This window comes from Poecilia reticulata, linkage group LG16, assembly GCF_000633615.1.
Source record: "Poecilia reticulata strain Guanapo linkage group LG16, Guppy_female_1.0+MT, whole genome shotgun sequence".
Classification (NCBI taxonomy): Eukaryota; Metazoa; Chordata; class Actinopteri; order Cyprinodontiformes; family Poeciliidae; genus Poecilia; species Poecilia reticulata.
The window spans coordinates 2,699,840-2,826,987 of record NC_024346.1 but is presented as its reverse complement, the minus strand read 5'-3'; the positions used below and the strand labels follow the sequence as shown (position 1 = coordinate 2,826,987).

Sequence of the window (127,148 nt, the reverse complement as noted above, 5' to 3'; positions counted from 1 at the left end):
AAAATACATGGTATTGAAAGCAGTTCTTTTGCATTGGTTTTATTGATTACTGACAACGGCTCCAGTAGACGAATTCTAGTCTTCTGATTTCTTCCATCCAGTCCTTTTACACTTTAAATAGTGCTACACAACATACCGGAGTTTGTTTTAAGTCAATATTTCCTCATATTGATATGAAAAAGTACAAGTTCCACCAGCAGGTTTCTTCATTTAGAACAAGACATTTTACTCCTGCTGTAAGTGAAATAATCTACCAATGGACTAGAACTTTTTCATCAATATTGAGAAATAACTGACTTAAAACTAGTTTTTATTTATTTATTTTTTGATAAAAGGTTACTTGTGAGTTTTGTCCTATTTCAAGTGTACTTAGATATTTTAACTACTTATTCAATTAATAGCACTTAAGTGAATGCTGTTGTGTTTATATCTTTTTATTTTTCTGTATAAATGCCACTCAGTTCTTGTTTCACACAGGAAGATAATTCATGGTGCACCACCCCCTACTTTCAGCTGCACCCTGGGTTGCAACCTGGTTTTTATTGTGTTTTTTGCCCTTTTTGTCAATTTTTTTTTATCATGAATTATTTGTAAAAGTACTAAAACACTACGGTATATAAGTACAATTGAAGTTGTGTTTATACATGTATAATCATCCTATCATGAAAACATATATCTTAACTTCTGACTATCTGTTACTTTATTCACTTCTTTTTAATAAAATATTGATTATTTCATAGGAGTTTGCTGTATTTCAGAGCAGTTAGTGAAGCTATAAACATCCCGCTGTTCTGTTGAAAATGTAGAACATAATGTCAGTAACTCACAAATATCCAATCTGTCTCAGTTTGAGACACTTTTTACAGGCTAATCAAGCAAAGGGAATCCATAAAAGTGACAATTTAATCTGCAAAATGCCAGCTGTATAAACATGTATTAACTCTGGCTCTTGTCTGCTAAATAATCATAATTTCGCAGCTTCCTATCTTAAAAATAACATTCATAGCCCAGAGGCAATCAGTAGTCACATTAAGCTGAAGGGAATGTGTATTGATTTTATTAATGAGGAAGTATGACGAGTCTGAACGCCCTCCAGGGTCGAGGGCATCTGGTCAGAGAGGTTCATCCATCTACTTGCTCCGATGTCTCTTTAACGCTTCGAAGCTTTAACACAAAACTGTATAAAACTGAGCCAGTACACTTAAGGAAAACAATATTTCTGTTGTTTTCGCGTGTTCAGGTAGGGCATCCATCAGTAAAGACAGAGACTGGTTTAAAGTGAAAAAATGTTTTTAATGTTCATTTCTAGAACCTTCTTAAATAATGCATTTAATTGTTTGTTTTGAGCTTTCAGAGGTTTATCACCGGCTTCCCACACACACCATTCCCCAGGGGATTGTGTGGGGACATTGTACCATTTTCATTTTTACAGCAATTGTTGTTTGGTTACAGCTAACATGCAGGCACATCCTTCAAAAAAGGCAAGATATTATTATCTTTCTTCCAAATAAAAATTCCCCTTATTTGCCCCCACAAGTTTATGAAAAAACATATACTAATATTAGAGCTGCAAATATCACATGCCGTTTTGAATAAAAATGCCTTTTAGATAAAATATCCACTTTGGAAAATGATTCATTTTTAAAGACGCAGTATTTTATTTTTATTTTTATTATTTAAGATAATGATAAATATAAAGGAGGATGGATATTAAAAAAGGGCTGCACAGTGGCGCAGTTGGTAGAGCTGTTGCCTTGCAGCAAGAAGGTTCTGGGTTCGATTCCCGGCCCCGGTCTTTCTGCATGGAGTCTCCATGTTCTCCCTGTGCATGGTGGGTTTTCTCCGGGTACTCTGGTTTCCTCCCACAGTCCAAAAACATGACTGTCAGGTTAATTGGCCTCTACAAATTGTCCCTAGGTGTCAGTGTGTGTGTGCATGGTTGTTTGTCCTGTGTGTCTCTGTGTTGCCCTGCGACAGACTGGCGACCTGTCCAGGGTGACCCCGCCTCTCGCCCAAAACGTTAGCTGGAGATGGACACCAGCACCTCCTGACCCCACTGAGGGACAAGGGTGAAAGAAAATGGATGGATATTAAAAACAAAACAACACAGATTCCAACCTCTGGACAAGGAAAACAGATCTAAATCACTTATTACTTTTACTGCAATATATTACATATGGACTTTAGAGGAATAAAATAACACATGACAGGGAAAAACCATGCATGGGAAAAAAGTTGCTCTCTTGCTGTGGCTACATGGTTCTAAACTGATTAGTTCTTGTGTGGAAATGCTTATTTTTTAACATTTAATTTGTTTAGATTGAAGTTAAAACTAGGTGGATGTTTGAATCAGATTGCAGTTAATCACACTTCTGAAATAAATGGTTTGCCAGAGATTATGTATGCATATTTGTCCATAATAAGGTTAAATTTTAATTTGGCAGATTCTCAAGCACATAATGACCTGTGCAGAATTGTGTACATAAACCAATCATTGCAAAAGAAAACAAAAAAGCTTGCATTTTGATTTAAAATGACTGTTTATTTGATGATATTTCCTTTAGTCTGCCCATTCCTTGAAACTTCAGCATCAAAGTCCAGGCAGTCAGTCATTAGTCAACCTGTTTAAATATTAGAATTATAATCAAGATCGCTGAAATTTTCAGTGGCACGCAATGGATGCTTCACGGTGCATTTTAGACCATAATTTATGCTGCGTGAATTATGCAAGGCACAAGCACAAAGAGCAAAACAATTTTCACTGGAACAAAATTGGCTTGCTTAGCTTAACAGCAGGCTTGAATTTATATTCAAATGAGTTGTCACATAAAATTCACATAATGCAAGAATGACACCAAGAACTGAGCATCCAAATTTATTCTACAACCTGGTTACTTCTGGGGCATGTGGAGAGTGAAGTTCAAAATATCAGAGAGATTAACCAGACCAGAGGTGATAGGAACTGACATGACACAACAAATAAACACGAATACATCAACAATGTGCAATATGCAAAACAACCACCCTTCCTTTTGTATTTTTCATTCATGAATGTCAATTTTAGGATCAGCTTTCCAAAGGTTTGAGTCGACTAAGTAAAGAGGTTTCAATCCGTGCAGAACATTTCTGTATGGTCAATGGTCCTGCATTGAAAATCGGATCTTCTTTTATGCCACCTTCCATTTCTGCACCGCTGCTTGAAGAGAAAGTCCTTTAAAAACTGACAGTAGGTGTAGAAGTGTATCTGAAGTCCGTCTTCAATCTGAAATGGTCCAACTATCTCATCTTGCTAACAGCTATCCATCAGTGGTTAGGTCTTTCTTTCTTTGGTTCTGCTCCTAAGCACCAACTATCTCCTACTTCTGGATACTTGAGGTAGATTGAAGTTCTGATGACTATGGAGGATGATGGGTAGCAGCAGCTTCATGTTTAACCTCTCTTGGGTCTTTTGTAGGTGATTTTTGACTTTTCTTCTCCACGTTTTTTATCCCTTCCAGCATATCAATGATTGTTCAGTGAAAATCTCATGCAAATATATAAAACTCTGTAAAACACCTGTCACAGTGGGATGTTGTTTGTAAAGTTACACAGTCAAAAACTGTAATACTTTCTTGACAGGGTGTGCATAAGCCTGACATGACACTGTCATGAAGATCGAGTCTTTATGAATATCCAAGTTTTAATGCAACTTTGCATTAAAAGTGTCATTATCTACCAACTGACAGTCGATCATTAGAGAAAAAAAATTGAGGTTAATTTTTTAAAATCATATTTTCACTATGTTCTTCATTCATTTATAGAAGTTGAATTTATAAATGAAATGCTTAGTTGGCAAACCAAATGTTTAGTATGAAGATTTAGTTAGCTGACTAATACTTATTAGTATTTCTCCACCAGCTTTGATAAACAGCTCAAACTAAGTCAGATTAGATGAAGAAATTTTACCACAGATTTTAAACTGGACGTTTAACTGGATCTGTTTGACTGGGGCATTGTAAAACAAGAAAATGTTTTGCTCTCAACCTTTGGAACTGCAATCCTCAAGGGCTGGTGTACTACAACTTTTAGACACGTCTCTGCATCAACGCACCTGAATAACACAGGTAACTTTTCTTTAAGGGTATCAGAGTAAAAGTGGTGGAATACTCATATATCCCCCACTTGATTAATTGCAAAGTTTTTTGAAAACACGTTTTTCCTTCCACTTCATGATTGTACATAACTTTGTGTTGGTCTATCAGACAAAATCGCCATAAAATACATAGAAATTTTATGATACTTATACAGTATATGTTATATTAAGAAGAAGCAAATGCAAATCTGTAAACTGAAACAGATTAAAAACAAGACTTCAAAAACAATAATAGATCAGAGCTTTAATCAATAATTTATTCAAATATACTGCTAGTTTTTAATCACACACAGAAAAAAATATTTCATTTTCTTTGTGGTTTTGTCAGGTTGAAACTAATAAACTAGTTTTGTTTTTTATTTCTATCCACAGCACCTCTGGGTTGACAGCAGCTGCAGAATCCAGTTTACCTGAAGTGAGACAGACTGTAACAGCGACACACAGTGAGTCAAGTCTGAGTGTGTTTGTGCAGCAGGCCACTTCAGACTGCGCTCCACTGCGGTAATTTGTATTGTTCATAGATAAAATGGTTTGTATTTGACGCTGCCTCCACTCACATAATTTGCCTTATTATCCTGAGATTCTGTTCTTTTGACTGAGTGTCGCTCCTTTGTGTAGGATCTTCAAAATCTGGGAGGAAAATGGCATCAGAGCATTTGGGTTATTTTGTTTTTTTGCAAATGCAGCCTGGAAGGATTTGCAGAGATTCTCCTAAATATGTTATAAAGTGTCTCACTTTTAGAAAACACTCTGCATGATGGTGAAAACTAACACGTTTAAGACTGAGGAGTATGGTTAGGTCAGGAGCAGCGTCTCGTGTAAAAGCTGCAGTCTGGTTTGGATGTGGGGAAACAGATGTTTACTAATTTTCCCAAAAGGAAACAGGCTCTTATTTTTTTATGCTTTGAGAACTGCAACAACAGATAAATAATCTTTATCAAAAGATCAAAAACAACCCACATTTTGAAGCTTTACAATTAGCACTTTTAGTAATTTTTCTGATAATTTGTTGAGAACTGGAAGAAATTATTAATTTTAAGACAAATAATGAGATTGAGATGAAATGCTTGACAGCTAGAAAAACCTCAAACGGCTGGATTTTATGTTTGTTTTTTCTACTTTTTAACAAAAACTGCTAATTTTTTACCAGGTTGCTACATAACTAAACCATTTCTATGAAATCTGAAAAGTAATAGAAATAAAGGCATCATATTGTTGGGTTTCTCTGGATCAATAGTTAACAAAATAAGCTAAGTGGCGCCAATTTTCCAGGAATATAAATCCAATCAAGTCTTAAAATTTTAAATCAATGAAAATGATGGACAATCAGGTCACATAGAGGGCAGTTGAGATTAAAAAGCATTTAATTACTGCAGCATTTGCTCTCCAGAGCCCTGTGTGTCTCTGTTAGAGCTCCATATCTTTCCTCCATCTGTTTTCTAGGAAGAAAAAACTCCAGATACAAAGCTGATGGAGTGAGAACCAGCCAGCTGGGGTTTGTAGTTTCTCTGAGCGTGAGGATGTCAGTGCCAGTGCTCTTATTTCACCAAGTCTGTGTGTCTTTATTAACGTACTGTTTAGCATTCTGAGAGCAGAATCTCAGTAAGTAAAGTCTCTGAGTGCCAGTCCTGCAGGTTGCTTAGAGTCAAACTGGTTGAACTGGGACAGGGGGCAGCTGGAATCAGTAGGTCTTCTTCCAGGAACGGAGGTACAGCTGGAAGGGCAGCAGAGGGTTTCTGCTCAGCAGGCTCTTGTGGAAAACATCAAAATCAGCTTTCCTGACTCTCTGCAGATAGTCCTCCAACACGACCTGGAGCACAGAGCAAAACAAGCACAAGCTGGTTCATGCCTCACATCCTCAAAGATGACTGTTTCTGAAACTTTCAGCACTTTTTAGACTTTTTAGTCCTGATCTACTAATTTTTTTTGTGTATAAAAACAGATAAAAACTTGATTTCATTTATAAACAGCAGTCAGTCAGTGGGCCACCAATCACTGTGGAGCTTCAAAAGCAATGAGTCTCTATTTGTTTGGGACTCTTATTTTGATCAAAATAAATAAATTCCACAATGCGTTTGAAAAATACACATTATTTGGGAAACTTGACTTTCAAAGCAGTAAAAATACTGTTGGCTGTCTAGTTTCTACAAATTAAATTATTGTCACATAGATCAGTATTTTTAAACCTTTTTTGAGCCAAGGTACATTATTTTAATTGAAAAAATCTCGAGGCACACCACCAACCAAAAATGTAAACAAAGATACTCTGTAGCCGCCTATGTTACATATACAGTCATTCTTATCAAAGTCTCTTGAATAGGAATCAAATAAACACAAAAAGGCATTTTTATCACATTTTACATTTCTTATTTCAAATTGCACTTAACATGTGCACTTCAAAAATACACCTGAACAGCGAAACAACACTGGTGTTAAATTTAAAGAAGTTGTAGAAAACTTCAAAGTGTTTTACAAACTAATCCACAAGCATCTTATAGCCAGAATACAGAAAATATTTCTTATTCTGAAAGAAGCAATAATATTTGGGAAACATTTCACTTCAGATTCACTGTTTCAATATGAAGAGTTGCATGTACAAAATGTCAATATCTGTATATTTTACCCATCTAGTGTGAAACCTGTGCATGTTTGGATGAAAACAGCTGATTTCCTGGCAGAAATTGAAGAAAGACAAAGCTCGTCCTCCACAACTCTCAGTCTCTCTCTGGTTTTAGTTTTTATAGTTGCCAGGCTTCAGAAGCTCATTTCACACAGATATGTTGTGGGAAATGGACCCATGTTCTTTCCAACCCAACTATTGCTGAGCTTCTGTCTTTTCCATCACTGTCGTCACAGTCTTGCTAGATACGATGCTCTCACCGCTCACAATTTTGACTTCTAATGATTCACTTCCTGCTAGAGAGCCCCCTAGTGGTTGAAGAAAAATACACAGCAAAGCCACATCGGGCTACAATCCTCATGGTTCAAAGCTTAGAAAAAAAGTAGCAGCTTATAGTCTGGAAAATGCGGTACCGTAGGTGAAATTGAATAATTTCCACGGCACACCTGATGATCACTCACGGCACACTAGTGTGCCGCGGAACAGTGGTTGAAAAACACTGACATAGATGTTGCCATGTTGGTTACACTGCAATGCATCCTGGGTAGATAACATAGGCTAGGTGCAGCGGTAGCTCAGACTAGCCAGAACAGAAATGTATGTGCAAAAATGAAAAAATGAGAAGGACCGAATTGTTGAAGAGGAGAGATTTTGCCAAAAAGGAGACTGTATTTGTGCTGCTGCTAATTGGAAATGCTAACCAAAATAGAGAGCATATGCTGTAAAAAGCTACAATGTTTTGGGACCTAAACATTTAAATATATTAGAATGGGCTTGTTACAAAGACTTAAATATGCTTCACTATGTATTTAAACATCCTATTTGTTTAGCTTTCCTATTAGCTCAACGCGTCATTGGCCCGGTATGGTGAAAAAATGTCAACCTCTGTAGTCAAAAGATAAAATAAAGATAGATAATTTTAAAAAATTTAGTTTTTACATATCACAAACTACAATTTTTGGAGATTAATAGATAAAATACAACATATTTAGTCCAACAGGTTCAACTAGTCACGGATTCCTTTAAATTGAAGATCATAAAAGCTCTAAAAGAATTAAAATTCTGGGTTATTTCTCAAGAAGAGCCCCATTGAAAAAAGGAAATAAAACACCCAGGATTTACCAAGAATGAAACCTAGAGCCTGTGTGTGAAGACGGATGAGCCTCAGACGGATTTCCATCAAAGGGCAACTGAGCAGTCACTGCATACATCATCATGTAAAAGCATAGGAGGACGAAACCAGAAAAGAGCCACTCGTTAAGGTGACCCCTGCAGACAAACTGTGATTGCAGTGCATTTCTAACCTGTTTTTTTCTGCATCAGGGGTTAGGGGTCTTAAAATGATGAAAGGAATGAATAAAGCAGGAAAATAAAAACCGTTTTTCAGTGAAAAGCTTTTCCCAGAGGCCGTAGCGTCTCGTTTCTGTTCAGAAGCGAGAGTATTTTAATGATAAAAGACACACATGCATTTTCCTGCAACAACATGAGATTAGTTAGTATTTGGAAACATTTTATTTGAAAAGCTGAGTATATGGACTTCAAATGTTAAAAAGGAAAAACAAAAACATGTCAAACCTAAGACAGATTTTGTTTCCACCTTAAAAATAGAAACTTATTCAAAGCTGAAATGTTACCATCTCCTTTTGTTTCTTTAACCCAAGAACGACAGGATAAAGCTTGTTGCTTTTCTCCTCTTCATCCTTCTCACCAACGTTATGCTCAGCTTTCATTTAGCTCCCCAGCAAAGAGCGCGCTGTGCAGAAACACGTTACGGACATTCTTTATTCTGGCTCTCAGGTGTTTGTTCCTCCATCCCCCGTGTGTCTCTGAACAATTTGGTGGTAATTCAGAGGCTAGAAGGCCTTCAGAGGCAAAAGGTTTTTTTTCTATTTGGGCACATGGAAACAGGAATCCACCTACACACTGTTTGAGGAGGCTTTTCTGCTTTATTACAGCAGATTTGAAAAAATGTGCTGGGTTCTTTAAAGAAATGCTTAAATCAAATAGATTCTGCAGATCGTAGCATCTTTTTAAATTGTTTTTCTTAAATCTTCGATATGCATCCTCAGGTCTAACGCGGTCGTTCTTCATGTTGTTTTGAAATGAAAGAGTCGGTGTGATTCATGTCCTCTAGTCTTCACTGGTCCTCCTCATTTTATTTTTTTGTTCACTCTGCCTCACTGATCCAAACCTGCAGTTCATCTGAATCTAATTTTTAGGACACGAAGACAGCAATGCAGACTGTGCCTGCTTTCCATGTGGCTCGCTATCAGGAACACAAATAGACAGCAACACTCCCACATATGCATGAAGGGGCCTTTTTGCTGCTTGGAGAAGATCCACTGCAGAGTCATTCAGGAGGGAGAGTCCATTTTTCTGCTCCACCTCGTAGCTGCAGCAGGTTGGTGACGGATCATCATTATGGACTCCATAGAAATGTTTTATCCACCTGCAGAGAGCAGCCTCTGAGGTTGACTTCATGCATACCAGCCCTGTTTGGTCTGCTTTAATCAAACTCTGACTCATTTGCCTTAAAAGTCCGATTCGTTTGGGAAGTTGTCGTCCGGTTTGCCGAAAAACCTAAATCTCGGTTCGGTTGAAGGGAACTCCTCATTCATTAAATGAAACCTCTCTGACATATTGCAGATATCTGATATTTACCAATACACTATGTAAAAGCATGAAACACAAATAGGAACAAGATTAAGATAAACACTGGTTGTTAATATCGATCCAGTTTTACTTATCGGACTGATGCTGAGGGTTAAAAAGTCATATTGAAGGCACTGATTGGCTTCCTTAGGATGTTTATAGGTATAATACTCTTAGTGTATGTAACCTTCTTAATCTAAAAGTAATAATCTTTAAAACATTTACCTGCCTTTTTGCCCTGAATATTTGAAATTAGAGATTATTTTTGTAACCCTAACTGATTGAAAAAAGAAAAAGTTTCATCTGCTTTTCTCAGACAGCAGGAAAACATATTTTTATGCTCTGTACAAATATTTTTGGATTCAGCTCCACAGACAAAAGGAAAAAAAAACTGATTAAGTTGGATTATTCTCAATGCCTTACAAATCTGGTTGTCTGCACAAAACAAGATCTGCAGTCAGCATACTGTTATTCTGACTTTCAGGGAGATTACTGAAGCAAACATCAGTGATATGAGGAAAAAAAGTGATTTTAAAATGTAAATGAGATCTTGATGAATAGCAGGGGAGTCTTATGACTTACAGTGGGAAGGAATGCCGGGGTTGCTGCTGCTGGAACGTTGTGGCTAAACGATCGGGCCTGAAGGAAAAAGCAGAACAAACTGAAATGAAAAAAACAAAAACAACCGTTTTTCCTGTGTAAGTTTCAAAAAGATTGGAAAATCACAGAAATCTCAGCTGCAACTTATGATAAAATACTGCCACTAGCATTTAAAAAGTTGAAAAAGAAAAATTCTTAACATCTCTAATAAAAGATGATGTGAATTTGCTACTGCATTTGTGCAGCTATGATACTTGAGTAACAACAGACTGAGTCAGACTTTCTAGTAATATCTGAAGGGCTCTACGACTCTATTTCTCTAAGCTTCTGAAACTGTTTTCAATCTCGTTTTGCACCTGATTATTTCAAGAGGATTCTGCTTTTGTTCAGGCACTCAACACCGACCTTTGGATCACTTAGACCAGTGGTTCCCAAACTTTTTCTCCTGCCCCCCCCCCCCAATGGGCTCCAAACATTTTCTGGCCCCCCCTATGGATTACAAATAGCTGTCTAGTTGAACGACTTGTGCGAGCGGGGAAGTGGGGGGGAAGTCGACTTTTTTGGGGGGCAAAATGAATGTACATAGCTGAACATAGACAACATCAGTAGCCTACAGGCTACTTGTTAAGCTTAAGGTGCTGTATTGATATTAGCTAGTCATCTTTTAGCTAACATTACCTGCATCCACCAGCTTTACTCAACAGTCTGTTAGTTTGGGGGAAAAACTGTGAAAAGTTCTTTGCGTTTTGCTGGTTTGCTGCCATGATTCTAACACAAACTTGCGTAGCTCCGCACAGCAGCAGCAGGTCTCCTTCACGGCGCACAGGTCTAAACAAAGCGCGAGTGTCTTAGCGCTCATGTTGCGTTTAAAGGCAGCTCGGAAAAACAGGTTACCACATGTTAACAACGGATTAAACAGTTTAAACTGCTGATAAAAGTGACAGAGGACACAGATATGGGAAGTGTAGAAGCCCCTACTGTATCAAATTGACATAGGATTAACAGAGTTGGCCATTCTAAGGTAAAAACCCAGCACATATAGCGTTCAGGATTTTTTTTTTTTCCATCCAGACAGCTTCCTGTGCCCCCCCTACAATGGCATGGCGCCCCCCCTAGGGGGCGCGCCCCACAGTTTGGGAACCTCTGACTTAGACACACAAATGGAAACGGCATGAATAAACCAGTGTTTTGTCTGCCTGCAACAGGCAGTTTGTCAAACAGCTAAATTGTTTTTCTAGGACACTTTAAATAAAAACAAAATTTAGCCTAAATTTTGTTGAATGTACAAAAATACAACAGTATGGCAAACATAATAGTACTTAAATGCCAAAAACATCAAAACCAAACAACTATCAGCTTGACACACAGCATACCTCATCACTATTAGCGACGTGTTGGTAAAAAAAGTTGCATAAAGAGGACCAGTAAGAAAGACAGAGTGAGAATAATAAAGTAAATGTAGAATCAGTGTTGGGCACACTTTCACTAATACTGGAGCTAAAATGTTTAGTGCATCTAGTTTCCCCTAAATACTTTTATTCAGATAAATTCTAATGAGATAATTTACTTGGCTGCTTTGTAAACTTTCAGATGAAGTTCAACATCACTGCTGAAATTTATATTCATTATCTTATTTTGAAGTCTGTTCATTTCTGTCTCCTTCCCCAAAATTCTCTTTTTTAAGACACTTTTTTGAGCAAGTGGCAAGTCAGTATGGTTGAAATTAGCCCTTTAGCGCCTTAGCTTTAGCTTCCATGACTACTAACTTGTAGATAGCAGTGCCCACCACTGCCTAAAATGGACATTTTAGCCAAACCACAGGAAGAAGAAGGAAAATTATGCAACTTATTTTCTTCCAGGATTCGTTTATATTTTCCCTACTTCCATGGTTTACTGTCAGGATAATCAGTTCAGGTGCATGTTAGCCAGGAAGTTCGTTTTTTTCATCTGAGCGAAACACTTCCACGTTTGCCGAGTCTCCTACTTCATTTTTGGCAAACCCTGAAAAATGACTTTTTACAGCTTTCTTGCAACTGTCTCATTGTTTTGGAAGATTTGCAGTAGTCTGATTCGTCATGGCAGGAAGTAAACCTAATTTAGATATAATTGACCTAGTTTGATCAAGTATTGACAAGATAAAGTCAGGCCAAACAAAAGCATTGTTCTGGATAGAGGTCACCAAGTTGGATTGTAATTAAGTACTTAGGGATTTTCTCCTCTGTGAAAAGTCAAACAGTCTGCAAAATATGCAAATAGAAGCAAAATAGCAAAATAAAATCTCATCATCAGCTCCACATGGGGTGCAGGAATTAGGTTTCTACTCTGCCAGCTCACTCCTAATTAAGTCAGTTAGTTAATTAATTAGAACATATTCTTTTTAGTACAAACGTCTCATTTTTGTAAATTTTAGTCTAAGTTTGATCATGTTTTATTGCTTATGTGAATATAATAAAAACAGTTAATATAAGGAGAGTATTCCCTAATTTAGACAAAAGATTTTAATACACATTTCATCTCGTTTATCCATAACTGCCCTTCTTTCACACTGAATTATTTCTAGCAGACATGATACAAATTGATTTTTAAATCCCATTTTTTCTCTTGCAATCTGTTTTTCTTTTAACATGAGTCACTATCAACTGTGAAACAACCTGTGCAGGCCTGTTCTTTCAACGAAAATTACTTTGTATTCCCAGGAAAGGAAGAACCTGTTGGTGTGTAGACTGGAGTCTGAATTTGTGAAGTTAGCAACGAGTCCCCTGAGCTCTGCCAGCTACAGGTTTGGCCTTTTGTGGCTCAAACATGTTCCTGCACATTCTCAGCTCAACAAAGAATTTGTGGGTCCTAATAGTGTTTGTCAACTTGTTCCAACAAAGTGTTTGCAGACTGGTCTAACACACAGGCTTGCTGGAGGAAAACAGTGCATTGCTGCAACAATTGACAAATGTGTAAAGACTGGATGTAAATGTAACATCAGCAGAAGGACTGGGAAATTAGCTAACTATGTAGCGAGCTAGCTTTTTTTATCGTTGCTTTTGTATCTAGCTAGCTAAAAACAACAACAGAAGACATATTTGATGTCTTATGGTTTTTATGCACTAATGAAATGTTACTTTACTGGGATTCCTGGGAAATTTGCTTAAAACTGAAACTTGATTTTAACTTCAAAAAACAAAACATTGAAACAGAAAACCAATGGAAAACAGCACTTTGATTCCTACTTCCCAATTGCTCTCTCTAAGTGTAATTTAATGTGATTTAGCTTCTAGCAGAATTTCCTAATAGGTGCGAACAATGAGCAAACAAAATTAAAATACTTAGTGTTTGAACAGCTGCATAATGAAAAAACCTCCATGAGGACAAAAATCATTAAGGCGTGCAAGTGGAGACCAAAACATTAGCTGCAAACTCTTAGGAGAAACATAATAGTAAACAGAAGATCTTTGCAGGACATTTTGAGTCATCCACAGCGCTGCAGGTGCAAGCTGCAACCCACAGCATGCCGGAGCATGAGTCACCAGTGATGTTAATTTTAAAAATACAAAACCTATCCCTGCTGTTCAAGTGGCGTAAAAAGTGCGGGAAGAAACTAAAGTGCAGTGGATGTGAACGAGCTGAACGAGCAGCTTTAGCAAAGGATTCACGTCCAATCAATGGTGACATCATTGGTGAAACAAATTAAGATTTTCCTTGTTGAAAGTAATTCAGATCCTCCCAAGGAAAATCCTTCTTGAGTTTCTGCAGCATTTAAACCGTCCCGACATAAAATGTCACCAGAGAAGAGGCTAATTGCACATTTCCATTGGCGTTTCGGACCACTCATTTTCTGTGACCGTCCATCTGTGCCGAACTTGCTTCGTAGATTCATTCTTTTACCAAGTGTGTATGATAGTTGTCCTTCCTGTCCCCTCCATTCATTCCACCCCTTTGAAGCAGGAATAAACATATGTGTGGTGTAAATTATTTAGGTTAAATAATTCATGAAAAGAAACCTTTTTCGATTTAACTTTAATACTCTTCATGATCAGATTTCTGCTGAGTAATTCTTGAATTACCCAGCATGATGCTATTACTAAAACATGCAGACATCATTTCTGATTCTTGCCAGTGTCATGGTAACATCGAGTGTCAAACCAACCCTAGCTGGCTATTTTAAAGAAATGTTGGGTGAATAAACCAGAAAAATCACAAAGATGTGCTATAAAACCAGAGAAGACAAAGCTTCCACAGTAACATCTCCTTAGTTGTTGAAGGTTTTTCCTCTCCAGGTCAGACAGCCCTCCTTGCTAACATTTTCTAAAGTGGCTTTTAATGAGCGAGTCTCTTTGGAACTGACACAGTACATAGCTCTAGTCCAGGAATTTAGGTTTATTGGAGTTTCCACAACAACTCTTAATAACTTTGGCTGAAATGATTAAATGAAAAGTTTTTTTTTAAATATAGTTATTGGAGTTTTAAATTTTTTTTTTACTTAAAGTACTCAATAATATTTTTTAGCTCTATTTTTCTTATTATAAAGATGGAAACTATCTGTGTTTTCACTTTCCAAAGATATCAACATTAAAGAAAATGCATCCATCCACTTGCTTGCAATAGTTTTGTTGAAACCTAAAAATAGAAGTAAAATGGTGGATATTTATAAAAACTATAAACATCTTGTGGTTCTAAAGAAGATTTTTTTCTAGTTGGACTTAGTTCAGTTCAAAGCTTATCCTTCATTACAATCCTGAATGAACAGATATTAAGGTTTTGGATTAGAAAAGCTGAACCTGGTCAATTTCCACAGTCTTTTTTTTTAGAAAAGTAAATTTGATTTGTGTAAAAGTTATTAGAAAATGATTGCCGTGCTACATACGTGTTCAAGGTGCACGTGAGCCTGGCTGGCGATGTCGAACACAACATCTCGAACGTTCTTCTCCCGGCTGCCACGGATGAAATCCTCCTGAGACGCTCCGTGCTAAAAAAACAAAACAAACAGAATCCACTGCGTTTGTTTCCAGATTACAGATTAATGTTGTCAATATCCTGAAACAATTAATCGGATTAATCTGGATAAATCAATTATTGAAATAGTAGTCAACTCATTTAGAAATCTATGAATCATTAACTGGAGCGTACAAACTCAAAAAAGCCCAATTTGTGAAAAATACAGATTTTGCAAAGACAGAAAAAAAATCTTTATCTGTAAATATGTTTGACCCAGAACTCCTTAAGTAGAAGTTTTAGCTTCACCTGGTTTAAATAATGTTAAAAAATTTATTGTTTCCCATTATTAATTGCTTAAACTAAAAAAATAAACATATTAACTGTACAGTGATGTTAAGTCAAGCAGAAAAAACTAAGCTTTTTTCATGTTAATGTTAGAAGTATGTGTTTAGCTGCTGATGTATCATTTGCTACAAATAATCAAGCATTCACTACAGGAATGTTTATTTTCTTACTTAAAAAGGAATAGAAAAGTTTATATGTATTTTTAATGTATTAAAAACCCAAAGTGGTAAAACGTAAAATATGCAAAATGTGGCATATTAGAATAGTCAAGACAAAAGGTGAGAAAATGTTTGTTTACGGGTAAGAAATGGAAGTAGGATGGGTAGGAACATTGAACGGTAAAGTTTCATCTGGAGGACTTAGGGGAAACACGTAAAATTAAACTTTCAAAACTTTTTTCTGAATCTTAAATCTAACAGGTCAAATGTTTTAAGAAAAAAACAACTAAATTTTCTGAGAAGAACCCGTCAAATATGTTGAAGTTTGGACATAAATGAAAAGTCCTTCCAGTTTTATGATGCAGCCAGAAGCACAGGAACGGTTTAGTGACCTTCAGCACACCTGCAGTGATAACAGCTCTTATCTTCTCAGCTCTCTGAGCCAAAATCTTCAAAAATCTGCAGATAAGACTCAGAGAAGCAGCGCATGAAAGACATCCTGAGAATCTGGTCAAAGTAGGAGGAATCTTCATACAGAAAGATGACATATAAAAGTGTCTGTCTGAAATGTGCCTTGCTTCAAAGTATATCACTAAGACTGACAACGACAAGACAAAATATGGACGAATATTTCAAAGAAACTGCTTGAAGATGTTTCTGCAAGCTAGAACATTTCTATAGAAGTTCTGCAGAGGAAAGCAGCTATCACCTTCAGATTTGTGATTTATATTCAATATTTACATAAAATACAACAAAGATTTGTTTCGAGAGGAAAATATTTTCACATTTAATTGTTGAAAGAAATTTAATTCTACAAGGAACATCTTTGTTACTTTCCTCCCATTTGGAGACATTAAATCCCAAAGAAATTTCTCTGAATTCATAACTTCAAATGGACAGATTAACTATTTCAACATTTCATCCTCGAGAATTCAGAGACGATCAAACATTGTGTTTCAAGAAAGAATAAGAAAATAAAGATTGATAAGATAATTAAGTGCAAGTTTGAACCATTATTGAATACAGATATTTTCACTTTACATAAGATGCTGAAAAGAAATTAAGAGCAACAAATCCTGCAGTGGAGGAAATAAGTATTCAACACATGAATCCATTTTTAATGGGGTCACTGACATTACATCCTAGATAATACACACGCAAAAAATCAATAAGACTAAGTCCATAAATTATTTGCTGAGGTGGAAGGGCGCAGCAAAAGAAAAGGGAAAAAAAGACAGAAAGCCAAGAAATCAGCTGAAATCTTTCAGTATTTAGAAAACAGGCTTAGTTCCAATTGACGGCCTGTAAAAAGGTAAATAGTTAAGAGCTTTATTAGAAAACATACATTGGTTGAAGACATATTTATTCATCAGTAAGCACCATTTAAATTGTGCATCAGTAAGCACAATTTAAACTTTTTGACCAAGTGATTTCTGACAGAAGGGCAACAATTATCAGAAGACCTGTGCAAAAGTAAAGGACCGCTTGAAGGAGCTTTAGAAAGGAACTACCAGTTACAACTTTTCTATGAAGACGTTAAATAATTCTGTCAAATGTTTCCTATGAGCGCACTCACTGCACAAGACTCCACTGCTGAAGAAAAAGCCAGTTAAAGTCAGTGAAGTCCAGGGAGATTATAGTCTGGTTGAGATTAGAGCAAATATTAATGGATGACACTTCATCAAAGCAGATTATATGTCTCTATATCTATGGAGGATGTCTTGAAGTTGTCATCAATAAAAAAGGTTTTCTCACAAAATATTAAAATACATTTTACTAAACATTTTCAATACTTATTCAATGAGTGTTTTCGCTTGATCAAGCATAACTTATGAACTAATGAACTTGACTGTTGTCATTTCCATGTTGATACACTCATTAGAAATATATTTACTGACAATACATCATTGTGTTCAATAATTCAGATTTTCATCATTTCTCAGAATCTTAGTGAGGAGATCTGACTTCATCTTTGAAAGGATCAAAATAGCAGTGATTTTCGTTCCAAGAACCATTCCTCCCTTCCCGCTTACATGCAGTACATTTGCCGAGGAGGTGACTCAGCTCCAGATTACTGAGAGATGACGAGAAAAATTGATGCAGGTAATAAAGGGTATTGAAAAGAAGAAAAATATTATAAATGAAAGGATAAAAGACCAACGTTTCAGACCAGAAATAAAGAAGAGAAATCATTTCAGGGACTGCAAAGCTATTAGAAAGCACCATTGTCCTCGCTTTGAACCATTTCCTGGTTCTGACAAATATTAAACCTCAATAAATGCACAGTTATACTTGATCTGCCTTTAAATAAAATAGCTGTGGTGCTAGCTCATGGTTGAGTCCCACTTTTGCTTCTTTTGAATACAACAGACGTAAATGGAGCAACAGAAGTACAGTGAAGGTGTACTGTAACAAAGTTAGTGATAAAGTGACAAATAAATGCAGACACAACTTGCAGTGAAAGCTTAGATTCGTCTGTGCAAGCAGAATGACATTTCCAGGAAAATCTGCAATAAAAAAAAGACAGAGCTCTTAAAACCAGAGATGTTACACATCGGTTCAAACAGAGAGCCAGTTTTTAGCTCCAGTATTGTCTGAGGTATGAAATGGGATGACGGCATACGGCCAACGTTGCCCCGACTGAGAGCTACATTTTTATGGAGACTTGATGTGCCTCATTTCACACCTGCAGCTCCCATCAGACACGTCAGGAAGGGACAAACCAAGCAGCAAATTGGCTCAAGCTCCCGCTTTCCCACAGATCATGAATCAGTGTTTAAAAGGACTGAAGTATAACTCAGGAAATGTTAGTTTACACTCTTAAACCAAAAACTTTTGAGTTTGCACTATATAACACATAAATGTATGATGTGGCAATAATCATACAGCTAGAGGCCTTTAAATTATTAAAGGAACCTCAAAATTTGTATGTGACTACCACTGAGGTGTCTATAAATACCAGGGAGAGAGTTGTGGTGAAGTTTAAAGCAGGGTTAGATTCTACAGCAATATCTCAAGCTTTCTAAATAATTAAATGCGACCACAATCAGATTACGGTGCCAACGCTTTACGATCCCAAAGCGAGCCGCATGAAGACGAACGTAGAAATCACAAAGGAGAGCACTGTTAAGGGAAATAATGAGCCGTTTATGGATCACTTTTAAAGTTTATTCCGCAATGCAAGCTGACAGCAATATCACAAAACCATAACAAGATGAAGGAAGCTAATAAAAACAAATAACTAATAGCAACGGCGCATAGAGAAGCATTAACTACTATAAGGAAATCTGTTTAGATGGGGAGTCAGAACCAAGAGTGGTGGGATTGTGAAGTGACTTAAGATGGAAACAGTGAGTTAAAAGATTTGTGGTAGTGTTTTTTTACAAAGTGAGCTTTATTCCTATAAACAAACTGAGTAATTATTATCTGCATGGAATATGGGACACATACATATTCAGTGGAAGCCAAAATTCTCCCTCCATTAAATTATTTATCCAGTGGATCTTTGGTTGAGGTGGAGTTGGCCAACCTGGAAGTCCAACACACATTAATCAAATAGTTTGACCTTCTCAGCTTGCAATAAAGTATTTTAATGACCTAATTACACAAACACTGTCTGAGAACTTTTATCTACAGATTAAAATGCTGTAAGTGTTTGAGTTTTTTTAGTTCAGCTTTTCTAAAAGCATAAAAATAGGTTAGAAATAAAGATTACATATATAAAGACATACTATAAATTTATAGCAATGACCCAAGTAAAACTCCATCAAATAATGACGCCATTAAATGTCTTTGGTGTCAGTTTTAGTGTTAAAGCTAAATTAACTGTGAGAAGAACAGAAAAACTAAAAGATTCTTGATCAGCAGCCTGATTGGGACGTTTTGATGAGTGTGTTTAAATGAGTGTGGCTCATCATGCTGCTGATTTTTTCTTATTCCTCTCTCCTCTGTTATGTTTAATCAGTCAAGTGTTACTAGAGAAATATTCCATCTGTTGTCTGCCTTCTGCATCCTGGACATATTACTCATATCTTTTAATCAATAAATATTACATTTGCTCTTGTTTTACTTTATGCTGTAGATAGTTGTTATGCTGTAGATAGGGTGTTGCAGGGTGTTTAAACGCAGCTCCAGCTCCCTCTTCTGGAAGCGGTGAGGAATGCGGGTAGAAATCCTGATGTCAGAAGCATCATCTTTGCATCAGAGGATTTTTTAAGGGCAGAGCTTGCATGCTTCAAACAGCAGCCCTGGTTCCCCCCGTCGGCTCTTCTAGCAGCAGCAGTTGGTCTTCACGCTGGGCAGAAAGCCCAGACAAGGTTGGAAAATGTTTGTGGCATTATTTTCCACAATAGTTTCAATCCAATGCTCTCATGTTTGCCAAACGGCTGCAGAGTAACATTTCCTCCCCTTGATTTCCCCCTTTCCTCTCCTGCTTCTGTCAAAGCAGGGGAGTAAGGGGCCTTTGCCTCGCAGATTATTTAAATCAAGGGTGTCCAACTTTTAGATGGATCAATCATTACCAGGAATCTGAAGAACCAAATAACTGCTGATGTGGGAATTCAGACATTTGATTCAGGTGTTTTGGAGCAGGAAAGCATAGAAGTTACAAAACAATGATGGGAATTTTTGCGTAGAGTTTCTCACTTTAAATGAGCTGAAACTCCTTTAAGAGACGAGCGCCAATTCAGATTTCTTCTGTCTCAAAAGTCTCTACATATAAAATATAAATAGCAACAAATTTGCTAAGTTTGCAACAATATGGTGACAATCTTCCAAAATTAAGGAAATTGGGTGTGATTTATCAGTGAGGGATTTATCAGTGCACCTCCTAATATGTATATAAACCTTGTCACCATATTTTTATTTTGCAGTTCAAGTCAGGTAGAAGAAGATAGGAGAAGTTCTACATTAACTTAATGAAATGTCTGCAGATCTCTAAGGTACAAACATTTGCATGATGGTAGCATATTTCTCCAAACTTCTCCAACCACGGTCTCTGCAACCATTTCTTCACTCACTCTTTTCCGGTTTTGGGATGAACTGATATATGAAAATTTGGGTCAACACAGAAATTCGATGTTAATATTGCGGTTATGACCGATAATTGACATTTACCAATTATCTAAGTTAATTATCTATGTTTTTTCTACCTTTCTGCACTTCCCACGTTTCTTCTCTGCTTCAACATCGAAACCTGTCCAGCATTGTGTTAATTTGGAGACATTTTGGAAAGGACATGCAGACAGTGCTGACACTGATGTGGGATCAAAATCTGAACTGCAGCAGCCTCAGATATTGCTTTCATAGGCTGAACAGAAGCAACTCACCAGCATGCAAATATCCATGGGCAGGTAGACTTTCCTCCGGCTGCTGTTGTAAGGAGTGGCTCTGAGACATGTGGCGATTCCCTGAGCTTTTCCTATGTGACTTGCTGCATGATCTGCATGAACATTTTTCACTCCTGCAAACAGAAAAAAAATCTCAGCAACAACATCCTACTTTCTGAGAAATCTTGCAAAGTTTGCAAGTGTTTTAATAAACAGAAGCTTGCAGTGATGACGTCTTAGGTTTTTCCTGTCCATCCTTAGACCAGACAGAGGGGTGATCAGGACCTTACTAATGGAGTTGCTGCTATTTTTAAACCCAGAGTAGACATAAGTGGTAGCTGGAATGAGAAGCTGCTTCACCCTGATGTCACTCCTGTATTCACTAATGAGGAAACAGGAAGACAGCCAACAAAACTGGTGAGTTAAGCGATGCAATGATTCTGCCAAAGGGGGAAAGGTCAGAAAAGAGACCAATGCTGCTGTCTGAGGGAAAAAATACCTTTTTTTAATTTCAGCAACTCTGAGACTTGTGTAAAAAAAAAAGCAACATGAGAAAGCAGCATTAAGGAAAGTTGATGTTAAAAATGCAGCAACATGTCAAACCTTTAGCACCATTTCTCATTAATACGTACCTAAACACTCCAGCAGCAGGTATAAGAGTGAAGACTGTGTGTTCTCTGAATACTTCTCAAGCTCCTGTAGGTTCCTGTAGGCTCTGTCATCCAGGTCCTTTTCCTGGTCAAACAGAGACACTCAATGAGTTTCAACATTAACAAAAAGAAACATCATTTATTAATGAGTATGATCAATTATTAACTAGGGCTGCAAGTAACGATTATTTTAGTAATTGATTACTCTGACAATTTATTGAATATTTGGATATAAAATTGGCACATTCTGCAGATTTTTCTTTTAACCATTTAAGCCTTTTAATACAATATTAGAAGTACATTAAAAATGAAAAAAAAAGTAAATAATTTAATTGCTTTTGGAAAAAAAAGAATATTTCTGCTCTGCATCCTCTGGGATTTGAAGCTGTAGTTCAAATCCAAGAAGTTATTTGAACTTTTAAAATGCTAACTAGCACATAATAACAACTGTCTGTAATGAAAAAATCAGAGTAAAACTATTTGCAACTGCATAGAATTAAAAACCATAGAAAATAACTATTAAAATATGAAATGTGTCAACAAAAAGATACATAAACGAAAGTCTACAAAAAAGAACTGTAACCATAGGTACACTCACTCTCTTCTATCTAAAATAAAACTGTGGTCTCAGAACTTGGAAGCATTTCTGCTCAGAGTTCTTCATCCTTTGGCTCCCAGATAAGTCAAAGGACAGGAATTGATTCAGGAATTGATTCACAGTAATTACTCAGTGCTATCTGAACTAGCACAATGATGCCCACTGGACAAGCTGAATGCTATTCTTTTAACTTTCTTTCTTACCCTTTCTGTAACAATCCTCATCAACCATCTCTTTGTAAGACCATGTGTCTTCACTGCCTACAAAGAAAAATACATATGGAGATTATTGACCCCTAAATGCTTGAAAATGTGTCGATTCAAACTTCTTTGTAATGACATTTACCTTCCACAGCTCAGTGCTGACTGGCTGGTTCGGAGGGTCATCTCTGTAGATCTCCTCTATAGCCGTTTTCCAGAACTGCATTCGCATCAGACCAATGGTCTTCTGGGAAACGGAGTCCTTCACCTAGTGAAGACGGAAAAACAGGGAGTCCAACGCTGAACGCATTAGTTGAAAGAACTGCTGGTATCAGACACTTCTATCTACTTTTCCATACACCTAGCATTAGTCTGACAATAAGTTTTGACTTCAATATGAAAAACAATCTCCCATTCAGCGTTATGGAGGAATACCTGCCTGTGCCAGCTCCACATTAAAGGCTCTCAGAGCCAGAGAGGAGCGCCGCGCCTCCTCTGGGAGGAGGAGACACGACAAGAAGCCCTCATAGTCCCTGGACCTGAGGAGGAGGAGCAAAAAGAGATTTAAGATTCAGGAGGAACTTTAAAGTCACTGTGAAGCAAATTATGTTAGAAATGTAGCAAGTTACATGAAAAAAATGGGAAAAAATAACACAAGCAAGAAAAAAATGTTATTTATGAAAATAAAATCTTATAAAAGTGCAAGAATAGAAATTAAGACACAGTTTAAAGACTAAATTAGCAATAAAAGCCCTTTTAAGATTTGAAATAATTTATTACATAGTCTTAGAAAGTTTCAGGACTTACAAATATATACATATATCACAATGACAAACTACATTGTTTTAATTTATGATTATGCCGATTATATATATNAAAACTTAACTTACTCCTAAAACCTTTTCACATTTTGTCCCACTAGCCTCAAACTTAACAGCAATTTTTGAGATTTTAAGTGGCAGAACAACACAACAGAGCTCATAACCGTGCAGGAAAATATTTAATGGTTTTCATAAAAAGATTAACACAGAACATCACCCTGAAAACATTATGCATACAGTGACCAATAGTGGTGTGAGCATCATGCTGTGGGAGGCTGGATCCAAATGCACAATATACATATAAATAAATAAACACTTTGGGTTTACCACATAAAATCTTATTAAAGTACACTAAAATGGTGGTTTCACGATGATAAAATGAGGGAAAATTTTTATTATTTGTTTAATTTTAATGGATGATTCTATAGGGCTGCACAGTGGTGCTGTTGTTAGCGCTGTTGCCTTGCAGGAAGAATGTTGTTGGGTCTCTGCATGTTCTCCGTGGACATGCCTGGGTTCTTTCCGGGTACACTTCAAAAACATGACTGTTAGCTTAGCTGGGTAGCGTAAGCCGATTACAAGAGCAAATTCAAACCTCAATCTTAAAACAACATCTAAATACTTAAATAAGCACATCATTAGCGCGTTGTCTTATTATTTAGCAGAAATCTAAATGAAGAAATCCATAATTAAGCCCACTAAATTCGAACTAAACTGTCTTGTCATCCATTTAAAAATAATTACAACATCTAAATAAAATAAGTTCTGCTATTTTAACTATTTTCTGCTGTAAACACAGCTGATGCATGTGTTTAGTAACAACATTCATCATGACTGTTAGCAGAACTGACCCACCTGACCAGGTTCAGGCAGTATTTCTCACTGTGCTGATTCTCCCCTGCTGTGTTTGTTGACGCTCTCACACTTTGAATTTCAGCCGCTCTTTGAATACAAACTCCGCTCAGTGCTATCTTTCTGGGAATACTGTAAATTAGCGATGTTTTTCTGCTAAATAATCCATGCTGAACACTGACGCCGACTGCCATGTTCCCCTTCACCTAGTGTTGCGTTCTCTGTACCTCGTAAATATGACGTTCGAATTTCTAATTTAACTTTGTGTTGACGTCAATGTATTTTATAATCAACAAATATATATTTTTGGGAAGTTTAATTGATTTAGTGAATTAATATATATCGTCAAATGTTACTCTTTTCCTTGTTTTATTTTTATTTTTATATAACCCGACAGGATGAAATTGTTTTTTCCAATTTACATGAATGAAGCAGGTCCTCTCCTGTGTTACATTAAAACGTTCCGATGATTATCCGGCAGAAATTGACTTGAAATTTGAAATATTCTTACAAAAAATTTACTAAATTTTGCTCTTACTTAAAAAAAAAACATATCACGGATTGGTAATATAATTACATAATTTTGCGATATATACACAACTTTGCAACTAAACAATAAAAACCAAAGACTTGAATAAAGCTTACTGACACATGGCCGGAAATTAGATGATAATAAAACCATAATACATTTTTAGATTAATATAATTTTAATTCTCTCTCTTTGATTGAGATATGTTGAGATGTTATTTTATATTCTTAATGTTAGACTCAAATAGGGCAATAATTAACATGCATAATTGCATATTTAGATATTTAGTTGTACAAGAAGACGTGGTTTGGCTTTTATTTTTGCAGTTATCGGAAGTGTGCCCCACAATGTTTGTCTTTACGCTGTGCTTTACCAGTACGATGATGTGGGCTTCAACAGGAGAGCCTAGTTTGACAGGGTAGTTTTCCGCCATATGGCAGCAGAGTGGGTGAAATTCTGTTATTCGTGGCTGCTGTTGTGGTTCTGCATCCGGGCATCCGAGTCCAGAAACACTCGGTAAGACCGCTGGTGTGTTTTAGAGCCTTAAGCCGTTAGTAGCCTGTTAGCTGTTGTTAGCTGTGTCCGTTGACAGAACTGTCTACTTTGACCCTATTGAAGTGACGTGTGCTTACTTTAAATATTTTGGCTAAGATATTTCCAAATTAACACCGTGTGTTAGTGTAAACACCACCAAACAAAAAAGAAAGAAAACTAACCCTAACTTTGCTCAACAGTTGTTTGATAAGTTTCTCGTTTTTAACTCTTATTTGAAATGTTGAATTCACAGTAAATCATTAAGCTCATTCACAGCAAGGCATTTAGTCTAACGTGACAAATGTAAAAAGCCTTTTGAAAGCTGTATAAAACAAGCAGAATGTTTGGTTTTATTAGAGTTTACTTACATAAAACTATAGATATTACTTGCATGACCCAACTTCAAGTCACAAGGTGGGACGTCACGTTTTAAGGAAGCTGACAGTTTCTTCCGAAATGTTTTTCTAGCTGCATGTTTTAACCACAAGGTGGTGCTGTTCGACCAGATCTAACACGATTCCAGTCATAATATAATACAATATAATATAATATAATATAATACATAATATTGTACAAGCTTAGAAAAAGTATCAATACTACATTTGTTTACTCTATTTTAATTTAATTTTATGTGATATTGAAATTGGTTACATAACTGAGAAGTAGAAAATTGTTTGCAGAACATTTTATAAATACATAACTAAGACATGTAGTGAGCGTAGGCCCCTTTTATTGCTCATACAGGTAAGTCCACCTGTATGTGAATTAATGTCATTTAATGATTAATTCAGCAGTCATATATCTTCCTTAGGGATTTGTTAAAGAGGAGTAATTATTATGAAAAGCAAGGAAGAAAACAAGAATGTCAGAAATATAAAATTTTCAGTATTTTTATTAAGGGCTAGATTAAAAAAAAAGGGTAAGCACAACTTCAAACTTGCCAAAACATCTGAGAATCTTTTGACACTATCAGTAGTGCATGCTGCAAAAATTGCCTTTTTGGTTTGCCAAAAGCCACGTGAAACACGACGCTCTGGTCAGATGAGACAAAAAACCTGAACGTAGCATCCATACTGTGAAATAGTAGCAGCATCATGCTTTGCGGAAGCTGGTCAGAGTTCAATTTGAATAAAAGGTTATTTTCTTTTCTTTTCTTATGTTATCTTATACAAACTTGAAATGTGATTATTTAGCAAAAACAGGATGTAAAGAAGTAGAACCACATGCCAGAGCTCAAAAATGCCATTTTTAGTTGAATATAATGTAATTGGCTGAAGCTCTTGATTAAATTAAATGTTATCAAGTAATTAAAAAGAAATAATGTAAATAAAATAAAATAAAATTTCATTTGTTTTTGCAGATCTCAAATTTATCACATATTGATCCTAATAAGGTCTTAAAAGTATAAAATTAAACTTATAAAAATTCAGAAACCCTGTTAGCAGACAAAAACCCGCAAATAGTTATCAATCCAAAACAGACAGAATGAATATTTTAGGCTAGAAGCAAAGGAATCTCCTCTGGAATATAAATGAAAGCAATACGTAAAATAGAAGTGGACTTCAACTGACAAAAAACAATAATTTCAGGGAATTTGTATCTGGAACAAAAAGATGCAACAATTGCAACATTTCCCCCAGAAAACTTGCTAAGTCCGATGGTTGGGTGCTAGTCGTTCAGCCAGTGGCCTGTCATTTTTTTAGAAAAATATTGAAATATATTGAAAATATCACTTATGTGTTATTGAAAGATTGTAAGACCTGAACACCAATTATAAATATAAAATGATACTGAGGAAAAAAAACCTAGTTCTTTGTGAAAACACATTCCATCATGTGATGAAGCAGCTTTCTGCAGCAGCCATTTTACACCTGAAATTCATCTCTGAAAACGTAGAATTTATAAGTAGATTCAACATTTACATTATTATTTAAAACTGGAGGAGTTAGCCCCTTGTCTGATATATTTTACATGGGAAATAAATCCAATTGCCACCCGTTGAAAATTGGATTTATGTTGGCGTTTCTCTCTTTAGCTCTCTTCTAAATAAGCCATGCACTTTCCAGACGCTCTCTGGACAATGACCTCCTGCAGCCTTACACTCAGGGTCACGGCCCCGCCCACTCTCACCGCCACGTCCGGGACTGTCAGGCCCTCATTAATGACAACGCCACCTATGAGAGCCATACCCCCCACGGCCGAAGCAGTCAGCCCGTTGCTGAGTCGAAGGTGTTTGTGACGGATGTGGAGAAAGGCACCAGATGGGTTCTTGGTAAGTAAGAGTGGCATAATTAAAAATCCAAAACTAAAACTATTCAACTTACTTTGCTGGATTTCTGTCTCCAGGTCACATGACTGTGGTCCACGACCCGCTGAAGATGGTGTCTGTGTTGGAACCAGGAGGGCCGGGTGGCTGCGAAATGAAGCTCAGGGTGTCTGTGGAGGACACGGCTAAAGCTGCAGGGTGTCTTTACGCCCAAAATGGTGGATTCTTCAAGACAAAGTCAGGGGAGTGTCTGGGGAACGTGGTGAGCAGCGGCAGGCTGGTGCAGGACAGCAACGGGGTGCAAAACGCCCAGTTTGGAATAAGGAGAGATGGCACCCTGGTGTTTGGGTAAGAAAACAAGAAGTCATTGTTTTTCTTTTAAGGCATTGCCTGAAGTAAGTCAGATAAAACCCTGCGGTTTATTTTAGGATTGATTTATTATCAATAAAGGTGAGCTGAAAGTATTGAAACCCTGGTTTTATTATTGTGCACACATAGTGCATAAACTAAAGCTTTAACTTTTTTGTGCTGTGGAGTCATTTGGCTGCTGTGGAGTCATTTGGCTGCTGAGATCTCGATGGCTGCCGAGATCTGATGGCTGTCCCGTGTTCAATTAAAAGATTTATTGTCTCCAGTTTTAACTTTTAGTCTGAGCCTTTAGTTCTTGTCTTCCCAATTCAATTAAAATTAACATTTTGACTGAATGATTCATAAGTCTTTCATTGAGAGTCACTGATATGATCCTTGCTGGTTATGATAGATGTAAGATGGTTTGAACCTCTTTTCAACTCTTCTGTGATTTGGAGTCAAAGTTCAGGTATTATTTGAGGTTTTGAAATACTAATCATCTGCCAACAAGGTTCCCAAACCTTCTGGAAGAAAATGTGCATTATATATTTGTTGCTTCATATGTAAGCCCATAAACACCAGATTCCTCTGAACCGCTCTGCTCGTCTCCACATGACTTCATCACATGTACAGGATGATCTCTCCTCATGCTCGTCCCTGCTGACGGGCTCATTTAGTTATGTAAAGCACATCACAACTTCTGCTGAGTGGTTTCCTGTTAGCATGTTCATGTAGCCCACAGTTTAACCTCCGGTCCACTTCAACAGATGCTCAACAACAATCCTCCTGTGACAAGTTCATGTCTGTTGTTTATTTTGCTAACTTCAACATGGCAGCTTGACACTTTCCAAAAACAACACACTCGTTTCTCTGTATGGCTACAGAGAAACTGGCTACAGAGAAACGAGTATAAAATCTGGTGATTACTGCAGTAGGATGGAGCAAAAATGTATAACTCTGAGAAAAAAACACTGTCATGCTCTCAGGCCTCTGGAAACCATCAAGAGGTTTATTTAACTTCTTTGTTTGATAACCGAGGTCACCAATTCCAGGAATTTCTACATGATTCGACGTTTACTTGTGTTAAACAAATAAACGAGTGAAGACTTGGACTTATGTGCTTTAAGAACCCAAACTGAAAAATTATTAAGAATATAAAATACAGCTTCATCTACAAATCTGGACCATTTGCATTGTGTTTACACTGCAGATGGGATATTAACTGACATTTACTTAAATTGACCTTTTTAGATAAATCTGTTAGAAACATTTAACCATTTAAACTGAGTGAATATGACACTAATGTTGGTGTTTTGTGTTCTGGAGGGTGATGAACTGTGAAAAGAGGCCTTTAAATATAAATATATAAATCTTGTCTTGTGATGTGCAGGTATCTGTCGCAGAAAGATGTTTTAGATCAGTCCAACCCCTTTGTTCAGCTGGTCAGTGGAGTCATTTGGCTGCTGAGGGACAGGAAGATATTCATCAATGAGAGTCTGCAGGCGGAGTGCAGTGAGACCGAGGAGACAGGTACGCTTTGGATCTTCAATAAACTGCTCAACGATTTTGGTTCAGACATCAACTCTTAAGATTTGACACAGTTTAACCCAAACCCAAGTGAAGCTTTACAGAAAACCATCCAGATTTTCTCTTTCTAAATTCAGGAATGCGATTCTTGATCACACTAGTAACATTTTGGAGAATATCCTCCATCCGTGTCCAGAATCAGATTCCCTGACCTCAGCTCAACCTAAGCAACTGGACGAGCTCCAGTCCTGCAGTAAATAAACACAGCAGTATCTCAGTTTCTCCGCCTCCCAATGTTTGCATAGCACACAAACTCATCTGTGACCTGAAATAAACACTTTGGCGCCACAAAAACGCAACATTGTCATGTTTGGTTAGCAGTGACAGGAGGGCCTGTGTTCCAGCCATCAGCTTTCTGAGCAGCAGGCAAGTTTAGGAGCTCATGATACTCTTCTCTCTGTGATTTCTACAGAGGAATCTTAGCATCATCGTGTGATGGATTGCAAATAATGCATCCATCTTAAGTAAAGACATTGTATGCAGATGTTGCAGTTAAATCTTTATTTTTAAAAAGTTCAATTCCTGCACAGACCAAACGGACTTTATAATCATGTTGAACTGCAAGATGAAGTTGCAGAATGAGTTGAGTGGCAGCCACACTGCTGGTTGGAGAAGTTTTATTTTTACAGAGTAGTAAGATTTATTTGACATAGAGACCTAGACACGTCGATTTCTGTTTCCTGTCTTATACCTGGAACATACAGAAACGTACAGCAACTGTCCCACCTCCAGAGGCTGGGGCTGTGAGGTTCTTACCAGTTTAGTCCTTCCTGTGTTTCTGCTTCTGAGATCATGGACATTAATGCAAAATCAACAGATCTTAGTGCATAATTATGAGCTTACAGCAAAATTTTCACAAAAATATTGTGTTTAAGTGAAGCTAATTCCCACCTGCAGGTGGCATTAATTCTTCTACTACACGGCTTCCTTATTCCTAACTTGAGGTCAAAAACATGAGTACAGAAAAAGCATTTGCCGTTTTGTTTGGTCAGTTCTGTGAAAAAGGTATTTTAATAAAATCCGTGAATGTTTTTTTTCTTTACGTCAGGGTCATTGAGGTATTTTGCGGATGTGGTGTCGGCCAGAACCGCAGTGGGCCACGACGAAGAGGGAAGACTGATCCTCTTTCAAATTGATGGTCAAACAGAAAAAAGAGGGTAAGAAAAAAAAAAATACATTTACGATTGATTAACATTCTCCTCTGAGCATGTAGTCATTTTAAAATATTGATTAAATGGAAGATGGTGTTTGTAATATTCCACACATTAAGTGGATTCATGCTCCCCAAGCACAGCAGTCAGCAGCCTTTACAAATGACTATACTTGCCCTCACTCCTGCAAACTAAGCTGCAAAACCTTCATTGAAAATCTAATTAGTCGGTTTATATAAATGAAACACTATTAAAAACATTTTTGCTTTATAGCAAGAAAGAAACACAATCCAATGTTATTTTTTATGGTTTTTGAAAAAATCCACTTAACAAAGATTGTAGTAAACTCGGCTGAAAAGTCAAATAAACTTTGAGATAATTACTTTAAGTCCTGGTTATTCCATGTGAACCTGTTTGTTTGCAGTGCAAAGGCTTGTTGCTATGTGGTAAAAGTCGACTTTATCCTGATTCAAAACAAACAAAAACACTTGGAGTCATTATAATAAAACAGGCTGTTAGTTTAATGAGGTGTTTACTTGGAAGCTGAATATCTCCAACATAAAGTCATTATATGTGAGTCGCAGTCAAAATAGGAGAAGGATAATAAATATGGCGTCAATGGTAGTTAAATGCAACAATAAATAGGAGATTATTCATTAATGATGGTGAATCTCAGTGACAATAACAGAACCAGGAGACTTTAGAGAAAATATTTAGAGACTTTATTAATGAGATGAACTAACACAGCAAAGTCTGTTTGTCTTCAGCTCTTTTTTCTGGTAATTCCACCAATCAGTTATATGGGTTTGACTTCCCTTCACCTTGTGAACCCCCACATCCCTGCTGACAATCTGCAGATTAATGTTCCGCTGTTAATGATTTAGCCAAGAATAGCACAACACTATGACATGTCTAAACCTCTGACTTCTGTGTTTTTCTTGTCAATATCAGCCCCCAGCTGATCAATAAAACGTGTTAAAGTCAGGTTGGACCAAACAGACTGACCTTCTGATTTCTACCGGCAATAAAAATATATGTTATTGTTATTGTTCACCTAAGTTGATATTTTTTACATGGGTAGCATGAATAAGCAAAGAGTCCTGTGGTTCATTTACTTTATTTTTAAACAATATTACTTCAAATTAACAAAGTATAAGCTGCTTTATTATTGCAAATTTGCACTAATGTCTTAAAATTAAATTAAGCGATGATTTAAAAATAAAATCTAGTGTGTTTCCTGTCTCTCTAAATCAGTGAGTATCAAGTAAGAAGCGATAAAACGGCTGAAGCAAACAGTTTTCTCACCACTGAGTTCTGTCATCTCACCAGAATACAATATGACTTTAAATAATACCAAATCTTACAGCTGGGTTCCCTTAACCATTCTCAAAATAACCAGAAGAGTTTGATCACATTTTCACAACATAAAATCTGAATTAACGTGGAGATAAATGATGAACCTTTACCTTAAAGAAGTTGTATGCAAACATTTGGCCAAAATCATAAAATCAAAATATCTGAAGGCCAAAGAAAGTCTAAAATATAGGCTAAGCATGTAAAATTTTTATTAACCACACAGACAAATGTTTTGTTGGAAAGGGATATGTAAATAATTATACATACAAATTAAAAAGGGTCTTGCAAGTTTGACTCATTAAATTAAAATTTTCAAATTTTCTAGGTATAAAATTAGAAAATGTTATACCTGTGGTAAAAGTCAACTTTATCCTGAGTCAAAACAAACAAAAACACTTGGAGGCATTATAATAAAACAGGCTGTTAGTTTAATGAGGTGTTTACTAGGAAGCTGAATATCTCGGCTTCCTAGCTGAGATATTCAGCTAGTAGTTTCTAGCTGAATAAAATGAAGTAATTTCTGAGCAATGACATCAGCATTTAGGTCACTCTTTCTTTGAAAACACATGCTGTATTTAGCCAAGTTTAATAAATGCACTAAAACAGATTTGGGTGCAGCAAAGTCAGCTATAGAGTAAAAGTCACTGAATAGATGTGCTTCTTACAGGGTAATGCAGAAAGTTTATATTTTACCTTGTCTGTGATAATGTTTCCCTAATTAAAAATTTAAAGTCTTCATCTACATCAACCTTTTATTTGTTTCCAGCATGTGAAGTGTACTGTCTGTCCAAACAGGATGAATCTCTGGCAGGTAGCAGAGTTCCTGAAGGACAACGGAGTGGTCAATGCCATTAACTTGGATGGAGGCGGGTCTTCTACCTACGTGGTTAATGGCTCTCTGGCCAGCTACCCCTCTGATCATTGGTGAGCCACTAATCCCTCACATGAAGATTTCTGATATTTCTTCCTTTTCTGATTATGTATTTATTTTTAATCCTTGCCAGCGCTTCCGACAGCAGGTGGCGCTGCAGCAGAGAAGTCTCCACTGTTCTGTGTGTTCATCAGCCTCTATGCCAGCCGGCAAACTGCAGTGAACACGGTGAATGCGTTGACGGACGCTGCCGGTGTGAGAAGGGCTGGCGGGGTGCAGCCTGTGACACCCTGGTGTGTCAGCCCCCCGCCTGCGGACCCCACAGTCTCTGCACAGCCAGTGAGTGGACTCCTACCTTTAATGCTGCTGCTAAAGTTTCTTCTTCCTGTTTATGGAACATTTTATTTTTCTGCCTCTCTGTCTGTGTGTTGCAGGTGGTTGTATCTGTGATGCTGGATGGAGAGGGACAAACTGCAGTGAAGGTAAAGACGGATCATTTATTAGCACATACCCACTCTGCTTGTAAAATAATTCACACCCTTTGAGCATTTTTTAAAATTATTCTTTCACATTAAGCCACAAATGTCAGAGTATTTCACTTTAATTTAATGTGAAACACAAACACAATGTGGACCATTATTGTGAACAATCAAGCGAGTTTTACAAATAAAAATCTGATGTACTTTTTCACTCTGTCTCATTTAACAAAATACCCTTAAATAAAATCTGGTGAAACCAAAAGTTGCTAATTTGCTCAGTATAAATGCAACTGTTCAGTTTAGTAAAGGTAATTTTATTTATATAGCACATTTTCAGCAACAAGGTGGTTGGAGAACATTGAGTTACTCTGACCTAAACCTTTTGACCTACATACAAAATGCTGCGTGGTGGAAAACTACAGACCCCACAGTGAAATACTGGTGTTGTTAGCATCTTGCTGCGGGATGCATTTTCTTCAATAGGGGGACGGAAAGCTGGTTGGGGGAAATTGTTTTCACACTTGAGAACCAGAATTGCAACATTTTGTTACATTTTCAGCCTCTCCGGTTTGCTCTCACACTGCTCTGTGTGAGAGCATGCTAACATGCTAACTAATGAAAAACCTGTTTACCCCCTCGAACCACCGAAGGACACGACGTGAAACCCTTTGAATAAGACATGAGCCCAACTTTCCTGTTCACAAAATGTAAATACAAATGGAGTGGCATCAGATTGTAGTGATTGTAGGATTTCTCTACGTCTTTGGCAAAAGACCACCAGCCATTTCTCCGGCTTGTACTAGACTCTCTAATTTGTTTTGGTTGTATTTACCCAGAATGCCCTGCACTGCAGTCTGCTTCCTGCGTTTGGAGCAGTCTCTGGTTTGCTTGGCGTTCACACATGCATTCAATCTGCACCAAAGTCCACATAAATCGAACCGAGACTGGAGTTTGTAGGCAGACCAGAGTTTGCTTTTTTGTCCACATTCACAGTTCCCCAATCAAAACGAACTTTTTAATTAAGTGAACTAGAGTTCGATTCAAGCGGACGAAACAGGGCTGATGTGAATCCAGAAGAATCCTGGAGGAAAACCTGATAGACTTATAAAAACTTGACACTGGTGTGATGGTTCACCTTCCAGCAGGACAGCAATGCTAAACATGCAGCCAGAGCTACAGGGGATGGTAGATTCATGGCTTAGAATGGCCTAGTCAAAGTCCAGACCTAAATCCAGTTGAAAATTTGTGACAGAACTTGAAACTAACATCCCTCAGACACTCTCCATCCATTCTGACTGAGCTTTTACTAAATTTATACCACACTGCTCAAAATGTTTGAAAACAGGTAACTGGATTTATGAACGTCTCTGTTCTTGAGATGGAAATAAAATACATTTGACAAAAAGTGGAAAAAAGTTCAAGGAATTATAATATTTTGGAATAGAACTGTAAACCCTTCTGTACAAGCATGTCAGTCTCAACTACCTTAAACCTGAAATTCATTATAGAAGTAAAACTTTCAGAGAACAGTCAATGCTGACTTTTTCAAGACACAAATTAGTTTTCAAAGAATTATGAGATATAAGTCAGTGTCTCATAAATAAGATGATCTTCAATAATAATAATCTTAAATCAAGATGTAAGATTATTGTATCTCAGTGACAACACGCCCTTTACCCACATCATTTCTGAAAGATGTACATGAACTCCTCCTCACTTGTTTACAGCTACTTTTATATGTTGTCTTGATAAGTTTCCAGCTCAGCAGCCAAATTATCAGATCATTTGTTTTTGATTGTTTTGCTCATAGCCATGAATTATAATGAGAGTTTAAATGAGTCAAACTGTGAAACTGATCTGCAGTGAAATCAGACGATGGCAGTTTTATCAACCTAACTTAGAACTTCCAGACTAATTCAGCACATTAAGTTAAGATTTTATTTGCCTTTCACAACAGTAACATCTCACTTTGGGATTATTATAGTTATTCAATACTGAGTCAGTACAATAAAATTTTGTGAGGGCAGTAAAGTGGAGGATTTATGTGAGTAGTTGTTTATTTTACTTATTAGTTTTATCTCTGAGTTCTTGTTTGGCGTTGCACGCCAACCAACTTATGTAAAAATACTATTTATGTAAAAAATGTTGCCCATACTGTACAGTATTTTTTTTTCTTCTGTTTTTATGTATTTGTATTTTCTGTCTTTGTGTGAGCCTACTTGTTTTTATTGCCTGTCACTTTGCTGCTGTTGAACAGAACATTCCTCATTTTGGGATAATTTCTATTATATTTCTCCTTTTAATTCTGTTTTTCTTAATGTATGAAGGATTGCATCTGCCACACAATGGAACACATTTCCAGAATTGATGTCAGATGTACATAAATAGTCTAAAAGAGAAACAAAGGGTTTTTCAGGAGTTTTTGTTTTGTTCTCTTGTCTTTTAACATTATGTTTACCATATTCATTCTGCAACTACATTATTTTGTGAGTGTCTGGCTTTGTTTTCTGGGAATTAAATGTATTTAGAAAGTGTCAGGATAAGTAGAAATGCTAAAAAAAAATAAAGTAAAACTCTTTTTCTTTTTTCTTTCTTTGTTTTTTGAAGCATGCCTCCCAGGTTTCTACGGCGACGGCTGCACCAAAACCTGCTCTTGTTTTAACAACGGCTCCTGTGATCCTGTCAACGGTCGCTGTGTCTGCCCTCCTGGTTTCCATGGTGACACGTGTGAAAAAGGTATTGCTATGTTTCATTTCATATGTAGCTAAGATAAACTCGCATAAAAACTTTATCCAGGCAGCTAGCACTAGTGACTGGTCAGTCATTCAATGAAAGAAGTGAATAGATTTTGGCTTTTAACCTGTTATGATATTACAGAGATTCAACCTTCTGTCATTCAAGGCTCTTTTTTCAGTAAGCGGGTAAAAAATGACATGCATAAAAAATTTAATGGCCAAATTGCTAAAGTTGAACCACAGGGTCAAAGTTGTTTTTTGCTCTCTAGTGGGAATCACATCCAGTTGTCTAAAGAAGGATAAGCACTGCCTCTGTGATGGATTCATGAACTTCCAGTGGTTTTTCTTTTTTTAATATCTTCAGGACTTACAGCTGACCTGTGTTTCCGTTCCAAAGAAAAAGCTGCTGTAGTTTAAATAGCTATAAAAAAAAAGTTAATTCTGGTTGTGAGAAAAAGGGATCACACACTCAGTGCATCAATTCACCACTATGTGAAGGAAACATGTTGTTTTACATCACGTACCACGGAGAATGCTACTGAAAATGTTTGGCTGCTATTACTTTGAAATGCATCGTCTGTAAACATCATTTTGTCATTTTGAAAACATGGTTTAGTTATAGGTGGAAAAATACAACAATCAGACTAAAGTTTTATCCCGACTTCAGCTTTTCTGTGCGAACAACTCAAGTCTTTTGTGCTCCATCAAGACTTTACTGGTCTTGTTTTCATTCACAGCTTGGTGACACAATGGCATTGCCTTTATCTCCACTAAATGTAAATTAAAGGATACTTTCTAGCAAAATTCCCCATATTTTAAAACAATTTTTATTTAATTTATTCATCTGTCCATATTGTGTCTGTAAAGTGGCAGAAGGTAATTTGGTAACGTCTAAGCTTGCTATAATTTAGTTGTATTGATGTTGGCAGTAATTTGTATTATTCTATATACTCGTATTTAAAATCTCTTCATTGAGAGCAAAATGAACCAAAGGCAGATTCCTTGTTCATGTCACAAGCTTGGCAAATGAAGTCGCTTATGATTCAAGAAGTTTGTTTTAGAAGAAAAAATGTAAATGCGATATTTTATCATTTTTATACAACTTTTTGTGTCATCGAAATTCATCATAAAAACCTAACTGTGTCTGTTTTTCAGCGTGTCCTTTGGGTTTCTTCGGTGCATCTTGCGCTCAGGAGTGTCGATGTGACGACTTGTGCCCATGTGACCCGCAGACAGGAAGCTGTAACACCACATTACCAGTAGACACCAATTACACCTTACACAGAGGTTCGTGCCCAGCTTTATTTCGTGCATGGGACTTTGTGGTTTTCTGCATATAAACACAACCGTCTGTACTTCATTATCTGCTGCTGGAGTGCAAATTTACCTGTTTAGAAAAATCAGGATGAATAACAGAGTAGAAATGAGCAAAAATCAGCTAAACTGAATTTTTTGTTTCTAAAATGCATCCAGACTTTTATGTAGTTTATTTGGATATGCATGTTATTTAAAACCGAAGCTAACATTTCATTTTTGAACAAGAAGACAAAAGCATACACCCCTGAATGAAACAGAAGCTGCTACCTGAGTCATGTTGTGTCTCTGTTGTTATAGAGCTCAGTGGCCTCATGGGATGAGATATCAAGACTGTTACATAGGAGATAAAGAACTTTATCCTGGAAAAAAAAAACAGAATAGAAAGACAAAATGCTCTGAAGTTGGAAGGAAAAAATACAGTTTTTGATCAATTCAAGATCCAAATATGTTTAAACAGATTTAAGGCAGGATTTGCTGGCTCTCCCTTTGGCTACATTCACATATAACTGACTTTTTATAGCAGTTTCAAAGGCCCAATTTCTATCAGTTAATCCCCAGTAAAAATCCAATTTGTGCCACATCTATTTGTTGAACTACATGGGATACGTATCTGATTGTTTTCAAAGCATCTGCAGTCTGAAGATGTCATGTCACATTTTATCCAACTTTAATATCGTTGTCGTGAAACGTGTCATAATTCTGCACCGGAAGAAGCCAGACGCAGTAAATCCAGACGTAAACAATGACTGGAAATTATAATTATGAAATTATGAAAAACGTCTGTGTCAGTAAAGTGCATCATATCTCAGTCCCACCACTCTTAGTTTCTACTACATATCCAAACAAACTTCCCTAAAGATGCCACAGTCAATGCTCCACAAAAGGCCATTTCTATTAGTTACTTTCTTTTTATAAGCGTGTATTTTTCTCTACAGCTGGACGATGCCTGGCCAAGCAGATTTTTACATCCTGGAGACAAGAAGAAGAATCTCACAGAGAGCAGCCTTATCTGACAGAGTAAGGTTTTAAAGGTCAAACCTCTGACTTTTCTTCTCTGCTGTCATTTTTCAGTGAAAGTAATAGAAACATAATGTCCTCTCAAAGACAAAACAACTTTAGTGTTTCCACTTAAACATAGTATTGATCTTTTGTAAAGTTACCAATAAGAAACGAAGGTAAACAAACGTGTTCAAACAAGTCTCAGTGGTTATAAAAGATAATAGTTTTTTTCCAGTGCCACTAGAAAATTGTTAGTTAATTTTAAACTGAAGCGTTTCTTTATAAATAAAAACATAAGAGAAAACTGAAGGGACAATTCTAAAGTCTTCATTCTGCTGTCTGCTCTCGTCACGAGTTCGTTAAAAAGAAGAAGATGAAGATGTTTTGACAAATGAGAAAAGAAAATCACACTGAAAGTCAAACACACTGGAAGTGGTATGATGGTCTTGGACTGTTTTGCTGCTTTTTCATCTGAAAGTGGGAATAATGCAGAAGGACAATAGTGTAAAAATAGCATTTGCTTTATCTTTGAATGGCTCAAAATTAAACAAATTAGAAAATAACCTAATAAAAGTCTGGATTTAAATTGTGAAATTATTTACATCCTTTGGAAAACAGACCAAATCGTGGAATTCAACAAACAACTGAGCAAAGTGTTTTCAAATAGTTTACACTAAGGTTTACAGTGAATGAGACTGTGCTGGCTGCTGCAGCTTCCTGTCCATTTGTGTCATGTGACCCAAACGCAATCTGGTGAAAATCTATTCACAAATGATTTCAGTACAAAATCAGTGTTTTTGGTGCCTTTTCAACATTTCAGTGCCTGGGCTTTTAAAAACGTCCTTCCTCTTTTTCAGATTAAGTTAATTTATTGAGTGCAGTGTCATGAAATTGATGTAATTCCTGCTTTTTTCCCAGGCGATCATGGCTGGTCATCACCCTCGTCCTCACTTGTCTCCTGTTGGCCAGCCTGATCATCTCATGTCACCAGGTGTGCCACAGATCAGTGACATCGCGCTTCCCTGAGCGAAAGGATTACTCCTACGTACCGCTACGGGACATCAACGGAGCCCCTTCACGCGCCGCAGAAACTAGGAAGGGGAGTTTGGGAGTGGAGGACTCTGATTCCCAGGATGAAATCTGGTCTCCGTCACACTCAGGGAGGTCGTAGCTGCCTGGAAGATCGAGGATGAGCAGTGAGAGCACTGTTATTGCACAAAAACACTCACTTCACGTTCTGCCACCAATACGGGAATGCTGATGTGAAACACGACAAAGCCCAACAGTTTTACAACATTCCTCACATTAAACATTTCTTCAGTCTTTTGGCAGAAGTTTGCTCAAGATTTTTGTTTCAAGTTGAGGTGTTTCAACCTGAAAATGAATAGAAAGTGACAAAAGCTTGATTTTTGTTTCGTGTGTCAGCTCCAGGTATGATAATGTTAACTCTCTTTAAAACTGAAAGCATGAGCTCTAACCTGTACACACGGATGCTAACGTCTCATCGTCTTCCTCAGCTTTCATCACACAAGCAGCAAATTACTTCCTTACTAGAGTCTCACCTAGAACAGGATGTACTAATAGTAAAATATAGATAGTATTAATACCTGTATTTTTACTGGCAGTCAGATGTTTACAAGCCTTAAAAATTGTTTCAAGGACTTTAAAGTGTCTTACAAACTTTCTTAAAATACCTGCCATGTTTTTTGCTTTTGTTGTTTTTTTTTACAGCGGCAGTTTTTTACAGTAATTGCAGATTATTTTTTATGTTCCTAATGTAATATATGAATGAATTTAAAATGTTTAAATTTTCAATATTTTATACTTCCAGGAAACAAAAAATTAACAGTGTTTTTCCAAACTTTGGGATCTTTTATAGATTGGAAATTACTATATATTTAAGATTACAATGCAAAAAAGTGTCTTATAAGTTGGAACCGTTTCCTGTCTGATCTGATAAACTTTTATCTAAAAGACAATAATGTACAAAGCAAACCATGTTCAAAGTACAGCCGTAAGTTATTATTATATACATCAAACAAGTAAAGTGTCTGGTTTTCCTCTCAAATATTTGCTCAGTTTGAACTCTGTGAAGTCTGTTCCTGCTAGTTGGAAGCTAGTTTATGAAGCCAAACATAATAATATGAACATAATATGAAAGTTTCTTGACATGTTGAGTGTTTGCAGGAAAGATTTCAGGATTCATTTTTTTGCTGGTAGCAAAAAACAAAGTATAGCAAATCTAAGATGATTTTTACAGATTTCCCATTGGTGCAAGGACATCAGTTTCAACTATCTTGTTTGCCTCCAGGAGAGATGATCTGAAAATTAACACAAACATTTTTTTATTACGTTTTTGCCCTGAATGAAACTAAACCGTAAGTTCTGGCTCTTAAGATGATGTTACCTGCATTGGTTTCATGCTTTTAAACATCAGATAAAATTTGAAATCTAATTTATTTTTAAAGGAACTATTAAAAAAATGTCCGAATGTCGTAAAAAAAAGCTGTAAAAAACATAACAAATGTGAAAATAATTAAGTTTTAAGGAATGGAACAAGGGTAATAATTCTTTACCATCTATTTTTGCCTGTTTAATTATTTTACACTGAACCAAAGCGACCAGCGAGGAAAACAAACTGAGATGATTCATACGTATTTATCTTCAGGTTATGTCTGTGTTATTTGTTATATGTTGCATAATTCTGCAAACTGCTGAGAAACACAAGTTAAGAATGTACTGGGTCAGGTTGAGGTCCTGGTGTCACCAGAAACCCCCATTAATTTTAATATTTAATAAAACATGTCTGTGGTCATTGTGTTGTCGTCTTCAGCTTCCAGACTGCTTCATCTGGAGCCATCTTACACTTTCCGACACCATCATGTTACCATGGCGATTCTCCACTATGCAAACATTTTTTGTGCGCTGAACTTTCACCCACAGGCGACTGCAGATTTAGGGTTATTTCTGCCAAATGCCATTTATTTAACCTCTGACCTTGACTATGGACTGCAAACACAGCACTAGATATTTATATAAAAGTCAGATTTGTTTATTTTTATGCTAAAAACAAAAAACGTTATGACATTTAACCTAATTTGGCAAAGAAAATGAAGGTAAAGATCTTCAAAGTTAGCCTGTCTTAATTTTTATGTTCCAGTTTAGCTGATTTTTGGTCACAGATCTTTAAAATAAAAACATTGAACAGTGGGGTTTCAGTCTCTTTCCCCTGACAAAGTTTAAAACTTAGAAATCCATGCATGACAGAAGCAGTGCTGCAGGTATTCTCCCCTGCTGCCTGCCCCACTTCCTGCATGCAAACATCGACCATGAAGTATTAATCTGTCTGAACCGGTCGCCCTGCTGCTCAGCTATGCAGGAGGAGCTGAAGAATGTTGTCACGTTCCACCTTTTCTTCATCACATTTTTTTTTATTTCATAAAAACAAGGCATTATTTTCAGAAAACAGCTTCTGTTGTCTTTGAAGATTTCCCTTATAAGCCTTATATCTGCTTATAACTGACATGATGAAAACAATCTTGGACATATTAGTCAAAAGATGTTTGGTGGCTTTTAAAGTATTCTCTGCCGCCCTTTGTAGGAATTTATTGGCTCTGTCTCTTTAAAAGCTCGCAGGGCGGCATTGTACTACATCATAGTTTTGTAGTACAATACTGGGAGGCAACTTTGTCCTGTTGCCAGCAACGTGTGGCTATGCATCATCATACTGCCAACACCGTGCTTTACTGTCTTCACTGCTTGTTGGCTGTGGCACCTGACTAAATTCAAGCCCAACCTTGTTTGTATCAAACTAAAAAAACTTATAAGATGTATCATCACGCGCAAGATCATTTGTACTCGAAGTTGAATTTATTTGCTTTTGTTAATATTAGGGGGAATTATAACTATCAAATTTGTTTTGAAACGCTAAGCAAATCAAAGCAGGTTTAGGTAAAAAAAATTAAAATTGGTAATAGTAATAGTGAAACAAATAAAGCTAAAAAAACGTCTGTGTGGCTCCAACTTTGTTGATTTAGGTTGCAAAACATAGGGAGGAAATGTATACTTGATCCCACTCATTTCCCAGAAGTTATCAGTTATTAAATCTGTTATTATATTTCGAATGTCCTCTTCCTCTTTGTCTCATTAAAATAATGTATTTGTTGTTCTTAATCGTCTTTATATTTATATTTCCACTCTGAACTCAAGCTATTCCACAACCAGAATGATTTTTATGTTGAAAATTTAATTCTTTTTTTGTTAAGAAAAACATTCTTTGAATATAGCTTATTAAATAAGTAAATGAAGCAAGACTCATTGCATGTTTTATTAAGACATGGAGGTACTACCTCAGCAGGTGGTGATAACCCAAGATCAGTCAGACTGGATGAGAAGTTGTGGAAAAATGTTCTGTTGGATTTAGAACTGGACTTTGACTAGGCAATTCTATCAAGAGATGTGCTTTGCTTCTTCTCTGATTAACACAGAAAAACTATTTGCTTCAAATAACTCATTTCAGCACAGGAAGCAATGTTTCATTCCAAAAACCTGACAGCATTCTGATCCCGGGTCAAAAGAAACTTAGCAGTGGGGGGGGGGAATGTGGATCTAATCAAATAAAGACACTTTATTCCAGATCTTTCCCTCTAATTCCAGCTGAAGATTTTATTTTCCAATTTGTATGCTGTCCATAATTTTTCTTTTGATTGTAGTTAATGTTGTTTTCCCTCTTTCTCAGTTCTTACTCAGATGGAAATTTTTGGTTTGTCTCAGCTGCAAAAAGCATCCTGAATAAGTGTTTCCTATCGTTTGGACTTTTTTTTGCAGAGCTGCTGCTTCTTTATTTTAACCTGAAACGTTTCTTGTCTTAACTTTTTTCCAATTTAATTGCAGGCTGTTAACAATTTTTTCCCCACATTCAGCTTTGCCTCCTCCTGAATCAACTTGCGGAAACAGCCTGTGTTTTATATTCTTCTATTATTAACTTGCTTTATGAGCCACAGGAAAACAGTTCAGCCAGCAGAGAGCGAACACAGAAAAATGACTGACAGAGCGAGAGCCAATAGCGTCGCTGAATCACCCTGCCCTCTCTGTCTGCTCAGCTCAGCTGATGCAACTCAAGGAGCAGATGACGTTTTCTGCTTTCCCTCCAGACTTTCCAGGCTAAGGTGAAAGGATTTTCCTATTCATACTGGAGTAAAAATAGATCTGATGAACAGTTGGAAGTTTTTTATTTTCCCAAAAGTCCAGCTTTTGCACCGTCTGTTTCAGATATCAGCTCATCAAACCCTCCACCTCTCTCACTGCACGTTTTTCTGGGTGTGCTCTTGCACTTCTGGGTCTGTGTGTCAAAGCTTATCGTGACTTCAAGTGACACTCCACCCAAAATCCACTTGCTATCAAACACTCAACTCCTGGAGTTGTCTTATTTTCCAAAACAATGGTGAACTTTATCTTTATCCAGCTGCTCTGATAAAAACAATACAGTTTTCCCCTATCTCCGAACCAGTACAAATACGGGGTAGAAGTAGTTATTTATTTTTATGCCTTAAAGAAGTGAACAAATTCAAACAAAATGTACATTTTATGATCCAGTTAGTCACAGACGGGGGCAATTGAGGGCTGCACACCGACTAAAAAGCAATTACCGTTTTAACTTTTAAAGAAATTAACCCTAAAACTTTTATTACAAGAACCACCTCAGCAAACAAAATTATTTCTAAGTACCTTCATTATCAAAAACAGTTCAAAACTTCATTCCACCTGTTAAAGTTTAATAATCTTTATTGTCCACATCAGAGCTGTGGTGAAACTGAGCAAGTCTGCATGACGAAACTGAGTTTTCAGAAGCTCTGCAGAATTATCGTTCGTCAGTTAAGGTCAGAGGTCATTAAACAACAATAATATTAGGCAAAAATGGTATCCATGAGAGAAATACCAGGTCAAAATAACACAAAAAGCCATGTCACATTTGCAAAAAAAATAGCTTGATAAACCCCAAAATCTTTAGGAAAAGGTTTTTCTGCTGACTGATGAAACAAAAATGGACATTTTTGAACATTCTGCATTACATTACATTCAGAACAACATAAGGCTGATTTTCAAACATGATGGTATTTTAATGGTCTAGAGCTGCTTTGCTTCTTCAGGAAAAGGACATTTTCCGTTCCCCAGGACTATTGACCTCCTTAAATACAAAATTAGCCTGAAAACCTTACTTTGAGAAGTGTTGGTATCAATTTACTTAGGCATGCCAGTAAAGTTTGATCACTTTTTCACTCAAAAACACTGGATGCAGGTTTTTACATGCCACCCTGAACCTATACAAGGTCAGCTGACACCTTTTTAAAAAGGTTTTTATTAATTTACAGCTGTGAAAAGCAGAAACATGATGTAAAAGTATGTCCTTGTATACTTGAATTAAATTCAGCTTGCAGAAAGCTTCAACCCCCTGCTCTAATGTGTAGCTGTGCTGTCAAAGGCCGGTGCTTTACTCCCAACCTGGTCCACATTCCTCTCGGCACGCTGACCTGAACTGCAGTGCAAACCTACACTTGAACCTCGGATGACTTGATGTCTCTATAGCAACAGTCAGCTGTTGGAGGAGATAACAGCAGCCTGATGTTGTGTTATAGATATTTTAGGTCCAATGCATAACATTACACCAAATAACTAAAAATAACTTGCAGTGGCTAAAAAGAAAACCTGTTGAAAACTAGATTCTAGCTGCAAACCAGAACTCTACGATGAAGAAAATAATTATAGTCTCCGGAAATAAGTTAAAATTATACATTGTATTTACATACTTAGGCTTGCATTTTGTTTTGAAATAAGTCGATCTGTAATTCATTTACCGACTTGACATTGGAAAACTCCATAAAAGACCCCTCTTGGATCATATCGAGGACTTCAGGAGGTGGCTGTAAATCATTTTTAAGCTCTTCACCAACCATTGACAGCCAAATAAACATTCTCTGGAGCCTTTTTATATCAATAACAAGCAAATGTTACTTTTAGATTACCACCATTAGACAAACATTTTCCCGGCATACCCCCGTGACTCATCAGTGACGAGTTGTTGATCTCTCTATCTGACCATGGCGAACAGAGTTGTGCAACCCAGACTTTAAACATTAGCCATGTTACATAAGGCGAAGCAGAAGGTGCGCAACTCTGCGTTGTTGTGACGGATGAATGTAAGTTCTGTACTTCAGGTTTTATTTCTCATGACACAGATAGTTGTTTCTTCTCAGAACATTGATTTACTTACATTTCCTGGAACTGCAATGATCCAAACCTTATAGGAAACGGAGAATTTTATGTTTTTCTTCATGGGACATTTGTTGTGTCAGTGAGGAACAAGGGTTTCCACACGTGATCACACTTTGCTTATTTTATTAGATAATAATTGAAAAGAAACACTTAGTAGGGAACAAACAGATCGTAAAAGTACATGAATCATTGCCCAATCTCTGACATTTTCACAATATTATCTTCTGTTTAAGAATATTTCTCAAGTTTGTTACCCCTACAAACCTAAGTAAGTTTGCTGGACTTTAGAAAAAAATCCAGCAAACTTTCTTTAAAGTTAGCTGCAGAGGTGGCAAACAAAGGCAATAATTTTATGTTTGGGTTCATAGGAAATTTGTTGTCTTGTTGAGGAGCAAAGGTTTCCACACATGGTCAGAAGTTGCTTTTTTCATTAGATCACAATAGAAACGGGGAACAAACAGATCATAGAAGCGCATGAATAATTGCCCTCTCTTTGACATTTCTGCCTTTAATGTTGTATCTCCTGTTTAAGGGCACCTCTTAAGTTTGTTATCTCTGAAACATGAGGAAGTTACCTGGACTTTAAAGAAAAGTGATGTACAATTTCAATCCTTGGGAACTATTTTTACAGAGAGATTAGTCGGTCATGTTCAGGTAGCTGGACAGTGTGTGCGAATGAGTCAAAGGGTTGGGTGCGTTGGGTGTTTAATACCATCTTAACAATAACTTTTATGACTCACAGGGACAAAATGTACTAGAACCTGCTGTAGGGGTATATAGGGTTTCAGAGAACTCAACAGGCATTGATAAAGCAGAATTTCAAGCCGTATTATCATCTAAGGACTACAGACGTAGGAAGGATCTAAACAATCTGGAATAAAGTTCATTGCTTTAGAGCAGTGTACTTTGGTTCCCTTTAAGACGGGATATGAGTATAGAGAAGTTATTTCTTCACACTCAATGCCATATGTCAGCACAAGGTCCAGTGTATGGTGACAGGAGTGTGTAGGTCTGGATTAAGACCAAGACTTATGCTTCTTCATGTCCTTATGGGACATTCAAAAGTCTAATTTCAAATGTTTAGTTTATTGCTTACAGGTGTTTTATACAACATTGTGAAATATATTTACAGTGATGATGTAACAACACTGGAAAACAAAAAAACACCAAAGGAAATGAGCAGCAGGGCACATCTTATCAGTGTTTTGGTGCTATGAGAGGACAGGTGTTCCTTATTTAGCAATGGAAAAATGTGGGATAAATAGCTTTTCCTCCATCCTGCCTCAACACCGTGGGATAATTTTTCCACATGGATGTTTTTGCAGAAGTTTCTGTTTTGTTAGCTGGGAAAATTCACATCGCTGCTGTACGACAGAACACCTGCATCCCAACCTGTAACATTATGACCCATAAAGTTGAATGGAGAGATGCAAAACAACCCTAGAGTTGTGCAATCCTTGCATTACAAAGCTGTCTAACTTTCCATTAGGTAAAGAGATGTATCAGCTCAAAAATGTTTTTTAAATATGTCTTTAGCAGCTTTTGACACCTAGAAACTGACATTTCTGTCTATAATTTCAGTTAGATTGGACAAAGAACATTTGTGAAAATATTGTTTTCATGTTTTCTCACAGATTCTCATTTTGGATTTAGGTCTGGACTTTGACTGGGTCATTCTAATACATCTACATTCTTCGATCTAAGCCATTAGGTTGTAGCTCTGGTTGCAAGTTCAGGGTCGTCGTCCTGCTGGAAGGTGAACGCATCAGTCTCAAATCTTTTTCAGTCTAAAGCAGAGGTGTCCAAACTTTTTGTCACATGGCCTAAAATCAAGTCAAAAGTACTCACAGGTCAAGAAAATGTTTTGGTTTGTAGATCTCATCCAGATCTCCAAAACTTTTTTCCTGGCCTGTCTGCTGTGTTTATAGATCTGTAGCTGTTCAGTAATAAATCTTTGAGGTTTTCACAGCACATCAGTTTAGAGGTTTTCCTCACATGTCCCATTGGGAAGGCAACCTGTTTCTCCTCTGGCCTGGAAATCATTTGAGAATCCCATAAAACTGGGGTCCCTATTGATACGGAAAGAATAAGTTCATTTCCACAAAAAAAATCTCAGAAATATTCTTTTAAAAAATGTGAAAATGTGCTTACATTTTTTTTTCAGATTAATCTACATTTTTCTAGAAAACAAATTGCCACATTTTTTCCAGAAAATATTTGATTTTTTTGGCAATAATTTATTCCTCCAATTTTATATATTTAATTTTTCATCTGCAAAGCCCCTAAAACGCCTTCATACATAATGGCCCTTAATAACTAGCTAAAAATGATAAAGAGCCCAATTAAATGAAGATGAACAAACACAATAAATCGTCAAAAATACTCAAGCATGCATGTTAGCAGTTTTTCACTTTGTACTTGCAATAATTGCATTGATGTTCCACACAATTGCGGCACTAAGTCAACTTTATTTGGCTATTTATTTACATTCTTTAAACTGTAAATAACTAAAACTATGTGGATATATTGGGGTGTACACTTGTGCTGTATTATGGTACTGCAGCAATAAGAGTTTGATATGTTGGGTGGATGCTAATAAGACGGGAAGTTCTGCAGCTTAACCCGGATGCGGGACTGTTTATGTAACATTTGCCTGTTTTAGGGAGGGAAACCAACATTTTTGCTCCGTTCAGCTGAGCGCTTTGCCCAGTCATGTTCTTTTTCTCCCCCTTTTTCCAAGAAGGAGGGAGCAGAGTCACGTGGGTTAGTGACAGTGCTCGTACGGCGCTCTGATTGGATGAGCAGCTCCTGGCCTTGCCCCTAAGATGGGTTGTTCCCCCCCCCCCCAGGTGACGTCACGACGATCAGCTGTTAGAGCTCCACAACAACAACAAAAGAAGTCGCAGTACAGGGACCCGACGAGGAAACGGGGCTGAAACGAGAAAAGACGATCAACCTCACTGTGACTCCCCATGTACAGCCCGTAAATTAAACATTTTTATATCTTATTTCTTCCGCGAAGAAAGCTCAAGTTTTTCTATTTTTCGAAAAGTAACGAATCTACCTCCGTTTTAAGGATTTTTTTGTTTTATTTGTTTTTTCAACCGTCGTTTACATCTCCTCCCTCTGCCGCAGGTGGGTTCTTTGTTTTCCTCCTGGTGAACATTAACGCGTCTCTTGCTTTTGTGTCCTCGTGTTAATCATATTTTCATGTGCATTTCAGTAGATGGACGTCTTGTTTTATCAGTTGAGTAATTATAACTGACTTGTTAACGCTCGTATTTATGATTTTATTGCAAAGCGACCACGGTTCTGATCGGCATCTGAAGCTTGGTCTTCCTCCTCTTATGCTCAAACAAAATGCTGTTTTTAATGCTTTTTTTTTTTTTTTACATATGATATATTCAAGTTTGGGTGCTGTGTTCTGGAAAATATTTTATTACATAATACAGAAGATGAAAAGTTTTTACCAGGCGGTTCAGCCCTGTGAGTGTAGAATTACAATCTCCTCCTCCTCTTCCTCTTGCTTCACCATGAATAAGCGCCCAACAGAGGCTGCTGCTGCTGCTGCTGCTGCTGCAGCAGCTCCTCGTTACCCCTGGGCCACTTTATTTCCTCCTGCAGGCTGGTTGACAAATCACATTAGCAGGAGCTGGAAGCCGATTAGTTTTGCAACACACAAAAACATACCACATTTAAAAATGTTGTTCAATTGTATTTTTTATGGGCTTATTTAATAGAAAAATACGTTTTAATTGCTATCGGCCCTTGTTTAGGCAGAATAATCTACCTATTTAAAACATTTTATTTATTTATTTTTTTACAATAAAACATGTTCGTACAGCATGTGATACTGGTAACGGGGAAAAAGGCGAACAGTAATATTTTTATTTTCAGTTTGACTTTGTTGCAGCGCTCTAGAGGTTATAAATCCCTGTTTGTAACTAAAACATGCCTAATCTGTGTTTTATCCCCGCTATATCCCTGATTATGGGGCATCCATTGTGGTTCATTCCTAATCCCAGACAGACAGATTTGAACACCCTATATAGCCTCCATCTGTATATTATGAATTGCTAGTCAGATGCAATAAAGCCAACCAGAATATGGGATAGTAGAACAGTTTATGAAAATGAATCGGTCAAAAGAAAATGGAGGTGGAGCTATCCTTGTATGATCGTTCCAGTCAGTTAAGCGCTATATATGTTCGTGAATTTAACATTAAAAGTAGCTGCTTTCAGGGAGGGTGAGTGTAGGGGTGAAACAGGTGCAGAAGAGGATTATCAGCCTGCTGTTGGGGATGGCGACAGCTTTAAAACCTTTGTTTGTTCGCCGTTGCGGCCCACGCTCGATTTTTTTCTTGTTTGATCAATGCTAGGGGGATAGCTGGGAAATACGAGCACGTCGGGGATTCTTTGAACGCACCACAGCCGATCTGCATAACGGTGGCACGCTTTCAATTGCTGGAAGAAAAACCGGATATTTGGGGTTCAAAGTTATTATTCGCATTATATAGCTACGTTTCACCGTCAGTTCTCTAAATAGACATGCCCTGCTTGTAAACTGTTAAGATAACCCCATGATACATTCAAGTACACCTCGTATAATAGAGTATTAATGTTCAAAACCACTTTCAATATGTTTTATTGCTTACGTTCATTTTATTAGCTAAAACTCCACTCTATTATTTACAAATACATATTTCAAATGTAAATAAAATCTACTTTTTTGTTAATTTCAACAGAGCTTTGATTGGTTGCTAATAGGGTGCCTACTTGTCAACTTCAACGTCTTTTAAAAATATTGTTTTCAGTTAATAATAAAGTCAATCTGGCAGTAAGACGTCACAGGCAGCAGCACATGTATGACATTTTAAATTATATCCCTGACTACGTCTGGTGATAATATACTAGAAGAGACAGACACTAATTTATATGTCCTTGCTAAGGTAAAAGAATGTTAATGACAGTAATTGCTGCTTAGACTGTGGAAATATCTGGTCATACCTGAACAAAAGTATTCCTCTCCAGTTCAGAGACTGTGATTTATAAAACGTGTATACATGTGAAAACGTGTATAACATGTGTTTTATAAAAACCTTGGTTTTTATAAAACACAAAACCAAGGGTAATCAGATGATTATTTTGTCTAGTTTTTCATGTTTTTGATAAGTTATTTAATATAAATCTAGAATATTTTTCAGAAGGAGTGTGTGATTTAAGTAAAGGTGCTTGCACAGGAATCACCGCTGTCAGCATTCATGAGTTTTTCTGTTAGCAATTTAATTTATTTAGTTATTTACAGTGTTGATGTAAACTTATTGATTCATCAAACACACCAATAACTACATTTTTAAAATTTACATTTTTTTTTTCCAATGTTGTTGCTCTTTTTAATTTGGCGTTGGAGACAGAAAAGATGAGAAATGTAACTCTGTTCATTGGATTTTTACACCTTATTATTTCCTATTAAGATCTGCGTTTGAAAGACATTTTTTCAACTAAAACTGCAAACTGAGACAAAGGCATGGGTTAAAAGGGCAGGTGCAGCATTGTTCTGCTAAACCCTCCAACACTTTGCCGGCGGGTGTCGTTACCCCAGCAGCTGCAGCGAGACACAGCTACACTGATCACTTTTCATTTTGTCTACTTTCCTAATGTGAAGTCCAGAGCTCAGGCTGCCGGCCAGCTGTGTCTGCGTGTCCTCTGAGGACACTGCAGCTCTTTATGTCCCAGCCGCTATAAAAGATGCAGACAGAGGAGCTCCTCTGTGTTTGCTTCCATCAGATATTTCCCAGCTGCTGCTCGCATCCATCTGCCCTGACAGCACATATAAGTTGATGCGCTTTACAGACTGATAAGTGTCCATCCGCTGCTAAATATTAACCAGCCAGTTAATAACGTCTTCATGTGGCTGTTTTTAGCTTCCTCCTTGCTTGTTTAAGCGCCATCGAAGGATGAATCTGGACGGATAAAACCAGCATTTGTTAATGTTTGCAATTAGACAAACAAAAAGTAAACACAGATGCCAGTTATGGAATATGGATTCTCTGCAGATCTGTATCATATTCCTAGTTACAGAAGATTAAAACTCATCAGCAGAACGTTTTGTGACAGGGAAAATGCTGACCGGCTCAGTGTATTTCAGAGGCACTGCAGTACTGAGTGTTTACAGTATACGGAGTATGTGCTGAGCTTGATAGGGTTACGGGTAACTTAATAATCACTTGGCAAGCTGCATAGAGTCTTTGCTTTCATAAGCCCCACCTGACCCATATTTTATGTGTGAACAAAAATCTCTCATTCTTTTCAAATAACCTCCTCCATCTTTGTTCCTGCTCATGATTCTGCTGCAGATTTAGGTTAATCTGTTGTAACCTTTGACTTAAAAAAAAAAGCGCACACACATACAAATAACAGTCACTAAAACAACTCATTTTGTCTTTTCTCAGGGCTCTTTCTTTGCTTTTGCACTCAACGTTGAGTGATGTCCAGCATGTCCCTGCTGGCCCTCAGGTGATCCCTGACCACACCCCATTGATGCACTTTAACACCTTTCTGGAGCCTTCGACTCGCTGTGCCCTGTGCAGCTGATGACCAAAAGGACAACCCCGACCCCCCGCCGTCGCCCAGAGCCGCGCGCCTCCTCCCTCTGCTCCTCCTTTGGCCTCACGCGCCTTCAGGACATCCCAGCATGTTCCATAGGTTCGCCAGCACTCTGTTTGGAAACGACGGGAACGAGCCGAGTCGAGACAGCCAGCCGGGAGACGGCAAGCAGGCAGAGGAAGAGGATGAAGAAGACTGGATCCTAGTGAACTACCTGGGTAAACGCAATGCACAGTTAAAAACATTTGGTAGGACACATGTCAGAGGTTTGCATTCACTCGTAACTGGCATGAATATAACCAATTCTCAGCTATTAATGATGTATTTGAGCTCAAAAGGTGCATCTAAAGTAGAGGTGCACGAATAAATTAGTCCAGATTTCCTTAATTTTGGGTGATTGGCCAATGCTTACATGAGCAACCTATATTATCTACCTGCACAACGGCCTGAAAATCAGCCACTGACCCTTTTCTCTGCCATGAGAGACGGCTACCTGACGTCAACCACCGTTGCCAACTTAGCAAGTTAGTTGCTTTATTTATCAACTTTTCAGGCAAAATAAAACAGCATCAGCTAAAATTGAAATTGGCAAGTGAGGCTTTTTTGGGTGTTTTCACACCTGATAGTCCAGTAGACTGGGTTCCATGAGGAAATAAAATTGTGATATTTGTTACATGTTCAGTAGACATGGTTTGTTTTCACGCTGCACTGTGTAAAACTATCCAAATACTTTGAAAACCTGTTCACTCCTTCACCTGTGGGGGCGCTAGTGAAGGAAACGACTCAAAAACCTCTGAAGAAAACAATGAGCGCAACTACCTTCTTCACAAACAATTACAACAAAAATGGAGCGGTGTCAGATTTTAGTTTTATACCCATTTTAATAGGGTTTGGTTGGGTTCAATAAGAAGTTGCATGCTTGCCGGAACCAAAATAAAACCATGGCATGCTACCATCACCATCAATTTTTCCCTCATCTGACAAAATGTTTTCTCCTGAGTCGTTGAAAACCAACGATAAAGCAGAGACCATCTTCCATGAGGTGTATGTATATATTTGAGCTTCCATATTATGTACAGAAAATAGAAAAGCAGCAGTAAATTTATAGTCGTTTGTCTGATTTGCTTTATTTTATATTTATCGAAATTTTTGTCTTGTGTTATAATCACCTCTCAATGAAAAACATTCATCAATAAAAACCCCAATCAACTAAATCTATGCCCTTGATGAGTGCATATAAATTTCTGACCAGCACTCTGTGGCACATCTATTTGATATAACTAAGATTGCAAACTTTTTAAAGTGATGCTTTAAATATGTCAATATGTGTGGTGAGAAAATGACTTAAAACTTTAGAAAATATATGTCAAAATCAGCTAAATAAAAGCTGAGGGGATGTGTGGAAGAGTTCTTTTTAATGTGCAGAAAGACGATCTGACAGGGAGCTGCAGGCTGAAAATAAAGATACTGTTTAACTTCAGCATTTTGTAATGGCAAGGAGAAGTCCGGCCAAGTTTCCAGAGCCGTCTGAGACCAAAACAGATCCCAGTCAAAACAGACAAGTCAGGCAGAGAGAAGTTCACAAAGTCACCCACGCTTTATACGGCAACGCGACGCGCTGCCGTGACTCCCAAATGGATCTGAGTGGGTTCTACCTCAGCTCTCCGTCCAGCCACGACTTGACCAGGCTCCGATTCTGCAGCCGTGTGAATATTTGAGGCAGGACGGGGGGGTGGGTGATGGAGGATATCTGGCATCAGGTGGTTAATGGAGAAGTGAACCTGTAAACGGGCCAAACAAAAGCATCCAAGGAACTAAATGAGGTAAAAATAGACCCTAGTTGTCTAATTATCAAGCCTATGAAGGTGAGCATGTTTGCTTTCTGGCTCCCTTCCACAGTTTTGTAGGTTTAAGGTTAAAGTTTTTCAGGACTTTTCGTGATCCATACACAAACTGTAGGTTGTGTTCTTTTATTTGGATTTTATGTTCTAGAACAGCAAGAGATAGTGGCTTGTTTTCAGTAAATAATTCCTTAATATTGATTTATAAAGGTACTAGTACTACTAATCTAATAGTGGAACTCATAATTTGTTGTCAATGTTAAGAATCATTTACTTAAAACAAACTCCTACATCTTGCTGAAAAGTTACTTTTATAAAGAGCATGAAGAGTGTGGATGCATAGCTTCGATCTAAATAGATCTAAAAATATATTATGTCAGTCTGCTGTGGAATTTCAATGCCATTTTTTCATGAATAAGCTGCTGTATTTAAAAACATTAATTGATTCTTTATCATTTTCAGCCAAAGATCCATTTGTGGCTGCAGAGCTGCAGGTTTCAGATCTATTTGCTAAACCAACATAAAGTAGTGAATAATTATAAAGATGAAATGAAATCTTGTGTGGTTTTCAACATTTTTAACACATAAAATCTGCAAGGTGTGGCATGCATTTGCACTTAGCCACTTTCACTGTGATACCCCTAAGAAAATCCAGTGTGACCAGAAATCAACTAATTATTAAAAAGAACTAACACTATAAGTGAATATTGTTCTGCCCTAAACACACATTTAGTTCAATTCAAAAATACTTTATTGATCCGAAAGGGAAATTAAACGTTGCTGTAACATGTTTAACTAAAGTAATTGTAGGTGGTGTGGCTGTTTGAGGCTGCATAAAACTGGAACCGCCAAGCAGCCAGAGTTACAATAGAAGCAAAGAATGTGCTAGAAAGATCTAGTCAAAGTCCAGTCAAATGCAATTGGGAATCTATGGCAAGACTTGAAATTCGCTGTTCATAGACATTTGTTTATCTGTTTGTAAGAATCCAGAAAACCATTCGTCATTTCCTTTCACTTCACAACTACACACTACTTTGTGTAGGCCCATCACACACACCACCACTAAAGTACACTAAATGACAAAGAATACTTTTGAATGGCACTGTGTGACTCAAGTTGTTTAAAAAAAGCACAGGATTAGCTAAGCATGAAAGTACTAACTGTAGATGTCTGAATATGTGGTATTAAAGCTTTCCAGTCATGCCAACAGTTCACAGTTCAGAGACTCAGCGTTTAACAATGTGTTCCAGTGAAGTTAGAGCTTTGCCCCATAAAAACCTGCAGACTCTGAGCATCTTTTTGTTTGTGGAGGAGGAGGACTGGACGGGTCAACGAGTTCATTTGTTCTCCCAGCTGAGCCCCGTTAACCCAGCACACATGAAGCCTCCGCTAGATGGATTCAGTAGAGTAGATGGATTCAGAAGGAGAACGTTAAAACGTTGAGCTGTTGTGATATCCGTGCATCAGCTCTCGGACTTTGAGTCAGCACGCTGCAACTTCTCTGTTCTGCTGTGGGTAAACAAGAATGCCTCTGTGAACTCTTAGGAGTGGCGTTCGTGTCACGTGTGGAAATGAGCTGCAGCCAGACACTCACTAGTGTTTTGTATTGAGATGCATGCACAATAAGAGCCCAGAGGTCAGGGCGGGGACACAATGGAGATGTCTTCAAGTTGAGCCATTCCTATAATGGTGCATGTGTGTTTGGTATGCACGCCGAGGTGTCGGATAAAGATCAAATATGTTTCGTTATTTACAATCTTTACTGAGCGCTGGTGAAAATAGTCTCTCCATAAACAGAACCAGACCCAAACTGGGACATCTGCTTCGTCAACACAGTTATTTTTAACATCCAGCCTGCTTTCATTAGATCATGTTTCCACCTCAGAACTTCCTGATTCTTGGTCAATCATTAAAAGCTGAAGTGGGGTAAAAACAAGGCCGATCCCCCCTTGATCTGTAGCTTTCAGCAAGCCTCCCCTTTTGCACAGCTAGACACCTTGCGGTGCAGGATGTCGGTGCGTTTGCGGGTGATTTACGAGCACAAGAATGCTCAGTGTGTTATTTTGGCAGCAGTTTGTGGAGGAAACATGGATCAGGCGGTTTGGAGCAGATATGAAGCCTGCTCCCAGACTCTCAGACGGGTTTAGCAGGTCTTAGCTGTGTTTGCTCTCAAACAGAAACATGTGCAGGTTGTGGTTTCGGTTGCAGGGAGGAGATGTTGGTCTGCTGGCCTGACTGTGACTCTCAAAATGATTGTTTACATGTGGAGATGGTTCAGCTGCTGCATAGGCGGCGTGCAGCGCCACCTGCTGGAGGGCTGGTGTAGTGTTAAATCACAGAGTGAAAGGTACTTCTGGGCCAAGAAATAATAATAATTAACTTAGTGCAAATAAAATAGTCGATTTTATTTTACAAGCCACACTTTGGACATGCCAAAGACCTCTTTGGACAAATATGACAGAACAATTGTACTTCAAAACCACATTTAGGTGTTATCATCATTATTGTTATTATTAAAGCAGATATTTTCATTAGAAATAAAAAAAAAAAAAACATGAACAGAATTTTATTTTTTTTCTTCTGATTTTACTGAACTTATGTGTGAAATAATTGCGTCTCCTCTGCAGCTGAAGCTTGCTCTAGTCATTGTGGTGACGGCCTCTCTGACTCCACCATCATCCCTCATGAAGACGAAGAGGAGGAGGAGGAGGAGGAGGAAGACCTGGTGATGATCCCTTCTCCGATGGCCAGCCCCTCTATCCGCTACCCCTCCTGCACCTCCCTCAACTCCATGGCCGACACCGACCCGGACGGCGGCGCGGAGGACGATGAAGATGGGAACGACGAGGAGGAGGAGGAGGAAGGCGGGTTCCTGCGTCTGGACGCCTGCTCTCTGGAGGAGAGCTGGTTCGTGACTCCTCCCCCCTGCTTCACCGGCCATGGCGGCCAGCCGGTGCTCCTGGAGACCAGCCCGCTGGAGAACCTGCTGATCGAACACCCCAGCATGTCCGTCTACGCCCACCACAGCCCGCCGCGACTCGCCCGAGACCCGATACCACACCACACGCTCGACCGGGAAATGGACTTCCTGTCTGGAAATCCGTCTGCAAACCAAACACCTGCAGGTGGAAAAGAGAAGGCAAGACCCACGCTTGAAGGACCTCGACATAGGTATGAATGTTTTTTTATGATCTCTGATTTAACAGAAGTTTGTCTTCACTCAGTCATAATGAATAAACAAGTGTCTACGTCCCTTGAATTTTTCTGGATTTTCTCATTGATGGTCACTATCCCATGACCTTTAGATGCTCCTTACTGGGCCTCTCCAGAACCTGATCACATGCTGAGGAGGCATCTAAAGTAGGGCTGAGACAATAAATTGGATTAATCGAAACTAATTTAGTAATGATTAATCGTTAACTGGACTCAAAAAAAGACAATTTACTGAAAGAACAACATAATCAGAGCAGTAATTAAGCCAAATCTGAATAAAAATATGTACATTTTGCATTTGAGATGGAAAAAAACCCCTTCTTTATCTGTAAATGTGTTCTATTCAAAACTCCTCAAATTGCATAATTTTAGTTCCCTGGTTCAATTCATGTTTTAAAAATGTCCTATTTTGCATCCCATTATCAATTGGTTAATATAAAAATCAATCAGCAGATCAGCTCTGGATATTGATATTAAGTCAAGCAGAAATGATTTTTCAAAAAAACTGCTACAACCATGTGTTTCCCCTAGAGAACGTAACTCTGAGATTTTCATCAAATTATAATGTTTAGAAATTTAAGACATGATGGTGTCATTCAGGTAATAATTTATATTTTAGCTAAGACTAAGAAAGTGATGAACCGTTCTCATCTGTTGTTGTCATTTCTGCCTCCTACAGACCAGAGGTGGTGCAGCGCCGCTCCAGCCTGCACTCTACCTGCTACGCTGCAGCGCTCACCACCAAACCCGGACTCCTGCAGCAGCGGCCGGGTAACGTCACCCAACGCACCCAGCTGCTGTCGCGCAAGGCCCTGCGACGCCTCAACCTGCTGCGCCCCACGAAGCCCGGCACCCTCCACTTCCACCTGCACCAGCCCACCCAGAGGCACCTCAACTTCTGATGGAGTCCAGCAGCATCACAATTAGTCAGGATGGAAATGTCAACACCGGCCAATCGCTCACAAACTCTCACTTCTTTTTCATTGTTATAATTCAGAAGCAAACACCAGCAAGCAGCCAGTTACATCATCAGTCCCGCCTGATCCTTTTGAAAACCTTACAGGACAGGGAGATGGGGAAAGTAGCTGGCTTTTTTTTTTTTACTCTAAACACTTCCCCTCCTTTCATTGTCGCCCTTCTCTTTATGTATTCTTTCTGAAAAGAAGAGAAAGGGATGCAGAAAAAGCTCATCATGTTCTCCTTACCATTTCTGACTACTTTATATCCAATCAGAGAGAAAGAGGTGTCAAAATGACTCTCTTTTCTTCTCACTTTGTTTTGTTTCTGAATGGGAAACTTAAAGTGTAGAAACAATGCTGTAGGTCACTTTATTCAGAGGCAGGTTCACAGCGTGGCAGGATGGTCCGGTGGTGTTATTTCAGGGACTCACAAGGTGATGATTTGGTTGCCTGCGAACGTACAGGTAACTTTGTCAAGGCAGCAGGAGACATTGCAGATCCTAAATCACTTGAATATGTACAGTCCAGCAGGGCTGTGCTTCAGTTTAATCATTGCAGTACTGTCAGGATGAAGCTTCAAACAGTTTGGGTACAAATCCTTAAAGGGGCATTTCCACTCATTTCATCCACACTATTATAATCAGCAACATGTTCTTCTTTACTTTAGCTCTTTTACAAGGAGGCAGGAGGCATTTTATTTTTGAAGTGTTAAAACAATTTGAGTTCATATTTGATATCTTTGTGAAGTGCAATACCAAATTACTGAGTCTTTCAACATTTACTTTATAATTAGCTGTTTGTGTGTAGAGATGCATTGATCAGAATTTTGTGGTCCGATTTCTGGGTTTTGTAAAATGTCAAACTGCAAATATCCTCTTCAAAAACAACGATAATTTATCATAGTTAATATTAGGAGATCTGGAGAGCTTAAATTGAATCCCTTCAGCTAACCACCATTGATTTGTTGCGTCAACCTACCACATCTTGTCTTTGACTCAATTCTTTTATTTTGGTAAGCTTCACTCAACTGAAAGTTTACAAAAACTAAAAGTAAATTAGCGCTTTAGATTTTATCCAGAATTTTTATTTTTTTTTTCCGGAGAAGTTAATTGGGCTAAGCGCTTTTCCAAGTTGGCAAACAAAATAATAGCTCTGCTATTAGCGGATCAGTGGAAGCGTGCTCTCCACTGACGTTTACATTTAAAACTGTTTTTGACATTTTGTAATAACAATGAGCATTGTTAGCTAAAGCCGCTATATCCATTTGTTTTCCCTGAAAAATGTAACAAAGAGATTACAATCATTTTCAAAACCGACACGCAGGAATTACCAGTCAGCAGGTTAAAACATGACGTACATGGTGTCTTCTTCAGGTCTTGCTCTCTCTTACACCCTGAATGCACCACAAGTATTTGTCAATGCGCATTAATGCTTTTCAACATGACTCCAGCATGTTGCAGAAAATCTCGTTTCTTTTTAAATAGCTTCTTACATCAGTAACTCACTCAGTTTTTTTTTTTTACTCAGTAACAACATCCAATCTGAAGAGTGTTATCAGGCAGCAAACTGATTGGAAAAATTATTGGATTTTTGAGTTTCTGGCCAGTTTCTTGTCAATCTAGGGTTAGTCAAGCTAAAAATTAGTGGGTTTTGGTCCACGGCTGATTTCTCTGTGCATCTCTGGTTTAAGGTCTTGTGTGCAGGACTTCTCTGAGGAGGCTTTAACGGTATTTCTTTTCTTGCTGGATTAAAAAATAAATAAATTCTACAGGACTTTTACTGTTTACTTCTCATTAAACAAACCTAAAGTAAATCCAGACATTAGGATGTTACTTTACAGATCACCCTGTGAAACTGTAGACTGTTGTAAGTTTTAACAAAATTATCCTCAAGCACACCCCTGGACTATCGCCTCTTTCTTTTCTTTTTTTTTTTTCTTAGAGATGATCAACATTTATACTTGATCTCAGGTTTTCTTTGTGTTCTCATTTCCTTGTTACAAACACACTCTAGTTTCAATGAGTGTGAATTTAATTGACTTAAAGAGCCTTCCTAGGGGAATTTGTCTCTTTTATTTACTGCCTTTTTGAAATCTTTAGCACCACTATTTTTCGCTCAGTTCAGGACTTCCTGCTGTGCCAACCGAACCTGCTTCTGACTTTCAGTTCATCGCTTTTCACCGTATTTTTTTGGAAGAAAAAAATAAATACAAGTAGTTAAAATGACTGGGTTCAATATCACTAAATGCCTTGTTTTAATGGTAGCTTTGAGATGAATAGAAATGTAAAAAAAAAACAAAAAACATGTATGTAAAAAAAAATATATATATATACTTCCAAATTAGAAAAAAAAGCAAATTACATATCAGTATGAAGTTGTTTGCATCGATGGATTCTTGCTTTGGTATGTTTGGTAATGAGTGTGCTGTTTGTTGCATGGTTGTAATGTTGTGTTAGTATCACGATGTTGGAAAAAAATAGAAAAGATAATGGAAAAGGACTTGTTTTTCTTGTTTGTTCTGATATAAATCTGCAGTCCACTTCTCAGGGTCACAACCAATCACCTTTTACACTTTAGGAAAATGCAGATTTACTTGACGGATGATGATTCTTTTAACGCGCTCGGACTTTTTCCCGCCTCTGAAATGCGTGTGAGAAATAATTACCTGATAGATTAGTGTCTCTAAAGCTTCTTTCAGACCCTGGTTTGTGAAAACAAACCATCACCCACTTTTGGGAATCTATCAAGATACGGACAAACTGTCTTTTCAGAGCTGTTAATATTTTTTTTTTTTTTGCTCAAGTGTACCGGACTTGGTTTTAGAAATGTACTTAACGTTTGTTCAACTGTTTTAATTTCTATGCTATAATAGTTACATTTTGTTCAGCTGATATTTAAACCAAAAGAAAGTAGCGGCAATCTGTAATCTTTCACTACTGTTTAATACTTATGTTCTGTTTTTGCATTATTGAAATGTTTGTTAAATGCTTTTGGATGAAATAGCAGACAGTTTTACGTTTTAATGTGTTGCTGTAAGCAAAGCTGAAACCAGAATGAGCTCCCGCACTGCAGAAAGAAACAGTTATTATACAAACAAAACATATGGAAGGCTCTTGCGTCCAAAAAACTGTAAGTTAATGTTATTTTTTTTTCTCTTAACATGTCAGAATCTCCATGTTTAAAGTTTTATAAAAATGTATTTTGTTCTTATTCAACTAAATTGACAATGTATTTGAACTTTGCATCTTATAAGTTTTACACACCATTGTTTTTTGCATTTTCTGGAACAATCTTGATGCAGATCAATGCCTTTTATGTAACAATTTTAAAAATGTACTTAAAACATTTTTTACCATTGACTTGTTCAGATAGAGTATGTTTTCTTTTTTTAAAGATTTTAATCTGAACAAACTCAGAACACTTTTTGCAGTGTGGTGAAGGATCTCTGGTTGTTTTTGATAGGAGTGTATCTATGTTGAGTGTCTACGGTTTGCTGTACATATTACAATGGTGGACTTTGCCTTTAGCCTATGTAAGCTCGTCTTTTAGATCTGCGCTAACTAACTCTTGACTTTTCAACCTTTGCGTTCACTTTTGGTGTTATTTTTGTGTTACTGCGATATTTTTGAAGAAGATGACGTTTAAAGAAAGAAGGGATTGGAGTCGACGTTTAAGGCTCCACCTGCTGGCAGAAGCCTGAAATGTTTTATCTGTGCTTAAATCTTCGAGCTCAACTCATCTTTTATTACCAACAGGGATTTCTAGTATTTTTGTTCAATGCCTTGAAATTTGTGGATCACGTGCCTTCCAGGTTGAAATGTTGTAATGACAATGCATCGATGAAGAACTTGAACTCTTTTTTTTGTTTTTTTGTTAATGTTTTGATTGGACATAATGGATAAAAACACAGACATCAGAAACAAACTATGCATCACTTTGAAGAGGCTCCAGCTCTCGCTGCCACCATCCGCCCAGCCTGAGTACAACTTTGACAGAATGACAATGTAGCAAATCATTTTTTTCTCTCTCCTTTTATTTTAAGTGTGAAAAATATCTTGTGGCATTTTCATTTTTCATCGAGTGTTAGATATGTTTGTTTTTATGTAGTTTACTGGAATAATACAGCACTTTGCCAAAAAGAAAAAAAAATTGTAGGAATTTTAGGAGCTAATGTTTTATTTATCGATATAACTGTCATTCTTCCTCGTATTTTGGATGTATAACAGATCAATTCACTCTGTTCTGATGTCAGAAACAAAAAAAGCTGATAAAAAGTGGGGTCATCTGTTTTTGAACTGTAATAGTTAATACATGTGATCTCTCATTAGCCGACAATAAATGTTTTCATAAACAAATGTTTGTCTGTGTGTGATTCTCTTTTGCTCCAGTATGAGACTGTCATACATTGCAAGACTTCTGCCGGAGGTCCTTCCTGCCCGCAGAATCACCACTCACAACGACACTTTGGAGATACTTGGATGATATGAGTTACAACATTTCATTTTTCTTCGCAATAGAGTATTTCTGAATTGAGTTGAATAAGAGGAATAAGTCATGTTACTGTTGAACAATAACTCTTCGAAGATAATTGGATGAGATGAGTTATGACAACATTTAATTTCCCTTTGGAACAAATCTTTTCTTAACAAAATTGAATTTGAAATGTTTGGTGTACTGTTGTTAGGTGTTGTATCGGCCTCATAATGTCAAAATATGAACATCAGTGCCAATTCAGAAGGTTACATTAAGTTTACCTGTAAAGTCCACCCAAAAGCCAAATATTCTGACATATATACAAACACAGAGTTGGGTAATAACTAGTAAAATTTATGTGAGTAATCTTTTGGAAGATATACTTTTAGGAGTATTTTTACTACAATGTACATTTTACTTTCCATCCATCCATCCATTTTCTTCCGCTTCATCCGGGGTCGGGTCGCGGGGGCAGCAGCTTAAGAACGGAGGCCCAGACTTTCACTGTTGATTGAGTAATTGTATTATGGAGTATTACTACTCTTACTTGGATAAAAATTCTGGATACTCTACGTGACCCGACCCCGGATAAGCAGAAGAAAATTAATGGATGGATGGATGGATGGATGGATGGATCTCCCCACGGTAACTTACTTCACTGAATGAGAAAAAAGTTTGTTTTAAACAAAAAAATCACCAGACACAGATACACATCTGTAGTTTTGTTTCATAAGGTATTTTCATTAAAAGAAATTGATTTAGGAAAATGTTTCTTTTGTCAAATTTTGTAATTATGTCATTTATATGAATCATTTTCATTCAGGTATTTAAAATACCAAAACTTAAACATAACTTTATATTTTGGTCCGTCTGATTGATATTGACACAGTACTTTTAATTTTTTTTTTTTTTTTTTTTTTTACAAAAATACTTTTCACTCTTACTTGAGTAATTTCTTGGTCAGATACTTTTACTTGAGATAAAATAAATTGAAGCAGTAGATACACAGCTTCTGTTTGACAGCCGCCCCACGTGCTCACTTTGTTTACATTCTGCACACAGTCCACGCGGTTGTCATTACTCGCCCTCTCATTGGCTTGACGTCACATTGCTTCCTCCCACAGGCGGGACCTGTGAGCGGAAGCAGTTTCTACGTCGCTTAAAAATCTAATATAACTCCGTCAAATTCAAGAAATACTGACTCATTCCTATGTGTATCGCTTCTTAAAGGATTTCTGCGTCGTTAAAATTCAACCGCGATAAACGGGAAGTCCGGTTTACCTCTTAAAAACGTTGCTACGCTCCGGTGACCGTTAGAAACCAACGAAGGCACGGAAAAAACACGACGAAACGGTCGCTAAGCTTCATTCTGGGGTCGTTTTTGGTCGTTATAAATCGAAATAAAGCGAGAGCAACCGGTTTTACCCGCTCGGTGCTGCCCATTTGCAAAAAATCACAGTTCAGATTTGAACATTTAGCGCGTTTGTGTTAACCGGGAACGGGCATGCGCACTGGCGTCGACAGGCAGATGCGGATATAAGGATTGGCGCCGGCGCCACAGCTGATGCATTCATTCATTCTTCGCTGAGGAGGTAAGGTCCCCGAACTTCTGAGCAGGTCTACTGATATACATGATTGTACGACAAGCTCAGGAATGCTAAGTCACTTTTAGTTGGCAGATTAGCTGGAAAATTGCATTATTGTAGCAAAGTCCTAGGTTGAGTGACTTTCCAGTAGGCCAAGAGAGGAACCTCTGATCATTTAGTTTCACCTCCAGCTTTGCTGCATTACACGAACTTCATAAATCGTGTTATATCTGCTCTATAACTGCTGGGTTAAACATTTTTTGTCCTGAAAGTACAGCAAGTTCAGAGCGTTGAACAACAGTAGTGTGGGTGGTGTGTTTAAAAGCAGGTTTTCAGTGTGATCTGACCTTTCAACGGTTATTTTAAATAAAAAATAGTTCCCCAGTGTTTCATATTGAAGCTGATGATTTATAGTTTATCTGTATTTTGGAGGGTTAGTCGGTTATTGTTGACCTAGTTAGCTGTTAGTTTGCTAAGTACAGTAGCTGCCCTCCACAGATTAGCCTCGCATTGGTTGCAGTTTACCCGACTTTACTGGCGCTGCATTGGTTATAAAACTCATCGTATTCAGATATGAGGTTCTCGTACCCCCTCTCTGTCTGTTGGTGATTGTCTAAGGTTAATAACAACCTTCTTTAGCGGTCTTCGTTCGCAGTTTTCCCTCGCAGATTTGGGGGTAGTTTCGAAGAGGCAGGGCTCAAATCCTCCCGCTTCTCCGTTGTAGAAATTGGCGCGTCTTTGAGTTTCAAACCTCTCTAAAACCCAATAATTTGGACGTTTTGTCGACTAAAACTTTAGTGAACATGTTTACAGACGTGTGCGTCGTCATTAAAGCCGAGAAACTGGAATTGAAATGTTGTATTTTTGAGTTTTTTTGTCTGAAACGGAGGGAGTTGTCAGCCCCCCTTCTCTTTTCATTACCACGATAGCTCACAGAACCTGGTCGGCTAGTTTCTCTCTTTTCATCGCATTTTATTTACTTTGACGTGTTTTCAATGAGCTGGAGATCGGCATTGTAGCTCCATATGCATCTTCAGCCTGTGTTGGTAGACTAACGATGGATTGTTAAGTTGATTACTGGGTGTACTGTTAATCACAAGCTAGCACTACTGTTCCTAAGTTAGCTACAGATTATACACCAAGTTCAGACTCAACTATTCAAATTAGCAGTTCTACATCCTGCATCTTCTAAAGAAACCTTCTGCTCAACCAAAAGTTTCCAAGCTTTATATAACATAATTTTGATAACTTTTAACTTTTTTTATTTTTAGACGATTTAAGCCTTTAGCAGCCTTATCAGTGATTCGTGTAGAGATGCACCGATTAGGCTTTTACCAGCTGAAGCAGATTTCCTGTTTTTCTTTGAGGTCTGCCCTTTTAGTTTTGACCCACTCCTGTTTTTCTAAGAACTATAAAAGGGATTGGAGTGAATGATATAATCCTCATTTATTCATCAAAGCATAACTCTAATCCTGATTTAGATTTTTATCAAACTCAAATATTGTATCATGACATCTACACAATGTGTTTGGAGACCAGAAATGATTTTAAATTCTTATTTTTGAGGAATTTGATTAATTGAATTTGACTAATATCAAGAGCAAATTGCCCCCTAAAATGTTTGGCCAATTATCTGAGAAAGATTGCAAAGTTTCAGTACTCCACGCTTATTTTGTTGTTAGGATTTCTTCCTAATATGACCCTAATTTTATGTACAGCGTCCAATTCTCCTGTAGTTTCTGTAAATATTTGTACAATTCTTCACAAATCTTAACTTGTTTTTTTGTTTTCATTTCCAGGAGAGCCATAAGAATAAATCAGCACCATGTCTAGACGCAGGTAAGCACCTACAAGCTCAGTTTCTTATTTTCAAACTTTGAAGCTAAAAGGAAAAATCTGAATAGAAATAGATTGTCTTCAGATTTAAATAGTTTTTATTAATTGTATATCAATAAGTCATTGATATACAATTTAAGAATAAGGTATCTTATAAATATCCATTTTCATCGCAGTGGTCGCCTCACGCTTCAAGCCAGGGATTCAAATGCAGATGAACCCGCAGTCCGAGAACCACTAAAGAAAAGAAAGTCTGAGGTTTGTCTTGTTTTTATTTGTATCCAGTTAGTAAGTAATAGTTGGCTTACTTGAACATGGATTCATTTTTTTTTTGCTTTCCGCCTCAGCCAAAGAAGAAACTTCAACCTGCAGCCAAGAAACAGAACTATGAAATACAGGTCAGTTTGCAGCACATCAGCTCCAGATGATTGTGTGTTTATAGCTGATAAGAGCTCAGCCCAGGATGTTTTACTACTTTATCTTCACTTAGCAGCACCCTCCCGTCAGTAAACTGCATATTTTTTCCTCCATGTCCATTTTTATAAAGTTGTAGATTATAATAAAGAACTTTATTGGTTTTTTTTTAAATTATTATTATTTTGTTATAACAAAATTAGCTGAAGGGAATAAATACGTTTTGAACTTGGGAGAGGCTGTGATGATGCAGTATCGCCTCTTTACCAGAAGAGGTCACTATGTTAACTAAAAATTAAATTACCGGTATGCCTAGTTTTGGGTTTGTAGCAGCTTTAATCTTAACGTCTCCAGAATTCACATGAGGCTTGATTGGTTTTTAAAAACAAAATCTTTAAACATTCATTTAAACAAAATATCTGTTCTTAAATTATGAGTTTATAAAAATATACACATGTATTTTTTCTTTTTGACGCTTTGGACATTAATACCTTGTTTTTGTTGTTTGTTTTGGGGTTTTTTTTTGTTTCGTTTTGTTTTTTTTGTTTGTTTTTGATTTCCACTGGAATGTCCCATGTGGGTGTGCATTTAAAGTTTGCTGTTCCTGCTTCTCCAGACGTGTTGGTCGGAGGATGGAGCCAGTCCGTGCATTCTCATTGAAACTCCCCACAAGGAGCTGGAGCCCTCAGACCCATCCAGCTTCAAGCAGTACCAGTTCAAGAACCTCTTCATCAAGGCCTCTCCCATCCCTCGTCTCAGGTAAGCCTGGGTTTTGCATATCAATGAGGCCATTGTAGTTCAGCACTTCTCATTGAAATGGATGTTTATTCACAATCTAAAATGCCATTGTAAGATCTGATGTAATCAGGGTCACTGGGTGGGTGGATGAATGGTTTCGTCACATGGTATGAGCCAAGCTATATAAGCTTTGGTTTGCAAAGGACTGAAAAGTTTCTCTTCCCAGCTGGGCGAGTTCAGACGACGTTTGGATTAAAATGCTCAACAAGGAGCTGAAGTACGTTCACGATAAGAGCTACATGCAGCGGCATCCCAAACTGCAGCCCAAGATGAGGGCGATCCTGTTGGACTGGCTGCTGGAGGTGAGTACCAAGCAGAGCAGTGGTTTATGTCAACACATTCTTGGCGAATCTGTAGGATTTTTATGCTGTTGCCTTTGTGCAGGTGAGTGAGGTGTACAACCTCCACAGACAGACGGCATACCTGGCCCAGGACTACTTTGACCGCTTCATGCTGACTCAGGAGAACGTGAACAAAGATTACCTGCAGCTCATTGGCATCACAGCCCTCTTCATCGCCTCCAAGATAGAAGTTAGTTTTCACTACCTGTTGTTTCTGGTGTTTATATCCTAGCAGAATAGTTTTCACTGAAATGCTTCTTTCTTTAGGAAATTTATCCTCCTAAAATCTTCGAGTTTGCGTACGTCACAGACAAAGCGTGTGACGTGTGGGACATCCAGTGCACAGAGCTTCATATATTAAAGGTACGGCAGCGGCTTCCGTCCCCCGTCTGAATGGAGAGGTTGTTTTTCTGCTCTAACATGATGGTCTTCCTGCAGGCGTTGGACTGGAACTTGTGTCCAGAGACTCCCATCTCCTGGCTCAAGCTGTACGTTCAGGTGGAAGCCCAGAAGGATGGAGAGAACTTCCTGGAGCCGCAGTTTTCTCAGGAGACGTACATCCAGATCACACAGGTATCTTCGCTTCCTCACAGACTCTTTATTAAACGTTTTAAATGTTCAGAGTGTGACCTCTGCCTTCATCTCCTTCAGCTGTTAGATTTGTGCATGATGGACATCAGTTCGTTGGACTACAGCTACAGCGTTCTTGCTGCCGCCGCCTTCTGTCACTTCTCTACGTTTGACGTTGTTCATAAAGTCTCAGGTGGGTTTCCACTCGGTCTCTGCACATTTTGCAGGCGGGGTCTGAATATTCCAGGTCGTAACCAGTGAGTTTCTGCCTTCGTTTGGCAGGCCTGACCTGGGAGAGCGTGGTTCCCTGTTATCAGTGGATGAGTCCCTTCATGGACACGCTGCGCTCTGAGCCCAAACCGCAGCTGAAAAACTTCCCCAAAGTCAAAACCGACGACAGGCACAACATCCAGACACATGTGGCCTATCTGGACCTGCTGGTGAGGAAACGCATCTGTTCATCAATCTGTGATGATATTCTGACCTGCTTGGTGATATTCAGAAAGATAAACTGACAATAATTTAGATTGTTGAATCGTTAGTATCTGTCCTAACTAACCAAGAAACACAATCCTGAAGTGCTTTTTGACCACTTGAACGCTGTTTATTACCATAAATAACAGGATATATCAATTAAGCTTTTAAAACTTGCTTTTTTGACAAAAACATTAATATCAAAAGGAAAATTTTATTTCTAAAAACTTGGATATTCACTCCTTTAAAGAGATGAACCTAATTAAACAGTGCTTTGTGTTCATGTATTATATTGATGCAGTTTAATTTACATTAAATATCTTGTAGAAATCAGTTCTCACTTTGACTTTTTTTTTGTTGTCGGCAGAATTATAATTTTGATTGCTTGGTACTTAAATCAAACAATAAAATGTCTAAGTGGGGAATTTTTTTTATTAATGTAGGCACTGCTTTTATAGTTTTTCTTAGCCAATTCTTTCCACATTTTTAATAAATTTTTTCCTCCATCTTTGCGCAGAAAAAAGCTCAGGAGCGTCAAATGGACAGCCCCGGCTGTCAGCAGTCACCTGTTGCCATGGGGAAGATTCTGACCCCACCCAGCAGCACAGAAAAGTCGACCAGTCCCTGAGCTGGACACCCCATCAGCAGGACCCACTACCTCTCTTCAGGACAGCTTGACGCCACAGTTGAGTCGTCACGGCGACATGTGATGTGGAGAACAAAAGTTTTTTTTTTTTTTATGTTTGGTTGTTTTAACACTAAGCTCTGACGTCTGGCACCCTTAACAGATCAGACAAGAAACTGATCTGTTCCTTCATCAGTTTAATCAGCCACCAGATTGATTAAGTCATCAACCTGGTGATCAATGATTTAATCTGTGATAACTTTCCTTTTTTCTTTTTTTTTTGTTTGTAATGAATGTGGTGTCGAGCTACAACAGTTCTCACTCAACTGGTCTTTCCTCCATGTGAGCCGTCGTCATCTGGGAGTTTCACTGGTGCTGATCTTAAACTTGAAGCTTTGATGCTTTCTGATGGTGCTTCAGTTGATTCTCAGGAAATGAGAAAAACCTGCTTTTGTTCTTACTTACGACAGTCATTCCATTTTAAACAGGTACAATTAGACATGTGCCACTTTTATGTCTCTTTTTTTATGTCTGAAAGTAAATCTGTCCTGATGGAGGCTTGTCACCTTTAGAGCAAACAGCTTGATTTTTGAAGCATTTTACAGCGACAAGAATTATAGGAATTTTATTATTATTATTTTTTTCCTATTTAGGTGTTTAATGCACCTGACCTGCTTGTGGCAAATTTTTTTTACATTTTGTATAATTATTGCAACCTTTTGTTACGTTCCTGGAAAACTTGACCTTTGTGCAAATTTTTTTTTTTTTTTTTTTTGCTTTTTCATTTTAAGTGCTTGTATTTATTAATAAGCCTTCATAAGTAAAGGAAACATGTTCATATGTAAAATCTTTTATTGATTGAACTTAGTCTGGTCACTCAGTGCCAAAGGCAAAAAGGTATTTATGAGTTTTGCTCCATAACATCTGTTCATTTGAGGTTCAGCATTAAATGTTGTACATAAGGATGTCTTCAGTGCCTTTTTTATATAACGGGGACGAGGGAGAAAAAATCTATACATGAACTTAATTTAAAACTTAAAATGGAGTGAGCCAAAAAATGGAAATCCATCAAACCTGTGACTGTAAACCTCCGCAGTGAACACAAACCATGTGAACTGTGTATAAATGTTAAAGAATGTTTTTGTACATAAAGCAATTTAAACAGAGAAAATTGTAATTTCCTTTGTATTGTTTTAAATAAATGTTGAAAGTGTTTTTGGTCTTTGTTTTTTGAGAAATGAGTAAAATGTCTGATTCTTCTGAGTCAAAGCAGAGGCCGTTTCAAAATGGAAAACGATAAATGAACTATTGTAAACATTCTAATAAAGCAACAGTCAAAAGCCTACATACTTAATAATATGCAGATTTAATTTTAAAAAATATTGTCGAGCAGTTAAAGTTCTACCTGAATAGAAATCACAAACTAATTAAGCATTTTTAATTGTGATGAATTTTGTGGCCTACTGTAAATTTAAACGTATAAGTTTTGGACATGACGGCTAAAAGCTTTACAGAAATGCATGCTTCCTTTTTTGTCTTGAATTTGAAAAGTGTCCCAAATACAACAATTCCACCACTTTAATGCTGCTGCTGCTGCTGCAGTGAGTGAAAAAAGTGGCAAATAAAAATAAATCACTGGCAGAAGAAACATGAATGTTGGGCTTCGTTCCCACTGCAGCTCAAAGTGACCCAGTTACAGGCTTTTTAAGCGAGTAGTTCTAGAATAAAAACCTGCATAACAATGTTGCTGCAGCACAAGTTAAAGATGGCAGAAGAGTTCATAAGATGTAAGAAGTGAAGGTCACAGTTTCACAAACTAACGTACAGAGATTAGTTTCTGTCCCACTTTTATGTCAGATGATTCATGATATCAGCTCCTAATTTCCATACTCATGCGCTGAAGGAGTATTTCAGTAAAACTCTGCAGATGCGACACGTTGATGTTCCATGAGTGAAAAAATGGCTTCCTGTGACTCAAATCTGTGTGAGAGTGTTTCAGGTTCAGCTCAGTAGGTTTCAGATAATCTGCTCACGTTGAGCAAAGAGCTGCAAACCTTGATGACCAAAACCTTTTTTTCGCATTACAACCAAGAAACTTCACTGTATTTTGCTGGGAGTTTGTGATGCACCAAAACAAAAATATCCATAAATGTTTAAAAGGGAGTAAAATTACATGATTTTAAAACCTGAAATCGCCTCCATTAACCTAAATAAAATGAATCAAAATCAACCGCCTACAAGGGTCATTATTTAGTAAATGGACTCCACCTGTGTGTATTTTAACACATAGTATTTAAAATATATATCATGTAAATTTCTGCAAGGACTGAACTGTAATTATAAGTCTGTTTCTCTACCCTGGTCCTCACCGCCCCCCCTGTCCTGCATGTTTTCAGTATTTCCCTTCTGCCACACACCTGAATTGTATCTCTGGGTGATTAACAGGTTTCTGCAGTACTTGGAAGTGATGCAATCATTTGAATCAGCTGTTCTGAAAAAGAGGCACATCCCCCCTGCTCTGCATCTAAAACATGCAGAGCAGGTTTTAGATGCAGGGTGGAGAAACTCTGTGATAAGTAATCAAATGAGCAAACATCTGACTTTCAACAGTTTTTACCTAATTTAGACAGAAAATCTTATACTTTCATATACTAGACAATAGTTTATCAACTTTCCCTTGCATTTGAAATGCTGTATTTCAAATGTACCATTTTTAAATAATATGCATTTTGATATTTATCTTCTGTTTAGTTTCCCAAAATGTTTTATCATATTTTAAAAACAGAACATGAATTTTTATACATGCACAGATTTATTTTCCCCAAAAGTTGTTTTATTACATTTTAAAAAATAAATTTAAGATCTTGTGACAGAGATTTATTTCAAAGCTGCTATTTTCTTGTGTGTCATGGAGTTTTAAACCAATCAAAATTCAGTTTCTGTGGAATTAGAAAGTGGATTTTTTTAAATCACAGAAATAGTTTTATGGCCTACGCAGTTTAGAACCAGATTTAAGTAATTTTACCCTAACCCGTTCTTGCCCTATCTTCCTGTGGAAGATTTCCTGTGTGCAATACCTCAATGGAAAATTAAGTGAAAGGAAAAAGTGTGATAGTAAAAGGTGAATAAAATGATTCCAATTTTCTAAGCAATCATCATCAGAGAGCCGTAATCATCAAAGCAGACAGAAATAATCAGCTACACACAGGACAAACTTTACGGGGAAAAGGCTTTTTTATTAAAAGTCACATACAAAAGGAATAATCCATTATAGGCAGCTATAAAATGTTTATTTGTACATCATATTACACGGTTCATCTCTGCTCGGTTTAAACCTACAGGAATGATGCAACACGTTCACACCTCCGCCTCAAAAAGCTCTGGATTTACAACAGATACTGAACACCGAAGAGGTCAGAATTCACTCAGCATCTGCTTCACATCGACAGTTTATAAACACACACACACACGCATGCACGCACACACACACACACGCGCACGCACACACACCTGTGTTGCTCCATTTGGATGCATAGTTTTGAGCACAGTTCTTTCAGGGCTTATTTTGCTTTTATTCTATTTCACTTTAGGCACCAGAAGAGAAACACAAAACCTGTTTCACCATCTGAAGGAAAGAACTTTATACTGGCAGCTGCACAAAAACAACAAAAAAAACCTGACATTTGAATGCAAAATAAGATTTAATAGAACAATGGAGAGCTGTGTCATCAAACCTTGAACTGGCAGCAGACATTTGAGTTGATTAGTTTAAAATAAACCTTTTTCCTCTGATTCTCCTCCTCTCCACGTAGATCTACATTCATCAGGCAGAATAATGGAAACCAGGTGATAGATAATGGATTCGGGTTAAACTAATCACCCATTTTTGTTTTGATAGCAAAGAAACTTTAAAAAGTCACGTGCAGAAAACAATTGTTCTGATAAAGTCGTCTATTTCTGTTTATCGTTATCTCTTCACCTTCAGGACGACAAATTTACCGTCTGCTTTAATGCAGCTGAAACAAACGACCACAGTCCAGATAACGGCTGAATTTACAGGCGCTGAGTCGTGAAAAGACTCTGAAGTGATCACTAACTGACCTCTGTAGGGTCGATGGGAGATTAGGGTTGTTTTCAGTCCCTTCATCCAACTCTGGATTTGCTTGATTGTATCTGCAAACTTTGATGAGAGCAAAACAAAAAGAAAATGCAACAAATGTGGACTTTTAAAGTGTAAGATATGAGAATACTTAAGCGTTCTTTTAGAACTGAACCAATTTATGCAGTTCAATATACAAGATGCTAAAAATAATAGAAACTATACCTATATGTGGTCATTATGTTCGTTGGAACCATAAATAAATGGATTGTGAATAAATTCATCAAATACTTTGTAAAACAGATTGATGTTGATCAACATTTGCTTTGAATGACATGTTTGCTTGTCTTTCACATTTTAAAGAGCTAAAGTTAAAATAAAAGAGCTCTGGTGTCACGTCATATTTATACCTCCTGGAAACAAGAAGTCATAAATTCAAATTTCAAGAGTTCCATATATAAACTATAAAGCCTGTGTGTATTTAAATAACATTTTTAGAAGTATGAATAATTATCTCCACTGATTATCTTAAATCTAATTATTGATCGCATGTTTGTGAAGGTTAATAATTTCTAAAATGTATTTATTTATTTGTAGACTTTTATCTGGTTCAGCCTCACGTTTTTCTAATTTTTCTCATTTAAACATTTATCTCAGCAGATTCTTTCGTCTCTTACTCTTTAGCACCACCTAGTGTCTGTTTGATAGATGTGCTAAAACCAAAACGGAGGTTTGTGTCAATAAGCATTCAAGCAGACTAATAAGTTCATCTTTAACTGCAAATAAATATAAAACTAGATTTGCTACGATTTTGTTTCAATGAATAGAAATTTCAAAACAGCTTGAAGATCAAATTTGTATGTAAACAGGTGAGTTCTATGGCGGAAAAAGTGAAGTAACCAGCATATCAACGGAGCACAACCAACAACCATCAAAGAGGATCATCAATGAGCTTCTTTAAGGGAGTAGAAAAATAATCTTATTTAAAAATGTACCAGTAAAGCTGATTTTACAAGGTGGAAAAAGTGTTTTACCCTCCAATATTACAAAAGTTCTGTTTCAAATTGATTGTTTTGTCCTGCATGAAGACTGAATCCTCTTCTAGTGCAATAGGAAGGTAGAAAAGAGAAATTAAAAGCTTTTTTTTGAGTGTTTACACATCTTTTAAACCTGGGAATTTAAAAATCTAAGTTTGTCTATGTTTATTTACAAAAAACTGCAAAGATCCTTGGAAAGACTTTTAGTATGTTTGACATTTTGAATAGAAATTTCAAAAGAAAAGCTTTCCGATCCAAAAAGTCTCAAATAAAATGCTGTGAAAGAACAACTTAAGTCATTTTCAAGGCCTTAATGTTTTCTGAGATTTCAAGTGTAGCAGTGTAATTCTTCCACTCTGACCTCCAGCCACTGAAAGTTTCTCACATCATTTGATGGTGGTGCTGCTTCAGAGAAAACACTCTTTGACCCTGAAAGTCCCATTTCGCAAACAGCAAAGCACAGCGACCCAGAAGCCTCTGACAAATTGAATAACATCATCACAAAGAAGATATTTTAATGGAAGAGGAAAAATGTTTCTGTGTAAAGTTGGTGAATGAACCAGTAACGAGGTCTCAGTGCTTTTCTTTTTCTTCCTCAAACTTCTGTAGCACGACTTCTCTGAAAAAAGGAGCAACGACACAATGAACCTCCAACCTTGAATGTGTCTTTGAATTCCTCCCAACGCTGGTGAACACATGGGAGAGGAGCTGCTGCATCCACACAACATCCCATTTAAACCCTTTTTGTTGGATTAGATGTTCTGCAGCTAAATCTGCTGTTAAAACCTGCTGCATAGAGCAGCTTAGACCTTCATCTCCTTAGCAGTGTTTTTTTAAGGTGGAGCCACCAGGGGGCGCTATAGGGGCTTCTGAACGTTGAAAGGAATATGAGGAAGAAAAAGCAAAAATAATTAAATGTAATTAGAATTTGATTGTTAAATTGTTTTCCAATCATTATTATAAAATATAACAAATATTTGTTATTTCTGATATCAGTCAAATTTCTCAAGCTGTTTTGCTCGTTAAGCTAGCTTAGCTAGTTAGCAGGAAATGGAAAAGTTTCTGACAAGAAAAAGACAGAAGTAAACATCCAGCAGAAAAAAACCTAAGAACTGGGAATGAAACTAAGTTATTAGCTATTATGACGTGAACATCAGATGAGCCCTGATAAGATTTTCCAGAACATAATTCAAACTAAACTAAAATACACAAACACCACTAAAGAAAAAAACCCACCAATATGAACAAATTAAAGCAAAGTCTGTTATTTATAGACATTTTACTTGTAACTGGATTAATATTTGGTATTTATAATCGTTTTAAAATTAGCCCTGTTGTGTCTGTTTGGTTACTCATAAACTAGTTTCTTTGGTTTTATTCCTCCTTTTCATAAAATGACCAACTACGAGCAGAAATAAGCAAAGTTTTCTTGTTTATGTTTGGTCTAATATTTGAAAGATTTGGGGACTTACAGCTGGATGATTAATACAATTTTTGGTTTATGGAGATTTTATTTTTGGAAAATTGTGATGTTTTTTTTCACCACTCCTTGAGTTTTCATAGTTTTTAGTGACGTCAACGGGCCCACGGCAGCCATTTTGCCTGATAAGCGTGTTTTACAGCATCTGTTTATCTGAACTTTGAACTCAGGTCAACTCTATGATAGAATACTAGAGCCAGGCCACAATTTTATAATGACTTTATTACAAGAATAAAGTCATTATATTACAAGACTACAGCCATGATGTTAGGAGAATATTGTAGTAATCTTATAAGAACTCCAACACAAAAAACCCAAAAATTTAAATGAGGAATGTTGACCATTTTGTGAAATCATACTTTTGTATCGGTTTCACTTAATAAAAACAATTAATCTTTTACATATCTGCATCACATTATCACAGCTTTTATTGTCACTAAAATAACTTTTTTCTTGTAACTTTAAGACGCTATGTCTAATAAAATTGTTTTTTTCTGCCAGTATTACAACTATATTCTCATAATTCAACAAAACATTACCTTAAGCTGGTTCTAATACTCTGTATTACAACTCACAGAAGAGATGATTGAAATAAAAGCCACTTTTTTGAATTATTATTTCTTTTTCTTAGAAACAAAGTGAGAAAAAAATTAAAATTGAAAATCTGATCTGGTATGAAAACAAGGATTTTATTTTGGAGCCATTATTCCCCTGAGTAAATATCCCTGACAGGACCATAATAGTGAATATAACCTGAAAATGTCTTGTTTGTTTTCTGACGTTGTGTGAACGCAGCACCTCCAGACCCCAAAGGGAAAGTAGGACTGTGTGGTCGGGGTTGAGTGGCTCCCCCTAGTGGTGCTGAGGCAGCGGGTCATGGCTGTGGCTCCTCTGTATGTAGGCTATCGCGTCCCTGTATGTGAGGCCCAGCTGTGGCCGGTCGTACATCTCACTCAGAGCCTGAAACTTCGGCCCCCACCGTGACAGCCTGTCACACACAAAACCTCCTTCCTCCTCCTCCTCTACCTCCTCCTTCTTGTCCCCGGCAGCCATTCTTCTGCAGGACACGGCCGACCCCAGAGAGCTGAGGCTTCCTGCTGACGACCCGGAGCCCTCCACGCACCAGACGTGGTAGGCGTCGGCTGGAAACGCACCGCTGTCGTTGTCCGCCTCCCAGATGATTCGCTCCACGTAGCTTTTGAAGTCCACATGCGAGCGCGCCGCGGGCGGGGCGTCTACGCAGCTTCCCGTGTCGCTCATCTCTGTGTCCCTGCCCGCGTGGGCGGAATAGTTGGCGTAGGTGGCGTCGCTGCTGTAGCCGGCGCCGGCTGTGTGCTGCTGATGGTGGTGGTGGTGATGGTGGTGGTGCGGGATGCTGAGGTAGGGGGCCCCGGAGCTGCAGGAGGAGCCGGATGGATGCACCTCCTCCTGGGAGCCAGGGGAGGACTTGATGAGTGGGGCGGTGGTGCAGGAGGACGACTGGGACAAGCTGGAGCACAGAGGACGCTTCAGCTCCGTGATGTCATATGCATTCTGAAGGGAAGAAACCAAAAACATGTAGTCCATGAATTAAAGATCTCATTATAGTCAGGGCTCTGTTGAAGACATGAGCTGCTGGATGCACTTCAACAACCAGGACTTTACTATCCGTCCTTGAACAGGTTAGGATAGGTCTCTGGGTGATACAAAACATGTTGGTTGCTCAAAATCCTTCTTTGACACCAAGATTTGAGTTTGCTCACTTCTGAGCTTCTTTCAGAATGAGCTGCTTTACGTCCTCTGTCACTTCAAATCCAAATAAGCTGCTGTTGGCCCCGCCCTCCAACTCAGTGTTTACATTCAAGAGTGGAAAAGGCTGCAAACAGACGCACAATTATATCTTACATCTTTGAAAAGCATTAGTAGAGCCTCATGCACAACCATCAAGAATTCAGCAAGTGATTTCTGCATAGTAAATAAACAAAACTCTCATTCTTTCCAGCAGCCATTGTATACAAACAGCGGTAAAACCAGGTAAGATGTTTGAGAAACTTTAAACGGCGTCTATTTCCATGTAGATCCTTCTCAAGCTGCTGCCTCACAGATCACTCCTCCCATGCACCTCCTTCATTCAGTTAGCGGCAGCAATACTTAATTGAGGATATCTCCGTAAATAAGTCAAAGGCAATATGGTGTTGACTTGTATTTATTTTCTGATTCAGATCAGAGCTGAAAATGACCAGAATCAGATGACAACCAGTGTCCCAAACGAGACAGACCCAGTCCTGGATTCACTCCCCATCAATTCAGAAGTATTTTATGATTAAGGTGCAGCTACATGATGTCAGTCAGCCAACCTGTTCTAGCAATTATTAAGCAGTTGGTGGATCTGCACATCTGCTCAGCTCATTATATTACACTGATAAAAACATTGTTAAAGCGTTTATAAAGTAAAGATGTTGTGATGACTTCCAGATTATCAGAAAGGGTAGGAGCTTCTTAAAGAGACAGAGGCCCAATTTCAAGGGATCAAACTGTGAAGTCAAACTTCTTTTCAGTGTATACAGCATTTCTAAAACAACTACAGGTAACAAAGTTTCTTGATTGTGCTTGTAAAACACATAAAACTCCCCCTTTAATTTGTCATTATTTCTATATTTTAACTTTCACCCACAGCCACACTACGCTTATTCACTTTTTCCTACAGCTGTGTGCAAGAGAACAATTCAGCCCTGGATCAACTTGTTCTCTGTTGAAATGTTCTGACTGTGAGCAGGCGAGTATAAACTTAAAAGCAGGTTGAACATGTTTAGCATTGTGTGTGTGTGTGTGTGTGTGTGACTGGGTACCTGGTCCTGCTCTCCTCCTCCTTCCTCGTTGTAGTTCAGGATATTTTCTCGGATGTCTTCCCAGCTCTGGTGTTCAGCAGGGATGTGGTAAACTCCTCGCTTTCTGAACTTGTTTCGGCTGCCTTTCTGATTCCAAACGGTCACCGCCACCAACACCACTAAACACACACACGCACACACACACACACACACACACACACACACACACACACACACACACACACACACACACACACATTGACAGGTATAGGTGGTAGAAGAAATGAATACATAGCCTGCCACGAATGCTAAGGCTAGTTAGCATAGCCACCGATGACAGCTGATAAACAATTTCCTGTAACGGTGAATTGTTTCTCCACCATTAGAATATTTAGCAGCGAGTACATGAAGATGATGGACAGCGCTAAGCCCCTCCTCCTGGCTTTGATTGTTTTTGGTCAGGATTTGTGCATTTCTTCAGATGGCGGACATCAATCTTTTCACAGATTATCTGTCTTATATCAAACTGTCGCAACATGGTGAAAGTTTTAACATATTTTTGTAAAAGTTAAACACTGCAGCTTTAAGGAACCTGAGTGTGATATTGGCAAAACATATGCTCAGGTCACATAAAGCAACACAAAAAATTCACTTTAGCAATCACTTGTTCTTACCAATAAAGACAAGCAGGCACATGCTGATGGCGAGGATGGAGCTGGGGCTGAGAGCAGCCATCCTCTGACCTTTGACCTGCCCCAGCTCGCAGCGATGACCCCTAAATCCCTCCTGACAGCGGCACTGGTAGCTGTCGGCTGACAGGGGATGGCATGTGCCGCCATTACGACAGGAGGACGAGCTGCAGGGTGACGGTACACAGCGCTGGAGACCGGACTCATCGGTGACGGTCACCTGAGGGCCTGGACACCTGCAACGGGTCAGAGTCCAGCAGAGACGACTGGATGAGCACCAACTGGTACAAATACCCTAAAAAAGCTTCATCAAACCTGAATATGTTTAACTCATTTCAGTTTATTCTGTGCGGTTTTGCGTTCATGCATTATTTACTTGCACTGGTGTTTTCTCCACAGGTCGACGCAACGCAGCGGGCTGCGACAGGGCTGGCTTCTGCATGCGTCGCTGGAGCAACCCGAGGTGACCCCCCGCCTCTCCAGCAGCGTCACCAGGTCCCTGCTCTGGCCGTCAAGAGGCAGGACGTGGCCGTTAAAACGGACGTCCCGCAGGCAGCCTGCACGGAAAAACAGAAACATCCGATTGAAAAGACAAACTCACAGTTCATTTGAGGGATCAGACCAAAGTTTTGATGACTTTTTAGCGCATAACCAGCCAGAACAAACTGTTGAACAAGGTGTAAACAGTATATCATGTAAAATCATGAAGATCTATCAAAAAAACTCAATGTTTGAAAGTCAAACTGTTATCAGAATGTAGTTCTGCTGTTTCTCACTTGTTCAATATGACTAGTAGGATCTGAATATTAGTAAAGTATAAATGAGAGTTTTAACAAGTGTTGCAGTTACTGTGCCCTGCAAAAGTTTTCCTACTGTTTATCGTCTGTTTTCTTAAGATTTATATGATGGACCACCATGGAGGAAAACATAAATTTTAAGTAGACAGAAAATGTAAGACGTTTACAGCATTTTTTGAAAAAAAAAACATTTTGAAGTGTGTCATGCATTTGCATTCAGAGTCCAAAACTTACAACCCATTCCAGCTAAAAACTATTTGCAGCTCAGTCCTGATTCTTTGGACTCATAAGTGACAGGTTGAAATGCAACATTATGCGAAACAATTCAAAGGGAAAGAAAACTTTGGTTTATTAAATGCTTGCAAAATAATCTACTGTAAAGGAAGCATAGACCCAAAACATGTGAAGGTAATTATTTAACTCACATTGATTTTTTTTAAATTCAAGTTAAATAAAATCCTTTTGACAGATGAATACTGATGAGAGCAAGATCTCACCCTGGAAGTCAGCCTTGTCTCCAGCGTTTGGTCTGTTGCCAACCATCAGGCTGGCCGGATGAACCACAATCTCCCTGCGGCTCCCCAGCTGCGCATGAACCTCCCGGGAGCCGCCTCCCTGCTCCAGTCGCAGGGTAAACCTGTTGTCGTGGCGACCGAGGCTGACCAGGACCCACTGTCCGACGTCCACTCTGTGACCGGGGAGCTGGAGAGAGTGAGCGCCGTCTCCCAGGTTGGCACGCACCGAGATGTGACCGTCACTGATCTGAAAAGTTGAAAAGTTAGAGATGGAAAAGTCCAATAAAGACATGTAAAAAATAATTATATATAGAATACATTAATGTTTCACTGCAACTGCACACTGAATACTTGATAAGAATTGGTCTTTAATTTATTCACAATTATTTAGTGTGTGGAACATTGAGAAAACATTTACTTTTACAAAATCTTTGGTGCTTCACTAGTTCTTTAATATCCTGTACAATTCACATTTAGCAGCAGGATAACGCTTAGTCTCCTGAAACCAAACTCTTTGAACGACATGTTCCCCCACTTGCCTGTGGTGGCGCTGCACCAAGAACTACTGAAGAAACGACACAAAAATACAAAAGCTTAGAGCAGAACAGAGCAGAACCTTTGTGCTGGTGTTTTTCTGGTTCTGTTCCTGTAAATTTGACAAACTACAACTATTCAGGATAAAACGTATTGTTATGTTATCACTGGACACTAAGTTTTGGTTTAAAAAAATCATCTGACGCTGGAAAAGACTATTGTTGTGATCAAGTTGTGCTAAAAAGAGTTAGCTAATCAGAAAAGCTTTAAAACATTAAAAGCAAAACAGATTTTTCTACTGATTCAAATCAGTAGAAGAGCACTCACTTTGCACCAATCTTATGGTCAAATAATGTAAATAACAGATTAAAAACAACTAATATCTTCGTTGTTGACCTCATATGTCTATTTATTCAATAATTTAACACCAAATTACCTCAATTAAACATTTTAATGGAGTTCCACCACCAGTTTTGACTCAATCTGATTTCAAATTATCTGGAAAACAAGACTTCTTGTAGGAAAAAGGGCCAATCCGTGATTTATGTGTCTACTATAAAAGGCATTAATGACACTAAACCCCAGAATGGGATTTCAGTAACTAGTAGCTGTTGTTTATGTTGGCATGGACAGGTCATTTAGCAGTAAAGTAGGTAAATACTGAAGCTGAAAGTCAGGCTGACCTCCAGAATGATGTACTCGTTGGAGTCCCGGGATGCCACGGAGAGCAGGGTCCCCGAGGTGGCTCTGGTCCGGAGGAGCATCTGGATGTTGGTGCGTCGGGGGCTGCCGCCCCCTCTGAGCTGGAAACGCATCACGCTGTCCGAGTCGAAGGAGAAGTCCTGCACAGCTGAGCAGGGAACAGGGCAAGGTTACTACAGCTAACTAAAACTAATGAAACCACCAAAACTGGAACTGAGAAAACATTTCTGTTACCTGAAATAAATAAAAATTATAGCTAACTGGAATTACATCATATATTCATACATCTAAAACATATTTTAATTATACATATGATACCCTTTGTTTTTGTGTTTATGAATGTATTTATCAGCTGCTGTGAAATAGATTTTTTCCCCCCCTCCCACAAGCAGTTTACGTCAAATAACGGTAATCATTTTTGAAATTCCACACCTAAAAATTAACCAAAGTATGAAAAAACTAAAACTGTAACTAATAAAGACTAAGCTAAAACTAAACATTTAACTAATAAAATCTAGCAAACTCGGGCTGCACAGTGGCGCAGTTGGTAGAGCTGTTGCTTTGCAGCAAGAAGCTTCTGGGTTCGATTCCCGGCCCCGGTCTTTCTGCATGGAGTTTGCATGTTCTCCCTGTGCATGGTGGGTTTTCTCTGGGTACTCCGGTTTCCTCCCACAGTCCAAAAACATGACTGTCAGGTTAATTGGCCTCTCTAAATTGCCCCTAGGTGTCAGTGTGTGTGTGCATGGTTGTGTGTCTCTGTGTTGCCCTGCGACAGACTGGCGACCTKTCCAGGGTGACCCCGCCTCTCGCCCGGAACGTTAGCTGGAGAGGCACCAGCACCTCCTGACCCCACTAAGGGACAAGGGTGTAAAGACAATGGATGGATGGAGAAATCTAGCAAACACTATAAAAACAAACTAAAGCCAACTGAACAAGACAACAAGTCACAATCAAATAAAACTGAACTATAATAAAAATCCCAGAATTATTATAACCCTGAGTTAAAACTGCGCTTTATCCAGGAGAGCTTACAACAAAGGGCCTCTCACCTCTCTCACACTTGTGTCCGTTGTATCCCGGACGACACTCGCAGCTGAAGGAGCCCCAGTCAGCGAGGCAGGAGGCGTGAATGCCACACGAAGGACCGGCGGCCGTCACACACACGCCGTCTGTCAGCTGGCATCCTGGCGCACTGTCGACGCTCTCACCTGGACTCGCCAGGTCGTACACCTGAGGCCAAACGAGAAAGCTGACATTCCTTCTTTCCTCTGCAACGTTTCATCAAAAGCACTGAAACATAAAACGTGACGTCTGAAGAGTTCCAGGCTGTATTCACGGCCAACATTAGATTGGATTTTGTTTTAATTCCGCTGTTTTGATCCCCTGAGTTTAGATTGCAATAAGACTTAATTCGACATGCACTAAATTTTCACACAAGCCCATTGTTTCAGTTGGCAGGCGCACTGCGGCAGCATTTTGTGGTGTGTCAGTCTGTGTTAGCGCATAAATGTGAGCTGAATTCCTCTAAAGGAATCTGGGAAATCGGCTTTGATTACACAGCAATGACAAGCGTGTTTTTTGAGTTCACCATTTCTCTCTTTTTTGAGGTTTAGAAAGCAGCTTTGTATTGCCACAAGATCTTAGGAAATGAAGGTGAGGCAGGGATGTGAAGTTTCTAAAATTCAAAAGGTTTCCCGTTTGTAGAAGCAAGGATGTCACAACATCCCCGTCACAATGTTATGAGGAACCTTTACATCTTTGTGCCAGAGAAAAACACTTTTACTTGTTCAAAATACACCTAAATTGGCATAAATGGTTTATAAATGTGTAGTTTTAAATAGTTGGCAAGTATTTGGTTTAAAAATGAACATTTGGTGGACATCTAGAATTTATTTCAGACTTTTTAGACGTCTAAATGCAGATGTGTTTTAGCAAAGACATGCTAGCTCATAAAAACGGTTCACAACTCAGGACCTTTAGATTACTAACCTAAAACTTACCCAACTGAGCTATGCATAAGAATATCAATTCAAGTTGAATTAATATATACTGTAAGTTCTGGACATGTTATTTTTTAAAATTACACTCAGTTCCTTTTCCAAACCTGTACTTCCATCCACTGGTTCAGTGTGAATATGTAAATATCTCATCAGCACATTAAGGAGTTGATATTATCACTGCACAAGAAATAGTTTTTATTCCTAAATCAAATGAAGGATACATTTTTTCTGAATTAGGTTTCTTTAAAGGTTTAAATGTGCTCAATTTTTGTAAAAAGTGAATTTCAATTGAAGCTAATTAACTAATCATTTGAACTGGAGTGTTGTGTTCTCACCATTCTGAAAGCACAGATGGGCCATGGGCCGGTTTTATCAACTCACATATCTAATAAAATTGTAATTAATGTAGGAAAAATGCTGATTTGAATCATGTTTAAGAGAATATTAAAGGAAATTCATCATGCGTGACCTTTAGTTAAAGACAGCTCATTTTGCTGGTTGGGGGCGTCCTCTGGATTGGAGGAGGCGAACATCATAAATCAATTTAGATTTAGCTTTTCATCTTGGTACATTTAGAAAACCTTCATCTTAACGAATAATACATGTAAGGATTTAATACACTGCCAAAAATGATTTAGTTTTTGGCAGTTAAATCCATGTAATGTCCTAATTCGCTAAAACTACAACAATTAATTTTCTGTTTCTACTTTATGTCTGTAGAGCTTTAAATGCAAAAGCAGTAATTGTTTAAAGCCAATGCTGGTAGCTAAGTCTCAAATGGTTGTTTTTGTCACTTAAATTCAACTTCAAATGTCCATCTTCATGTTTGTAGTAAACTATGAGTAGATCATAGCAGATTAGTTAAGGTAGATATAACATTTCTTGCAGATGACTTCTTTGAAAAGACCAAAACCTCTCCAGAGAGAAATGCTGAAGTAGCACAGGACTCTACTTTATTTTCAGAGCTAATTCCAGGCCTACATGCTGATGTTATCTTTTGTGTAATTTGAATAAAGAAATTCCCAATTTGTTGTCATGTGTTACGTCCTCCAAGGGCACAACGTTATTGAGGACACGAGACAAAAATGAGGGTTCAACAAAATATTTTATTCTTAAACTTAAAGTCAAGAGAGCTTAAACTCTCTTGACTTTGGTTTTCTTAGTTCAGCTGCTTCTGATTTTCTGTGAAGAAAAGAGAGTTAAAGGCCCTCAGTTTCCTGTGTCCCAAAAAAATAAAGAAAAACAAAACCTCCAAAGTATTAACAGAAAGTTGGACCTGGTGAGACGATCAAACAGAACAAAACGGTACAGCAGGGGGCCAACCCTATACAGGGCCGTCGAAGCCCCTACTAGTCCCGGACTAAAGCAAAAAAGAACCTAATGCAAAAGAAAGGACAACCGGTCCCACCAGGCCAAAATCACAAGAAGAAGCAAACAAACAAAAGCTAACAGAAATACCGCATGGCAGGCTGAAAAAGTCAGCCGCGGCCCACAGCGACTAGACGAGCGCGCACCGCGCCCGGTGGTGGTGGAGCGAGCGGAAGCGAGTGAAAAAGGCGGGACTCCTAACATGCCGAAAGCCAGCCTATTTATAGGTGGACCAACAGCGCCACAAATTAATTAAATGACCAAAAAGAAATTATCCAAACGCCAAAATATGTTAGCAAAAGGTCATTCAACTAAAGTCTATAAGAAAACAAAGAAAAGAAAGACAAAAATCATAATGTGCCCGAAGCACATAACATCATGGCACTTTTCTGCTCTCCTTCACATTCAGAAAAAAGTGTAATAACAGGGAAAACTTTTTCTTAACAACCTCAACAAATTTCAGACGCAGCCTCAAAACACAGGGGATTGTGGGAAAAATAACAGCGCTGATGCTAACATCTTGAACTTCCACATTCCTCATTTTAAAGCAGACTGAACTCTTTCCTGGGGAAAATTCTGGGATCTGTGGGAGCTTGTTGAGGTTTTTCCTTCAGCAGCAGAGGAACTGCAGCAGCTTGCAGGGAAGTGAGAGCCTCTATTCATTCATATTACCTTTTGGACTGTGATGTTGTTATATTGGCCTTGGCTGATGAGCCGAGCTCAGACCACCATCTGTCCGACCACCAACCCCACGGCGCGCGAGCACAAACACATAGGAGCCGGTGGGAGTGAATTCATGCATGCACAAACAGATAGATGCAGACACACACACACACACACTGCAGCTGCATTTCAAGGCAAGAAACACATCCAGGAAAAGCTAATGATTCCTAGGATGAAAACACACAAACACATTGTGTTTCCTTCACTTCTGTTATTGACTCATTTCCATTTGGAGGAGAATGATGGGTAATCCTACTCATTATTTCTGACCGTTAAATATAACCTGAGGTTATTCAAATTTAAACCGCGCCTCACTCCCCCCTCAGTGTGACAGCATAAACAGATTTTTTTGTGCTCACCACATGAATATTTAAAGTACACACTGAAACATGCAGAGCTGTGTTACCTGGCTGTCCACCACCAGGTTCCGGATGCATCCAGTAAAACTTCGGTAACGGCGGTACGGAGACATTTCCTTCACTCCTCCCAACTGAAGAGGCTGGTAGACATTTAAATGCCTGACAGGAAGCATACATTAAAGAAATATATTAGCAAAAACACAGAGGCTAAATAAGGTTTAGAAAATAAAGTATTTGGTAAAGGTAACCTATTCTGTTTCATTGATCAGGTTAGGACAGGGCTAAAAGCTTTAGAAAACATGTTTAATATATTTTCTGCACAAAGTAAATGTACAAAAAAGTAAATTTTGCATAATTAACTTAAGTGAGATTTCTTTCCACCATCTGCAGGTTATTTCATACCGCTGGTTCCCGGGCGTTTCTCCTGCAGCTCTGCAGTCGGACTCATCGATCTCTCGGGTCTCCCCTCCAACACCTTCCATCTCATGCACAGGAACCCCACCACACTGGTCTAGGATCAGCTGGACAAGCTGAACGGAGAGCAAAAGGGACATAAACTGGTGTCTGATTAGAAGCCTGGTGCTGCTCATCAAATACTGTTGATTTACTGATTGATCATCAGCAACTGAGATAACATTTTTAAAGAGATTTTAAAAAGGGTATTCAATTTTTAAGGTCATATTTCCACCATGTTATTTATTTATAAATGTCAAAGTTTCAAAATAAATAAACTAAATATTTATCTCTGAGCTAAATATTTAGCTCATGGTAAACTGTCAATGTTTGTTCAACACAGGAGTATTTTTTCGATACTCTAATCATTACTCAGTAAAACATATAAATTCATACGTACACTCACGATATTGTTTTTTTATCACCATCCATCTGTTTTTCTGCCTCACCTTTCCGTCACTGATTATGTCCAGGCGATGCCAGCGCCGGTCGTTGATCGTAGCTTTAGGTGGGAGCTGAAGGGTCAGCGTTCCCGATCCGTGGTTTATGCTCAGAACTGGAACTCCATTCCTTAACTCTGGATGACGTGGAGAAATAAATATGGATTCAGTTTGCAAACTTTTAGTTTGTGGTCGAACACCAAAAGAATAACCTATAAAAATCTCAGAATCCATAGAGTTGAATATTGAAACGGGAAGAGGAAGCACAGACATTGGTCCTTTTATATTTTATTATTTTTTATGGAAGTATTCTCATAAAATTACTACTTGATTCTTCTAATATTGCAACCCAATTCTGGTAAAATTCTAACTTTTTTCTGGTAATATTATAACTTTAATTTTGCATTATTATGACTATTCTGGTAATATTACTTTATTATTGCATTATTATTATGTTATTCTTGTGTTATTACAACATTATTCTGGTAATATTAGCCGTTTATAACGTTATTCTCCCATTACTGTGACCTTATTCTCATAATATTATTAATTTATTGTCAAAATTTAAAAAATGTTTTTCTTAGTCTGGCCCTGATACTTCGTTGTGGGTAATATATTCTCTCTCAGACACATAACTATGAGTGTTATAAAGCAGGAAGGTTAGAAAAATAAATTGTTGTTGTTGCTCTTATACCTTCTCATAGTTCTTAAAGGGAAATATAGGATTGGTGGCTCCAAACTTTACAAAACCAGAGATCAGAAATCGGCCAGAAAATTCTCACTGATGCATCACTAAACATAATAGATATGAATAAAAGCATCCTGTACAGTGAGTTTGTATTAATTGGTCGTCACATCAAATCAAGCACAAAAGATGGAGGATGACTTTGTTTGTTGGGTCTGAAAAGTTGATGCATGCCATCATGACTATTGCTGTGTAAGCTGCTGAATCCCATCAACGGCAGCAGAAATCCCCTCGGTCAATCACCTTCTGTCCCAATCAGATGTGTGCATTCATGCCAAAGTGTGTGTGTGTGCGTGTGTGTGCGTGTGTGTGTGTGTGTGCGTGTGTGTGTGTGTGTGTGTGTGTGAGTTTGTGACCGGATCAGTCGTAATATTGAACATCTAAGTGAAAAACGGCTCAGAAACATCAATGCTGCCGTCATCTTTGATTTTTATTTCCCCAGATCCGCTCGGCAACAACCCGGGTTCGATAATTACATAACGTTAATGCCACAAGATTATGCAAGGAGCGCTTGAAAGGCCATCGGCGGGCTAATCCATTAACACCACATAAGAACCGCCGGGAGCTGACATTAGAGTTTATGAAGCGTTTCCTCCGCCGAGATGCTGTTCTACAGCAGCAGATTGATGAACGCTTTGTGTTTGTTGAAAAGGACGCGCTGATGAAGCTTCCCCACTGGGAGTGTTGGATCACACTGTGTCTTAGAGAGCTTAGAAGTTAAAATAATGTTTTGACTTTAATCAAACGAGTGTCACATTTCAAATTGAAGTCTCAAAGCAGCAAGCGGGGGAGTTGGAGAGAGAATACCTAGAACCTCCAAGAAGCATCAGAGTCGGAGGAAATATACAGAAAAAACATCAGTATTAATGCTCTTCCTCACCTTTTACTAAGCTTTTAGGTTTCTAGCTTTAGTTATGACTCTAAATCACTAGAAACCATCACTTAATTTAAAGATAACACTGATGGAAAAAGTAAAAGTACGATAAATATTAGAAAATATGTCTGCTGAAGTTAAAGTATTTAGAAATAATCCCATTAGAATATGTTATTAAAAGTACAGGGGACTTAAGGGCTGTTCCATAATTTTACTAAATATGACAATGACAATATCGGTCGCCATAATTACCTATTTTCTTCTTTCTTCTCTTTCCTCATCTGTGCTTCAATCACTCAATGAACTTTAGCATTTTAAGCAACATCATTAGTGTCAAAACATAGTTTCCACCAGTCCCCGGGGACGTTGCTTTCTGGACCCATGGCTTTGGGACTAACTAAATAAAATGGCTGCCATCAGGATCGAACCGGATGGGACGGAGAAAGAAAAGACGATGTGAACTCACACTACGGTAGAGTACTCCAAAATCATAATCGTGTAATAGTTGTAATCTACTTATGTTGTCTGTAAGATAGATGAGAACGAGGTTAGAGGTTGTTCTAAGCTTGTGGCTTGTTTATTGTTGTCATAGCAACTCCACTGCAACTGCCTACCAAAATGGCTGTCAGCTACAAAGTTCACAAAAGTGTGATGTCACATGAGAAGTGCTAATCCCTTCAGTTTAAGCGAGTGTCTCCTTTCTCTTTTAAGTCCAGATTGTTTTAGTGACAAACACACATGAAACTCACCGACGGCGATGAAGTCCTCCGGCTCCCCAGGCTGGACGAGGCCAAGCGGCCCGTTGTAGAGCAGCAGCCCGTTGGCCGACTCGGACAGGAACTCCAGGGATATTTGGCTCTGGAAGCAAAGCTTGATGGGAGGAAACCAGGCGTAACCCTGACCTCCGAAGCCGTGTTTGGTCTGCTGGCACTCCGGCCCGTCAAACATGGGGGGACATTTGCATCTGAAGGGAAGCAGAAGCTGATAGGTTAAGAAAATAATCAATATATTCTATAAAAGCTGTTATATTAGTAATAAATAGATGTGTCTCCATTCCATGAGTACTTCTCCAAAATTAAATAACAGTGAACATCTTTTCACACTGATGCAATTTGGCACAATACAGATCAACATTGCTTTAATCTGATTGATAAAAGGTGAAAGGTGATTTTCTTGAATTTAGAACATAAATGATCTTCTCCAGGGCAAAGTTTAATGAATATTTGATACATAAAAGCAATTAATGGGGACTATTTCAGTACTTTGTAAGTTAATTTACCTTTACAGCATAAAACTATAGTAACAAAAGTAGCATTTCTATCTCAAATTGAAGTTCTTTGGTACATTTCAGTAAAATCTTGTCAGTGGTTTGTTCTTACTTTAAATACTTCAAACAAAAAACTAAAAAAAAGTGAAGCTAAGAGAAATTAATTGAGAACTGTTTCACTACTTTGTAAGAATATTTTTCTTTAAAACATAAAACTATGGTAACAAAAGTACACAGCAAAAAGCCCAGTGTTAATTTAACTCTGAAGAGTGTGAACTATATAAACACTGAAAAAGATTTAATATCAACTCTGGGAGTTAAATCAACACTGGGCTTATACTCTGAATTATGTTGCTAACTCCCACAAAGTTGATATTAACACTTTGAAGAGTGTGGACTATATAAACACTGAAAGAGTTAAATTAACACTGGGCTTTTTGCTGTGTAACATTTCCTATCTTCTATTGAACTTCTTTTGAAAATTTCAGTAATTTTTGATTGGTGTTTGTTCTTATTTTAAATACGCCAAACAAACAATTAAAAGTGAAGCTAAAAAAAGAAATTTCTAAAAAATGTAAACATCTGAAGCCCCCAGGGTAGTTTTCTTTTGTGGCTTGTCATATTAAAGAGAAAAAGAAAAACAGATGAAAACGTAAACAAGAAAATAAACTATTAAATCCTCAAAAATGAGTTTTCTTGGTTTTAACTGAAATCAACTCGAAAGTTTCTTTTCCAAAGTTATAAACCTTTGAAAGAGAAACCAGCTGTCGGGATTCAGCAGCTGCAATATTTCAGCTCCAATCTAAACTAATAAAGTTATGTGACAATTCAAAGTCAGCTGCAGTCCAAGCAGCTGAAAAACGGAGCCTCAGAGTGTTATTACTGCAGATGGAAACCGCTGGCTCGCTTCTTAAATCTTTTAGCATGTTTGACAGATTTCGCCCGAGTTCTTCAGTTAACAAATGGGAAATTTCTACCAGCTTCAAACCGTGACGATAACAGTGTGAGACGCCTGTTAGCTGCCAAGGACAGACATGCTTAAAATCAGGAGAAGTACAGAGAAAATAAACGATGCCAATGTGCCGGAGATGCAGCATTTAATTTACATTTTCAGGGTACAGGGTGCTGGGTTTATGAAAGAGGATTAGGGCCAAAATTATAATTTTCTTCCTCAAACTTCTGATTTTAATCTCAAAATTGTGACTTTCTGACTTTAATATTAAATTTATGACTTTTTTTCTCAGTATAATTTTCTAATTCTGAATTTACTCTCTAAAATATGATTTTTTTTCTCAAACTTTTTACTTTAAACTTAGAATTCTGACTTTCTGATTTTAATCTTTAAATTATGACTTTTCCCAGAATTTGGTCTTTAATCTCAGAATTTTGGATAAAATCTCAAAATTGTGATTTTTTTTTCCTGAAATTTCTGATTTTTATTTCAGATTTCTGACTTTAATCTTAAAATTATGACATTTTTCTTAGAATTTTGTATTTAATCTCAAGATTATGATATAATTTATAGTCAGAATTGTGAGATTAAAGAAAAAGTCAGAATATGTTTTTTTTTTTTTGTTCGTTTCAGTGACCCTAATCTCTTCTATACGTTATCTATTATCCATTATCTAATGGAATAAATTTTAGTTCTCATAAAAGGTGTACTTTTGTGTTAAACTTTGTACCGGTATCCCAGAGGGCCATCCTGGCAGGTGCCTCCGTTGAGACAGGGGTTGATGGGATAGGCAGAGCATGTCAGGTGGGTCGCCTCTCGCCCTCGGCAGCCACAGCGCGCGGTCGTTGAGGCCGACAGCGACACCAGAGAGACGTTACCGGAGCTCAGAGCCACTGGGACCTGGCTGAATGAAACCTCGCTGCTGCAGCCTCCATACTGACTGCAGTCTGTGTACGGACAGTCATCCACGCCCACCTGGCTGATGGACACGCCCAACATGGCCTCCAGCTGGACAGGACGCAGAAATAAGGATGAAAACAGATTAAAAATATATTTTTATTTGATTTATGTAACTTTATTTTCTCTCAATAGGACAAAAATGGGGCAAAATGTAGGAATACATATTTGAATTATCACAGTAGTTTGCAAAAGCATTCATATCCTCTGATGTTTCCCAAATTTATTCACATCACAAACACAATATTTAAGATGTTTTACTGGGATTTCGGGTGCTATGGCAACATAAAGTAGCACAAAAAGGTGAAGCTAAAAGAAAATAATGCAAGATTGCCAAAAAATAAAGTGAAATACAGAGTTAATCCACTTAAAAAAAAATCCTAATTTAAAACACATAATGTAGAAAAAGGTGTGAATGCTGCCAGACATTTTAAATACATCCCAAAATTTAACTGAACACTCACAAAGTGGCCTTTTATGCAAACAACATGCAAATAAAGAATAAATCTGAAATGAAGACAAATGGGATTTTAATGCAACACTAGAATAACAAAACATGAATATTGTTTGAACATAAATTAGAGAGTTTCAAAGAATAATAATCTCATGTCTAAACCGCATCAACAGTTTTTGAATTTGATTCATTTCCCGTAATATTATTTATGCACTTTAGTGCTTTTCTTGTCATTTCTTGTTTTGTTGTCATTTCCTCTCTCTGTTGCCAAATTCACTCATTTTCTCTGCTTGTCATTTGGACTCTTTTTCTCTTATTTTGTCTCAAAGAGCGTTTTTCCCCGCCAATCAGAGTCCCTCAGGGTTTCTCTGCTTTTATTTATGCTTTTTTGAGGTTTTTAAAGATCCATCTGATACTTTTATTCAAAGTGTTTGATGTTCCTCATGCAGAGCTTCAACTTATGGCTCCAAAATGTCTACATAATCTTTTAATTTCATATTCTGTGTCTTTACTATTCTAAATTAGACAAAATAATTTTCTTTCCAGCCTATGACAATTAAACGCACACTTTCTTCTTTGGTATTTGATGTTTAGCTTGTTTTTTATATTTTTGTGTGCTTTGAACTGATTTTTACATGCTTTTTTATTGTTTTATGACCTTGTTTTGTTGTTGAATACTCTTTTGAACCAGGCTGCGTCAGTTTATTTAGGTCAGAAGAACCAAAATAGCTCCCATTGAAATAGTTACTGTTATAGTAATGAGTTTGGATTTGCTAATTTCCTATAATGTTGATTCTATGCATGGAAAAACAACACATTTGGATAGAACAATGGATTTTTTTAAGTCCTAAGGACCAAATATAAATAAAACAATCAGTATGAAGTATCAGAAGAGTTATTTTGCTCAAACTTTTCACATTCCCATCCCTCCTATAACCATTAGGAATACATCATTCATTGCAGTGATATGAAAAGATGGGAAACATTTCAGACTTTTTCCTTTCTAACATCATTATTTGTCTGTACGCAGCCAATAAAGTTAGCTAACTGAAATGAGTTGCATTTATGCATATTTTAAGTTTTTAAATTTATAATCTCAAAATTTGAAGTTTCATTGCATTGTAGTATTCTGAACTGCAATTACTTTTTCCAAAAATATGTCTCATCAGACCATTTCTTGCTAACATACTTCTAGATAAATCTGTTTGCAATGAAAATAAAAACTCTTCCACTTTGAACTAAAACAAAACACAATATAATTTAATGTGTCTGTCTTTCAACTAAAACCTTATTTTCGTTAATGATATAAACATATTTTTTCCTCTTGCTATTTTATGACCTTTTAATGGTTCCATTAAGAAAACATGAGCAGTGAGGCAGCCCAGAGTAAGACATTTGCATGTGACCTTGCCCAGTCAACGTGTGCACACACGTCGTGTATGTTTTTATGCCTGGTTCGCTAACTGGCATGATGAGCTGCATGTCGTGGAAGAAAACGTCAGATGCAGCTCCGCAATTTTCAGTGCATGTTAAATATTCATCTCTATGATGTTTGCATGGAACATTGGAATCTATTACAAAACTAAATCGTTGCTTACACAACATGTCCAGTTTATTTTCATAACTACATTTTTGTCCAAGTGTGAACAGTTTAAAGTGTGTTTAAACTTCACCAGCAGTCTAAATAAATCCTCCACTCTCTTCTTTTTAATTTTGTTTTAGAGGAATTGAAAAGCAACCATTCTTGTTTATATTTCTGAAAGACTGTGTCCTAATAAGGACGATATTTATAGACGTAGTTTTTAGGTGATTTTTGAGTCCTACCTTGGCTTTGTTTGCCGCCACGTATCCATGAAGCTTCTCCGCCTTGTAGTACGGTGAGCCGTGTGCAGCAAACCAGACATCCAGCGCTCTATAACTCAGCTGGTCGGCTTTGCCTACAGAGAATATCTGGACGTTCTCTGGCAACGTCTGCAGGATTTCAGCCAACATTTGCCCCAGACGGGAAAACCGACTCCCCTGACCGCCGCTGCTACTCTGGAAAAAGCCCTCCACTGTAAGATCTGGAAGAAGAGCAGATGTTCCTGCTTGTATTTTAATTGTTCTTTGGGAACAAAGATGACAACACAGAAGAGGGGTGTCTTATTTTATATTAGCTGCTATTTTATTTATTTTTTTGCTTTTTGGTGACCTTAGAGGTTTAAAAGTTGGATAACTATTCTTAGAAAAATAACTAACTGAAGTTTGGGATCATAAAAATGTGCATCTCTCAATGGCCTTTAGTGGTAAAATACCTCACTTTTTAATACATCATGTTGTGGGAACTCACTGTTGAGGCGAACGGAGCCAGCTCGCTGCAGGGCCTCCTGGTGCAGCTCTGTGACATCCACCTGAGCGGTGGAGATGACATCAGGCCATGTGCTGTCGGACACACGCACCTGCAGGCGGTAGGTGCCTGGAGGAGTTCCCTCTCTGATGCTGAGCTGACCTGAGCTCTGATTCAGACCGAACAACCTACAACAGGAAAAAATGCATATTGTCATTAGACGTTTATCTGTCAAACATCATGAAAGTCTCAAGAAACTAAAGTAGACTGGATCTTCTCATGACACTTAAAGAGTGTCATGAGGGAGGAGAAAATGAATTTTTCCTTTTATTTTGTGTCAGTGGTGGGCACGCTTCTACTATTCTGCTAATAGTGGAGCTAATGATTCGTTTAGCGCTTTTGCTAACTTTAAAAACTTTTAGCAGTCTTAGCTTAATTTTTCTGGATATCTTCTAAAAGCGTTAACTTAATTGGTTGTTTTGTAAACTTTTAGTTAATCTGTAATGGCATTGTGGTTATTGGCTGTAAAACTTCTTGCAGAACTAAAACTTATGACTGGGATTGTATGGTTATCCCAACTAACTTCTTAGTTAGCTCTACCCACTACTCTTTTTTTTTTAAATCATTGAAGCTGTATGATGTTCCGTCCAGAAAAAGCAGCTGCACAAATAAATGATTAATAGTCCAACATTCATGCTAAAAATGACTAAATGTAAACTTTGGTGAAATACATACAGCTTATTTGCTTCTATAACAGTTTTGTTTGCAGAGACTTGAAGCTGATATCCTCATATCTTACATCTAGGCTGCTGCTTCTACTGAGTCCCTGCAAGGTGACATTAATAATATCCAAGCGATGCGTCTTCATCTGAACTCTTTGAGCTTCTTATTTTGCTCCGAGTTTTATCTTTTCTATATGTAAATAACCATCAGCCTAAACCTAATCCATTCTGTGAAACAAATTGCTATCTGCAGGATGCGCAGATGATGGGATGTGATTCATGAGTAACTATGGTAATGCTGTCCCCAGTGGTTCCTTTGTTCTCGGCCGTCTCCTGTCGTCCCCCCTTGTAGGTATCTCGTTAGAAGAAAAGGTGGCGGGGAGTGCAATCAGACTCTCCTTTCAATGCGTCCGCGTGAAGCCGCGCCTCATCAAACAAAATGAGCTCGCCCTCGCTGTGCTTCACTGGGAATTTTCAATACCGCTGGTTATGAAGTATTAATAGCACTGTTCCTGACAAGTCAGATCTCTTTTTCTATCTCTCTCCTCCCTTTCCAGTCTCTTCCACTCTTTGTTTCCTCCTTCAAACTGCCTGTATTATACGGCCCAATTTTGTTTCTCTTTTTTCTGTTGCACCTTTGTACTCTCTCATCCTCTGTATTTCAAAACTGTCACTCGTTGTGCACTTTTTATTTTCTTTTTCTTTTTGCTCTTCCTGCTTTGTGTCACATAAGAAGGGAAACTTTACCCAAGAATCTGTTTCATGTGAAACAGATGGTAAAACTGCTTTACATCTTCCATCCTCTGACTTCTTTTATCCAATACGTCCAACAGGCTGCATGCTTGAACCAAAGATGCTCTAAGTGACGGAGTTAGCATCTTAATCTTTTTGTACCAGTTGTTTTTAGATGACACAAAACTGAATCTATTACATCTAAAGTTACGTGTAGATTTAATCTTTCTTTCTCTCTTGCTTTTGTACCTATAGTTTTCTTTTTGTTATACTTATTTATTTTACTTACCTGTATTGGTGCCTAATTTCTTTGCTTCACCTTTTGCCCAACCAGCAATAAAATGTTAAAACAGTTTCAGATTTTATTGCAGTAGCTAATGTCAGACATAAAACATTTCAAAAACTCCACGCTACAATTTGAGTACATATAACTGGCAGGCCTCAATATTCCCATAAATAAATATAGAAAAAGTATTTTTAAAAATAAAGCTTTTTTTTAAAAAAAAACCTTCAATTCAAATGTAATTAAAAAATAACATTTTTTAAAATAATTTTAATTCAATTTTTAATAAAATAAAAGTAAAATAATGTTTTGCTTTTTTAATTTAATAAGTGTTGGGATAGTGTTCAATATAAAAAATGACTCATTGTTTCCATAGCATCTAATATGACATGACACACAGCTGCACTTTTCTAATCAACTCATACAAATAAAAGAACATTAAACTAAGGCAGATTCGTCAAAAAATGTCTACAAGAGAATAGCTACATGCCTAAAATGTTGTCCTTTTGCAGACAAATTAAAGTTAAAACTGATGAAGAATCTGTTTATTTTGCCACAAAGGACAATCAGATAGATGGAAAGGAAAGTGGGAAACAATTCCAGACTGAAATAAACATGTTTTTCACTCAAAGATTATCTTATTGCATTAAAAATTTACTTCATTTAAGACGTTTTGCACATCTGTAACTGAATACGGCAGTACATTTCCACTTGACGTTCATGGTGATTCTGTGTATCAGCTGCAACGTGGATGTTCTGTTCCAAGAGTTAAATGCTGGTCGATCAGCTGGTAATGTTAAAATTAGTGTAAAAGAGACAGATCCTAAGTGTGAGCTTAACTTGTATACATTTTTATTGCTGATTATTATTACTGAGCATTACTTATGCTTGGTTTTATACTATGTATAACTTAAATATGATCCATGTTGTACAGCGCTGTGACTTTTTGTATGTGAAAAGTGCTTTATAAATAAACTTTCCTTTACTGTAATCCTGCTGATTCGTGTCAGTTTTAACATTTAATATGCCTTCAAGCATTCAAAACCTTTGAACCACTAGTGAACATTTACTCAACGGGAAACAAAGCTACTCACTGAAGACTTTTCAGCTGTTTCTTGACATTTTCATCACTTCTACACTTTGTTCTTCCTAATGTCCCTCGACTCTCCCATACTAACTAGCAGAAACTACTGGAAAACTTTCACGAAAATCCTCGTTCTGCAGTTTTTTTCAGTGTTTCATCAAATGCGATCAAATTACCTGGTTGGTTTGCCATCGAAGCGGTACACCTTCTCGCTCCAGTCATCGAGGTCAGGGGACTGAATTTGTCCAAGACTTGTTGTTGGGAGAATCCCTGTGAGGATGCAGAAAGTAAAGCAAGAAGAACAAGTTTAAAAATGCATTATGCATCCCTGTGGTACAGCCCAAATATTAGGAGTAAAGACTGAAAGCTTCACCAGAAGGAACAGGCACAGGTGACACCTTATTGGCACACATGGTCATGGTTAAATAGCGCATCAGGAACAGAGTCTCATTAGAATAACTTTCACTGTTTTTTCCCAGGAGCAGTAATGTAATCACTTTATCCATGAAATAAGTTGCCTTTTCAACTCACTTCCTGTTCATGTCCCTATCAAAGCTGGGACTTAAGCTGGAGTTAATTGTTTGCTTCATGACATGTTTTCGAGGTTCAGGGTGGATTCCTATTAGGAGGTTAATGTCTGCTCATGTGGAAAAGTCCCAGAGAGGAAATTCATCAAAAATACGCTACGGAGAACCTTAGTTTTCCAGTAAATTACAGCAGGCTGACAGATGGTACGAAATGCTAAATAAGTGATGGGGCTGCAGTGGGAGGCTGCGAGAAGTCCACTGTGTCATGAACAGATCTTGCAACGTGAGCAAAAAGGGCTCAGAAGGGTTTGAACTATGACAATCAGCTATGATTTGCGAGGGACAAATGTTCTCTTTCTTCTTGTGGAGTTTGTTAGGTACAAAATAATGCACTGAGGACAACATGTGGAACAGAATCTCAAAAGATAAACCCTTGATTCTGAAACGGCTCTTATTTTGTTGGTGTGTCTAAGAATGAATGCATCACTATGTGGCTGCATTACTAGACATGCTACTGTGACCCCTTTCCAACAGCAAAAGTTTTTGCTGTATTTATACAGTGTTTCCCTTTATATGCATTTTCTGACTCAGTAGATAGTAATATTTTTATGCTGTAATTTCAATTTGTCTGTTTATTAACTTTGGTTGGTACACCCATCCAACTGAAAAGTCAACTGACTTAACTTAATACACTTAACCCTAAGTCACTAATTATAAATAGCAGCAATGCTAGCACTTAGGTGTTCGATTAATATTATTATTTAGAAGCTAATGCTAAAGCACAACATGCTTTACAACCAAGTATAGTGTATTAAACAGGATCAAATTTGTTCTTTCACAATTTTCTGTCCGTGTCTCAGAAAGAGATTCATTGGAACAGAACTGAACACTTGTGTTCAGTTTTATAGTAGTTTTGTATTACAGCCAGCGAATAGAGAAGCATATATTACACCTCTGATCCACCACAGGAGCTAATCATAGAGTTACTTAAAATATATGATTTAAGGATGCAAAGCAAAGACAGCAGCAGCAGAAGCATTACAGGCTACAGGTGCAAACAGAGCAGAGACACTTTATGATCCTCCAGTGTTTGTCTGATCTGGAAAATGTGTCATCCAGCAGAATCAGATGCAGTTACTAACATTTTGTGGAAGGCATACAGCCCACATGAGGATTGCAACACAGAGCTCTGCCAAATATAAGGGAAATTTCTGACAGACATCTTATGCGTATTGCTCAGATCAATGTTGATCAGGACTACATCAAGCCTTTTTGATCCCAGCTACATGCTCTAAAAGCTCACACAACCTCAGAAGATCGACTTGAATGATGTAAACGATAAAACGATCAATAAGCAGGGGGGTTGTTGTTACATGTTTATGTCAGAACTGAGATCTTAAAGCAACTATAAAACCCTGTTGAGAAATTATTAGAAAGTCTTTGCTGAATGTTAGTGAATTGTATGATAAAAAGCATTAAAAATTACAGACTGAGTCAATACAACACCTTGTAAAGAGTTTACTTTGAAGGATTAAGGAAGGAAACACAAATATATCTTTGCAAGACTTTGCACTTAGTGGTTGACAAGAATGCACTCTGCACAAAATGCCAGTTCATCACGGGACCAACACAGAAAGACACAGGACAACCAACCATTCACATAAACATTCACACCAATTTGCAATCTTCATTTAACTTCCTAATGGTGGAATGAAAGTGGGGCAGTCAGAGAGAACACCCAAACTCCAAACTAAAAGGTTATTTAAACCCAAAGCTTGTACTAATAAAATCTACAACAGTGTGAAGCGTTTAAGCAAACTTAATACTTTGCAAAAAAAATCTTGAACAGATTAGGATACAGGGTACACAAAACATGTTCATTATATTTTTTGCACAAAATCGTTCTTATAATCTGATAATGAGTTTTTAGTCTGGTCAGGAAACATTTCACTACCATTGAGATGAACATTCACTAAAAGAATTAACCCCTTTGAGCCTATTTTGAGCTCCTTTCAAAATGAGCTATTTAATGGCCTCTTGTCACTTTAAATCCAAATGCTGCTGGCCCCACCCCCAACTCAACAATTGGGTTGCTAGGTGACCGGCTGGACTTTGCTGTGGTTGCTAGGTAACCTGCTGGGACTGGCTGGGGTTGCTAGGAGCAGTGCCTGCTGATTTGTGACTTTATATTCTAAGGTTTTTGGCTCTGAAAAACATTTACTTACTTCAATATATGGTTGGGTGTTTTTTTTTAAGCACTTGAGCTGTAAGGCGCACTATAAGGCGCACCTTCAATGAATGGCCTATTTTAAAACTTCTTTCATATATAAAGCACACCGCATTATAAGGCACATAGAATAGACGCTTCAGTTTGGGTTGCCGATTTGTTCCGTACTCTATTATTACACATCCACATTTGTAAAGAAGTGGTCCCCGAGTGCTTTATATAGTAGGCTGCCCCAGTCGTTGTTTCACTCACGGTGTTGGTGTTGTGATATTGTGCCCAACTGCTTTCTGGGTAACACAGACCAACAGACACGCTGCAGTCTCTGTCTCTCTTCCCCCGCCCCTCCGCCCCCCTTGCTTTAAATGCATTATCAAACTTTATTAACAAACCAGCGTTCTGACAACTATCCCAGCATGCACCGCGCGCTTCTTCTTCTACGGGGGAAAATGAAGTCGGTGGCTGCTTAGACCTGTTGTGGCTCAATATTGGTCCATATATAAGGCGCACCGGATTATAAGGCGCACCGTCGGCTTTTGAGGAAATTGAAGGTTTTTAGGTGCGCCTTATAGTGCGGAAAATACGGTAGTGTAAATCCAAATGGATGTATAAAAACATGTGAATTTTACAACAAATCAGATGGTAAAAAGCAGGACATACCTTCAAAACTGTAGACAACAATATGGGTGTGTCCAGGTAAGTGTGGATGGTCATTTCTATCACCGATGACAACTGTCAACGTGTTGGTTGAGCTCACTGGAGGAGAACCGCTGTCAATCATGAGAATGGGAAGGCGGTATTCCTTTTGGCGCTCACGATCAAAGCTGCGAAGAGCAGTGATGGCTGCGCTGCCATTCCGAAAGTCTGTCAGGTTAAAGTTTGTGGCATCGGAGGTTAGAAGCAGGAGTCGGATGGAGAACGGACCGCCGTTGGTGGACGTGTCTCGGTCGACGGCGTGGAGAAGCATGGACGTTTCATTCATTCGCACGGCCTGTGGAGCTGCAGTGTTCTCCCAAACAACAGGCTTATAGGCAGCCTCAAACTCTGGCCCATTGTCGTTAATGTCGAGAACAGTTACCATAACGATAGCGGTGCCAGTTAGCGGTGGGATACCAGCATCTGTTGCGAGAACCATGATCCTGTGCTGGGAGATTTTTTCTCTGTCCAGAGAATGCGCAACAACCACCCAACCAGACTGATCCACCAGGAACTGACTGTAAGGGTCGGACTCCTTCGAAATACTGTAGGAGAAGCGTCCATTTAGGCCAGAGTCCAAATCAGATGCTGTAACCTGAGCGACAATCGTTCCCACTGGGACGTCTTCAGACATGGCAGCCGACTCATAGAACTGCGGGAAAAAGACGGGAGCGTGGTCGTTGGAATCTTCTACTTGGACGAGACAGTAGGCCAGGCTGAAAAAGTCAGCATCTTCAGCCTTCAGAGTTAGATTAAAGGTCCGCTCATGGAGTTTCTCAAAGTCAACCTTCTTCTTCAGCTTTATCACGCCACGTCGGTTTACTTTGTCCGTCTCAACGAAGAACTTCCTTTCCTCGTCTCCGCCAACGATGCTGAAGGTGACAACAGCATTCTCACCCTCGTCTCCATCAGTGGCAGAGACCACAAGGACCTCGCTGTTCACCTCCAGATCCTCATTCATCTGGAAGACACATAAAGGCATTTTTTATGACAACTAATGTCAGGGTTTGTACACTTTTCCCACAGTGAAATTCAAGTACTTTTTCAAGCGTTTTTTTTTTTTTTACTTTTCCAGCATCGCAGATTGGACTATTCTACATTGTACATTCTATATCAGGGACAAGGTAAACAAAATTTAAAGTTTGTAAATTTCTCTCCTTCAGTCACCCTATGCACCTGACTGGTGTGAGAACAAAACACTAATAAGAAAATCCCCCAGTTTCAATAATGTTCAATAAAATATAAGCCAACCTTAATTTCAATTATACAGGTCAATAAGTCATTGAGTCATTAGGAATACTAAGTATTCATTACACTGAACCAATCCAAACAAATTGTGTTTAGGTCAAACCATCCTGCTTAAACACAATACACAAAGAAAGTCACAAAAAATCTCTAAAACGTTTTCTGGCATTTAGCAAATATAAATATTTTTTAAGTAATAGTATCTGACTTAAAACAAGAAACGTTTAGTCTGATTTGACTTCAGATATTTAAATAAAGATATTTATTTAAATATCTGGTTTCAACTGTAAATAAAGCTTTCCAAATTTAGGATTTTAATCAAACGTTAGATTACCTTTTATTCAAAACTCTTGAAAATGCTTGAAATTAATTTCGACGTTTTTAAGGACCTGCACAAACCTTGTAATGTAAATATTAGAAGACAATGACAGATCAGATGTCTTTGAAGAGTTTGACTCACCTGAGTGGTGTAAGCCCTCTGAGTAAAAATGGGTGGGTGGTCATTTACGTCTGAAACCATAATAGTGGCTGTTCCCGTCCCAGACAAACCACCGCCATCCCGGGCCTCCACCACCACCAGATACTTGTCTTCTGTCTCCCGGTCCAGTGAGCGGAGAACTGTGTAGATAGTCCCGGTAGTGGCATTTATGGAGAACAAGTTGAGGTTGATCTCATTGCGAATGTTCTTGATGATGCTGTAGGTAAGCATGGCATTCCTGCCTTCGTTTGGGTCGTCAAGGTCCATGGCACGCATCTCCATGATGGAGGTGTCGGCGGGGGAGTTTTCAGGCACTTGGCCAATGAAGCATCCGTCTACCTCTAGGGTTGGGCACGGAAAGAATGGGGAGTTATCGTTAATGTCTCGGACTTCTAGCAGCACATCAGCGAATCCTGTAAGCCCCATTCCGCCCTCGTCTGTGGCGAGGACAAGGAATCTCCAGGCGGGGCGCTCCTCTCGGTCCAGGCGGCGCTGGGCATAGATCCTTCCGGTGTGTTCGTCGATAGTGAACTCGCCTCCTGCACCCTGGCCATGGAGGGAGTAGCGGAGGGCAGTCTGGTCCGCTTCCTGATCGGGATCTGTTGCTGACACCTACACAAAAACAAGAGGGAAAAGGTGAAAAAGCAGCAAAGAAATCATTCCTCCCACTTCTTCTTCTTTTCTTTTGGTTGTATTTACCCAGAATGCCCTGTGCCGTAGTACACGTTCTGCTTTTGGAGCGGTCTCCGGTCCACTTTGTGTTCACATATGCATTCAAACCGTACCACAGTTCACTTCAACTGAACCGATAGCTAGATTTTTCGGCGGACCAGAGTTTGCTTTTTTGAGTCGCGTCAGAGTTTGATGCTCATTCACTTCTCCCCAAATTACCAAACTTTCTAGCCAAACGAACCAGAGTTTGATTAAAGCGGACTAAACCGGACTGATGGGAACATTCCTTACTTGATCGCAGTTGGCTTTAAGAAATGAGACGTCCACCATAACTGGATGACCTCAGCTATGTCTAAAAATAAACCTCTAATAAGCATTTTGCTCTTTGAGTGATTGCTTTTATGATGTATAGCCTTTCAAATGGGTATTGAATAATTGCAAAACACCAACGTTTGTTTCTCTTGAAAATTAATTGCTTTCCATATCAAAACTGTAGCAAAAGCCACACCTTTTATTTATGCTGACAATTTGTACAACAGCAGTACATTCATCACAATTCAATAATACCTTCCTTAATAAGCAAATATTTCATCTTGTTCCGTTCTTTCCTCATCACGTATTTCCTATCAAAACAGGTAAATTGCTTTTCCAGCATGTAGAAATGTCAAGCCCAGCAACTAGGACATGCAGCGGGGAAGTGATTGCAGCAGCTGGCCCCGCGCGCTGGGACTTCACAACACAGGAATAAACATTTCTCTGCTGCTTTGTCCTGTTTGCTTAATTAACCTGCCTTCCTGCTATCTCTCTGAGCGAGGGGACGAGAGCAGCAGCAATGAGTCGAGCCTTCACATCTGTCACCGAGACACACAATGCAATTAAAAGTTAATAGACACAGACAAAGGCAAGAAAAATGTACACTTTTACCCTTTCTTCTCCTCTTTTGTCACCAGAGTTTGTTTACTGAACCCTTTGAAGTCCTCCTCCCCGCAGCCTCCTCCCCCATGTCGCCTCTCCGCATCCTCTGACAACGTGACGCAGGTACACAATATTGAAGATGAGCAGCGGTGGCACCACAGAGGAGGCAGGTGAAGTCAAAAAATATTCATTTCAAATTGGATTTTCTTTTCCGTTCGCTATCTACTGAATTGCATTAGTGCACAGGGCTGAGAGTGCGGCGCGATGAGGGAGGACCCGTCCGTCGTGCGGCAGAAAGACTATTGAAAGCGTCAGAGAGGAACCAAAAGCACATCAAATCAATTCCAGCAGGCGAGGGGAAGCAGGCCCAGGTTGAGGACTGGGTGACACATGCGCCTCTGACGGAGATTATTTCTCTCCCCTCCCAGCTTCCACCTTTTTAATCTTATTTAGCTTGGCAGCACATGCAAATTATTGTGAATTACCGGAGAAAGGTGTGACGAAAGGTGGATGAGATCAACAAGAGAAGGAGGTCAACAGGAACATTTTAGAGGCAACTTTGAGGACGATGGTTACTTCCTGTTAGACTTTTTTTGGCCTAATATTTCACCTTGGAGTCTCTCTTACCAGTTTTTGTGTTAAATGCCGTCATACATGTGTAATGTGTTAGTGGAATGAATCTCTGCTGAGGTGTTGCTCCAGGCTAATTTTTAGCATAGCTAATGCTATTAGATTTTCCTCCATAAAACCTGATACATTTTCACATATTGTTCATATAAACATTAACATCTGAACAATAATGTACATTATGTATGTCTGGTCGAAGGTGATACTTTATCAGGTTTACATTTCAAATAATTTGATTAGGAATGAGTGAACATCAGATCTCCAGTTATGGCTAAATGATTTAGCATGACAATAAAAACATGTTAAACACCATCAAAACATTCATTCATTTCCTCACTTGCTTGTACACTTAACAAGGTCAGAGTAGATTACTCACAAAAGTGTATTATATGTTGCATATGTTGTTTTCTGATCTAGTAAATTAGGGTCTTAGGTTGTTTTCACACCCAATAGTCTGGTAAACTCGATTTCTAATTTCTCTCTCAAACAATATGTAGCTTTTATTTTAATGTGTGTTATTTATTGCAAGCATTATGTTATTTTCTTCCATTTTAACCATAATTGCTTCTGGAGGGGAAATGCAAATGCAGCATTTTTCATAAAATCGGAATAACTGGAATAAAACTCAGTATTGTCCATGTGATACGCCCAAAACAAATAAGCCTTCACATTCTCTGACCTCCAGGATGAACACAGGAAGCTGTGTGAGCTCCTCCATCACAGAGGCGTGATACTCCGTCTGACTGAACACCGGCGCCTCGTCGTTGCGGTTGACCACCTGAACCACCACCAGGGTCTCGTTCTCCCACTTCCCGTCAGAAGCGACCAGCCGCAGCTCGTAGCGCTGCTCCATCTCGTAGTCGAGCGGCTGAGCTACAAAGATGGTGCCCACCTCTGGCTCCACGTCGAAGGTCCCCATGGCGTTTCCTGAAGTGATCTGGTAGCGCAGCTTAGCGTTGGCGCCTGGATGGAAGGAACAGAGTCCAGGTCAGTTTGAGCCGTTTCAGTTTCTGTTTATTATTATCTGTGTATTCAAAGGTCAGTTGATGAAAGAGAGGCAGTTAATAATATATTATTTTGACATGATCAGAAAAAGAAAAAGAAACTTTAACCTTTAACACAACCTTTAACTTTTTGCCATTAAGGCCAAAAATGTCAAATTGATGACAGTCATGAATCACAGACTTTTGTTATTTTTATGTATTCAATAATATACTAAACCAGCGGTTCTTAACCTTTTTTGAGGTACCGAACCCCCCAGTTGCATATGCGCATTCATGCATATGCGGTATTCTGATTTAGTAATGTAATTATATTAGCTGTGTTACCACCCCCACACCACTAGAGGCAGTAGCAACCCCGAAAAGATGCGACAAAGGAGCAGAATTAGACTACAGAATTTGCTGAGGTAATTAAAGACAGAAGTTCAAATCCATGCTGAGTGGAGCTCCTTCAATCAGGGCTCCTCCGCAGCACTGATTGGCTAAGCAATGTAACGTGATCCTCTGCAGCAAGTGATGGCAAAGCGGCGTGTCATCACGACTTTACACAAGTGTGTCTTTACCTCCGCGGCAGAGGCTCCGCCGAACCCCTGAGACCGACTCACCGAACCCCTGGGGTTCGGTCGAACCCAGGTTAAGAACCAATGTATTAAACATATAACATTGTAATGAAGCACAGTAGTAAAATAATCTCTAAGTCATTGTCGATCCAAAATATAAACACACTATAAACTTGCACAGTTGCTAAGTAAATATTTTAAAACTTTTTTGTAATATTTTAAAACTTTATATTTGAAAATATTTTTCTTCTTAACTGAAGAAAAATATTGTCTTGTATCAAAATAAATAAATGTTTCTTAAAATCAGGAAGATTTTAAGATTTTTATTTAGTCTGTACAAATAAATCACAATTTCCCTACATTCTTGAATTGTGGACTGAGGACCGGAAATGGCCCCCCGGCCACCCTTTGGACATCACTGCTTTAACACAACCTGAGTTGCATAGAGCTCTTATTCTGAAACGTTACTTTTTGAATAGCATTGTAGGAATTGCTGGCAAAAGAAGATTATCTTTGATTGGCAGAGGAAACAGACACACACACACACACACACACACACACGCACACACACACACACACACACACACGCACGCACACACACACACACACACACACTGATGACCCATGTGGACAGCAGCAGCAGCAGGTATCACATCTCAGAAGAAAACAAGCATCTTCCTCACAGTGGGGCTCATTAGATGCTCACGCCTTCACATCTTGTCTGCATCAGACCCGCTCATCGAGTTGTGATGCAGTACTTCAGAGAACGTTACCTTGGCTGAAATTATTTTCACATGAATTTGATATTAAACCCTTAACCTAATCGCAAAATACAAGCATTTTTACCAAATACAAGCTTTGACTACCTATTATGTTACCATTTAAAGTCTCTTTCCTAAACTGAGACGAAGGTTTTAATATTTGATTTTTATGTAGTTTTGACTTCAGATTTTCCATTCTACTATACTTCTCAGTTTTAACAATTTGTTTGCTGTTTTAGTTTTTTTTTTTTCTTAGTTTCTTTTCTTAGAAAATGCTTAGTTTCAGTTGAGGTGTTATAAGTTTCAGTGCTTTTGTGAAACAAGTTTCATGGAAGGAACAAGCCTGAACAAAATCCCAGGAAACCAAAACAGGTTTTAGAAAATGTTAATGACCATACATTCCAGGAAAGTATTCATTCAGTAAACACAATAACACAGATCTTTTCAAGCAAACTGTAAGGTCCTGCTTTTAAAAATTTATAGAAAATATAAAAAAACTTTATGTCTGTAATAATTTTACCCTTAAAAATAAAAATGTCAACTATCTGTAGTGAGTGGACCACATCAATCCTGGTTCTCCAAACAGAATAAATGTCTCTGAATGTGAGTAAAATGTCCTAAATGTCTCATTTCAAACTATATATTTGAATGAAAATCTGCTCCAAAACTGAAGTTGGTTAATGATACAAAACTGATATCAGTCATCAGTTTAACGTTATAAATAAAAAGGTTGAGATGGATGCAACACTAGTTCACCCACAAAGACCCATTCATCTGAAAAAAATTAAAGTGATGTGATTCTTTTCTTTAAATATTGCTATTTTTAAAGATGAATGCATTATTGAGTGATGAATAAATCCCCCTCTTCCTCCTTATTCAGGCATTACTCCCTCCCATCCTTCCCTTTTGTCCTTGGTTTCTTGTCTTGTTACCTTGACTTCCTTGTTATCTTCCAAGCCTTCCCTCTAGGTCTTTTACTCTCTTTATTCATGCATATTTCCTTCTTTTCCTTAACTATTTTCTGTCCACTCAACATTTACATTTCTTATATTACCATTTCTTCTATCCTCCTTAGCTCATCTTCTGTCTTCTTCAGCTTTTCCTCCTCTTTTCCCCATCCTTTCGCTCTCCGTGTCTCCCCTGACATCTTGTTTTTCCTTTTATCTCTTTTCCATTTTCAGCTTTCTCATATTTTCCCCTCTTTTCCCATTTATTCTCCTCCCCATCCCTTCTTTCATTCCCTCTATTGGCCTCTCGTCTTCTCTCCTGATGGAGTGAAAAAATGCCAACACACACATGGATGAGGTAAACACACGCACACATGCGCGCACACACACAGAAGCATGTTCATAGCCCAGAGGCAGGTCTGTCTGGGTCCAGCTTGCTCTCTGTTTACCGGCACCAAGGAGACTTTAGGAGACAAACACCATCTGTGGAGACATGGAAGAGCTTCATTACGACATCGTGTGCTTCTGTGTCTGTGAGGAAAAGTTTAAGTGCACCGGTCCGTTTCGGCCTCGAAGCGCGATCTGTGGTGACATTTGAGCGAGCGGCTCGGTGTGCGTGTGTAAATGGGAGTGCATGTAAATGTGTGTAAGGGGAGTAGCTACAGCGGTTTTTCGCCTCCGGCAGCCTCCCTAATGATCAGCCTGGCCATATGGTGTTGCCCTCCTCACACGTACACAACAGCGCATGTGCGCACACACACATGCACACTAGGGGACAGGGTTGATTTAATTCACAGCCTAGCAGAGGACCCAAAATTGAGATTAAGGTCAGATCTCTGCTTCTCATGAGGTGGACCGGAGGGGAAATTCGTCCCTGAGCACCGACTGCAGGTCAACACTCTGACAAACTAAACTCTCCACTTTAAAACTGTGTAAGAAAATTCTGAACTGCAAGTTACCTCAAATGGCAGAAATTATTCACCAGGCTGTCTGCAGGCTTCAGTCAAAATTAAGACTTTTTAATGCCAGCTTGAATGAATTTTAAAACAGAAAAAAACTATTAATATAGGGGCTTGTATGGGCTGGCAACCAGTGGTAAAAACGAACGTCGTCCAGCCAACTGATGATACATTTGCACTTACCGATGATAGACGCAAAAAAGGCTAATTACCTAGCAAGGGTATATTAGCAGCTAGCTAGCTACCGTCCGCCTCAAATCACAGAACGCAATGAAGATGCCTGTGTGCACTTGAACTACTGCCTGACAGAAAAGCTACATATAAGATTTCAATAGTCCTGCAATGAAAAATTTTAAGACCTGTGATTAACATATTTAAGGCCCACTTAGATTTTTTAAAATAAGAAATTAAGACATTTTAAGGCCTTAAATTAAGGTTGACTAATTTAAGACTTTTTAACGATGTGCGTACAAGTTGTTGAAGTTTTTAAAAGTGTACAGAAATGTACTGCAGAAATATTACCTTACTCATTCTTAAGTTTTGAATTTTCTTTTCTGAAAAGAAATGCTGAACCCATTATGGTCCGGGTGGGGAACTAGTGAAAATTTTAACAACTCACAACTCACATTCCTTTAAATTACTTATTTTGCACGGTGTGTGAAATACAGACACTGGAGAGCAATGTGAAAGCAACATTTATAAACTGACTGAAAAGATGTGTTAGATGAATTTGAAGCAGAAGTAGATGCTGTAATGAAGTCATATTGGGTGGCGGATCTTCTTCTCATCTATTACAGTTTTATTTCTTTCAACTGCTTTGTACTAGAACTAAAAACAGTGATTTTTGTGAGGCAGATGTTTGCAGTGACATGACTTCTGGTCAGCATGACACGACCAGTTACTTCCAATCACACATCCCTTATTATCACTCCACCTCTCTGCTGCGGTAGATGCTTGTTCGTGTTTACTAAACCCCGAGGCGACACTTAACTGAAACACTGAACTCAGCAGAACTGATAAAAAGCCTCTTGATCTCATTACCCGACACTCTTAGTTCGGCACATTTTCCACTAGGAGGACCAAATGAAGCCAGAAAACACGACGGGCGACGAAAGCTGCTGCATCTAATCAGCTTTATGGGGAGTGGGGAGGTGAAGAGGGGTAATCTACACCCACCCCTCGCATCCCCTTCACCTCACCTCTGCTAATTCCAACAAACACTGAATCAAGCTGAAATGAATGCAGGAGTTTGATCTAAAGTGTCAGTGTGTGTATTTCCGCTGTAAACGTGTTTGTTGTACCTAGTTTATACCAGGGCTGAAAGGTCACTGGTCCTTCAACACCTGTCAGCTTTAACAACAAACTGTGCTCATAATGTACAACACACACACACACACACACTGAAGAAGCCAAGGTGACAGTACAGCTGGAGGATAAAACCTTCAGTACATTTTATAGCTCATCAAGTCTCAGTGTGCGGCTTTAACTCTTTCAGGAGTTTGATTCTTCATCCTGTGTGACCTTCAGGAAAACATGCATCCAGCATTTACATCAGAATCAGCACGTGTGTATGGGAAACGCCTCAAGCCAAGAAACAAACTGGCTCACTGGTCAGGCAACCTTGAATTTAATCACAAAAGGAACAAGATAACAAATTTCTTCCTGTAGTTTGAGACACACCAACTGCACTCTGTGAAACTATCTGCTTCATTGAACATTTTAAGTCACAAATGCCCTTGTATTTTAGAGGGATTTTAAGGTACAGCCCAAGTATTACATCCCACACAGAAATTTAATGGAGAGGTAGGACGACCTGAGCTAGTTTTTCATTAGCACTTTGAAAACGTTTAGCTCCCCCTAAATGTCTTTTTCCAGCTGTTTTGAATATCTACTTGAATAAAGTTCAACATCTGGGTCAGGTTTTGATAATCAGCTGTTAAGAATTGTTCTAATATTTAGACTCTTATTTTGAATGCTCTTATTTTGAAGTGGCTGAAGACTGTTTGTAGTTCCGCTTCCTCTCCACACATTCTCCATTTTTTCCAAGAAACTTAATTGAACAAATGTCAAGCACACAAACAAACAAACAAACAAACAAACGAAGCATGTAGAAAACTTCAACACAACCAATAAACAATAAATGCATCGTTTTGAGAGTCTTTGTTGACCAGCACTGACCCCCCAAGATAAAGAAAGAATATTTTCCCATCAAAACATTCAACATGTAGAATGATTGCTTAATAAACACAGAGTAGTTAATATTTTTGTAAAGGATGCATAAAAAAATGAATACAGTAGCTCTTAGATGCATTTATTTTTCAGTTAAGAAATGATTATTCTAAAAAAGACTAAAACAATGTGGAAATTCCTATTACTGTATAACTTTATTTCTGACAAAGCCAATAAGTTGAGACTCCAGCTTTTAATTTTAGTGACAAATGGTTGACGCTAAGCTAATCTTTTATTAAACATTGTTTGCTTTTCTTATCTATTTGCGATTTATTTCTGAAAACCTCAGCTGCACCATGAGCCTGGGACTAAAATGAAGCAAAAACATTAAACTCCATCTGATTCTCTCACGATCCCTGATCCGGTATCGTCTGTGTTTTTGTCACACCAGTGACTGCATGTAGGAATTAAACGGCCTGCGGCTCTGGACCACTCGGGAGCACAGAGACCAACATCAGCAGAAACAGACGTCTTAGCTCAAACGTCCCCTTAAACCTTCCTAACTGGTGGCTGGATGGTGAGACTACTGGGATTAACTCAAACCTTAAATCTGATCCTCGCTGAGTCAGCAATGGGAGTGTCAGACAGAAGTATCTGTTTGGGATTTAACTTGTTTTCGAATCTCTATCACTTCTCTATAAGAAATAATGTGTGTTTTTCATCATTTTGGCAGTAAATTAAACAAATTCACTGGCCTGATTGTAAGTCAAACCTGAAAGGTCAGTGATCTGCTCCAAATTATAAATGTTGAATAAATAATTACTATCAATTATGCAATTTATGGACTTCTATAAAGCTGCCCCTCTAAATATAACCAAAAATCATAACAATACAATCACATCTGACAGTTTTAGACTGGATGTCATGAACACTGGCCTCATTTTTTAAATATAGTTTTAACTTATGTAATTGACTATATTCATGAAAGGAGAAAATAAAAAATGACAAAGTCAGATCTGGATTAACATCTATTCAACTGGTGGGATACCTGAGGTTAAATAATTATAAAATATTGATAAAAAAATTATAATTTCATTTTACATGAGTGGACTGAATGTTAATGTCAGTTTTTTTATTACCTGTAGCTGAATGATGTGTTTTATACTACATGTTTCACTAAGGTTTATTGGTTTTTGTCCTAGAAAAGTGCAACCAAATGCTATTGATGCTTTCTCTCCATAAAACTAAAATGAAATCCTGCAGTATATACATATTTAACCAACACAGCATGTGTACTCCGCTGCGCTCCTCCCCTTATGCCTGTTCTCTGTCTCACTCAGAGTAATAAGGAGCAAAAACAAAAACTAAAAAGCAAAGATAAACAAATGCAGCTCCGTTCCCATTGTTTGTGCTGAAGCCTCATTAGATGTAGTTTGTAAACTCTTCATTTTTAATGTATGTTTATGGACCTGCCCGTATGTTTTTAATTCTTAGTTTGTTACAGTGCTTTAATCCTACTAATCATTTCATATAATATTTGTTTTACTAATTTTGCAAATTAATCTTGCAGCATTATCGCATTTTGATCGTAAATTACTGTCATTTAACTTATTTTATTACAATGATTTTATATTTTGTTTTGGCTTTGTTCATCATTCAAACATTTTTAAAGTATACTTTACAATAAAAGCTGAAGTAGACATAACTACATGGACTGTGACAATAAAAAAGAAGGTATTTTAGCCACAGCTGTGGTCTGTTTATAGTCCTGAAAAGATGCACAGTGCCAATTAAAAGTATTCACTCCCTTGGACCAAATCAACAAAATTCTAACTATTAAGTAGTGTTAATCATGCCAAACCCAATTTTACCTTTTAAATCTAATAACTTAGTTAAAAACTACAAATATTTGTGACGACTGATGAGATGAAAATCTGAAGACTACAGAACAGGATTATGTGTATGTGGCTAGCAGTCAATAAGAAAACCATAAATATGAAATATTAAAGAAGAAAATAAGTTATGAGACGCTCACCAGCTTTACTCCACTGACAGCCTTAGTAAAGAAAGTCTCAGAGGTTGGAACCAACACCAAACAGCCGTAAAAAACAAAAGTATGGAGAAAGAGAGGATACGCTTTTGTTTTCTGATGTTTTTGTCCTTTTTCCTCCTGCTGCTTATTGGTTTAGAGCGGAGGAGGAAGAGGAATGAGGGACAAACATAAACAAAGAGACAAACATCAAAACTGTCGACCTCAAGGGAGCAGCAGCGCTCGCTAACGAGCTGCGACAGCGAGAGAAGAAGAGGGAGGAAATGCGCGGAGGAGGTATGGAGAAGAAAACAAGGAAAGGAAGCGAGGAGAGGAGGAGGAAAGAGTGGCAAGACCACAAGAAACGGGAACCTGATTTTTTCAGCTAATTTAAGGCACTAAGATAAAGTTAGCACTTTTAGGTCCGTTTTATGCACATAAACATAGCACAAAAAATTGCAACTCCACCAAAAACGCCTCATGCATCTTCCTGTTACTGACCAGAAGGAGGCCAGCTGTACACAACAACAGTCCCAGACTCAACATGCAATATTTATAGTCAGACACTAAAACCACACACACTTCAACCTTTCTCCTCCCAGTTCATCAGCTGCATTTGTGTCATTTCTGGCAACACATTTGGCTAAATAATTCACTACGTAAACTGAGTTGGAATACAGTAGAAATAGAGTTATTACATTAAGATGTTTGTGTTTTAGTGCTGCCTCGTAAAGCAACACTTTATTCAGACTGTATATATTCAGAAACATAGCATACATGCAAGTAATGTCTTATTACAATCACAACTTATGCTGTATAAGGACATGTCAGTTTGCTTTCACAGCTGTGTGTCTGTGTTTACGTCTTTTTTAACTCAGCCAAGAGCGTTGACTGTCCTCCAGCTAGAGAGGAGTTTATTTTCTGCACTGAATCAGTTTAGGACCTTAATGGGAAAGAAGAGAAAGAGGCGTAATAAAACCAGACCAAAGTGGTTCTGTGTTACTCCTGCAGGACAAGATGACCGGATCAGTGGGCCTAGCAATCATTTCTATCGGTCATGATGGTAACAGGAAGCAAACATTTCTACAACTTTCATTCTGAGACGGTCTGAAAGTAAAAAGTAACACCTTTAAAAAAAACCTGAAAGGGCAGAAATGTGTTGTTAAAAAGTCTGGTAATAGAACAAAACAATGGAATAAATAAGAAACAAAAGTAGGAAGAGAACAACAAAATGAAAAGATAAAAGAAGAGCAGATGAGATTAAGGTGACACATGAAGGGAATAAAACTCCAGTGGTAGAAAAAAAGATTTATATAAAAGAACAAAACAAACAATGGGAATAAAAACATAATTTGTGTCACTTTGCCACAACTGAGCAGAGATCGATCCAAAAACAAAGCCAGATTCAGACTAACCTTCATCCTCGTCGTTGGCTGTGACAGTGATGAGGACGTAGCCCACCTCCTTGTCTTCCTCCACACTGACCTCGTACACCGGCTGGGCAAATGCCGGCGCGTTGTCGTTGACATCGGTGACAAAGATTCTGACGTAGGCGGTGTCTGCGTGAAGGAACAACACAGAGCCTCTTAAATCATCACTGAATTTAGGACCTTCAAGATGCTGCTGCATCAAATGTCTACATTCAATTCTTGATTTTCTTTTAGAAAAGAAAATGTACCCTAAAAGTATAGTTCAAATAAGACAATAAAAACCCACGAAGAGTGTGAAAAAACCTCTGAGTGGCACTTTTAAGACATTAATAGCATCATAGTTTTCACGTTGATGCCAAATTCTCTGTATCTTTATTATGTGTATGCAGTAAGTGAATGAGATGATGACTCTGGGGGAGTACCTGTGTTGGGCTGGCCCTGCTGGCCCGGTCGGGCCGACTCGGAGCCATCCTGCGACTGCACTTCGATCAGGTAAGAAGCTTTCTGCTCACGGTCAAAAGAAGCACGAGTTACTACGACGCCGCTGCGGGAGTCGATGCTGAAGTACTGAGAGTCTCCACTCTCATCCTTCAGGATCGTGTAGTGGATCTGAAGAGAAGACGCAGAGAACAGGTCAACAAAGTAAGAGAAGAGGATGTAAAAATTCAGCCCAGGGATCAGAGTAAATGCTTCTTACCATCCCATGCAGGCCCGAGTCGAGGTCTGTCGCTGAGACCTGAGCGACCGATGTGCCAATCTGTGCTCCTTCAGGAACCGTGGCCTCGTAGGTGGATGACAGGAAGAAAGGAACATTGTCGTTGACGTCTGTAAGAGAAAACAACGAAAAAAAGAGCAATTCATTATCCCTAATTTTCCTGAATATTATTATTTTTCAGAACATAAACTGTTGTGTCTACAAAAGCCGATTAAGTTGGATTTAATCCAGACCAACTTTTTGGTTTGTGCAGCATTTTACTCCGTCAGAGACGATCAAAGAGCACCAGAAATGAATAACAGAGAAACAAGCAAAACAGAAACGTCTTTGCTCTGAAGTTCATCAGAAAAGAAAGTTGAAATGGGTCTCTCCTTGCAAATAAAAATTGAGTTATTAGCAAGGAATTATCCGCATAACACCCTGAAGTGTCCACAAAGAAGCTTGTCAGCTCACTTTCAAGCTCCGCTAAACCAATTAGAGCATCCAGAGTGGGTTTGTTCAAAGCCAGTCAAAGTCAGGAAGTGTTTTCTCCTCTTTTCTTCCCTCCACCCACCCGCCCACAGATGCTGATTGAGAAATGAGTCACTTTGGAAATGAGGCAGCATGGAGCTCACACCGTTGATGTTTTTCCTCTTTTCTTTCTCTGCCACAGACGACCGACGGAACCTCATTACTCTCAGTCCTCGTCGTTTTCCAGGGCTGTCGCTCATTACGTCTGAGCTGCTCCTACTGATGGCTTCTGCTCTTCACAGATAAACTGTGACTTTTCACATGCAAGTGAATATGCAATTACTTTTATGTGGCTCAAACTGCAGTAAATTAGAAAACGGGGGTTCTGGATTTAAAAACAGAAGATCAACCGAAATAGATTTTATTAACTGGCCCATTTGTGCTATGCTCACGTGAGTTCATCAAAGATTTAGTTTTTGCCATTGCATCTTTTCATTCTAGCTGATTGTGGTTTGGAAGACATTGAACCTTAAAAAACACTGACATAACACTCATAGCTTTATCATTTTAGAGATATATCTGACTCTACAAATACAGCTCCAAAGTCTTTAATAAATTCATTTCTTGCTTGTATTTATTAAGATAGTATGCTAACGCTAACATGCTTACTTTGTTGTGACATAATTTTGATCATTAAGTTTGTAACATATTTCAGTTCGGTTCTAGTTAACAATGTGTAAATAAAGCTTAAAGAATAATGTTCGTCTGCTGCTTCATAATCTTTTCTGTGAACAATGTGAAATTAACGATAGACCAGCTAACATCTCCACACAGTGAGCAGCACCAACCAAAACAGTATCTTTTACCGTTAATGTAATTGTACAGGGCAAAACACACATTTTTTTGGAGAAAACTCTAATTGCTTAGGTCAATACCATAACATGCATGAACTATAAAACAGTCTTGTAAGGTAAAAATAGGCTGTAATTTAAAAATACTGACTGTCTGGCTTCTTGATTAACAATTTGAATATCGCTGACATAAATAAACTATCTCATCAATTACAGGCATCCAGAGTTGAATTTGATGAAAGGTGAAAACACAGCTGAAATCCTTCGTTTGCAAAACCATTTATGTTATCCTCGCCTTTGCCATTCTTACCTGTCACATTGACGTAAACAGTGGAGAAGGATGCGAGAGGCACGGCTGCGACGTTTTGCACACGCACCCTCAGCGTGAAGAAGCGTGTCATCTCGTAGTCGAGGTTCTCGGCCACCAGGATCGACGCCGAGCTGTCCACCCGGTTTGGTTTGATGTAGAAACGCACCGGCATGTTGGTCTCTGGCACCAGGCCTTCCTCCAGGTTGTAGGTCACCCTGGGATCGCCAAGTGGAGACGTTGCCTTGACGGTCTGATTAGAAAAATAGATTTTATTTGTTAAAAGTGCCAGTAGCAAAAAACATGTGATCACAGTTCACTTTGAGGTTACCAAGTTCTGCTTTTATGCTCCTCACATTCGATGCTGCAGGTTGGATCAGCTGGTATATATATAATGATGATATATATAAACTGTTCTTGTTTAAATAATGTACTTAGTTTATTATTTGATGTGTGGTGGATATAGAAGGAGAGGGGCCTTAACTTAGACTGAATGTATTCAATAGTGCTCAGGAAAAATATGAAACGTCTTTATGGCTCAGCTTCTCTTCTGTGTATTCAGCTTAAGCTTTGAGTTCATATTAAAGTCCAGAAATAGAGACAAGTTCCAGTTTTTCACTGCGAACCTCAACATAATTCATAGAGAAAATCAAGCCAAAGAGGATTCGTGACGATGCGACGCAGCTGGTGTCGTCTTTACAGCCCTTCATTATGAAATACATCCAAAAGCTTCCTGATCTATTATTACAACAGAAAAATTCACTAAAATACACATCTACATTTCAAAGAATGCAGGATTTTAGTGACCAGAGCAGAATTTCAGCCCTTTTATGGAAAAAGCACTTAGAGAGAAACCCTGAGCGCATCATTTGCTTTTATTTTTTATGTAGTAAGCTTTTGTGTGAACTCCTGTGAGTTTAAATTGTCTTAAGTTGGTCATCAACTAGCACAGGAGCTTAAACTGATGTTGCTTTAAGGTTAGATTGATGCAACTACTGGCTGACCAAGAGTTTCAAAGTTTCAAGGAAACTAGACTCTCATTTCCACCATGTAAGAAAAAGAAATAAAATCCCAACAAGACGTTATAATTTAGAGTTAATTCATAATTTTCACTTTCAGTCCTAATGTTGAGATGGAAAGTCTTAATTTTGACCTTCAAACTCATAATTATGTGATATAAAATCATGAGATTCTAAGTGATAACTGAGATTCAAAGGCCTAATTTTGAGATAGAAAGTAATAATTTTCACTTTCAAAGGCATAATTATGTGATTCCAAGTCATAATTAGGAGATTCAGTCATGATTTTGACTTTCAAAGGCATAATTATGAGATTCAAACTCAATTTAGATTTTCACTGGTATAATTATGAGACAGCCTCATTATAAAATTCAAATTATAACTAAAGTTCAGTTTAGTTTTCAGATTAAGAGCCATAATCATGAGATAGCAGAGTGAGGCGTCTTTAAGAAACATAGTGACTGTGTAATGATGAGTTCATGTTATTTTTATATTCTTTCCATGGGAGAAATGCCCCTAAAGTCACAGATTATTGTGTCTGTGTGCTTGTTTGTATTTGTGAGAGAAGGTTTTTAAGTATTTTGTCCTTCAGAGATTCCCATCCATGCTGCGTAACCAGTTTCCATAATTGAGTCAACTCACTTTACAGTTCAGCCTTATGACCTAAGCAGCACAAACACACACACTGACAGCGTTGGAAACATAATTTAAAGCAAATGTCCATTAAAACAGTGTAAAGATAGTATGTGCATCTGAATGAGACAACTCCTGGTTTCCTCTCTGGCTGGCAGGAGGAGACTCCAGAGGAGATCCAGATCTACGTCTTCTGTAGCAAATCAACACAGAAACCATCTAATTTAACAACCTTTAAAAAGGTTTATTATCATTCTCAATAGATCTACTCAAATTATACATTAGAATTTCCTAAACCTTTTAGAAAATTGATGAAGGATGATGCTGCTGCATTAAAATTTGACATCTTTTACTAAGGTCTCAGCACCATGTAACATAACTTCTATCAACATTAGACAATATAAACACTTCACCTTGTTTATCTGTAGATCATTTGTGGAAGGTGCCCCAGTGTGCAGTCGATGTAAAATCATTTCACTTAAAGGGCATGCTTAATCTATTTCAGCACAAAGAGTTGGTGCGTAGAGAAACTGGCTTGTCAATTGAAAAAGAAAACATGACCTCCAAGCAACTCCATATATTCCTGGAGTTAACATGCCTTCCCTGAGTGAGAAATGCTGTCAACATCTTTAAACACCAAAACCCTCTCAGCCCTCTCCTTCCAAGCGACAGTGACTCCTGTGTCTTTGTTTTCGACTTAGCAATTTGGAGAAACAAATGCCGTAAGAAAACACAGAGATTCCTGGTTATAAGGTCGGCTCATAGTGGAATAATAAATTAACGTTAGATAACATGACTTATACGCCATATTTGCTTCAATTACTTCCCCCAACATGTTATTTACATCGCTTTATATTCTTAAATAGGTTTTCCTCTTTAGTTTGATTCTTAAAAAACCATTTAGGTTGAAGGTGTGTTTGAGTTTCCAGGTGAGAAGCCGTGTCCTGACATGTTGGTGCAGCGCGGCTCAGCCCTGCAGAAGGCCAGGGCAGCGGAGCGTATGGAATCAGTGTTAATGAGGAATCATCTCATTAGACATCACTGCAGTGTGCTGAAGCTAAACTGATCAGTGTCTGCCATCTTCTCCCACACAGATTAATGCCCGTGGAAAAATGGCTAGAGATGGCTGGCAGCTGGTGCGGCTGGTGCTGAGACTGAGGCAGCAGCTGGAACGCACTTCATCCTTTCAGCTTCACTGCTAAAAGTTAGTCGCTTCAAAATGCTGAAGCAAGGTAAGTAAGGTCAAACTAAAGTTGTCCCTTTTATTTTCAACCTTTAGTTTCATCTCTCATGCAGATGAGTATTGTGTTTTGCTTGTTGAGGGGTCTAGCAGTACACAAAAATAAATACTTTGGTCCTAAAGTTCTGGTTTGATTTGTACTTCAGTTTTATGTGACTGGATGGAAGGAGATGCAAAATGGAAGAGAAAAGCTGATACCTGAGTGAGATATGGGTGACTATATGATGAATTACCAGTTAACTTCCAGAAACAAAAAAAAAAGAAGCACTGAACTAAAAGTAGAAATGCTTAAGTATTTTTGTAGTTTCTGTTTTCCATATTGTTTCATAACAAATTTTTTTATGGCTGTATGATGTAGCAACATTTCTGCAATGGTGGGCACACTTCCACTAATCTGCTAATTTGCTAATAGCAGAGCTAATTTTTAACTTAGCACTACAGCTAAGCTTTTTTGCCAACTTTGAAAACATTTAGTACTCTAGATAAATAGTAAAGCACTAATTTACTTGGCTGTTTTATAAACTTTCAGTTGAATAAAGTACTGAAGTTTTGGTAATCAACTGTATTTCAGAAGTGGGTGAAGAAAGTTCACACAGCAGATCTGCAACAAGACAATATGGAAAATCTTAATTCATTGTTTTTTCATTTTACATTTTAATCATGAAACCTGGAAGTAGAGTGAGGATCATCTTTGATAATTTTGTTTTCTCCTCACTGTACAATCTAATTCTTACTTTATGTTTTCATAATTGTATTTTGTTGGTGAAAACCTGCTTTTGCTTGCCTGTCACTTTGATGCTGGCACACCTTGAGTTTCCCCACTGAGGGACAATGAAGTTTTTTTCAGCAGTCAGCTTCTTAAAAAAGCAGATCCTGGAAAGCAAAACTGGGCTGCAAAAATGAAATATTATAAAGTTAAGCTATAGCTAAAAGTTCCTGTTCCATGAGAATGCACAAACAGGTTGGAGAAGAAAGCAAGAGGAGGAAGTCAACTATTACACCCTGAGTGGGAGATGACAACAGCTTATTGATATGGAGATTTAACACAAAGCACCTTCCACCACTGCAGCATGTTTCTCCCTCTGCCTCGTTAACAATGTGATTAACAGACCTTATTAAGGCTGCTAAATTTAAAACAACAGTTTCTCCTTGGTGCAATAACTCACTGCAGAGGAGACGAAGGAGGAAGACAGAAGGACATATTTCAGTCCTTTGAGTGATTTATGTAAGTTGTCAGATCTGGTATATTATACATTTAATTAGCTAAATTGATTTCCTGCACAATGGGTATTGCTACCAGAGTATAGGTTTAGTGGTTGTTTGTTAGATTCTCTTTTAAATGGCAGACAGTAGCTGCTTTTACATTTATCATTTAATTGTGCAAATGAGAATAATGAAAATAAATCTGCTTAATGGAAACAGTCAAATTTTGAAAAAACAAACAAGAATTTTGATAGAAAGTTCTTGTGCTAGGATGAAGTGATTTTTCAGGCGTTTTAAAAATTAGTGCATTTCACAAAACTGCAAACACTTTTTTCACATCAACCAGTCATGTAATAAGCAATGTTGAACAACTAGCTGTGTTTCCATTACAAATATGCTGAAAAAAACAAAATTTTGCCATTGCTATATTCCTATTAAATAATGAACAATATTAAAATGACACTTGAATAAGTTTGTTGACGTAATAAGTCATTAAAAAGCATGTCGTCTCATGATCCTCCAACCACTTCCTCTTGACTTCTTTGTCTTCTCCGACAGAAGATGCATCCAGTTATTGATCACTTATTTCTACACTTCTATCTTCTTTTGCTTTCTTTTTTTATTTTACATTGAACAAAGATTTTGAAAGATGGAGCACAAAACCCATACCTCAAATCAGTGTTTCTTTTCTAAGATTATTATATTCAAATATAAGTTGAGAAATCTTAAAAATGAGGTTTTAATTGTAATAAATGTTCAAATTTAACAACTGTTCAAACAGAAACAATCATTAATATTCTCACAACTCCTCCAGGTTCCCTGGTTTTCAAGAATATAACAATTTCGTTAAAGCAGTTTGAAACTAACCCTTGCATAAAAATCCCTCTTAATTAATACTAAAGAGCTGTGAAACCCTCTATAAAAGCAGGACATTTGGTAATTTAATGGTTTATTTAGAGAATACAGGTGTTTGTCGCACAATGCCAAGTTGAAAAGACATCAGCAGTGACCTTAGAGAGGCGATCAAAACTATTTAAATTTCATCATTGTAAAACATGAAAAAACATTTAAGACAGAAACAAAAGTCCCAGTAAATTCACCTAAAGATTACATCATAAAATGCTCCGAAAATGTGCAAAGAAAATAAATCCCCACATCACCCTTACATTTCCATCATTCCTAAAGCCATATAAACACATTCACTCCTCAGAAAGAATGCAATAAAAACCAGTGGCTGCTATGTTCATCCAAGAGAAAGAGAAAACTCATATTCTTTTATATTTTTCACGCTGTCAACCATGCCTATAAAAAGACTGAAATCAACAATGTGTTAGTCCGTTTCCTTCGACTCCCCCTCCTCCCACCACCTTTCTCTCCCTCTTTCCCTCCCGCCTCCCTCGCACCGTCTCTGTCAGGTTAAACACAATAATTAAACGTCTGTTTTTCGGAGGTGATGGGAGTCCATTGTGATGCTCAGACAGCAGGTGTAATTTTCCCCTTCCCCTCAATCATCTCTGACAGATGGAGCGTGTGGGTGGAACAACCTCCAATCACCAGCAGCACTTTTCAGGACTTTCAGCAAAAAATGTTCTAAAAGGAGCACAGAAACACACACCGACACACGCCCAAAAACACTGTTTGAAAACTGACTAACCTCCGTGAAATCGAGCAGCTGGAGGGTGAAAACTCCTCCACCTCCAAAACTAGAGGCTTAGGAAGAGAGAACAAATTAGGATGGGGGGATCAAAAGAGGAAAAAAAAGAGAAACCCTTGAGGTCTACAAGCAATACGCGTGTGTGTTGGTTGCTGTGAGTCAGGTGAGACAGACTCGGGGCGGGTTTGTTGTTTACTCGGCAGAAAAGTGCTTGGTGGAGCTCGGCTAAACGTGCTGACACAGAGACGAGGAGAAGAAGGAAGGGACGGATGAGAGAGCAGGATGAAGAGGAAGAAAGAGTGTTTCCAGCCTCCTCGGGGCGCTCTGCACAGGCATGACGAGGGATGGAAATGAAAGAGAGCTGTTTCGCTGCTGCAGGAGAACAACTGGGCTTAAATATTCCTGCTTTTTTACGTTTCCCCGCAAAACGTGTCGCTTTACAACTCGGATCAGCACAAGTGGTAATTTCCTAATCAGCAACAATTGGGGACAACCGGGATAGTTGGGATCTTTTTGAAGAAGTTGCAAAAGATATTCCCAAAAGAGCCTAAAAATCTGGGATGAGAAGCGAAAACTTTCAATATTCATTATTTTCTTTTTCAACCCATCTCAAAGAGCAAATAAATTAGATATTAGTCCTGCCCATGTCACTCAAGTAAACACAGAAAACAGGACTGGAGATGGGATTTTGCAAACTGCTTCTACTAGAAAACAGCAGTTTGGAAAGACTCTAAGGCAGAACCACTGCTAAGGCTACGTTCACACAGCAGATCTTGAGGCTCAATTCAGATTTTTTGGCTGAAATTGTAATTTATTTATTTTATTTTTTTGCGTGGTTGTTCATACCTCTAAACTAATATGCAAACTGTGCATTGCTTGCTTATGGGAGTAATAATGGATGCTGCCATTTATAGAGTGATCTTAAAGTTTATGCAGCAACAGGAGCTGACAGTATAAGCTAATAAAAAAAGAGAGCACAAGTAGCAACAGTGTTTTGTGAAACTTTGCAATGTCTGTAGAGAAGTCAGTTTGGATGCTTGGATGAGTGAGGACTGGTGTGATGTGCTCTATTAGAATAGACTTAATACATAATTTCATAGTTTTCAGCCACTGTTAGTGTCCTGGTTTACAGTGTGCGGCTTCTTCTGGTGCAGAATTATGATGTATGTGTCAATGAAGTAAAAGTTGGATTAAATGGCTGCAAACACGTTGAAAACAATCAGATATGTAACATATTGAGTTCCTGTGGAAGAGGATTAGGGCCACTGGAAAAAAAACATAAAACAGTTCTGACTTTAATCTCAGAATTCTGACTTTAATCTCAGAATTCTGCGATTAAAGTCAGAATTCTGAGAAAAAAGTCAGAACTGTTTTTTTTTTTTCCAGTGGGCCTAATCCTCTTCCGTAAATTCCACATGAAGATGGCACAAATCAGACATTTTTTTCTTTTTTGGGGTGAAGATATCAGAATTGGGCCGTTCAGACAGTCATGAAAAAGTTGGATTTGGGCCAAATATGGAATAAAAGAAAAGTCTGATTTGAGTCAGTCACTTGCTGTGTGAAACTAGTCTAAATGTGAATCTGCATTTTTACTTGGTTATCATAATTATCACAAAGAAACCTTGACTATATTGCCAAAACTATTGGGTCACAGCTCTAAATAACTGTTGACCCAATCAGTTCAATGGCTCCAGGTGCACATAAGCTGTAGACTGCCTCTACTAACAGTTCAGTACCATGACAAGATGTTCAGCTGAGAAATGTCTTCCCTTCTAGAAAACCCACAGTCAACTGTTAGTGATGACGTAACAAAGATCAGAAATGACAGCATTGCGGTCATGAAGTGGTGGGTCAAATAAACTCAGTAGTGCACAGAGTTCATGAACTTTCTGCAGTCAACAGTTACAGACCTCTAGAAATTATTCTGCCTTCTCATTAGCTCAACAGCATTTCACAGAGAGCTTCATGGGAATCAGTTTCCATCACTAAGCAGCCTTTCATCACCAACAGCAATGCAAACTGTTGGATTGTCACATGTGTTATAAAGTCAACATTTGCCTATTTGTGGTTTAGCATTCACAAATTTGCTGAAAAAACTTTTCGAGTTACGTTCCACAAAGCAATATTTCTGTCTTTCAAAATCTAAAAGGCTTGTTGCATGATAACTGTTTCAGGGATTCCTACGGAAACAAAGATATTGAGAGTGACTTCAAATGAAAAGCTTCATCTAACTGGTGACGCAAAAGTGTGTTTAAAAAAAAAAAACCAAATGCAGTTAATGTTCAAATTTAGTAAAAATGTTTTGCATTAAAATTGTAAAAAATACACAAAGTGTGCTCTAAGTAAGTAAAATGTGATTGGAAATATATTTTCAAAATAATTGTAAGAGGTGTAATAGCACTGATGGGGGCTCATATCAATACTCATTGTCTGCAAGTGATAAATGCCCAAGTAAATCCTGACATCCGCAGAAAAATAATCATGCAAACAATTTTCTGTGCAGCTTGGATAGAATCATCCCTAAGTTTTGTCTAGTTATGAAAAGTCATAGTTGTTGTAAAATCGTTTATTCTGTTTAAGCATGTAATCTGAAAGTGTTCTGGTTTCTGACTCACCACTATCTTAGCATCTCGGACAGTGTTTTCCGGCACAGTGACCCAGTATTCGGGCTGATCCCAGTGGGGCGGCTGGTTGTGAACGTTGGTGATGATGACGGTCAGCTCCACAGAGCTGCTGCGGTTTCCTCCGTCTGAGGCCAAGATCTGCTGGTTGATCCGGGACGTCTTTAAGCAAAAAGGTAGAGAGATTAAACACAGTAAAATTACTATTTATTTGGTCTGTGGAGAACCAAACGTGTGCTTACATAAGGAGATAATTGTTAAAATATTGACGAGTCAGTAATATCGTCATTCATATTGACGTGTAAGATTTAGATTTTAAGACGATGATGTGCAAAATCATTATCAATATATTCTGTCATCATTTACAAAGGCAAACTTTAAGTTTCATTAAACAGTAGGTAGAAAACATAATTTAAGGAAAAAATGAAGAACTTATTTCCAGAAGAATTCATACGCCTGTAAAGCATAAGAATTCTTATTCATATTTTGGTTCATTACAACAACAGGTGTTCATATCATTTACTGTAAAAATTAAAAAATGTTATAGTTAGTTGTATTTAGTCTGTCTGAGCTAAAGTTTTGCACATCTGGGCACTAACATTTCTGCCCATTCCACAAAAAAGCTAAAACTAAAGTCAGGTTGGATTTTGGAAGCATTTAACCTGCTTACTTACGATTCGCAATAGGATTTTAGATTGGCCTTTGACTAGACCATTCTAACACACAAATAAGCTCCAACATAAATCATTCAATTACAGCTGGATTTGCAACTCGAAAGCAGAAGTAATAATAACCTGCGGACTCCTGCTGTGTTTCTGACCTGTGAGATTGGATGGTTGACATAAATCCAGCCAGTGTTGGGGTTGATGTGCAGGTAAGCTGGCTTCTGGTTGGACAGTGAGTAGGTGATGGCCGCATTGCTCCCCTGATCGTCGTCGTGTGCCGCCGCCCGCAAAAAACTAGTTCCAACTGGAGTGTCCTCTCTTAGGAAGTCTGAAAACAGAAAAAGGTTTGGTTTAATATACAGAAAGATGCAAGATATAGAGCATCGTGCTCCACCCAGAATCCCGTTCTCACTCAACCATGACGAATATACTTTATTAAATTTGACGGAACAAAGTTTACCACCACATTGTGTGGCTGTAAACAGACATTATAATAATAGAAACGCAGCATTGTGATGTGTCAGCAGAGTGTCACCTCATTTTGTCATTTCTGGGTCTCATTCTACAAAGTCAACATGCATTTTTATATTTATGAATATAACCTCAAATCCTGCTGACTGCGGCGCGTGTCAGTGCTGATCAGACAACCAAAACAACGAGAGGAAAGGAGGTCGACTGCAGCATTTTCTCCCTGAAATGCTGCTTTTTCATCCGTTATGTCGATAATATTTTCCTTTGCCTATTTGGGAGTCTCTGTGAATGCATTACAACTGAAAAATCACCTCATATTCTGATAAATATAATGAGAAATCCAATTTTAAAAAAAGTCTTTAAGCCTTCACTGTGACAAACAGTTTGGACTGTGAGGCTCCACTGTAATTTAGTTGTTTTTAGGAGATGTTGATAAAAAATAGTAATTTTCTAAGCAGGTGTTCCATCCAAGCAATCTGTAGATCCCCATAGCACCAAAAATGTCACCAAGAAGGTGAATAAAAGGAAAGTATTCACCTTTTTACAAATCAGTTGTGATCAACAAAATGTAGCTTTTTTGACAAAATAATCCCCTTGATGTCAAAGTGAAAAGAGATTTC

General features: G+C 38.1%; 5 protein-coding genes across 7 annotated transcripts in view; 3 read left to right on the top strand and 2 right to left on the bottom strand.

Moving 5' to 3' along the window:
* Positions 1–5,478: 5,478 nt before the first annotated feature.
* On the bottom strand, positions 5,479–25,387 carry ndufaf6 (NADH:ubiquinone oxidoreductase complex assembly factor 6). Of its 2 annotated transcripts, none has more exons than XM_008430793.1 (9): positions 25,313–25,387; positions 22,648–22,747; positions 22,354–22,476; positions 22,212–22,268; positions 21,393–21,495; positions 20,761–20,894; positions 14,860–14,961; positions 9,987–10,043; positions 5,479–5,942 (listed from the first exon to the last, which is right to left on the bottom strand). In XM_008430793.1, coding segments are annotated over exons 1-9 (807 nt in total). In that variant the 5' UTR covers positions 25,315–25,387; the 3' UTR covers positions 5,479–5,813. The 2 variants fall into 2 exon arrangements, with proteins under 2 accessions (XP_008429015.1, XP_008429014.1); XM_008430792.1 differs by lacking the exon at positions 25,313–25,387 and adding an exon at positions 23,885–24,097.
* nagpa (N-acetylglucosamine-1-phosphodiester alpha-N-acetylglucosaminidase) lies at positions 24,747–39,387 on the top strand. Its single transcript, XM_008430796.1, has 12 exons — positions 24,747–24,926; positions 27,011–27,216; positions 27,291–27,558; positions 28,949–29,088; positions 30,194–30,302; positions 32,448–32,576; positions 32,657–32,862; positions 32,958–33,005; positions 35,610–35,738; positions 36,893–37,024; positions 37,990–38,071; positions 38,972–39,387. The coding sequence occupies exons 1-12, from the start codon at positions 24,844–24,846 to the stop codon at positions 39,222–39,224; spliced, it is 1,785 nt and encodes a 594-aa protein (XP_008429018.1). The 5' UTR covers positions 24,747–24,843; the 3' UTR covers positions 39,225–39,387.
* Positions 39,388–48,380: 8,993 nt separating this feature from the next.
* tp53inp1 (tumor protein p53 inducible nuclear protein 1) lies at positions 48,381–62,299 on the top strand. The gene is given in 5 exon segments (XM_008430791.2): positions 48,381–48,460; positions 51,777–51,897; positions 51,899–52,148; positions 56,399–56,942; positions 57,664–62,299. Coding segments are annotated over 4 exon segments (1,050 nt in total). The 5' UTR covers positions 48,381–48,460; positions 51,777–51,864; the 3' UTR covers positions 57,887–62,299.
* Positions 62,300–63,523: 1,224 nt separating this feature from the next.
* On the top strand, positions 63,524–70,288 carry ccne2 (cyclin E2). Its single transcript, XM_008430790.2, has 12 exons — positions 63,524–64,008; positions 65,802–65,841; positions 66,015–66,096; positions 66,186–66,236; positions 66,869–67,011; positions 67,217–67,352; positions 67,435–67,581; positions 67,659–67,754; positions 67,830–67,964; positions 68,043–68,154; positions 68,244–68,401; positions 68,953–70,288. The coding sequence occupies exons 2-12, from the start codon at positions 65,828–65,830 to the stop codon at positions 69,061–69,063; spliced, it is 1,185 nt and encodes a 394-aa protein (XP_008429012.1). The 5' UTR covers positions 63,524–64,008; positions 65,802–65,827; the 3' UTR covers positions 69,064–70,288.
* Positions 70,289–72,280: 1,992 nt separating this feature from the next.
* Positions 72,281–127,148, bottom strand: part of LOC103477590 (neural-cadherin) — a 136,531-nt gene continuing 81,663 nt past the window's right edge. The window contains exons 11-34 of one of the 2 annotated variants that reach the window (XM_008430788.2): positions 126,213–126,385; positions 125,387–125,554; positions 117,026–117,275; positions 115,397–115,524; positions 115,122–115,308; positions 114,685–114,828; positions 105,523–105,806; positions 102,612–103,241; positions 100,871–101,867; positions 97,636–97,729; positions 94,642–94,826; positions 94,137–94,375; positions 91,632–91,909; positions 89,432–89,646; positions 87,073–87,200; positions 86,573–86,700; positions 86,218–86,329; positions 82,770–82,950; positions 81,702–81,868; positions 80,467–80,731; positions 79,549–79,729; positions 79,158–79,408; positions 78,505–78,662; positions 72,281–77,209 (exon numbers count right to left, since the gene is read on the bottom strand). In XM_008430788.2, coding sequence (XP_008429010.1) covers positions 76,529–77,209; positions 78,505–78,662; positions 79,158–79,408; positions 79,549–79,729; positions 80,467–80,731; positions 81,702–81,868; positions 82,770–82,950; positions 86,218–86,329; positions 86,573–86,700; positions 87,073–87,200; positions 89,432–89,646; positions 91,632–91,909; positions 94,137–94,375; positions 94,642–94,826; positions 97,636–97,729; positions 100,871–101,867; positions 102,612–103,241; positions 105,523–105,806; positions 114,685–114,828; positions 115,122–115,308; positions 115,397–115,524; positions 117,026–117,275; positions 125,387–125,554; positions 126,213–126,385 — 6,224 coding nt within the window. In that variant the 3' untranslated portion in view covers positions 72,281–76,528. The remainder of the gene's footprint in view (positions 77,210–78,504; positions 78,663–79,157; positions 79,409–79,548; positions 79,730–80,466; positions 80,732–81,701; positions 81,869–82,769; positions 82,951–86,217; positions 86,330–86,572; positions 86,701–87,072; positions 87,201–89,431; positions 89,647–91,631; positions 91,910–94,136; positions 94,376–94,641; positions 94,827–97,635; positions 97,730–100,870; positions 101,868–102,611; positions 103,242–105,522; positions 105,807–114,684; positions 114,829–115,121; positions 115,309–115,396; positions 115,525–117,025; positions 117,276–125,386; positions 125,555–126,212; positions 126,386–127,148) is intronic. The other variant, XM_008430789.2, reaches the window with a different exon arrangement.

Bases quoted from the DNA above. Each gene is read 5' to 3' on its own strand.
- ndufaf6 (XM_008430792.1), bottom strand. From the start codon at position 24,075: ATGGCAGTCGGCGTCAGTGTTCAGCATGGATTATTTAGCAGAAAAACA. The intron at 22,269-22,353 runs GTAAATGTCATT...TTTTCTTTGTAG, and splicing joins TCAGCACTGAGCTGTGGAAG to GCAGTGAAGACACATGGTCT. The intron at 20,895-21,392 runs GTACGTATTAAT...TTCTGTTTGCAG, and splicing joins CCTGCTGCTGGAGTGTTTAG to GAGTGAAAAATGTTCATGCA.
- nagpa (XM_008430796.1), top strand. From the start codon at position 24,844: ATGGCAGCAGAGTGGGTGAAATTCTGTTATTCGTGGCTGCTGTTGTGG. The intron at 27,217-27,290 runs GTAAGTAAGAGT...TTCTGTCTCCAG, and splicing joins AGGCACCAGATGGGTTCTTG to GTCACATGACTGTGGTCCAC. The intron at 30,303-32,447 runs GTAAGAAAAAAA...CTGTCCAAACAG, and splicing joins GGTCAAACAGAAAAAAGAGG to GATGAATCTCTGGCAGGTAG.
- ccne2 (XM_008430790.2), top strand. The intron at 67,353-67,434 runs GTGAGTACCAAG...GCCTTTGTGCAG, and splicing joins TGTTGGACTGGCTGCTGGAG to GTGAGTGAGGTGTACAACCT. The intron at 68,402-68,952 runs GTGAGGAAACGC...ATCTTTGCGCAG, and splicing joins TGGCCTATCTGGACCTGCTG to AAAAAAGCTCAGGAGCGTCA.